The sequence below is a fragment of the Macaca mulatta genome, chromosome 13 (assembly GCF_049350105.2).
Source record: "Macaca mulatta isolate MMU2019108-1 chromosome 13, T2T-MMU8v2.0, whole genome shotgun sequence".
NCBI lineage: Eukaryota > Metazoa > Chordata > Mammalia > Primates > Cercopithecidae > Macaca > Macaca mulatta.
Genome location: NC_133418.1, coordinates 124,518,389 through 124,662,567, shown reverse-complemented (window position 1 = coordinate 124,662,567; position 144,179 = coordinate 124,518,389). Strand labels below are relative to the sequence as shown.

Genomic DNA, 144,179 nt, shown 5'->3' with positions numbered 1-144,179 from the left:
AAAATGTATTGCACAATATAATCTCAATCACTTTTTAATTTGTAAAAAGACTTGTAGGAAACATCGTGTTTTTCTTTATACTATTATATATTTCCAAATCAGCCTGTGAAAGAATGATAGACACATACATACACTAAGAATATACAATAATACATAACACTCCACTATCTAGTAGGAAAAATGAGAATGGTTTACCTGATATTTTCTTTAATAATTAAGGCAATTAAGAAGAAGTTGTGTTAAAAAGCATTTGGTAAACTATAGACTTTATTTGCTAAAGTCAGCACCAGGGAAAAGTCGAAAAGAGAGGTTTTGTTGTCATTCTTAAAGAATATGTGTTCATGCTGAAATTTGAAAGCAATTACCTAGAGTTTGTTTTTTAAAGGGTATTTATAAATGGTCTAGAGAGAGATATTTTATTTTTATATTCTTACAGTACACACGTGAAATAGAATCAAAATATCAAGCTAGTTGTTTTGTGAAAAAAAATTGTATGTGCATGTGGGTGGGCTTCAAATAGCGTCTTGATAAGATTTTTACAGCAGAAATGACATTTAAGGTCCTCTAAAGTATCAACATCTTCCCCTAAAGCCATTTGTATCCCAGAAGTTGAAGCAACAGCGAATCTTCAGAAGGAGATTTAGCGCAGAAGATCGCCTTCACTCCGTGTGCAGTGTTGTTCGGGTGGGAACGGAGAAGCCTGACAGTGCTGGATAATGCCCAGAATAACAAGTCCGAGACTTTGGTGACACGACTACTCCTCATCCTTCCACAAAACCACGAAGTCAGTGGTTTTCCACCAGGGACGATTCTGCCATCTTAGAACATGCAGCAATGACCAGAGCTGGGGCATCTGGTGGGTGGGGGGCCATTTGTAATCTCACAGACACCTCACGGCTCACAGAAAAGCCCCCACCACAAAGAACTGTTCTGTTCCAAATGTTGGTTGTGCTGAGGTTGAGAAATCCCATACTAAATAAAACTCCAAAATATCCTTTTTCTTCTTTTCTACTTGTACATACTCCCTAACTTCAGTCCCCAGATTTTAGGCATACATATCAATCACTTAAGGGGAAAAAGATCACCAGACTTCTCCATTAGCTTATGTCATTCATGTCATTTCAAAGCATGTGTGCGTCAACAATCACAAAATAACAATCTGATTAGAAAATGGGCAAAGGGCTTGGATAGACAATTTTTCAAAGAAGATCTAAAAATGGCCAACAAACCACATTAAAAGATGCTCAGCATCACTAATTATTAGAGAAACGCAAATCAAAACCACAGTGAGATACTACTTCACACTCATTAGTATGGCCACTATCAAAAGAACAGAAGCTGCTGTATGATTCCACTAATATGAAGTATCTCAAGTAGTCAAAGTTATAGAAACAGAAAGTAGAGAGGTGATTGCCAAGGGCTTGGGGGTTGGAGGAAGAAAGAGAATTAGTGCTTAGTGGGCATAAAGTTTCAGTTCTGCAAAATGAAAAAGTTCTAGATATCTGTTGCACAACAGTGTAAATATACTTGACAGTGCTGAACTGTTCACTTAAAAAGTTTAAAACGGTAAATTTCATGTTATATGATTGTGACTACCATTAAAAATAATAAAAATTTTAAAAGCACGTGTGTGCTTGCCTACTTTGGGACATAATTACCCAGAATAGTAGAAGCTTTATGACACCAGGTTAAAAAAATAATAGCGAAACTGAGGGTCCTCTGGTTTCCATCCCTGAACTGCCCTCATCAGTTTCAGGTTGCTACGTGCGCTGCCCGGTGACAGCCGCTCTTCTTTCTGTTCCCCTGCACTTGCTTCCCTCCCTCCTCCCTCCCTCCCTCCCTTCCTTCCTTCTTTCCTTCCTTCCTTCCTTCTTCTTTCTTCCTTTCTTCTTTCTTTCTTTTCTTTCTTCTTCTTTCTCTTTCTTTTCTTTCTTTTTCTTTTTTCCTTCTTTTCCTTCTGTCTTTCTTTCCTCCCTCCCTTCCTTCCTTTCCTTCTTCTTTCTTCCTTTCTTCTCTTTCCTTCCTTCTCTCTTTCTTTTCCTTCTTTCCTTCTTTCTTTCCTCCCTCCCTTCTTTCCTTGCTTTCTTCCTTCCTTCTTTCTTTTTCTTTTACTTTTTTTAATTGAGACAGAGTCTCCCACGTTCAAGCAATTCTCCTGCCTCAGCCTCCCAAGTACCTGGGACTACAGGCACGCACCACCATGCCTGGCTAATTTTTGTATTTTTAGTAAAGACAGGGTTTCACCATGTTGGTCAGGATGGTCTCAAACTCCTGACCTTGCGATCCACCTGCCTTGGCCTCCCAAAGTGCTGGGATTACAGGCATGAGCCACTGCGCCCGGCCTACTGCACCTGTTTCTATTGGCCTCTTCCCCAGTCCCCATCCCATACTCCGATCAGCCACTGCTACGCTGCCGTAACTGATACAGCCAAAGTCACTCGATGAAGGCAGACAGCTGTGTGCTCTGCCAGGCTACCCAGGGGAAAGTTGGGTGGGCTTGAGGATGGAGCGTAGTGGCCAGATTTGTGATTGGTGAAGATATTAGAAAACTAAGCCAGAGAGAATTTGTGTTGTAACTATCATGGAAGAAAAATAAAGAAAATTTGGCATGTTTTCTCGTCCAGAGACTAACACAGAAAGAGGAAACACATATCTAACACCTGCCTTTATTTTTTTAATACGCCTTTGTGCTCTGTGAAGAAACCCGGTGATCTGTTATGGAAAGAGATTTGCCTGAGGCCACCTGGCTGCCGTCAATGGGGCACTCGAGTCTTCCCAAATCTGAACTCTGCACGTTTTCCATGTTTCCACACTAAGGGTCTTTAGCTCTTTGAACACCTTAGCAAGTTCTCCATTTTAACCAAATGGTGCAAGACCAGGGAGGGTGCTGTGATGTTAACACGTTTACCACAGAACACGTCACAGCCGACGTCTGTTCATTCCGTGGTGATGCTTGGGGTTTTCCAGTTCTCGCTCCTGGAAAATTAGCTGTAAAGGTTTTCTTGCTTGTGGTGGCAGCCGAGGCCGTGTCAGACGTGTCAGCCAGACGCAGAAACTGACTTGCGTCTCATCTGGCACCCTGTGTGGGCACCTCCAGGCTGTTTTCTGCCCTGAAATCCGTCAGCCATCCCTGCGTTTTCGGCCAGCCCTCCGTGGGCCAGCAGAGGCCTGTGAAGAATTTAAATCCGTAACCGTGCTGATGCCTGGAGGCTTCTAGAAGCCCCGTCCAGCTGCGTCTCACCCGGAGCCCAGGGCAACTAGAAATAGGCCACAGAGGCCAAGTTCTGCTGCTCAAAACGACAGCTCCTGCCTGGGACACTGTTTCCCTTCTGAAAACATCTGGCTCCCAGCGCTTTCTAGCTTTGGGGGAAGCAAAGAAAGAGAGGGATATTTTAGAAAATTTTTTAACCTTCCAATTTTACATGGTCTTGGCCCTTCGGTGGCCTGTATATGGACATTTTCCCATAACTAAGGACATACCGTAAGCCTGAGGAGAAGGTCGCTTTTTATAAAAAATAGTCACTAAGCCTCCAAAAGTACTTTGTTTCTTGCTAGCTCACAACCTGTGTTTCATGGATAACAAAACAAATAGAAATTAATTCTTAACCACTGCCCCTGTGGGTGTTTTGCTTGGCTCTGGGTACACAGGGAAGGGAGAGCTGGGCAAAGACGGAGGCAGCGGTTCCTGGACCACCAAACCACGCACGCTGGAGACCACACCTACCAAATGTGTCCCCGTCACACTACAGCACGAGCAGCTTCTTTCCAGGTTAGGGAGCCTGAAAAGGAAGAACCTTCTGCTGTCGACAGGGGCAAATGTGTGACTGCAAATGTCCCAGGAGCCTGTATGGTTCTTCTTCTTGCCCATCTCTGACATTGTACTGCACGTTACATGCTCCTTTAATACATCTAGAGGCTACATGTTTAGAACTTTACAAATCATCTAGTGCAGAAACAATAATATAAAACCAAACCCAAACCTCAGAATTCTTTTTTAAAAAATCAGTGTTAACATTCTTTCTACACTGAGATCATTTGCTTGTGTTTTCCCACCCACACATTCAGTTTGTGATCATATGTGTGACATGTTTTCCTTCATTCTGATCATCGTTTAGAAAAATACTCTGGCATGTAATTTATTTCACTTTTTATTATAAGCATGTTAATGTGTTGCTTCATAATCGACATTTTATTTTGATTATTGAACAAGATCCTAAAGCTTGACTGCAAGACTCTTACATTCACTACTATTGTTGGATATTTTATTATAGTTTTCTCCTTCTCTTTAGATTATTTTTTTGAGATAAATTTTCTTATGTCCATATATTTAAGCAAGTAGTGTTAGAGACAGTTACTGTGTTTTTACTAACTACTGTTTACTTGGAAGCCTTGAAATAATGTGAGCTGAAGCATCCTCATTCCTGAGTTAGAGGAATAACTGTCCCTCAAGATATCTGTGCCTTCACACATCCCTTCCTCTTCCCAGCTCTCTCAGCGGCACCGTGTGTCTCCGGTGCAAGGGCAAAGGCCTCTGTTTCTCCTCTCAAAGCACCCCCACCCGGCTGGCCTTCCCCGCTGCCGTCTGCTTCCAGGCTCCTTGCTGCATTCCCTGAGAGGGGAAACGGTCCCTGTGGGGCAAAGCCACGACGCTTTCCGATCACAAATAACCAAAGAATCACCTCTGACTTGGGTCAAGTAATTTGACAATGCTACGAATAAACGATGCATTTTTCAGAGCCTCCCGTTAATCATCGGGAACTTTTCTGGGCTCAGGGTCGGCCTCACTGCAGCTCCTGCAGAAGTTACTGGCCAGGCCCAACCAGACACTGGCTTCCTCTAACTTCTTGACTCAGCTCTCAGAGGCCACTCAGAAAGGCACGACCTTCCCCGAAAACCACCTTCCCAGGCTCCACAGCTGGAGCAACTCAGATCTCGCTTTCCTGGGAGAGTCTCCTGGAGGCCTGGAACGTGGCCCAGGCCTGTCGTTAAAGAGTTTTGCCCCAAAGAGGCGTGTGTTTGCTTCCGCCTGGTACTGATCTTTCCATTCTAGAATTAGGGTTCCTGGGCCACAGAAACAGTGTGGACTGAACCCCAAATCAAAGCACTGAGTTGAGGGAGTCTCTGGGGTGATATTTTCGGTCTCATTTCCCCTCCACCAGAATTCAGAGTATCCTGAGGGCCTGTCCCTATTTCCCATGCGGTAATTGTTCCCTTTGCAGGACTTAAACTTACCCTTAGGTGAGACCTGTGAAACCCCATGTCTCGGCCACATTTTCCTTCTGGGAAAATCACAGGCTCGGCCAATCAAAGCTGCCTGTTCTTACAGATTCAGACCTCCAAGACTCACCTTATTTTTCTACTTACGCAATCATAAATTTTAAAATGTTCTGTGTTTTTATTTTTCTGGCATTTTCTGTGCTGGGAGGGCTTCCCTAGTTCACAGGTTCTCCATGTTGCCAGAACGTGGGGCCCTGTCTCTTGTCCGTTTTCCATTGTTATTAAGGACTTAGAGTAGTTCTCAGCCGGTGTAGTGTCTGTCCTCTGTGTCTTCTCTGTGTTTCAGTGAAACACAAATGCAGACTCAGGTAAGCAGAGACTTTACCTGAAGTTCTCATTTCCAGAGAGGGAGAGGACTTCATGACCCAGGGTGAATGCTTTGACCCCAAGACCTTCAAGCATCTCAGGCAGAAAAGCACTTTTGTTTTAGGAGGAGGGGGTAACCAAGTCTAGAACACCTGGGTGAGGCATGGAGGGGCCCGTGGCGCAGTGGACAGTGGGCAGGAAATGGGTCAGTCACTGGGAAGAGATGGAGGGGAGCGTGGGGTCCTTGTTCCAGCACTCGTGGGTGGGCATGGCCAAGAGGAGAAGCTGAGTCGAAGTTTGGCTAACAAGTAATTTTTTAAAGATAGATCAGGGAGACCAAACCGTTCAGCTATACATCTGTGGGACAAAGAATGGGAATTCAGAGGGTCTGATTCTGGCCCTGTCACTGGTGAGTCTTGTCTGTGTCAAGTGGGGAAGGTGGTTCTTTTCAGTGGCTGCTGGAGCACAAAGTTGGGGGAAGGTGGCTCTTTACTTTCCCTCTTTTCCCCATCACAGGGCAGGGGGACGTCCAATGTTGGCAGTAGTTACTGAAACAGATTTTTGTCTGGGGCGGATTTCATTTGGTGTCCAGAGTTTAATTGTTGGGAATTCTCTATGCTACAGTTTCGTCGAGTTCATGTTTCAGGGGCCCGGCTGCTGAGCACGGTGGCCTTCAGCCAGGACGTGTCTTGGTCCTGGCCGTGACAGCCATCTGGGCTGGGTCAGGCTGTGCCCACCTCAGAGGTGGGGCCAAGGACCTCTGTCTTCTCTGCTGGAAAGAGCCCTTCTCAGGGTCTAAACAGAAACATGGAAACTTCTGTGAAACCATTATAGTCTCCTGGGAACAGAAGTTTAAGGGTTTTAGGCTCTTGATTTTTACTATTAAGGAGTTTGGGATTGTATGCATACATCAAGAACTCAGTCTTTCTTGGCTATATATTTTATAGCATTTAAAACTCCTATGTTAAAGAACCCTTCCAATACTGTTGAAAATGAAAAACCTGGACCAAATGGACCCTAACTAAGTACTGCAGCCACCCCTGCTGGGGGCAAGCCAGAGCCCACCAAAGCAGTGCATTTGGCCTACATTTACGGGCGGTTTAAATAATTCTAAGCAACAGATGTGTATACTGATTTGGAAGGTTTTGCAGAAAATTGTGTTTCAGTACTTAAATAGCATACTGTAAATGCTGACCTTGATCCAAGGGTCACAAATGTCACCTCATCGGCAGGTAGGTGTCTTCTCCGGTGTCTGCATCATAATTATGATCTCCTTGGAAGCACCAGGGGAGAAATGCCAGATGGTTTTGCAAATGTTAGCAAGGATAAGTGAGAGCAAATGAACATCCAGGTTATGTATTCCTACTCTTCGAAAAAAATTAATTTCTACTTGAACTCATTTTTAATGTGTTATTATTAATATTAAGAAAATAAGACATGATATAAAGTGTTGGAAAAGAAAACCCTGACTGCACACCCCCAGCCCTGTAACACGCCGAGCGTTTTCCCTCTGTCTTCCCTTCCAGCCTCTTAACATAGTAACATAGTGAGCGTTTTCCCTCTGTCTTCCCTTCCAGCCTCTTGACATAGTAACATGCCGAGCGTTTTCCCTCTGTCTTCCCTTCCAGCCTCTTAACATAGTAACACGCCGAGCGTTTTCCCTCTGTCTTCCCTTCCAGCCTCTTAACATAGTAACATAGTGAGCGTTTTCCCTCTGTCTTCCCTTCCAGCCTCTTAACATAGTAACATGCCGAGCGTTTTCCCTTCTGTCTTCCCTTCCAGCCTCTTAACATAGTAACACGCCGAGCGTTTTCCCTCTGTCTTCCCTTCCAGCCTCTTGACATAGTAACATAGTGAGCGTTTTCCCTTCTGTCTTCCCTTCCAGCCTCTTGACATAGTAACATAGTGAGCGTTTTCCCTTCTGTCTTCCCTTCCAGCCTCTTAACATAGTAACATAGTGAGCGTTTTCCCTCTGTCTTCCCTTCCAGCCTCTTAACATAGTAACATAGTGAGCGTTTTCCCTCTGTCTTCCCTTCCAGCCTCTTGACATAGTAACACGCCGAGCGTTTTCCCTTCTGTCTTCCCTTCCAGCCTCTTAACATAGTAACACGCCGAGCGTTTTCCCTCTGTCTTCCCTTCCAGCCTCTTGACATAGTAACATAGTGAGCGTTTTCCCTTCTGTCTTCCCTTCCAGCCTCTTGACATAGTAACATAGTGAGCGTTTTCCCTTCTGTCTTCCCTTCCAGCCTCTTAACATAGTAACATAGTGAGCGTTTTCCCTCTGTCTTCCCTTCCAGCCTCTTAACATAGTAACATAGTGAGCGTTTTCCCTCTGTCTTCCCTTCCAGCCTCTTAACATAGTAACATAGTGAGCGTTTTCCCTTCTGTCTTCCCTTCCAGCCTCTTAACATAGTAACACGCCGAGCGTTTTCCCTCTGTCTTCCCTTCCAGCCTCTTAACATAGTAACACGCCGAGTGTTTTCCCTCTGTCTTCCCTTCCAGCCTCTTGACATAGTAACATAGTGAGCGTTTTCCCTCTGTCTTCCCTTCCAGCCTCTTAACATAGTAACATGCCGAGCGTTTTCCCTCTGTCTTCCCTTCCAGCCTCTTGACATAGTAACACGCCGAGCGTTTTCCCTCTGTCTTCCCTTCCAGCCTCTTGACATAGTAACATAGTGAGCGTTTTCCCCCTGTCTTCCCTTCCAGCCTCTTGACATAGTAACACGCCGAGCGTTTTCCCTTCTGTCTTCCCTTCCAGCCTCTTGACATAGTAACACGCCGAGCGTTTTCCCTCTGTCTTCCCTTCCAGCCTCTTAACATAGTAACATAGTGAGCGTTTTCCCTCTGTCTTCCTTCCAGCCTCTTAACATAGTAACACGCCGAGCGTTTTCCCTTCTGTCTTCCCTTCCAGCCTCTTAACATAGTAACACGCCGAGCGTTTTCCCTCTGTCTTCCCTTCCAGCCTCTTAACATAGTAACATAGTGAGCGTTTTCCCTCTGTCTTCCCTTCCAGCCTCTTAACATAGTAACACGCCGAGCGTTTTCCCTTCTGTCTTCCCTTCCAGCCTCTTAACATAGTAACACGCCGAGTGTTTTCCCTCTGTCTTCCCTTCCAGCCTCTTAACATAGTAACATGCCGAGCGTTTTCCCTTCTGTCTTCCCTTCCAGCCTCTTAACATAGTAACATGCCGAGCGTTTTCCCTCTGTCTTCCCTTCCAGCCTCTTGACATAGTAACATAGTGAGCGTTTTCCCTTCTGTCTTCCCTTCCAGCCTCTTGACATAGTAACACGCCGAGCGTTTTCCCTCTGTCTTCCCTTCCAGCCTCTTGACATAGTAACACGCCGAGCGTTTTCCCTTCTGTCCTCCTTTCCAGCCTCTTAACATAGTAACATAGTGAGTGTTTTCCCTTCTGTCTTCCCTTCCAGCCTCTTGACATAGTAACACGCCGAGCGTTTTCCCTTCTGTCCTCCTTTCCGGCCTGTTGACATAGTAACACGCCGAGGGTTTTCCCTTCAATCCTCCTTTCCGGCCTGTTGACGTAGTCCACTTTTACTCAGCTCCTGTCATAGTGCTTGTAAGATCGTGTATCCTGAATTTTCTCTAAATGATGTATCTTCTCTATGTTGTCATTTAGTTGTAGTAATCAACATTTTAATGGCTAAGTGATATTTCAGAGCATTTAAACATTCCTGAATAAAATGATGATATGGCCATAAAAACAATGAGATTGTACCACAATGGAAGAAATACAACTCCAGTCTTTAGGAAAGAAACGTTACTGCCTGTGTGGCCGACAGTTGCTGCTTTTCTCTATATTTCTCATACTTTGGAATGAATTAGCTCTAGATGGAGTCAGCACATTGTGTGTCTGAGTCCTGAACTTCCGGCTGGTGGACACAGATCTCGGTTGTGTGCAGCTCTCTTGCTGGCCGAGTAGAGCATCACAGAGACACTGAGCTCACTCTGGCTTTCTCTGTTGTCCAGCCTGGCCCCCGCATTCCCACAGCTTAAAGTTTATTTTAAACTTTATTCTTTCCCACGTCCTTTGTTTCTTTTAGATAACGTTCATGTAATTATGAAAATAAATTCGGAGCAAGGCTGTCTTTCTGAGGGCAGTGATGCGTCGGGAGCAGCTGAGGTCTGCTGGGGGTAGGGCTCCTCCTCGGCCAGTGCTTGTTCTGTGGGAATAAAGCAACACGATCCTTCTAGAATAATTAGGGGAAAAGCACAAAACACTGAGGGCAAATTAGCCCTGCCAATCTGGTGGCCATCCCGAGTTCAGCAAACACGCACCCGTATGTATCTGTGTCTTGTTACTGCACTGATTTGGTTTTCAACTTCTTTGCAAGAACACAAGCTACAGGGAGCCTGGCTCCTCGGTAGAGCCCATGTTCACTGACGTGGGCTGTGGTAACAGCAAGGACAAGGCAGCAGTTTATCTTTTTAATTCTCTGCTTCGCTGGCATAGCCGTGACTGGCACAGAGTAGCTATTCAATAAATATGGTACTTCTATTGATTGAACCGATGATCGTATTGTCATTTAACACAGTAGATTCTGATATTAGACTTTTAATATACAGTGGTCTTAATATATACATAGGTGTAACAATTAAAATGGGAATTAGAAAGCTTACCTAACTCCCATTTGTCAACAGCATTTCTTCAATAAAAGTGTATTTTAGTGCTTACGACACACCAGTTAGCAGGCTCAGCTCTGAAGACACCATGTCAGCTTCTCTCTTTTCGGGGAGTTGATTGCTGTCTGGTGGGACATACAGAGTGGAGGCAGGCACAGGCAATACCGTGCATTAAAGGTAGGCTCAGATTGAGTGGAGCAACTTTAAAGGACTACGTGTGTGGCCAGTCTTCAATAAACATGAAACTAAAGTTAGAACCAAAAAGTATCCAAGAAATCACCTGGTGCAGCAACACCGGAACTGACAGCATGCAGGACACTCAGTGGGCTCCTGGTTGCATAACGCAGACATCTACTGAGGACCATGCTAGACAGTGGCAAAGGCCAAAAAGAGCTCCACGACTTGACTTCAGCTGGAATCCAAGCAATCAGATGTGCTTCTACATGTCAATTGTATGCAAACCACCAGTGCAAGTTTGAAGTGTTATGTGGCAAGAGTAGTAAGAGTCACCTTCAATAATGCTTAGGGAGCATTCGCATGGGCCCAGCACCCCACAAGACCACCTGTATGCATGATCTTGCTTTGTGCCATTTGGAAGTGGAGAAACCTGAGATTCAAAGACGGCAGCCGCTCAGACAAGGTCAGGGAGCTGGTAGCCGCAGAGCCAGGGTCCAGCCCCGACAGCTGAGCTCCAGCTCTGGCATTTGACCACCCTGCAAATCCTCTTATATCACTTGACCTAAAATTCATGTGAAAATGCAGAAATTACTTCACGCTCAGGACTCGGAGGATTATTATCAAAGGCCCCTGCGGGTAGGTGATTGAGAGTCATGGCTGGGAAGAGCTGAACTCCTCACGTTCTCATGGCTGATCCGAGACCCCTGGGTTTGGAAGCAGAACAGCCACCTGTTTAGAGCTGTGATTCTTTCACTTCCTAGGGGTGTGATGCTGGGAATTAACCAAGTTTTTTCACCAGTAATATTTGCACAATAACCCCGTCCTCATTCCGTTGTGAGGATTCAGTGAGAGAATGGTGTGGAAAGTACTTGGTAAACCAGGAGGCCTGAAGCACACGTGTAATATTTTCATTTGACTTAGATGAAAGCGTGGATATTTTTAAGTTTAAAGAAAAAGATTCACCATTTTAAACTCAGGTAAAATCATTATATAAAATTATTGCTTTTAACTGAGTTCTTGAGTCATTTTCTTCTTAACTCAAACAAGTCATTATTCTGTGACCAGTAGGAATTTTTGAGATCGGTCTATTGCCTACTAAATTTGTCTGTACTTGGGACTTCATTCAAGAGGAATGCCAGCTTTCCTGTGTGGAACTAGAGGCAGTCGAGGCCTGAGCCAGCAGCACCACCTGATCAAGGAACAGGTGCACTGAGAAAACAGAGAGAAGCCACTCAAGACTGTTAACTTTTTGTTTGAAACCGGCATCAAAGTCTGGGTAGCCTTCCCAGAAATACTATTAGGTACGTGAGCACAGCAGCCTGGGACCTGCAGGGCTCCACAGGTGACTCTGGCTAACTCCACTGGAAGGGCCCCGCCTCCAGCAATGTCTTGCTCAGTTTCTACCTTCTGTCCTTTGCTGATTTAGTCCCACAAGAACTTGGGTCTGAAGACAGCTCTGTTTTCACTGCTGTGATAACAAAAACACAATTATGAAATAATGTAAACGCGCATGCAAAAACACACAGAAAAGCCAAACACAACAGTGGCCCAGCCAAGCTCTGCGAGCTTAGTCCTGTGGGCTGGGAATGCCCTGGGCCCCTCCGGATGCCAAGTGCCGTGGGCTCAGGCCTTAAAGGAATTTTCAAGCAACACTTTAAATATACGCATTTCAAACAGCGGCTTGTACACAGAATGCAAGTGTGATGGTGTACCTTTTGTTATTTTTACTAACTAGAATATAGGGCTTGTGCACATTTCACAAATTTGTTTTGCTTTAGCCTTTTGTCATCCCATCAAATCACTGTCAGAGTCACCAGGCCGGTCCTTTTCCTCCTGCCTGCTGTGTGTATGTGATATGCATTCTCTAAAACAGGTGTGTGGAATGGGTTTTGTTCTCATTGTTTTGCTTTTATGTTCTTTGAGATGGTTAAACCTATGTTTTGTTTACATGGTGGCTGATGTGGTTTGGTTCTTACTCCTGCTCAAATCTCATGTCAAATTGTAATCCCTGGTGTTGGAGGAGGGTGCTGGTGGGAGGTGACTGAACCATGGGCTGCATGTCCCCCTTGCTGTTCTTGTGATAGGGCTCTCGTGAGATGTGGTTGTTTGAAAGTGAGCAGCACCTTCTCCGTTGCTCTCTCTCTCTCCCGCTTCGCCATGTGAAGAAGGTGCTGCTTCCCCTTCCTTCTGCCATGATCATAAGTTCCCTGAGGCCTCCTTACCATGCTTCCTGTACAACCTGTTTCTTCCTAGACTACCCAGTATCCGTTAGTTCTTCACAGCAGTGTGAGAATGGACCAATGCAGTGGCTCTCCAAAACCGCAGGTGAGTGTAGAGGCAAGTCACTCTTAGCAGCCGAATGTCACAGTCACAGCACCTTCGATGCACACGGGGTCCTGGTGTGAGGCGGAGGCACTTCCCAAACACTGCAGCCAAGACCAGACTGCAGCAGACAGCCCTGTGTCACTCGAGACACACAGCCAGACATCATCATAGCCCCCCAGCTGTTTCCAGAAATGCCTAAAGCAGCCACTACGTTTGGTCATTACTGCTATATAAAGAAATTCACTTGTATTCATCTTTTTTTTTCTTGTTATTCCCTGGATGTTCCATTAGTAATTTCACAATTGGGGATCTCTGTGAACAGTGTGCAGTAGCTTCACATTCCTAGGGAGACATGAAGGATAAAATTCTGGGTCCACGGTCCGGCATGCCAGGTGAGCAAGCTTCTCATGTTTAGTGAATGTGAGTTTCCTCCTGCCCAGCTCCGTGCTCACGAGAGCCTCTCAGAGCACCAGGAACATGTGGGAGGTTATCAAGGTTCTGTCTCACTCCCCAGATTTCACTTCCAATTTTTCATCTTGTCTATTGTCAGGCTACCCAGGATCTCAGCCTCAGCCGCTGTGACCCTGCCATGCACCAGGCATGGGTTTTTTGTGCAGCCTCCTGTCAGCTTGCCACATGCCTTTGGTTAATTTTCAGAGTTCTGAAATGGTTGTTTTTGGCAGTTCTGTCAAGCTGTCCCATTGCTTTCTGAAGCAGGGATTGGCTGAACTTCTTACTGTGCCATTTTGGGAATCCCCAGACAGCACAATGACTCCTCCCGACCTAAGATGGACATTTCACTGAAGGTTCGCATGAGTTAGGGCACGGAAATCCTCAATTCCCTACATTTTGCTATTTTAAACGATTCCTTTCTCACTTGTATGTAATCAGTTTGGGCAGTGGGTTGTGAGGAGGGGAAATGCTGACTCATCTATTCTGATTGAATTATATTAGATCTGTGCCTTTGTTCTAATTTATAGAGACATTTAGAACTTCCATTTTACATAACTATAATCCCTGACAAATTTGCCTAGTCTAAAAATATGATACTCAGGACTTTAATATTGAAACCCAACATGCTGATGAAAATCTAGGGCAGGAGTAGCCCCTGAAGGACCAAAGATTATTCTAACCTTTTATCGCATCTGATATGTTGGAATCTGTGTCCCCACCCAAATCTCATGGCCAGTTGTTATCCCCAGTGTTGGAGGAGTGAGCTGGTGGGAGGTGACTGGCTCACGGGCACGGATTTCCCCCTTGCTGTCTCATGATTGAATGAGTTATCACGAGATCTGGTTGTTTAAAAGCATGTAGCACCTTCCGCTTCTATCTCTTTCTCCTGCTCTGGCCAAGGGAGGATGTGCCTGCTTCCCCTTTGCCTTCTACCGTGATTGTAAGTTTCCTGAGGCCTCCCCAGCTATGCTTTCTGTACAGTCTGTGGAACTGTGAGCCAATTAACCCTCTTTTCTTTATAAATTACCAGTCTCAGATGTTTCTTTACAGCAGTACAAGAATGAACTAATGCACATCAGAACAGAATCAGTAGCAACGCATTTCTCAGATCATGTTTATTTTATAAGCCCCCCAAATTTAATATAAGTGAAATTCAATCAACAACATGTTTCATTGATTTCAGACATAGCATCATTTATTTTATAGCTTATAAAAGCTCAAACCACAGAACTTGACTTTCAAATTGTTCTATGTCAATTTTTATGGAATTGTCTAAAACAATTCTACTGCCTGTATTAGCATTTCTCTTCCATAATGCCGGCTTTAAGAATCTCATGAATCACAGATATTTGGCATATTTTCTTAAAAGCAGGTGCCTAACTCTCTTATAGTACCACTTTTGAAATATCAGTCATTCATGTATAATTTCACATTTTTTCATACGAGAGAATCACATTCTCTTCATCTTTTTCAAAAGGAAATCTTATATTGGTAACTTAAATGAAACATTGGTATAATTTGAAATAAATAAAAACTAACTAAAATATTTACATGTAACTGGGGGCTTATATGTGTCATTTAACAAAAATAAATAGAAGCATAACCCAAAAGTAAAATTCTAAGCCCCCCAACCATCTGAAGGAACCCTGTCTCTCCATAAAAGGCATTCCAAAGTTAACCCAGAAAACTATTTCAGGCCGTGATGGGAAGGTGGGGGTCAGACATGCTTCATTATGCTCTCCCCCCTTTTGGAATTCAGGAAAAGCTGACCAGCATTAACATCAACACAGATCTTAAGTCTTTACAATCTGTTCTCTCTGAAGCCTGCTACGAAGGCTTCATCTGCATGATAAAACCTTGGTCTCCACAACCCCTTATCTTAACCCAGACATTCCTTTCTATTGATTCCAAGTCTTTAGATAATAACTTAATTCTTTCAATGAATTGCCAATCAGAAAATCTTTTAATCTACCTGTAACCTGGAAGCCCCTGCTTCCAGTCGTCCCACCCTTCTGGACCAAACCAATGTAGATCTCACATGTATCGACTAACGTCTCATGTCTCCCTAAAATGTGTAAAACCAAGTTGTGGCCTGACCGTCATGGGTGCAAGTTCTCAGGATCTCCTGAGGGCTGGGTTACAGCCCATTGGTCACTTATTTGGCTCAGAATAAATCTCTTAAAATATTTTAGAATTTGACTCTTTTCATTGTCAGAAGAATTGAACATACCTTAATATACATGTTGGATTTTACAAAATGAAACTTTAAAGATAGTTTCCGAATGAAAAAAAAATGGAGATTTATAATGTGTTAGCAACAAATGGATATTTGAGTAGATGTCATTTAGGCTAGGATGAGGATAAATTGGTTTCCATTTCAGAAGACAATTTAGTGTTTTGGTTTTTTATGCTAAGCCCTTCTCCAAATACCACCTCTTATATTTGAAAAAATCACAATTATTTCACTATTTTCTCATGCTAATTTCTTAACAAAATTAAGACAGTAACTATTTTTTCAATATACCTTTGTTTCCAAATGCCTTCATGAGCAATATACTGTTCTCTTGCTGGGTATTGTTACTTCATCGTGTACAGAAAGAGTAGGAAAAGGTTTGTTTTTCACCACTCCACCACCTGTTTCGAAAGGAAATTTACAGAGTCCCGATTTCAAATGTTTCATGTGACTTTCTATAAAACTGAGAATGCAGTACTCTGCCCTTAAACATAATTGACAATTTTCACTGTCATATTAAAAATTCAGCATAATTTCAATGGCAAAGGTATAGTCCTTTGTAACAGTAAGGACATTTTTATTGTGTAACTGTTACTGTAGCAACAGTAAGGACGTTTTTATTGTGAAACAACTTGAACATTTATGATAAAAACCATCCACATCCAGATTTGATGTTTCACATATCATGGTATAGATCTCAATCATGGGCATGGAACGGAATCTTGGAAAATATACATTTTTAATTTATTTTGTTCATATTACCCCAAATTCAAAACATATGTAGCAGCTGATTCAACTGCTGAAGTTTTCAAATATTTACATGTATTCTTAAATGTACTTGCTTATAGTTTGTGTAATCTACATAAAGTACAATTAAAATTACTATGTTTTATCTTACCCTAACTAACTCTATTCGGAAAACAATGAGTTTGATGTGACAGTTGTATATGTTTTCTAAGTCACACAAAAATGTCGCCCCATTAAAATTTGAACAGGTCAATGCAGACTTGCAGAATGAATATTGCTGAAGAAGTTGGCATTCTCTTCTCTCTTCCCAGAAATCAGTGAAAAACACCATGGTAATACATTTGTTTTAAGTGACTGAAAACTCCATTATCAGCAAAACAAGGATCAGGTGTTAATATAATCCTCAGACTCCACATGAATTCTAAGGACTGTCAGACCCAGCTGAGGTCAGGTACGAGCTGTGTGGGAAGAATCAGAAACTAGAGAAACCCCAGTGACCAGAGACCCAGGACTGTGAGGGTGCTACATGCTGAGGGCCAAAGCCACATCCCTTGCATGGGAAAGAGGGAAATTGGGGTCGGGGAAATACTAGTTGATACAAAGGATCAAAGATAAACCATATTTGCATAAAGCAGTGTCTGTCGCAGAAGGAGAATCTTTGCGTTGTGAAAACTACATAAGGAACAATCCGGACTTCTCCAAGTTCATAGGAAACTGGAAAATATTGGCATGAGGAACGCAAACTCATTCAATGATTAAGACCATAAAAGGAAATAGAAAATTCATAAGAAAGACAGAAAAAAGAAAAAGGAAGAAAGGAAGGAAGAAAGGGGGGAAGGAAGGAAGGAACAAACGAAGGAAAGTTGTAGAACTAAGTAGCATCCAAAATTGTTTCCACAAAATAAATAATACAATTAAATATTTCATCAACCACAAAAATTAACGCAGCCATTACTACTATAAAAGAAGATTACAAATCCAGAATGCAGCATTTCAAGGGAGAGATGGTGAGACACAAGAAGACAATGAAGCATGAACTGATAGAAGTCAGAAAATAAATAGAAGAAAAGCAGACTTATCTCCCAAAGGGTAACAAACACAGATACAGGCCCACGAAGAGCTATTGCAGGAAACTCCTTAGAAAACAGAAAATGAAAACAAAGCAAACTAACACAACAAAACTGAAATAAAGGGTCTGTTGTGAGCTAAATGTTTGTCTTCCCCCCAAACTCCTAAGTTGAAGTCTACTCCCCAGTCTGATGGTGTTAGGAGGGGCGTTAGGGAGGTGACGAGGTCTGGAGGGGAGCCCCCATGGATGGGATCAGAGCCCTTATAAAAGAGGCCCCAGAGATACCTCACTCCTCACACCACGTGAGGGAACAGCAGGAAGGCACTGCCTGCGGCCCAGAACAGGTGCTCATCAGAACACGACCACGCTGGCACCTTGATCTTGGACCTCCAATGAGTATCTGCGTTTACAGCCACCGAGTCTATGGCAGTTTGCTGTAGCAGCTTGAACTAAGGGTTAAAAAGAGTCTGTTTCCAACAGTAAGCCAGATTTTATACTTTTAGTAACTATGTCCATTAAAACACAGGAGGAAACAGATATTTTTAAAAGCAATGCTGAGCTGGCACAAAAATTAGGAATGCAGAGAGCAAAAACAAAGTGAAGGCAGGAATCCTGTAAGATAATGCCTAACCCAGATTGGGTGCAGATTGCAGACTGGACTCTACTTTGAAGGCTACGCTGGATACGAAATCCGGGAGAAAAAGTCAAGGGCTGTGTAAGGTGGGAAAACGAATCAGAGATCCCCAAATAATCTGAGACTCCGAAGGCCATGCACTCTGTGTAAGAATAAAAAGAAACAAACTTTACACACAAGAGAAAAAATGGGAAACAGTCCTATATCAGTGCTGGCATAGGTCACACACACAGGCTCGTGGTCCAAAACCCCGTTAGATGCCCCAACGTGAAGCAGTTCTGGGTTACTCGAGCCCCAAAGCAACTGGCAGAAACAAGTTTCATCTGGAAATCTGCAACATTAAACCCAGACATAATTATAGTACTCAGGAAATTGATCAGTTTCCTATAAAAATGACAACAAATAAAGAAGCAAGGCACCAGGAGAGAGAAACAGCAAAGAAACGCTCAGGCTCTGCAGGGCTCGGGATGGGGTTACCAGACATGAAACACAAAACAATTGTGTCTCGTATGGCTACAGAAATAACAGGAAAAAAACCTGAAAATATAAGCAAGAACAAGAGACAATAAAGGGATAATATTTGAAAAAGACACTAGAACTTTCACAAATAAAAGCTGTAATAACTGACATTTAAAACCCAATGAATATTAAAAAGCAAATTAGAGACACTTGAAGGTGAATCAGAAAACTGGAAGATATGTCTAAATTATCCAGAATATTGTCCCATGAGACAAAAAGAAAATATAAAAGAGTGTAAAAAATATGATGGTCAAAGTGAGAGGGCATCATAAATGTTTAATTAGGTTTAAAAGGAATAAAAGAGAGAAAGTGGGAAGATGCATAGAATCCACTCAATTCTCACCATCTCCATCCTTTCTTCTTACAGCTGATTTTCAACACTGCAGCCAGGAAGAGCCTCCTGAAAGATAAATCAGATGGCAACACTTCTCAGCTCAAAACCTCAACAGCTGTAGCTCATTCGGAGTAACACTCAGAGCCCTCCAGCCGCCTCACATGCCCTCCCTTCCTCTCCTCTCTTGCCTCTCTGCCCCTCCCTGCCCCAGGCACAGGGCAGGGAAGGCTCAGCTGATCCCCGCACTGCAGAGTGGCCTGAGCCTGGGCTCCTGCTGCTTGAGATGTCTCCTGAGGACCCCATTTTAAACAGCAAGCCTCCCTCCACACATCTTCCTCCCCCTCCAATTTATGTTTCTCCAGAGCAGTTCTCAGATCTTGATATGCTGTAATCAGACTTTTGTTTGTTGTGTATTATGCTCTGCGATAAAATGTCGTCGTCTCCTTTGTTCACTTCTGTATTCCCAGCACCCAGAACAGGGCTTGACGCATAGTAGATACTAATGGGATATCTGCTGAGAGATGGGTGGATGGATGAGGACAAATTCCAAAACGTAGGGCAGAAAGTTGGAATGTGCCTGGGTTTCTGCTCCATCAGTGCCAGCCTCCAAGCTTTGGGTTTTGTATCTCCCTACTTTTTGTTACACAAGAAAAAGAAATTTCTGATATGTTTAGTCTAATATTTTCATGTCTTCTATTACTGTTATTTGCAGTGGCAGAATTATTAAAGCACATTTCTGTCTCATTTCACAAGGGTTATCTGTGCCCACATGCCTGGGAGGGGTGCAGCAGGTCAGAACAGCCCAGGAGTAGGGAGTGACCAGGCCAGGGCCCTCCCCAGACTCAGTGCAGGACTGTGCCCTCATTTCTCACATACACTCACCTCCCAGTGTGCAAATCTGGCATTAGCCTTTAGGGTGTGAGGACAGAGCATAATCTCATAGTATATTTTAGTTGTTCCTAACTTGTTCTTATTTCACTAACACACATTTCTGTTTCCCGAATTTCGCTCTGAGATACACAGCTAACATTCTGTACTGGCTCTTCTAATAGGCAAATCTGGAAGCATTCCAAGTTGCTAGGTCTTCTGTCCTGACAGCAGGGTCATTTCCTCAAAAGCCAGTGAGCACCCCACCCCCAGAGCTCTGCCCCTAAAGATGAGGCTTCATCTCCCCCCATCGAGCCCTCCCAGTCTACATGGGACAGCAGTGACAGCCCACAGAGCAGGGACCACCAGCAGGTGTTTACGTTCTGAGCTGGAGGCAGCTCTGTTTAGACAGGCCTCCGCGGTGGGGCTGGCTCCCTGCACACGTGCACACTGGGCAAGAGGAATGCAGGCAGCAGGACTTGTAATTGATGATGTCCCAGGTGACAGGTGAGAGTGCTCTGGAGGCAGCTCTGCACTCCGAGTCAGTCAGGCCTCCGCTCCCTCCTGCTCCACCTTCCCCTTCATCAGATGCCTGGTGAGTGAGGCAGCCCCTGACTCAGAGGACAAGGTGTCGCCCTTCCTGGGGAACTTCAAGACTGTTCTGAGCATTGAGGACCTGGAAGCCTGTGGAGATGTAAAGGAATCCATCTGAGCTGCTGTGGGGGCAGAGGGCTTGGCAGATTTGGGTCAGGGCTGCTGCTGTGCCCTCCCCAGCTGTGTGGTCCGTCTCCCAGGGCCACCTGCGCAGACGTAAGACAGCAAGGATATGCCAGCCTCGCTGCCATCAGCCCCTCGGGCACTTCTGTGACCAGCAAATCTGTTTTCTTCTCTCCTTCATAGGATACTGGATAGGAGACCTGGTCCCCTGTTTGTTCATGGGTGGCTTGTCAAACAGATTTCTATTTTTAATAACTATTTTTATTAATAAATATTCAGTTATAGTTGATTAACACCATGAAGATTAACTAGCTCTAACCATTTTAGCAGTTTGAGTTCATGCTTTCAATTCTTTCTGTTAAATGTACATTTTAAAAATAAATCACATTGATATATTTGGAACTCTGATTTTTAAAATTCTGTAACATATCATACCATCTTTCCAGATTATTATTTTCATCATCTTAGTATGTAAACTTTACTGTGTCAAGCACGGAACATATTCGATCATATTTAATCATCACCACGATACCTGGAGGCACCTCTTAGGGCCCCTGTTTTTAAATTGAGGAAGGTGAGCCCAGAAATGTTATTTTGGCTGAAATCACCCAAATGATCCTTGGCACAAGCAGGGTTTACGTCCAGACTGCCTGGTCTACAGCAAACAGTTTTCCATAGTAACTTAGGCTATTTTTATAATTTATTGTTATACACAAGTGGCACTAAAATAGTAATCAATATGATTTCTAACCAGTCTTGCACCTTTCAGAGCCCTACATGTTTTTCAATTGCTGAACATAAAATGAAACAAGCTTTCTTGAGATTATAGTGAAAGCTTTAAAAATTGTGCGGTTTCACCTGCTGACTTCCCACTAAGATTTCTTTTAAGGAACTAATAAGAACGTAAACACAGAGGTGGCACAGAGACTCTGACCTGCTCCACACACTTCTACAGCGTGTTTTCTCCCAGCCGCCTCCGTCTCAGGCTCAGCCAAGGACCCCACTTCCAAATTCATGGAATTCCCACATCTTCCTCCAGATCCGCCTCCATCAGTGCTGCCTGTTTTCCATCCTCTTGGGACTTTGGTGCCTACACTTGGCGCTATTTCTGATGTCTTTTTTGACATGGGAAACTGCTTCCATCTCTTGGGTCACTCCCCTGGGCACCGAGAGGCTCCTTCCAGCTCTTTCCCTGCCTTTCAGGCACACTCTTCTCAAGGACGGGAGGTGCTCCACCCTCACATCAGAGCTTCCCCTCCCCTCTCTTCATGTTTGACCACAAACAACCTGCGCAGCAACTGTTCCCAAAGCTGCTCCCAAACTTCTGTTCATGTTGATCTTGTGACCCCTTCCCCTGAGTCATGAACATTCTGAATGGCATCTAGAACAGTGAATCCTTTCCACAAGGTTTTCAATTGACTTTGCCCAGATCCATCAGAGGAATCACTGTCTATGGCAGATGTAGCCTAATGAAATATATTTCTTAAATAATAAGGCTAAAAAGTCACAATTACTCCTTGATGCATGGGGTTGCAGAGTGGATGTTGTGTCAGCAGACATGAAAACAACATGCATCTTCTTGTACATCTCCATCAGCATTGTCAATGAAAAATATTTTGGAAGGATTTTTTTCCCTAAGCAGTAGGTCTCAACATTAGGCTTAAAATATTCAATAAACCATGCCATAAACAGATGTGCTGTTATCCAGGCTTTGTTATTCCATTTGCAGAGCACAGGCAGAGTGCATTTAGCATAATTCTTAAGGACTCTGGGATCTGGGGAATAGTAAATCGGTATTGACTTTAACCAAAAGTCATCAGCTGCACTAGCCCCTAATAAGAGAGTCACCCTGTCCTTTGAAGCTTTGAAGCCAGGCATTGACTTCTCCAGCTAGGAAAGTCCTAGATGGCATCTGCTTTCCAATAGCAGGCTGTTTCATCTACATGGAAATTCTTTGTTTACTGGAGCCACCTTCATCAATGATCTTAGCTGCATCTTCTGCAGAACTTGCTGCAGCTTCTCCATCAGCACTTGCTGCTTCTCCTTGCACTTCTATCCTGTGGAGTTGGTTTCTTTCCTTAAACTTCATGAACCAACTTCTGCCAGCTTCAAACTTCTTCTTCAGCTTCCCCATGCCCACTTCATAGAATGGAAGAAAATTAGGGTCTTGCTCTGGATTAGGTTTTGGCTTAAGGGAATGTTATGGCTGGTTTGAGTTTCTATCCAGCCACTAAAACTTTCTACCCCAGAGAGTAGCTAACTACAGGTAGCTCTGTGAGTCATCCTTAGAGCATTCTCAACCCGTTACTTATAACTTTCTTGAGAAGTTTAAACTACATGACATAAATATGAGGGTTTGAATCTTGAAAACAGACGCCAATGCTGTCATATGAAAGTGGAAGCTATATTTTTTCTTTAATGATAAACATTTTATTTATAAGTGGATTAAATTATAAGATCAAATGGTAGTTTCAGATAATATTTTTTAATTAATAGACTTCACTTTTGGAACAGTTGCAGGTTTACAGAAAGAACTGAGCTGCGAGTACAGGAGTCCCCATATCCTCTGTCATCACCTCAAATTTCCCTTATTTTTAACATTTCACATTAGTGGTGACATATTTGTTAACAATTCTATTTTATGGCTGTGAATAGACTGGATCTTCTCTGTAGTGCTGTAAAATTCATTTATTTTTACTTTCTAACCAGGAAATGAGCTGTTACATCCATAGTAAAAGACACGACAGTTACTTCATTTGGGATGACTCTGACTGTAGGGAGGTTCTGCAGTGTGAGGGCTGCTTTTATTAAGGGACAACCTTCTGTTGGTAAATGTGAGGCTTTTCCTTATGTAATGTGAGAATTATTTAGTCAGTTTCTAATTTAGCTAAACAAATAAATAAGTAAATGTCCGGGTTACCTTTTCATGGAAATTGGTATGTGCCCTGTAAGAGTCAAGCTTGCGTGGCAAGTTTTGTGTTACTCTAGGGAAGAATCAGGAGCACTTACAAAGCAGGGACGCTTGGCCTCCTTCCTCCCGAGGCCCCTGGGAATCCCAGCATGTGGGTGCTTTACAGACGAGGCTGGGGGTTGAGGCCGCGTGAATCTCCCCGTCTGTGCAGCGGGAGCAGCACGGGCCTCGGACTGAGCACTCCAGAGCCCGTGGTCCGCCCACACCACCAGTCAGAAGTTAGTGGGAATCCGACTCAAGGCCGGATTCACATTTCAGACTTTTGAGAAGTGTGACCGCCCAACACACTCTCTGTGGCAGTGGATTGAAAACTGCGCCATTTCCAGGCCGCGTATCTGACGTTTGCTGTGCAAAGTCCGTGGCTCTTTGGAGAACGCACAGCGCAGCTGCTGGGCCTGTGCTGGGCCGCCCCGGCTCACAGGCCCCGGCCGCCCCCGCTCACAGGCCCAGGGGTGCCCCCGGCTCACAGGCCCCGGCCGTCCCGGCTCACAGGCCCAGGGGTGCCCCGGCTCACAGGCCCCGGCCGCCCCCGGCTCACAGGCCCCGGCCGCCCCGGCTCACAGGCCCCGGCCGTCCCGGCTCACAGGCCCCGGCCGCCCCGGCTCACAGGCCCAGGGGTGCCCCGGCTCACAGGCCCCGGCCGCCCCCGGCTCACAGGCCCCGGCCGCCCCCGGCTCACAGGCCCAGGGGTGCCCCGGCTCACAGGCCCCGGCCGGCCCCGGCTCACAGGCCCCGGCCGTCCCGGCTCACAGGCCCAGGGGTGCCCCGGCTCACAGGCCCCGGCCGTCCCGGCTCACAGGCCCCGGCCGTCCCGGCTCACAGGCCCAGGGGTGCCCCGGCTCACAGGTTTCCTTTGTTGGAGATGTCAGAAAATCCCTATGGCCTCATTTTAACTTTCTTGGAAGCAGTTAGGAAATACCACATTTACACAAAATTAAGACAGCTGCGGAAGGAAGTGGTTTGGTTAGGAACATTTGGGGAGTAGTTAAAATTTAATCCGCATCTTCGTGAACGTCCGTGGCTCTGCCCCATTACACTCAGCGTTGAGTCTGTAGAGCCCTGACCAACTCAGTGTGGCCTTCAGTGGATCTGGTGATCAAATCAGCAGGCAGCTGAGGACCCTGAAATGGAAGACAGGGAGGCACGGTCTGTACTCTATATGGCAAGAGACCGAATTCGAAAGAGTTAGTGCCACTAGCGGCTTTTTCTCAAGCATTTTTAATTTTATTTGAAACCCTCAATAAACTTCTGAATGGTAGATAACACTGAAGACACATATCTGAGTATTTTGGATGAGGAAGACTATCTTTTTTACAAAAGTGGACTGTTAGTGATGTTTAAAATGTAGGACAAACATCTTATGATACATGAATAATGTTTGGAGAATTTGGCTTGATTCCATTAAATATAGAATATTTCTACAGATTCAGAAGAATGTGTCTTAAGTTCTCGACTTTCAAGAGTATGCAGCCCTTGTCAAACTGCTCAATTTTCCTATGCTTTGTCTCTCTTTCTCTCCTGAGGATGATATGGTTTGGCTGCATGTCCAGTGAGGACAGCACCTGGTAGGAGGTTTTGTGGCCGTTGCTCCCTCCCTCCCCTCAAATAGCCCCAGTGTCTGTTGTTTCCATCTTCGTGTCCATGACCCAGTGTTTAGCTCTCACGTATGGGTGAGAGCAGGCAGTGTGTGGTTTTCTGTTCCTGCATTAGTTCGCTTAGGATAATGGCCTCCAGTTACATTCATGTTGCTGCAAAGGATGTGATTTCATTCTTTCTTGTGGGCATGTAGTATTCCACGGCGTGCGTCACCTCATTCCTTTCTGCAGTCCACCGCTGATGGGCACCTGGGTTGATGCCATGTCTTTGCTAGTGCTGTGATGAACATAGGAGTGCATGTGTCTTTTTGGTCAAACAATTTATTTTCCTTCGAAATGTCTCCAAACTGCTTTCCACCATGGCTGAACTAATTTACATTCCCACCCAACAGTGTACACATCTTCCATTTTCTCCACAGCCTCACCAGCACTTGCTGCCTTTTGACTTTTAGTAATAGCCATTCTGACTCGTGTGAGATGATATCTCATTGTGGTCTTGATTTGCACTTCTCTGATGATTAGTGATTTGAGCATGTCTTTTATGTTTGTTGGACGCTTGTATGTCTTCTTTTGAGAAGTGTCTGTTCATGTCTTTTGCTCACCTTTTAATGGAATTATCCACTTTTTGCTGGTTGAATTGTTTAGTTTCCTTGTAGATTCTGGATACTAGACCTTTGTCAGATGAATAGTTTGCAGATCTTTTCCCCCATCCTGTAGGTTGTCTGTGTGCTCTGTTCATAGGATGTTTTGCTGCGCAGAAGCTCTGTAGTTTAATTTGGTCTCACTTGTCCAGTTTTGTTTTGGTTTCAATTGCCTTTCAGGGTTTAGTCATAAATTTTTTCCTCAGGCTCATGTCCACAATGGTAATTCCTAGGCTTTCTTCTAAGATTTTATAGTTGGAGGTCTTACATTTAAATCTGTAATCCATCTTCAGTTGATTTTTGTATATGGTAAAAGGGATAAGTCCAGTTTCAATATTCTGTACATGCTAACCAGTTTATCCCAGCACTGTTGATTGAATAGGGAGTCCTTTCCCCATTGCTTGTTTTTGTTGACTTTGTAAAGGTTACATGGCTGTAGGTGTGCACTTCACTTCACTTCTCAGTTCTCTGTTCTGTGTCATTTGTCTATGTGTCTGTTTTTGAAACAGCATCATGTTGTTTTGGTTACCGTAGCCTTGTAGTATAGTTTGAAGTTGAGTAATGTGATGCCTCCAGCTTTGTTTTTTAGTTTAGGATTGCTTTGGCTATTCAGGCTCTTTTTTGGTTCTACATAAATTTTAGAATAGTGTTTTCTAATTCTGTGAAAAATGACTTTGGAAGTTTAATAGAAATAGCTTTGAATCTGTAGATTACTTTGGGAAGTATGGCCATTTTAATGATATTGATTATTCCAATCCAGGAGCAAGGAATGTTTTTCCATTTGTTTGTGTCATCTGATTTCTTTCAGCAGTGTTTCATAGTTCTCTTGTTTCATGGCACCAGAATTCTTTTGCTGGTTCCTTTTCATCTGGAGATGCTGCTATCTCTAATGTAATTATTTTAGTGTGGATAGGATTTTTTTTTCTTTCTTTCTGCCTCTATAATATTACTATTTCATTTTCTCCTTCCCCTCTCCATAGGTGGGTGACTGTAGAGAGTACTGAGTAGGGTCTCTTGGCTTTGGTTCTGTAGCCCTATGTCCTTCTGTCAGTAGGTTTTATATTGGGTTGTGCAGTTTGATCTACAGGCAAGTAGATGGTGTTTATGAGTAACAGCTGGCTGTGGCCAAGTGGCTAGGTATATTCTGGATCCTTGTTTACTGGGAGAAGCTATCTGTTGCCTCTGGCAATGGGCTGATCCATGGAGTACACAGAGGTCTGAGCTCCTTGCCCAGCCAGGGTTGGGGGAGCAAAATTGGCAGGGCTGGATCAGGCATATTTGCCTGTAGGTCCCATAATTGCAGGCACAAGCACCAGTGCCAAGGGAGAATCCAGTGGGTGGCCACTAAGTGCCCAGAGGCATGCCTAGGCATGGAGGCGGGAAGCCTTTCATCCTCAAGTTCTCTGTATGGGGAGGGGGTGTGGCTGAAACTCCTAATCCAGCAGAGTGAGTACTCCAGATCCCTGCAGACCTGACTGGGCATACAGTGGAGGCAGCCCTGCTTCAACATGGTCTCTGCACAGAAAGAGTAGGGACTTCAAATGCCTGGAGATCTGGCTGGGTGTGGGGCAGAGAGGGCCCCCTGCACCAGGATCAGGTGCTCCCAGCGCCTGGAGATCTGCCTGGGTGTAGAGTGGAGAGGGCCCCGCTGCACCATGATCTATGCCCAGGAGGGGTGGGACAGCCCAGGCTTCTGATCCAGGCAAGCAGGTGCTCCAGTTGCCTGGAGTTCTGCCTTGGGGTGGAGTGCAGAGGGCCCTGCTGCATCATGCTCTCAGGAAAGCGGGCCAGGGCACCAAACAATCACACACACACACACACACACACACAGGTCCCAGGTTGCAAGGCTGGCCCTGGCTCCAAGTCTTGTCACCCAGGAGGAATCAGGGTTATAGCAGCTCTCCTCCTGCTCCCTGCCTGCAACGGGGGAGAGCACAATTTCGGCACCTGTTGCCAAGGTGCTTTCCATGATTCTGTCCATGGAGGTCCCTACCCTACTCCAGAGCAAGTGTTCCAGTCTCTGGCCTGAGATTAAAATGCCTGCATGGCCGCACTGCTGGGTCACCAAGGAAAGGTTGACTTTGTCTGCACCGGATTAAAAATGGCCTCTTGCTCTTGGTCCCAGGTCTAGGAAAATGCCTGCAGCTCTTCTCAGTGTGTTTCCCTCTCAGGCTCTCCAAGCCTCTCCCCAAGTCAGTTCCAGGACTTGGGAAAAACAAAGGTATGGCCTGGGTTGCTGAGGTGAGTCACAGAGGGTCTCCCTTTGCTCTCTCGTCCTGGGGCTTCACTCGATTTTATCTGCTGAGTGCCATTGTGGGGGCTGTTTGCCCTCATCCTCTCTCCTAGGAGCTGGGGTGTCCTTCATGATTCCAGTAGATTCCCATTTTCTTTCTTGAATTAAAGCACACAGAGTTGATCTTTATGTACTATTTTGCTATTTCCAAGTGGCTGAGATAAGCTAAAAGACTCTAATCTGCCATCTCAGGAAAATAAAAAGGTGGATTTTTTTAAATAGCAAAAAACACTGTAGAAAAACAAAAACACACTGGGAGAAGATACGTGCAACTTATAGAAAACGGTGATCATCTCTGTAATGTAAAAAAACTCAAAAATCAGGAAGAAACAGAAACTTTAACAATGGGCAAACTAAACAGCTCACATATTCAGCAGGAAACACTCATTTTCACCCTTGATCGGAGAGAAGAACTGCCCTGTGAGCTTGCTGCAGCTTTGGGGTGTGTTTCAGAGTCTGGTAGGCTCGTCATCCTATTGTTTTATTTTTTCAGGAAAAAAAAAATAGCCCAAAGAAGCTTGCTATCTTTGTGAGGTTTCTTATGCAGAATCATCTATGCTTGTCCATTTGTTTAAGCTTTGTGTCTGTAAAGCGCATCTTCCTCATTAGGCCTTTAAATTTTTTCTATTTTATTTGTTTTTAGGTATTTAACACTTTTGGTGGCATTTTGAAATTGAGAGGTTCTTTTCATTACGTCTTCTAACTGATTGTGCTTGGTAAATATGAAAGCTTTTAATTTTGATTACTAGTTTTGAAAATTATTGTATTTCTTTATTATTTATAGCACCTGTTGTTTTCTTTTTAGTTGATTCACTTGGATTTCCCAAGTAATCCATCTTATAATCTGGAAAAAACAGTTGTTTATCTCCTCCCTGCTAACTTTTATGTTTCTCGTTTCCATCTCATCTAATTTCACTGGCAAATGCCTCCAGGACGACACTGACTCACAGTGGTGATGGTGACTTCTGCTGACTTACCGTAAGGGGCCGTTTCTCATGTTTTCCAGTGATAGAATAAGCCTAGTTTTGTTAAGAAAGTATCTAGAACATTTTTTAAGTGTGTTTATAAACAATGGAGTTGACCGGGCGCAGTGGCTCAAGCCTGTAATCCCAGCACTTTGGGAGGCTGAGGTGGGTGGATCATCTGAGGTGAGAAGTTCAAGAGTAGGCTCACCAACATGTTGAAACCCCATCTCTACTAAAAATACAAAACAAAATTAGCTGGGCATGGTGACGTGCACCTGTAATCAATTTTAATATTATGAAGCAGACTTTTTATACTTTTGAATTTAATTGGAAAGGATTAAGAAACATAATCATTTCTCTTTTATTTTCTTTGATTAGGATTTTGTGTGTGTTGTGTGTGTATACACACAAACTCACTCGACACACACACAAGGGTGCGCACAAATATATATGCTCTGAGATATTAAGAGTTTGAAATTTTCAAGCTAGTGTGGATTTTCTTATTTGTAGTACAGAGCTAGGAAATGTTATCTATACTATTTCTTATAGTGGCATAAAAGAAGTTTTCTTTGTGGTATTATGGTCAACTTTTGGGAATATTCTGTGGATACTTGATATAAATAGGCAGCCTAAGTTCAGGGTACAGTCTCAAATCATTGGATACCTTTTATTTTTATATAGTATATATATTTATACATTTTTGTATGCTTGATCTACAGTATGCCGAGGGGTGGGTTAATCTGTTTTTTTACATTTCTCTGTTTCTGTAATATACTTTAGCTTGCTAAATATTAACAGGCCCATTGACAGCCACACACATTATGTATTTGTTTTAGATTTATTAAATTTAACATCATAAGATGTGCCCTTGTCAACCTTGGCAGTCAAGCTCTTCTTTCAACCTCTGGCACCTGGCAAATATTTATCTGCTTTTCATTATTACAGTTTTTCCTTTTGAGAAATTTTATGTGAGTGGATTTATGTCGCCTTCAGCACGTGACTTCCAACACGAAGCAAAATGCTTTGAAGATGCGCCATGTTGTTGATGTGTCAACGTCCATTCCTTACTGCTGAGTAGTGTTCCGCGGGATAGGTAGAGCACGATGCTTTTCATCCATTAAACAGATGATGAACATTTGGATTTCAAGTCTGGAGTCATTATGAATAAAGCTCTTATGAACATCATATAATACTTTATGTGGACATGTACTGTTATTTCCCCTGGACAAATACCCAGGAATGAAATCTCTGGGCTAGGAGTTAAACTGCCACATTTGTTTTCCAAAGTCACCATATGCCATTTTGCATTTCCAGCCACAGTGCCTGGGAGTTTTCAGGGCTCTATCTCCTCATTCACACTTGATAGCGTCAGTTGTTTGCATTTTAGCCATTTGGAGGTTGTGTGGCAACATCTCACTCTCAGTTCCTATTTGCTTTCCTTAATGGTTAAAGATATGGAACATATTTTCCTGTCCTTATTTGTTATCCATATATGTTCATTAGTGAAATCAATGAAATCTTTGATCTATTTTTTGATTGTGTTGTTTATCACCTTAGTGATTTGTAACAGTTCTCATCTACGTTTAAAAATTGGTATATAATAGATGTGTATCTTTTTGATATACATGTGATAATCTGATGCATTCGTATAATCAAATCAGGGGCATTGGGATATTCATCACCTTGAATATTTATCTTTTCTTTATACATATGTCTTTATGTATATGTATATACATATACATAAATATATATCTTTTATATCAAATACACAAAATATGTATCTTTTCTTTATAAGAACATTCAAATTATTCTCTTTTAGCCCTTTTGAAATGTATAATCCATTAATGTTAACTGTAGTCACCCTAATGATCGATAAGCCACTTGGTCTTATTTTTTCTAAGTGTGCGTTTTTACCCATTAACCTCTGATCTACTTTTTAGATTTATCTTTGTGGTTTTTAGCAGTTTTATAATGATGTGCACATATGTGACTCTCCTTGTGTTTATTGTGCCTGGAGTTCATAGTAATTCTGCAATCTGTAGTTCAATGTCTTTTTAAAGTTTTGGAATATGCTCTGGCATTTGATCTTCATGTACAGCATCTGCCTGATTTTCTGTCTACTTTTTGACTAGAACCTTCACTACTCATTTTCTATACCTTCTTGCCTTATCCCATAGTTTCTTTTGGTTTCTCTAGTATTTTCAGTCCTTTCAACTCTCAGTCTGGATGTATGTTTCTGATCTGCCTTCAGGTCAATGATTCTTTTTTCTGCTGTGTCTAAATTACTGTCAAATCCATTGATTGTCTTCTTAGTTTATTTTACTTTTCAGTCTCACGTTTTTCATTTAGTTCTCTCTTATAGTGTCAAATTTCTGCTGAAGTTCTCCACCTTTTCTTTTAATTCCTTGAACGTATAAAGCATAGTTTCTTTACAATAAGTCCATTGTAAATGAGTGAATTTATCGTATCTTTTGTAAATTTAAAACTTTAAATTTTGTAAGTTTAAAAGCATGGAAGGAAATACCATATAGTGCTTAAGGACACAAACATATGTAGTAAAAATGTAAAGAAAAGTATAGCATTAAAAACAGCAGACTCAGGGTGATGATTCCCTTTGAGTTAGAAGGAGAAAGTGGTGATTGGAAAGGGCTCAGAAAGTAGGAAATAACTGTTTTACTTCTCGCTGGGTGAAGATAACATGGATCTTCATTCTCCTTTTCCATGTCTTAAGAAGGTACAATCAATAAAAAGGCCAATGCACAGGTGTGTGTATGACATAAGGCAGTGAGGAGCGAATAGCAGGACAAACGGTGCAATGTGCACCTGCTCCTCTCAGCAGGGTTCGCTGGGTGAAGCCAGGGCTGAAGCAAGGAGTCTACGCGGGAGCTGGGGCTGAGCAGGCAGCTCGCTTCAGGGTGGGCACAGGGGGAGTGCAAATATTGGGTCAGCGAGTGTCTGAAAGGCAACATAGTCTCTGGTGGATTTGACAGAGGGCATGAGATAGAAGAACGAAAGTTGGCTCTGAAGTCACTCTAAGGACCAAGGAAATCCAAGGATGGAATTTCCATTTACTGAAGAGGAACACTGTGGGAGGGGCAGGCTAAGTGAGGAGAAAGAAGAGCTTGGATTTAAACCCATGAGGGCTGAGGTGTTGTTCTTGTCCAAATGGAGCTCTCAAGTGCATAGCTGGAGAGGGGAGTCTAGAGTTCAGGGAGTAGCTCAGGTAGCCCAAAACGGAGGTGGATTTCACCCTGCATATGAGACACAGGACCTTTGCCTACCGTACAAAAAAAATAAGAACAAAATTGAAATATTAAGTTAGTAAATTTTTAAAAATTTTATTTACAGACAAGTCTACCACATCACCGTAAGTTTATGCTACTGATGGAAATGAACAAATGTAGCCCCATAAGGAAGAAAAGTTGAGAGATGTCATATGTCTAAAGACACGGTATCAGACTTCTTTGTAATCATATTTCTATGATAAATGCATAGTACAATTTTTGAAAGCATAAATATGATTTCTAAGGATTCATATTCTAGTTAATAGCTACAACTCTAAACATTACTTCATACCTCATTTAAGCTGATTTCTTTTTCTCCAGTCACTTTGCAAATGGAAATGTATGCATTGAAATTCGTGGCTCTACCCTCAAGATTCTCAAATTAAAATACAGCTACCATATACATTGCCAGATCAAATGCTTAGTGATGTTTGAAAATGTTCACAAAAGAACTATGAGCACATAAATTGTAGGATAGTCTATGGCACAGCATGTGTGATAAAGTTAGTACAAAGTATTTAAAGATATGTCAGTCAACTCTTTTTATATAGAAAAACAAGATCTTTTACATACTGAATGGAAATTGTGTAGAACAGAAGTTTTTAAAATTTATATTAAACATTGCTTAACTAGTAAATCCTGTCAGTGTAGAAATAATTTTTTGGTAATTCTCAAAGAAGAAAATAGTATACACTTTAATTCATGGTTACATAGTTGGCTGGAAAAATGCCAGTCTGACCTCGAAGCTTTCCTTCCCACCAATCAAAATGTGAATCTGTTTTTGATATAACTGTGATTCTGTCTCCAGCTTGAAAATTCAAATCCCCAGGCTGCTGTCCTTCAAATGAATACAGCGCTGTCACTTCTATGGGTGGATTCAAATTGCCTGAAACAAGAAAAAGTATTCACATATTTATGTTCTTTAAGGGAGAAACTGGGGTATCTGCTGGTAAGATACAAATTAACCACTTAGGGCTTGGCATGCTGGTGTCTTGGAGGCTGGCAGAAACCACAACACACAGTCTGTGTAATTTTCATCACATTATTAAACTTATTTTTCTCTGCACATTATATACCTAAGGATTTAGCACATGCTTCTGGTTATAATTTTCTAAATTTTGAATCATCTATGAGATAATACAATTTATATATTTTTCCATTTTAATAGAGTAGTCATTGCTGTAGTCTGAATGTCTGGGTCCCCCTGAGATTCAAGTGTTGAAATCCTCAACCCGAAGGTGATGGTGTTAGAAGTGGGGTCTCCAGGGGCTGATGAGGTCATTTGGTTTCCCCCTCAAGAATGGGATCAGTGTCCTTACAGACAGAGCCTGAGGGGAGCTTCTTGCAACTCCCTCCTTGTGAAGACGCAGTAAGATGGCACCAACTCTGAAGGAGAAACCCTTCCCTTGCCAGACACTGAGTCTCCTGGAACCTTGATCTTGGAATCCAGCCTCCAGAAGTGTGAGAAACAAAATTCCATTGTCTATGAGCTGCCCGGGCTATGGTGTTTTGTTACAGCAGCTGGAAGGGGCTAAGATAGCTGTGACAGTTTCATGGATGGCAGACGTGGGAGAAAGGCAGATATGTGAGCTCATGATCAAACCCTAGGGGAGTCAGCTTTAAAACCTGGCTCTTTACTCACTGGGCTTGAAGATTGCAGCCCAGTTATATTTTGCTGTTTCATCAGCAGACATTTCTTCTCCCTGGGCTTTGTGGCTGTTTACATTTCTGTGCTTAATTGATCCATCCTCTCAATACCAGAGATAAATTGGAATTAGCACAGGCAGGAGCATTTCTACATGTTTCACAAGTACTTCAATGCAATGTGTATATCCACGTATTGTAGAAGGAAGAAAATACTTTGAGAATTGAGCAGTTAACATGAATAAAGGACATTAAATATTATAAACCATATAACATCATAAAAATATAATGAAACAGACAGTTTTTGAGCACTCAGCTAAATTGAGTTTGATGCTTCTACACGTCATATAATTCTGTGCATAAATTAGGCAATTAGATGCACAGACATAGAGAAAACACCAATAACCAGACTCTAGAGCCAGGTCCTATTTGAACCCATAAAACAATAATAATAATAATAAAGTGACTTTGGTCCATCCGTAAGAAATAAAAATAGTCAACACTTTAAACTACTCTGACTAAAATACTGAATTTGTAGCTCACACAAGATGGTGCTACCGTTCTGTCTTTAAAGTACGTGCCATCTAGTTGAGTTCTAAAGAAATAATCCTAATAATAATTTCACTAGAGATAATACTGGTATAACTACTTTTTTCTATAATACAAATAATTTCTGTATATTTTATTTCATCCTATATTTACTTTTAGTTTACCAATTTTAAGAAACAAGGTTAAAAGAATGTCACCAAAATAAAATTTTGACATAGTCTAGAAACAATAGAGTAAGTTAAACGTTCTGAGTATACGATTAAATTCCACACATGTTAATGAGCAGTCACTGCCAGGCACTACGAAAGGGGCTGTGCTCTGCCCTGGACGGGGCACCCTAGACAGGGCTCACGCCATGCTTCCCTGTCATCAGATCAGGATGCAAGCTCATGCTAAAGAAAAATCCATCCTGGAAATCTCTCATTCATGATTATATTTAGGATATCCACTAATAAAGTTGAATCTTAATTAACCAGACCAAATCAGTGAAGACCCTCCAGGAACTCTGTTCTCCTCCCTCTTGTCTCCCAGACACGTTAGATAACAGGAAGAAATGAGTTAAAAGAGTGCTTGTGAACATCAGGGAATGTGCTGGGAGCTGTAGCCATCTTAGCTACCATGCATTTATACATTGCAGTCTCATTTGTAAGATCAAAAATGCATAATAAGGACGATGACAATGATAACAGCACCAATCGATGTGCATCTGGGAAGAGCAGCCACCGCGAATTGCTCAGGCACGTGGCAGACACTCACACACGCTCCACTTACACCGCCCACTGCAATGAGCCAGCTACTCCTATCCCACGTCACAGAATTTGAAACTGAGCCTTAGAGATGCCGAGTAATTTGTCCAAGATCAGGATCCAATGAAACTTGTCTCCAGGTCATCCAAGACCCTCAACAACCTCACAAATATTAAATTGTGCTCAACAGACCAAACTGACATTTATCACAGCATTTTACTTTTATGAGACAAATGTTCAAGGAGGATTAGCATGGTGCCCTGCATCACTGGGTTTCCAGACTGTACAAATAACAGCATCTGCTGCTATGGTTCCGGGTAATCCCTGATAACTGGATTGGTTCTAAGTGGTTCCGGGTAATCCCTGATAACTGAATTGGTTCTAAGCAGTTTCAGGAATATATTTTATGATGAATAATTAGAGAAATAAATATATTATGAACTAAGAAAGAGAAAGAAGGAGAGATCACAGACCTGGTTTGGTCCCTGCCCTCACATTCCGGTATTGTCTAATTTTCTCTGAAGTGCAGATTCCAAATGAAATGAGGAGAAAGCAGAGTGGGAGAGGAGGGTAGAGGAGCAACATGGGTGGTTTCCAGGTGCAGCTGAAGGCAAGGCCACCACTGAAGGTCTGAAGAGGCCGGGATCTCACATTTTTCCTTTACTGAGGCTAAGATGTGTGTTGACTGTTCCTTGTGCTGAATTCCTCACCCAGTTCCTCACCCAATTCACCGTAAATGCCTCTGCCTCCTGAGGAGGAGTACAGGAGCGTCAGGAGTTGAGCAGTTGTTGGAGAAACTCCATCCACATGAAAATCACAGGAGTGAGGCCAGCAGATCCAGGAGCCTACCTGCTTTCTGAGATAACAGTTCACAAGCCAGTTAGTGCTGTGCCCTGTTAGTTTTTTCTTTGAAAAACTCCAAATGACTTAAAGTTCCCCTTTAATGTAAATATTAGAAATAATTTTAACAAGGAGAAGTTTAATGCCCACAAATGAGTTCACTAAAAAAAGGTGAACCAAGTAATGATTCCTTCCACGAAGACAAACCTTCCTGGTTACCGGGAAGCAAACCCCACTGAGTTACTGAAAAGCTGGGCGTTCACAGGGGCCTTTCCTTCTGCACAACATATGCCTTTAAGCTTCATACTCAAGAGCTTACAAAACCGGAAGGATCTTTGAGGGAACTGGCCATTTCCTTCATAATGTTCCAGTTTAGTTCTGGTAGGGGTTATGTTTCCCAAACAGGAAGCAGAATTAGATTCCAGTCAGCACTGGTGATTGGCAGCTGCCCTGAGGCCCAGGATTAGAAAGGCTGGTCTGTGGATGTCCCTGTTTCACTTCCAGTCCACTTTCTCACGAAGCCTGCATAAGGTAGCCTCCTTGCAGCCAGCACCCCTGGCCTGACCTGTTTCAGGAGAAAAATCACAGCCTTGGGAAGGTCACGACTAGGGGAACACAGCCTTTGCCAAGAGCCCTATGAGGCAGAAGACAGCCCCTACAACAAAGTGTTATCCAGCCTAAATTGCGCGTACCGCCCCGGTGGAGAACCCCCACCCCGGACAACTATGGGATGGGTAAGAGGAAGGGGACGAATGCCGACGTTGGAGGGTCCAGGCTTTTGGTTATGAAACCATTCCTTCCAGAGTCCCTAGAGGGAAGATCAGAAAATTGGACGGTGCATTTCCAAGTCTTGTCTGCCTGAGAGGCCCAAGAACTACGCAGCTGGACCTTCCAAAGGGCGAAGCCAAAAGATGGTGGGAGGAAAGTACAGGTGATGAAGCGGATCATCACGCCTGACAGCCCCTCTGTGGGGCTGAGACAGACTCAGGAGCTCGCACGTGGAGGACTGAGTGTCCTGCTTCATCAGGTTTTCAATTTAAGGCTCGGGCCCTGGGGCCATGTAACTGTGACTTTTCTCTGCAGTGATGGTAAGAAAACATGAGGAAATCCTTGGTAAGAGGTTAATGCCTTCACAGCTGCTTTTAAAAAAATACAGTAACGTAAAGTAAGTTTTATTTAAAAAGTGGACTATAAGTCTTCCCTTTTATTTTTTTTCTTTAAGAATTGGAGAATGGGCTAAAGGAATATTATCTCAGTCATAACTGAGTTACAATTTACCTTGCCCTGTCCTCAAATACAAACACAGAAGCAGCCGAGAAACCAGCCATGGCAAGTGAAGTTACCTTTGGGTCCCACAGGTGGTAAGTGAAAGTACGGGGGTTCAAATTGGAACCCCTGTCGCCACAGCACACTTAAGAGTTTAGTTTCTTATCATGAAACATTTTTCCTTGGTGCCAGTTATAGGAAGTTTCTAATAGAGAAAGGAACTCTAGTTCCCAGCGTCACATTACCACGGCATTCTTTGCGGGATCCGTGGCCTCAGCTCTCTTGCAGCCAGCTTCCCTCAGCTCCATCTCTCTGTAGGGACCCCTCCCTTCCCAGGCAAGTGCAGCCAGTCGGCTGACCTTGTCAAGTTCAGGAGTGCTTTACCAACTAGGCACCTAAGTCTAAGTCTAATCTTGAGTCTTTAAAAGTAAGAGGCTGGGTAAGATAAAAATTGAGATGTTTACGCTGTCTTGGTGTCAACATTTACACCTTAATCACTTTTGCTTCTAAAGGACCTGTATCCAAAGGCCAAACTTTTCATGTCTCTTTAACGTGGCCTGTAACATGGGTGTGAACCACAAACGGCGAAACACATTTTTAAACCTCTCAGAGCTTTCTCCGCACACCTAAGACCACGGCATCTTCTGCAGGTGAGCCAGACCATCACACCTGCTCTCCGTACAGACTCCAGGAGCAGACGCTCAACCCCCACAGGAGAACCAGCTGGGAAAAACACCGGAGCGGGCTCCCAGGAGGAGAGACCAGGGTGAAGAGAAAGGTCACCAACCCTAAACCCGTCAGGAACACGCTGACCTCGCTTCAGGGGATGCTGCTTAAGAGACATTTTCGACATATTTTTATCTGCATGATATAAATTTTTAACATATGCTGGAGTACCTAAGTTTTTGGAATTTTATTTACATGAAATGTTTAATTCTCCGACAGGTATATATCCAGCAGCACACGGCTTTGTGACTCCAGTGACGAAAGTATTCAATGTGAAAAAATAAACAGGCTATTTTATGATTGTTTAACTTTGCCCTCAATTTGTGTCCCACTCACATTTGCTCAATTCTTTCCAGGGAACCTCTGAAGAGTATTTAAGACAGGTTGAAGGACCATTTTCACTATGGTAGATCTTAACAAGTTTATAAAGCAGCTCCCAATAATAACAAAACATTTGAACGTGAAAAATAAAATTCTTAGAACTATAAAATTTATGGTGCTAAAACACAGAGAAAATGGAATAAGGATCAAATTGTAATTCAGAATCAGAAAACCTTGGCATTTTATCTCCATTGTAAATTCAAAAGCTTCTGGACAGCAAGTGTTAAGGAGATCACGTGCTCCTCAGAAGACGCTATAGCTCCCGGGGCTCAGCAGTGTGTCCCCAGCACACGCTCCTTACACAGACGACACTGACCCTACACAGACGACACTGACCCTACACAGACGACACTGACCCTACACAGGTAACACTGACCCTACACAGACGACACTGACCCTACACAGGTAACACTGACCCTACACAGGTAACACTGACCCTACACAGACGACACTGACCCTACACAGGTGACACTGACCCTACACAGGTAACACTAACCCTACACAGACGACACTGACCCTACACAGGTGACACTGACCCTACACAGGTGACACTGACCCTACACAGATGACACTGACCCTACACAGACGACACTGACCCTACACAGGTAACACTGACCCTACACAGACGACACTGACCCTACACAGACGACACTGACCCTACACAGACGACACTGACCCTACACAGGTAACACTGACCCTACACAGACGACACTGACCCTACACAGGTAACACTGACCCTACACAGACGACACTGACCCTACACAGGTGACACTGACCCTACACAGACGACACTGACCCTACACAGGTAACACTGACCCTACACAGGTAACACTGACCCTACACAGACTACACTGACCCTACACAGGTGACACTGACCCTACACAGACAACACTGACCCTACACAGACGACACTGACCCTACACAGACGACACTGACCCTACACAGGTAACACTGACCCTACACAGACAACACTGACCCTACACAGACGACACTGACCCTACACAGACGACACTGACCCTACACAGGTAACACTGACCCTACACAGACGACACTGACCCTACACAGACGACACTGACCCTACACAGACGACACTGACCCTACACAGGTGACACTGACCCTACACAGGTAACACTGACCCTACACAGACGACACTGACCCTACACAGACGACACTGACCCTACACAGACGACACTGACCCTACACAGGTAACACTGACCCTACACAGGTAACACTGACCCTACACAGGTAACACTGACCCTACACAGACGACACTGACCCTACACAGACGACACTGACCCTACACAGGTAACACTGACCCTACACAGACGACACTGACCCTACACAGGTAACACTGACCCTACACAGGTAACACTGACCCTACACAGACTACACTGACCCTACACAGGTGACACTGACCCTACACAGACGACACTGACCCTACACAGGTAACACTGACCCTACACAGACGACACTGACCCTACACAGGTAACACTGACCCTACACAGGTAACACTGACCCTACACAGACAACACTGACCCTACACAGACGACACTGACCCTACACAGGTAACACTGACCCTACACAGACTACACTGACCCTACACAGACGACACTGACCCTACACAGACGACACTGACCCTACACAGACGACACTGACCCTACACAGACGACACTGACCCTACAGGTAACATTGACCCTACACAGACGACACTGACCCTACACAGGTAACACTGACCCTACACAGGTAACACTGACGCTACACAGACGACACTGACCCTACACAGGTAACACTGACCCTACACAGGTAACACTGACGCTACACAGACGACACTGACCCTACACAGACGACACTGACCCTACACAGGTAACACTGACACTACACAGGTAACACTGACCCTACACAGGTAACACTGACCCTACACAGACGACACTGACCCTACACAGACGACACTGACCCTACACAGACAACGCTGACCCTACACAGGTGACACTGACCCTACACAGGTGACACTGACGCTACACAGGTGACACTGATGCTACACAGACGACACTGACCCTACACAGGTAACACTGACCCTACACAGACGACACTGACCCTACACAGGTAACACTGACCCTACACAGACGACACTGACCCTACACAGACGACACTGACCCTACACAGGTAACACTGACCCTACACAGACGACACTGACCCTACACAGGTAACACTGACCCTACACAGGTGACACTGACCCTACACAGGTGACACTGACGCTACACAGGTGACACTGATGCTACACAGACGACACTGACCCTACACAGACGACACTGACCCTACACAGGTAACACTGACCCTACACAGACGACACTGACCCTACACAGGTGACACTGACCCTACACAGGTAACACTGACCCTACACAGACTACACTGACCCTACAGAGGTAACACTGACGCTACACAGGTGACACTGACGCTACACAGACGACACTGACCCTACACAGACGACACTGACCCTACACAGACGACACTGACCCTACACAGGTAACACTGACCCTACACAGACGACACTGACCCTACACAGACGACACTGACCCTACACAGATGACACTGACCCTACAGGTAACATTGACCCTACACAGACGACACTGACCCTACACAGGTAACACTGACCCTACACAGACGACACTGACCCTACACAGGTAACACTGACCCTACACAGACGACACTGACCCTACACAGATGACACTGACCCTACACAGGTAACACTGACCCTACACAGACGACACTGACCCTACACAGATGACACTGACCCTACACAGGTAACACTGACCCTACACAGACGACACTGACCCTACACAGACGACACTGACCCTACACAGATGACACTGACCCTACAGGTAACATTGACCCTACACAGACGACACTGACCCTACACAGGTAACACTGACCCTACACAGACGACACTGACCCTACACAGGTAACACTGACCCTACACAGACGACACTGACCCTACACAGACGACACTGACCCTACACAGATGACACTGACCCTACAGGTAACATTGACCCTACACAGACGACACTGACCCTACACAGGTAACACTGACGCTACACAGACGACACTGACCCTACACAGACGACACTGACCCTACACAGGTAACACTGACCCTACACAGACGACACTGACCCTACACAGGTAACACTGACCCTACACAGACGACACTGACCCTACACAGGTAACACTGACCCTACACAGGTAACACTGACCCTACACAGACGACACTGACCCTACACAGGTGACACTGACCCTACACAGGTAACACTAACCCTACACAGACGACACTGACCCTACACAGGTGACACTGACCCTACACAGGTGACACTGACCCTACACAGATGACACTGACCCTACACAGACGACACTGACCCTACACAGGTAACACTGACCCTACACAGACGACACTGACCCTACACAGACGACACTGACCCTACACAGACGACACTGACCCTACACAGGTAACACTGACCCTACACAGACGACACTGACCCTACACAGGTAACACTGACCCTACACAGACGACACTGACCCTACACAGGTGACACTGACCCTACACAGACGACACTGACCCTACACAGACGACACTGACCCTACACAGGTAACACTGACCCTACACAGACAACACTGACCCTACACAGACGACACTGACCCTACACAGACGACACTGACCCTACACAGGTAACACTGACCCTACACAGACGACACTGACCCTACACAGACGACACTGACCCTACACAGACGACACTGACCCTACACAGGTGACACTGACCCTACACAGGTAACACTGACCCTACACAGACGACACTGACCCTACACAGACGACACTGACCCTACACAGACGACACTGACCCTACACAGGTAACACTGACCCTACACAGGTAACACTGACCCTACACAGGTAACACTGACCCTACACAGACGACACTGACCCTACACAGACGACACTGACCCTACACAGGTAACACTGACCCTACACAGACGACACTGACCCTACACAGGTAACACTGACCCTACACAGGTAACACTGACCCTACACAGACTACACTGACCCTACACAGGTGACACTGACCCTACACAGACGACACTGACCCTACACAGGTAACACTGACCCTACACAGACGACACTGACCCTACACAGGTAACACTGACCCTACACAGGTAACACTGACCCTACACAGACAACACTGACCCTACACAGACGACACTGACCCTACACAGGTAACACTGACCCTACACAGACTACACTGACCCTACACAGACGACACTGACCCTACACAGACGACACTGACCCTACACAGACGACACTGACCCTACACAGACGACACTGACCCTACAGGTAACATTGACCCTACACAGACGACACTGACCCTACACAGGTAACACTGACCCTACACAGGTAACACTGACGCTACACAGACGACACTGACCCTACACAGGTAACACTGACCCTACACAGGTAACACTGACGCTACACAGACGACACTGACCCTACACAGACGACACTGACCCTACACAGGTAACACTGACACTACACAGGTAACACTGACCCTACACAGGTAACACTGACCCTACACAGACGACACTGACCCTACACAGACGACACTGACCCTACACAGACAACGCTGACCCTACACAGGTGACACTGACCCTACACAGGTGACACTGACGCTACACAGGTGACACTGATGCTACACAGACGACACTGACCCTACACAGGTAACACTGACCCTACACAGACGACACTGACCCTACACAGGTAACACTGACCCTACACAGACGACACTGACCCTACACAGACGACACTGACCCTACACAGGTAACACTGACCCTACACAGACGACACTGACCCTACACAGGTAACACTGACCCTACACAGGTGACACTGACCCTACACAGGTGACACTGACGCTACACAGGTGACACTGATGCTACACAGACGACACTGACCCTACACAGACGACACTGACCCTACACAGGTAACACTGACCCTACACAGACGACACTGACCCTACACAGGTGACACTGACCCTACACAGGTAACACTGACCCTACACAGACTACACTGACCCTACAGAGGTAACACTGACGCTACACAGGTGACACTGACGCTACACAGACGACACTGACCCTACACAGACGACACTGACCCTACACAGACGACACTGACCCTACACAGGTAACACTGACCCTACACAGACGACACTGACCCTACACAGACGACACTGACCCTACACAGATGACACTGACCCTACAGGTAACATTGACCCTACACAGACGACACTGACCCTACACAGGTAACACTGACCCTACACAGACGACACTGACCCTACACAGGTAACACTGACCCTACACAGACGACACTGACCCTACACAGATGACACTGACCCTACACAGGTAACACTGACCCTACACAGACGACACTGACCCTACACAGATGACACTGACCCTACACAGGTAACACTGACCCTACACAGACGACACTGACCCTACACAGACGACACTGACCCTACACAGATGACACTGACCCTACAGGTAACATTGACCCTACACAGACGACACTGACCCTACACAGGTAACACTGACCCTACACAGACGACACTGACCCTACACAGGTAACACTGACCCTACACAGACGACACTGACCCTACACAGACGACACTGACCCTACACAGATGACACTGACCCTACAGGTAACATTGACCCTACACAGACGACACTGACCCTACACAGGTAACACTGACGCTACACAGACGACACTGACCCTACACAGACGACACTGACCCTACACAGATGACACTGACCCTACAGGTAACACTGACCCTACACAGACGACACTGACCCTACACAGGTGACACTGACCCTACACAGGTAACACTGACCCTACACAGACGACACTGACCCTACACAGATGACACTGACCCTACACAGGTAACACTGACCCTACACAGACGACACTGACCCTACACAGACGACACTGACCCTACACAGATGACACTGACCCTACAGGTAACATTGACCCTACACAGACGACACTGACCCTACACAGGTAACACTGACCCTACACAGACGACACTGACCCTACACAGGTAACACTGACCCTACACAGACGACACTGACCCTACACAGATGACACTGACCCTACACAGACGACACTGACCCTACACAGGTAACACTGACGCTACACAGACGACACTGACCCTACACAGGTGACACTGACCCTACACAGGTAACACTGACGCTACACAGACGACACTGACCCTACACAGGTAACACTGACGCTACACAGACGACACTGACCCTACACAGGTAACACTGACGCTACACAGGTAACACTGATGCTACACAGACGACACTGACCCTACACAGGTAACACTGACGCTACACAGACGACACTGACCCTACACAGGTAACACTGACGCTACACAGACGACACTGACCCTCCACAGGTAACACTGACCCTACACAGACGACACTGACCCTACACAGATGACACTGACGCTACACAGACGACACTGACCCTACACAGGTGACACTGACCCTACACAGACGACACTGACCCTACACAGGTAACACTGACCCTACACAGACGACACTGACCCTACACAGGTAACACTGACCCTACACAGGTAACACTGACCCTACACAGACGACACTGACCCTACACAGGTAACACTGACCCTACACAGGTAACACTGACCCTACACAGACGACACTGACCCTACACAGATGACACTGACCGTCAGCTTCTATCTGGGGCTCAGCAGCGCTGTCCCCAGCACACGCTCCCTACACAGTCAGCACTGACCGTCAGCTTCCTGTCACCTTCACTATCTTAAAGGCAAGTAAGACAACAAAAGCATAGCATTTTCTAAATGAAGTACTTCTCAAAATAATGTGAATATTCTATAAATTAAAGAAAAGGGTTGAAGACTTCCCAGAGATTTTCATAACCTATCAGATTAATTAGGAAGTTTGTGATCACAAAATGAATATGAATAATTTAAAACATATAGATTTATTGATTTACCAACTCTCTCGTGATAGCTGGAAAGTCCAGGATAGAGCTTATATTCATTTCTGTTACCTGCCAAAAAAGAGAATGGTGATTTTGAGAACTTATTAGTACATATTATATAAAACACACAAAATTGCCAAATCCTGCCCTGGCTGAGCCAATATTTTAAATCACTAAATTGATAGGATCATCATTTGATTGTGCCTGAATAAAGCCAAAAGATACATGAAGTGTAAGGTAGATGTAAATACCTGATATCTGTATGACACAGAAGTACACACACTATTCTCATTAAATTCAGATGACAATCTACTAGGTCCTTCTTCAATTGCGTTGAAGGAGAAGAAACAGAAATCACTGGTTCATGGAAGGATTCACTGTGCACAAGAGCCATTCACTAACCGCATCCACATTTCACATTGGATTCCTGTTCTGACGCTCTGGGGGCAACACAGTGTAGAAAGAGGCAGGATGGTCTGGGGGTTTGCTTTTCTTCTTCGACTGTAGAAAAACTGATTCTAACAGTATAGAAGACAAACAGTGAAAGGCAGATGGTCTGGGGGGTTGCTTTTCTTATTCAAATGTAGAAAACCTGATGCTAACAGTATAGAAGATGAAGAGCACACCCTGCACATCGCGTTCAGCTTTGAAAAGAACTTATCCAGGAGCTGGAGATCTGGAGATGGTGTGTCTTAAGTGACCTGTGCCCACACCCACTTTTGCAGTCTCCGTGTACTCCTAAAGACAGGCATACACCAGTTTGAAGGTCATTGGCCTAAGAAATTTGTGAAAGTAAGAATTTAGAAATAAACATTGGTGGGATGGGGGAAAGGATACAAATATCTCATGAGAATCTATTTTAAAAATGGATTAGAAATATTTTTGGGCAAGTGACCAGATATAAGACAAACAAAATATAAGCAAATTAAGATTTCCTTAACTGTGAAAATCGGTATTTAAGTAGAAATAGAAAAGTGCATTTCATTCGCCATAGCAAATCAAAATCGCAAAGTACTTGGGAACAAATTTAACATAAAAGGCACAGAAATGACAAAATCTTATTGAAAGACATAAATAAAATCTCAACAAATGGAAAGCATGAAATGGTAAAATTATTATATCTCAAATTAATCAATGTACACATGTAACATTATGTAATTAGCATTGAAAAATTATAGAATGGATGCAAGTACATAATACTATTTCAATTAGAATTGCATATTTGGGAGGAGGGGAAAATTGGGAAAATGATCTCAAATTATATGAAGACTAAGTGTCCAGTAAATGCAAAGATAAAAAAAATCACAAGAAAATCTAGGATCCTATGAATACACTCTTGTATAGGAGGTGGGAAGACCTTAACCATGACCAAAGTATCCAAATCTATAAAAACTAAATGATAGACATATTTTTAGATAAAATTTAAAACTTTGATATAGTAAAATTACAAAAAACAAGATCAAAAGAAAAATGACAAATGTAGAAATATGCTGCAACCCAAATGTCCAACAAAACCTGTAATATAGATAACGTTTCCATAAATTGAGAAAGCAACAGATATCCCAATAGGAAAAACAGACCAATGAGATGAAGAGACTTTTCAGATAAGATTAAATCCAAAGCACCAGCAATTTATATGAAGAGATGTTTACATTCACTAATGGGAATAAACATAATCCAATTAACAAGGAGATGTGATTAGCCTTGACTGGCAAAATCTTCTAGATGCTTCTGCACTAATAGTGGTGAGGAAGATATAGCTGAAGAATGTCATAACGGATGTAATAGTTGAAAATGCACACAGTGGGGAATGAAAATGGTGGAGAATGTGTACAGTGAGGAATGTGCATAGTGGGAATGTCTATGGTGGGAAGCCTATATAATGGGGACTTGGTGGGAAGGTTACGGGGGAGTATAGATACTGGGGAGGACATATGGTTAGGATTGCACATAGTGGGTGGTATACATGGTAGAGAGTATGGTGGGCAGTATACACGGTGGAGAATGTATACAGTGGAGAATGCATATGGTGGACAGTAACCATGGTGAAAAATGCACATGGTGGGTGGGACACATGTTGGGGAATGCATATGGTGGAGTCTAGTGGGAAATGTGCGTGGTAGGAAATGCCTATGGTGGAAAGCAACTATACTGGGGACTATCATGGTGGGAAGGTTATGGGTGAGTATGTATACATGGTGGGGAGTATGTGTGGTTAGGATTGCGCATGGTGGGTGGTACACACGGTGGGGAATGCCTGTGGTGGGGAACGCATATGTAGGTGAATGTTATGGTGGGGAATGATTGATGAGACTCTAAGTAGTAAAAACTTTTGAAAAGTAATCTGCTAAATCTGTTAAAACTTTAAAAATATATTATTTGACCTATTATGTCCACTCATGGTAACTATCTCAAAAACATAAAAGTGCCAGTATATATAAATATTAATTTAGAAGTCTATCAATTGTGGCACTGTTTGGCATGGAAAAAATCTGAAATAAAGTTAATATCCATTAATAGGAGAGTGACTGAGTAAACTATATACATTTGTGCCATGGAATATTAAATAATTACTAAAAAGAAGCAATTACAACTATACCAGTTGACTTAGGGATTTGTATGTGGAGTTGTTGAGCAAAACAAACCAACAAATAACAAATAAATAAATCAAGAAGATACAGTAAAGCACGTATAAGATGATAGCATTTTTATGAGACAAAATAAAACTATTCTGGCCATGTTTATGTATATGTTTGTACATGTCATGTGTAGGACTACACAAGAATGGAGGAAAAAAATGTGGAAGTTCATAATTTATGTTGTGAACCTGGTTTTCCTGAAATCAGGGTAGAGGAGGATATCTTGTAAGTTAAAATACAGGCGAAATGGAAAAAAGGAAGCAACACGACAAAGGAAAAGAAAAAAAATACTGCCTTCACTGACCATCCATATGAACATATGTGCATTTATATAAAATTATGTGTGTGTGTATATATATGTAAGGATATGTAAATAAATTGAAAATACTTAGTTTTTAAATAAAGAACTTAAGAAAAGGTCAGGTTTAACATAAAAGGTTAAAAGTAGACACCAGTTTTAAATTTTTAGTTTACTGAATTAAAAACTGATGTTCAAAACTTGAGAGATACAGCACATGAGAAACGATGGTATTGCACGGAAAACCTGTAGGGCTGTAGCCACAAAGGATGAAGCCGAGAAGGTTTGTCGAGTGAGGCTGAGGCTGCAGAAACGTGGCCAGGCTAACTTGTACACCGGCAGGGACACAGCTGTGACTGCAAAATGGGGAGGGCACCGCTCGTCTCCCCAAGAAAGGGTTCGGGGAACACACGAGGTCACGGTGGGAAACACCCAGAAGCCGGCACAGGCAATCGCTGAAGGGGGTTCTACAGCAGAAACAGCCTTCGGAGCTTTTCAATCGTTAACTGAAAGGCATTTTTTACGTTAAGGTCCACAGTCATTTTTAAATCCACACTGATAAGGACTTGATACTAAGAGGATTTTTATAAGTGAGAGGATTTTATACATGCATGTGCAGGTATCCATTCTCAGTGAGGACATTTTATATATTTTAAAACATACATATGGGTCAAATTTTATATAATCACTGAGATCTAAAATAAAAATAAATTCAGTGCTCACATCTCATTAGTCACTGCAAACACGAGTTTCAATAAATCAATCATGTGAACATGAATCAGCAGTGGGCCGACCACCCGAATCCCAAAAGAACAGGGGACAACGCAGGGGCAGGGGCAGGTGGGAAATGAGGAACAGGCCTGGCTCCTGAGCATCTTCCTGGGAGGGCCACATCTAGACCAGACAAAGGCACAGCCAAAAATCATATGAGGGACTTGGGCTCAAAGCTGGGGAAACGAATACAGAAAATTAAGGAGCAGCCCGAGGACGAGCTTCCTGCCTGCTGCAGAGCTTTACTATTTACTCCCCGCAAAACTCAGCACATGCCTTCTCCTACTAATAGCAGTTATGTTTCTACATGTAATCTCTCTCCTCCTCTTCTGAAAGTTCTCTAAAGGCCAGATCTACGTTGACATCACCTCTGTGCACCCAAAGCCACAGCACAATGACTCTTGTATAACAGTCAACCATCACCTCCAAGTCCCTACTTCAACATCCTCCTATTCACTGGTGACCTCCATATACAAAAAACAGACACACGAGAGTGATTCACAAAATGAATGATAGAAAAAAAGATAAAGACCAAAGCCTGGTGCTTTATAAATGTCATCTAGTTTAAAAACCATCTTATGAAATCCTGAGCTCCAAAGAACATTATGTCGAAACCGATATTCAGAATTACAAATGTGTGAGTATATAAGAAAAAAACAGGCTTGTTTTGTTGTCATTTCAAATCAGGAGGATAACGGTTTCTGAAAGAAATGGCAAAGAAAATAAATGAGAAAATCTTTAAAGATAAATATCTTTGTAGATTTAAGAAAGTATCTTATGAATAGAAACAGAAGTTTTAATAAATTATAGCAATGACAATTTGTCTCATGTATTTAGAAGAGGCTGAGCACTTATTTTACTCTCTTAAATATGTTAGTTCTTCTATTTAACTCTAAAGTTTAACAATGTATTTTGATTTCTTAACAATAACATTTAATAATTACTTAATTACAATTGCATTTTAATTGCAACAAAAATATTTACTTTGAGAGCCAGAGTTCAGCTGGACTGGTGCAGGTGACTGCTGTGGTCTCGACAGTGGCTTTGGAGGTAATTCTTTAGCCTGGGAGAAACAAAAAAATAAATACACGTAATTTTAAATCTTGTTTTTACTTAGGCACACATAACTCTTTTCTAATGAGTTTATTTAGCAAACTTTTATTATATGTGCTTAGTAATGAGGCACTCTCAAAGCTCATATGCATCCCTCTGGACTCTGTGTAACTGAACTGGACGACAAGACTCAGATGTGGACCGGGTGTGCTCCTCTCATGCCTGGAAGCCAACGTCCCCCAGGCACCTCTGACCATCTGTGCAAGGTCTTAGGGAGCTGCGAGTTGCAGGGATGGTAATTGTAGTAATTGGCTTAGCAAGCGACTGGCAGAGGCAGTGGCAGACAAACTCTCGGCTTCAGTTTTTACTCCATGAAACAGGCATCAAACCAACTCTGAAAGGGCTGTGGAGCCCCATGAACAAGGCACACGAACTCCTTGGTGCCCCAGGGCCTAACGTACCAAGGCGCCAGGATCTGCAACTATTATTCATGTCATTGTTATTACTGAGACAAGGTCTTGCTCTGTTGCCTAGGCTGAGTGCAATGGCATAGCATGATCTTGGCTCAGTGCAACCTCACGGGCTCAAGTGATCCTTCTGCTTCAGCCTCCTAGTAGCTGAGATTACGGGCACACGCCACCATGCCCAGCTACTGTTTCTATTTTCATGATAGAGAGAGGGTTTCACCATGTTGGCCAGGCTGGTCTCACACTCCTGATCTCAAGTGATCCGCCTGCCTCGGCCTCCCAAACATTATCTGTATTATTGATACAACCAAGTTCCATCCTTGGAGAAACGCAACCACAAAAGACAAATGACATCTTTCCCTGAAATCTGTATAGAGGAAATGTCAAGGTAGCATGACCTTTTCACAAGAATGTGAAGTCAGTGAAACTACGAAGGAGGCTTAGTAGGTTCTTGGGAACCTGGGATCAGGGACAGAATGTTCTACAGAAAGAGATTTTCTGAGAATACTGAGTGGAACATAAAACCAAACGGTACAGAAGACTTCCTCTGCTCCCTTGCTGCTTTTCTTGCATTGATTCGTTGTCCTTCATTTTCATACTTTTCGGTAAAGGAATCAAGAATTTCATAAAGATCTTCAGCTTGAGCAGGCCGCGGTGTATCTCCAAATAAAATATCATAAGCTCGGATATCTTGACAATAAAATCTAATAGGAAATATAAAATTAAAAACATTTCAATATACACAAATCTTTTCTAAACACAGCATGTGTGCACACACGGTGTGTATATATAATCATTCATATATAGCACTTCATATACACTAGTTTTTAAACATTAACTTTAAGCAATATCCTATGTTCAAGTCTTAAATGTACCCCAAGTTCACCTCTACAGGCAACTACCGTAAATATCCTTATATGGATCCTTTCTTTGTTAACATAAAAAGCACATCCACATTATCATAGAAATACTTATACTTGCACATATATACATACACACATACTCATATATAAACACATATAAATATACACACAAGCACATACATTTTTATAGGTTTTTACTTTTTAAGTTTCTTTAAAAAAGGTGCCTATAACCGTGGCTTTGTAATTTCCTTAAAATATTTATTTTTATCAAGATTAAATAAACATTTACCTTACATGCTTGGAGGCCCTGTCATTCATTAAGCAACATATTTGTTTTAGTTTATCCAGGGTTTAGTTGAACTTTAGTGGGAAGGCCTGCCAACAGCCTCAAACCAGAAGTTTCTAAAAGTATTCTTTTGTTAACTTTTCTCAAATTAATAAAACCAGGAGTCAACACATCACTTTTGATTTTATAAGATGAATAGTTCTGCAAACCTTATTTTTCCCCATCCCTCCTATTTTCTACCTCTTGTGGTTTATATTTAGCTTTATCAAATAGTGCTGTTGGATTCCTGAGTGAGTCAGTGAGGTAAACACTGGGTGCTTTGTCTCGGATAGTGGCGGGTCTGTCTGCCACGCGTGGCGAATGTTAACGGCCAATGCCAGCGGGGCCAGCCTCATCAGGCTGGCAATTAGTGGAACTTCTGCAGGTTCTGGAAGAAGTCCTGCTGTCAGTCTTAGCTCTTTATCTCTTTCTGGGCCTTCACACATATTTTAGTGGCAATTTAGAGCCACTTAATTTGCATTTTAGGAAAAATTAGCCAGATGCAATTTAAAGTAGAAGCTTCCCTTTACCTCTTAGGGTACCTCCAGATTCTTTTTTTTTTTTTTTTTCAATCAAACTGTATTTCTGTATTTTAAATTGTTCTCTATTTGACATAGAGAAAAGACAAAGGTGGAGTATAGAACAGGAAACCTCACAACAAGGAACACCAACTGACCCATGAGTTGTAACTGGTGTGCCTTCCACAAACATCTGAAAATCACTGAAATCGGTGCATCCAACTAAGGGTATTACTACCTTACGCTTACGTTTCCTTTTTTTTAAATACTTTAAGTTCTGGGGTACACGTACACAATGTACAGGTTTGTTGCGTAGGTACACGAGTGCCACGCTGGTTTGCTGCACCCACCAACTTGTCATCTACATTAGGTATTTCTCCTAATGCTGTCCCTCCCCCAGTCCCCACCACCCCCGACAGGCCCCGGTATGTGATGTTCCCTGCCCTGTGTCCAAGTGTTCTCATTGTTCAATTCTCCCTTATGAGTGAGAGCATGTGGTGTCTGGTTTTCTGTCCTTGTGACAGTTTGCTGAGAATGATGGTTTCCAGCTATCTTAAAATGCGAAGTGGAAAAACAGCATTTACAGTTGAATATATATGGTGATTACCATCATATATGGTAAGACAAAAAAAATCACGCTTAGGAAAATGTTGGAAGGCAGTAAAGCAAAATGTGAATTGTGTTAGTCTTTCAAAGGGATCGAATGTTTTTTCTTTTATTTTTTGTGTGTCTTCTGCATTTTCCATGAGCATATATTATTTATATATTTAATTTTTAAACGTAAGAGACACACTTATAACCACGTTGTAAAAAGGATATATAAATGTACTCTGCAAATTATATCAACTCTTTAAGTATTATTTTCTCATCACACTTTCAATTAAAATCACTTTAACTTGAACTGACTTTCTATTAGTTTCTTTCCTTTCAATCAAACAGCTGCCTTCTAAAGACACGCCTGCGAAGAGTCCCCTCGACTTGCAGTACGTGAAGACGGCGGCCGAGCTTCTCAGGGCCACGTTGCCTTCCAAGTTCCTGCAAAGCACAAGATTTTGCGTCACAAAGCTGTGAGCAGCTCTAAGCCCGAAGATAACTATTTAAATAGCACTCTTCTTCCAGCTCAAATGAATTATCTTGTTCTGTACCTTCTTCAGCTGTTTCTATGTTTTACTTACTGTAGGCCTAAATTAGATGTTTTAATGTGGCCTAGAGGAAAAACAGGCCAGGGGGAAGAACATACATGAAGTTATTACAGAAGGCTGTGATAATATAGAATTGTGTTGCAAAAAGTACAGTGCAGAATGTGTAAATATATTTTAAAAATTTGTAAGTCTGATATTTTCCAACTGGATCGTCCTGTCTTAAAACTGGGAAATACATCTCAAGAGTGCTAAATAATTTGGATTCTTTTTGCATTGAGTATTTTCATGGAACCAAGAACATTTTTAGATGATTTTACTGTGTAATTTCTATAAATAGTGTGGGTATAAAATATTTCTACATTGCACAATTAATCCAAGACTAGCATTTCATTAATAGAGAAGAAAAATACACTTTAAGTACCGTAAACACGGCTCAAAAAAACACATCCATATCCAATTTTTATGATTTACTTTGAAAAAGCTCTTTCTTTCCTAATGGAAGCTGAACTTTATCATAAAATCTGACTTGCCTTTGGCTCTCTCAAAGCTGAAGGTGGATTTTATGTTCAAGCCTGACAGATACAATGGCCTATGGTTCTAAAACATTTCATTATTTCTTGTGTGTTCTGGTTTCAGATTTTCTAGCTTATCTCACTGGCTGTGTTTTGCGAATTTCCTATTTGTGATGACCTCGAATCTTCTGGGCATGTATAAATCTGGAGATGTATAAATCTGTTCATTTTAATTCAAGTTTCCTATTAATGCAAAATAAAACATGCAGTTGTTAAACCTTTACTGTCTAACATCTATTTAAAGAACTCACCTTCCCAAGGGCCCGACCGCCACAGTCAAGTTCCCTCCAAGGGTTAGATTTCCGCCTTTCGCAAAAGCTTCCACAGCACGGTCATAATTCAGAATTATCACCAAGTCTGATACCTAAAGTGTAGAAACCCACTGATTTAAAAATAGTTAAGAGTAAATATCATTTAAAACTCATCTTGACTAAAACTCAACTACACCGTATGCATTGCAGCAAAACACCAATAGAAACAGGAAAGAATGTGAGACAAGAGCCATCTTTTTATTTTGAGCTGATGAATTTTGAAGCCAATATTGCCACAGGTAATTACAGCAAACCCCAGTGAGCGTTTACTGTGCACCATGTGGATACTGTGAGGTTTGCCTGCATCTTGTCCTTTAATCTTCCACACAACCTGGTCGTGTAGGTGGTGATCCTAGGGTTTAGTGGGGTTAGGTAAACTGTCAGTGCTAACAAGTCAAACGAAGGTTGAAGGAAGGGATCCGACATGCTCTCTGATCTCATCAGACTAAACACTTCGTACAAGCCAAGCCCGAAGAGCACAGCACCAGGGATGACGGAGCTGAAGGTCCCGAGAGACTTTCTGTACTTCCCTCCTGGCCAGTGGTGTGCTCCTTACTGGAAGCTGAACCTGGGCCACTTCACTATAGGTCACAGAAGCTCAACATATCAGAAAGCAAAGTAGTTTCCACTAGGAATGCCTATTTCCATGACTTAATTTTTCTTTTTTTTTGAGAAAGAGTTTCATTCTTGTTGCCTAGGCTAGAGTGCAGCGGCATGATCTGAGGTCACTGCAACCTCCACCTCCAGGGTTCAAGTGATTCTCCTGTCTCAGCCTCCCGAGTAGCTGGTATTACAGGCGTCCACCACCACACCCGCTAATGTTTTGTATTTTTAGTAGAGATGGGGTTTCACCATGTTGGCCAGGCTAGTCTTGAACTCCTGACCTCAGGTGATCCACCCGCCTCAGCCTCCCAAAGGGCTGGATTACAGGCGTGAGCCATTGAGCCCAGCAGACTTAATTTTTCTCTAAATAAACGCAGAAACTACAATGAGATTCAACTGAATGCTCAAGGCAAGTCAACACAGAGAAATCATTTGTTTCTCAAATTCATTACTGCAGTGTGGAAGCACAAAGTTAGACCTGAAAAATAACATGACCCATCAAATGAAAGGCAGCATGGGTTAGAGGAGGCAGCATGGGCCAGGGGAGGCAGCATGGGTCAGGGGAGGCAGCATGGGCCAGGGGAGGGAGCATGGGTCAGGGGAGGCAGCATGGGCCAGGGGAGGGAGCATGGGCCAGGGCACCCCTGGTGTGGAGAACCAATGTCCATCCCAGCTCCGTTTCTCGAGAGCTGTGGACCTTGTGGTCTTCTAACCAGCCTCTGTGTCTCTGACCACTCTGTGTTTAATATTTGCTTTACCAGGACCCACACCTCATGGAATGATCGTCAGAATCAGATAGAGGTGTCAGGTGCACCTGGAAGTTGACAGAGTGCTGGCATGGGGCTCAGTATTTGGGCTCAAAAGTAAAACTAGTTAGGTGGGAACTCCACAACTCCCTTTTGCATGCTGTGCGACCTTGGGCAAATCATTGAGCTGCTGAAAGCTGCAATTTCCTTCTCTGGAAAATGGGTGTAATAATAGTGGCACACATTCAAGGCTGTTTAGGGATGAATTGAAATCAGTTCAATACAACATGCAAAGGTCAAGCAGACTCGTGTTTAAAATATGCCTTCATTATACAGTTATTCACATTTTTTAATCAAATCAATGCTCTCAAGTCAACATTTTCATATGAGTGACAGAAAAATCCTGTTATAACCAAATGAGATTATACTTGAAAGGCCCTAAGAGAGTTCCTGATACAAGCATGTTCTTAATAATGTTCAATTTGAATCATTTTATGAAATAAAATACACTTAAGATCTGTAGGACAAACTAAATCTACCAGATAGCTGACCCACACCCGATGCTTCAGCTTGATGCTTGCCAACTGTTCATTTTATTTTACATATAGACAATTTCTGAGGATTATGGTGCTGAATGACAGATAATTATTTAGCTTTTCTTATGCAAAGTTAAACATTTTCGCCAATGATTGTATAACCTGTGTCTTATATGTATTTTTAGATAACAAATTTGCCTTGCAGAATACTTGCCACTTACACACTCAGAAAATACACATTTCTGCCCATGACCTTGTAGCTACACTGGCTCTTATGTTCTACTTTGGCTTGGTGCATCGTGGTACAGTTAAGTAAGGCCAAGCTATGAGAGGCAGCTGAAGGAAAAAAAAAATTTTGATTTTTTTTTTTGTCTGATCTCTCTTTAGTTCTTTTGAAATAAGAATAAGACAATATTGCGTTTTTTGGTGACACTACCGATTAGCCCAAGAACCAGGGCAAAAGCTCTGCAGACAGCTTGGCGAGCCTGTGAGCAGCAATAGCCCTGAGTTTATTTCCACAACGTAGAACAAGGAGCAAGACAAATTTCCTGCAGGAATCTGCATCAGCTGAACAATACATTGGGACGGCACTCTCAGAAAACCCTGTAAGTATTTGACAAGACTTCTTTAGAAGTTTGCATTAAAACTCAATGATATCACAGTCTGATCAAAGAAATAAGACTTGTGTTTTATTTATGAGATCAGTAGGGTGACTATGGTTCACAACAATCTATTGACTAGTTCAAAGTAGCTAGAAGAGAATAATTTGAATGCTTCCAGCCTAAAGAAATGACAAATATTTAAGGTGACAGATATCCCAATCACACTGATTTGATCTTTACAAATTGTATGCATGTATTAAATTATTACAAGTGCCAGGAAAATACGTACTCCACTATAAATCAAAAAATAAAATTAAAAAATAAAACAATAACTCAGATGCAAGTGTTTCAATTAAATAAATTCTTAAATACAAGAACGTGAAAAACCACAGCTGCCATGGAGCGGAAGCTGCGGGACAGAACGTCCCTCTTCTCTGCGACTGAATGTCCCGAAAGCAGCTCCTCGGAAGGTGCCACCCCATCTCCCTCTCGTGTGGTCAGCCTGCTTCACACCACACAGCTGAGTCCTGGGCAGTTATCCTGTCAGAGCCTCACCCCCTTTTGGATGATTGACTGCTGTCCGCCTTCAAGCCCCACATCTGGACAACCGGCTAAGAAAGCTGGGCTCCCCCCTCCGGCCTGCAGTTCTCTCTCGCCACTCTTGGGCTGGGCTTGGAGCTTGCCCCATGCTCCCTACCCCACTCTCCCTAAAAGCCTCACTGCAAGGGGAATAAACCTTTCCCTCCCTCCTTGTGTGTGGCATGACCAGTCTCAATCTCTCAATATGCAAACCAAGCCTAAGTGGAGGCCCTCCCGGCAACTCCCTCCATGCCTCGGACCAACAGATCTTTTCCTTACATCCCATTCTTAGGGGGCTTAAAAACTGGACTCTGGTCTCTAACAATAATTTATCCTCAACTGTAACCCAGATACCTTCCTCTTCAGTAAGGTGAAAGGGCCCATCTAAATTCTCCCTGGAAAAAGCTGAGTAATTTTTGTTTTTTCAAATTCCAATCTTGAGTAAGAGCCAGACTGCTCTGGCTTGATGGCCCAGTGTGAGCTCTGGCGCTGGAAACACAGCAAAGGACTGTACACGTCCAAAGCCAAGGCAGCAGCAGGACTTTCTGAGCTTTGGGCTTTGCTACAACTGTTATCCAAAAAGAATCCGTAAGTGGTATTTAAACAAAATGTAGCATTATCTTTCCTCAGACTACCAACTTTCACATCTTCACTTCTCACAATCACAACTCTCTTTACCAATCTCTCTCTTTATCACAAAAACTTCCCCCTCCCCCAAAGTAATCCCTAATCCAGATACAGGTATTCAGTCACTAATTTAGACCATTATTCAGTACCTCTGATGTTCCAAGAACAGGGAACTCTCCGCCCTGTAGAATCTGGGAGTCTAAAGGTTGAGATTGTCAAACGTAAATTAACCCATGCCAGCCTTCTGGCTAAGCTTAGGGTCACTTACACTTACGGCCCCGGAAGAATGAGTCTGACATTCACTCTCCAGTGAAACCACGGCACAATGCAATAAGCTATCCAGAAGCAGCCTCAGGCAGCAGGGGCTGCGAAGCAGCATCCTTTGCATAACTAGATCTTGTTAGTTAAGAGAACTGACCTTAAGAACACACAATCAGACCTTAAGAACGACACTAGAGCAGAGTACGAGTCTGAGGCAGAGGGAGTCATGGCAGGACAAGCGTTTAGAAAATTTCTTCCACTCTTTGACCGAGTAGTATTGGTTGAAAGGACTGCTGCTGAAACTGTAACCAAAGGAGGCATTATGCTTCCAGAAAAATCTCAAGGAAAAGTATTGCAAGCAACAGTAGTCGCTGTTGGATCGGGTTCTAAAGGAAAGGGTGGAGAGATTCAACCGGTTAGCGTGAAAGTTGGAGATAAAGTTCTTCTGCCAGAATGTGGAGGCACCGAAGTCGTTCTAGGTGACAAGGATTATTTCCTATTTAGAGATGGTGACATTCTTGGAAAGTACCTAGACTGATATAAGTCACTATTGAAATGGCATCAACATGAAGCTGCCCATTCCACTGAAGTTCTGAAATCTCTCATCATGTAAATAATTTCCACATTTCTCTTTTATAATAAACTAATGATAACTAATGAAAAAAAAAAAGAACACACAATTAAGATTGCAATCTTTTTCCACCAGGATTCTCTAAGAGAATTAAGCTCTAATGTCCTAAGGCATCCATTGCAACGAATAGGTTAGCATCTCCCCAGATATTCTAGAGTAATAGCACAAATAATTAAGAAGGTGGTACTCAAATCCCTTTCTGTGTTTGGAAGATCAGATGAAGAACCTGGAGCAAATGTTAGGGTTTTGCAGCATTGGACAGGTGGAAGGTGTGGGAGGTGTCCGAAGGAAAACTGAGACTAACCCAGGCACAAAACAATGTGCCACAACTTTAGCCCAGAACCAGCAAGATTTGCTGCCAGTCACAAGTATCCAAAGGGAAAGAGGGTACTTAAAGATCATTTTATTCAACTTTAAAATTTTTTATTTTACAGATTTGATTCAGGAAGATTAAGTACTTTGTTCAATGTTCTGTAACTAATAAAAGAAGAGCTAAAACTTAACAATTACAGTTGAATCTCCATTCCACCGTAGAATGTATCTACAAATCAGAATGCCACTGCAATGGTAGCATAAAGAGGCCACAGACCCTCTCGAGAGCAAAATAACCACAACTGGTAAAAATTATTTTAAAAATTAACACTTCTGGAAATTGTCCTAAGGGCAAACGGCAAGTGAAGAAAATGAAGACACAATGATTCAATGAACACTATTAAATATTGGTAAGGACAGAGAGAGTTGGTGACATTTGCGCTACAACCTGTGCCCTGCTGCAGGTCAGCCTGATGGAAGCTCCTCTTGGGGAAGGGGGTTTGCAAGAACACAGACTTCCTTCCCCTAGCCCCTGGTCAGGGCTGCAGTATCTCCACAGGAGAGGCTTGCTGCCAGCATTTCTCTTCCCACAGCTCCATGTACAGAAGCTCCATTCCAGGCAAGAGCAGCTGAGAGGTCTGGAGCTTCCTTCCTCCACCCAGAACCCATGTATAAGTGGAGGCTCCAGCCCAGTACAACAGTCCAGGAGCACCAGGGCCCAACCTACTCTGGCTCCAGTTCACCTGTGAGGCAAAGGCTCCACGCTGACAGAGGCAAGCCACGCCACTCCCCTGCCCAAGGCTGCAGGGATGTCACTCCAGGAGAAGTGAGACCCTGCCCCAGCCTCCAGCTCTGGAGCAACAGCACAGAGATCTTGGGCAGAGAGAGAGACAGGCTGCAAGGGCAGGCAGCTCCAAAGCTCTCCTCAAGGGAAGTGAAATTTTTTGGAACAGAGAGTGGGTGATGGTTTTGGTGATAAACAGGTAAGATGAGGTATTCAGTTCCATGACAGCAACAAGCAAAACCACGGGTGGTCTAGAAAATCATCAGGGAGAACCAGGGACAGAGATAGCTAGGAAGAGCCCTCCTGAAATAGAAATGAGCCTCAAAGACCACCTGGGCACAGGAGCACAATTTTAACTGGATCAAACTGTGGAGCAATTTATGTCCCCACGGCATTGTTGGAAACAATGGAGTGATCAGCAGGCAGTTAGCGGAGGCTAACAACGGTGTGTAATACCAAGGGAGACAAACAGCTTAACACACAGGTCAGGGACAGGGACAGTCAGAACATCTGTCATCTCAGGAAAACTGTATGCATGCCTGTAGACAACATTGGAGGCTTCACAGTAGTGGGGCACAGAATTCATTCAAACGGTCCAGCCAAATCTCTAAACAAACAGCAAGCAAACAATAAGAGGCTCCTGGGGGAGAGGTTGAGCATCCAGAGTTGATACAATATAATATCTAAAATTTCTGATTTTCAACCAAAAATAAGAAGACAAACAAAGAAGCGAGAGAGTGTGACCCATACATAGAAAACAAATTAAAAACAGAAGCAGGCGAGAATGACTGCCTTTCAGATGGTCCAGCTATCAGATTTAGCAGACAAAGACTTTAAAACAGTTGTCATAAATATGTTCAAAGAATTAAAGAAAACTATGGTTAAGAAGTAGAAAAATGTACAATGAGAATATCTTATCAAATAGAGAATATTAATAAAAACATAAAATTATATAAAAGAACCAAATGGAAATTCTGGAGGTAAAAAGTGTATTAAGCAACAAGAACAATTTAATTTACTATAGGAGTTCAACGGTAGATCTGAGCATGCAAAATAAAGAACTGGTAAATTTGAAGATAGATCAATAGAAAGTCTTAAAAACTAAGAGAAAGAGAGTGAAGGAAAATTAACAAAAACACAGGAAACCTCGGACACCATTAGGTGCACCAACATATGTGTGATATAAGTACTAGAAGGCAAGGAAAAAGAGAAAGAAGCAGAAAATTTTTTCAAAGAAATAATGGCTGAAAATTCTCAATCTGATGAAAAACATGAATCTACACTCAAGAAGCTCAACAAATTCTGAGTAGAATAAATGTAACAAGATACACTCCAGATAGATAATTGTAAAAAATCTTAAAACTCAAGAGAAAAATCTTGAAAGAGGCAAGAGAAAAATGACTAATCACATAAAAGGAACCCCAGTTAGGCCGGGCACAGTGGCTCACGCCTGTAATCCCTGCACTCTGGGAGGCCGAGGCGGGCAGATCACGAGGTCAGGAGATCGAGACTATCCTGGCTAACACGGCGAAACCTCATCTCGACTAAAAATACAAAAAAATTAGCCGGGCACAGTGGCGGGCGCCTGTAGTCCCAGCTACTCGGGAGGCTGAGGCAGGAGAATGGTGTGAACCCAGGAGGTGGAGCTTGCAGTGAGACGAGATCACGCCACTGCACTCCAGCCTGGGCGACAGAGCGAGACTCTGTCTCAAAAAAAAAAAAAAAAAAAAAAAGGAACCCCAATTAGAATAACAGATAGATTTCTTGTCAAAAACAGTAGACTTCAGAAAACAGTAGGATGACAAAATGTTGAAAGAAAGAACTGGTCAACTTAGAATCTTATAATCAGTAAAAGTCTATTTCAGAAACGAAGAGGATATAAAGACATTCCCAGATTAAAAGATGTTTTATTTAAGTTGATGGAATTTGTTGCTAGTAGAACCACTTTACAAGAAATATTAGAAATTCTAAACAAACTCTTTCAGGCTGAAAGCAAGTGACTCTAGATAGTAATTTAAATCCACATTTTAAAAAATCACCAGTAAAGATAATTATCTATAAATAATAGTATAGATGCATACATAGTTCTTCTCATCAGTTTAAAAATAAATTTTTTCTATATGTTAAGTCTGTAACATATAGAAATATTATACACTTGACAATAACCGTACAAAAGAGTCAGGTGGGGGCAAAGTTGTCTCGGAAATGACACCAGATGGTAACTTGAATGAACAGAAACAATGGAATAGAACCAAAAATGGTAAATAAAAAAGGTTAAAATGGCAAGTTCAATGAGTAAATACTTGCTCTCAATTATTCTCTGAGTTTTCTAAAAACATAAAATTATATAAATTATTAACTATAATCACGAATTGCTGAGTGTGTATCATATATAGATTTAACATATATAACAGTAGTGGCATAAAAAAGGAGAAAAAAGACTAGAACCATATGAGAGTAATGTTTTTGTATCTTATTAAAACAAGTTCCCATAAATTAGAAATATTTAAGACATATTGTAAGCTCTGGAACAACCATTAAGAAAATGACTCAAAAACACAGTTAAAAAATCATAAAAGGAATCAAAATGCTATAGTACAAAACATTCACTTAATTGAAAACAGTAAAGAAGAAACAGAGGGACAAAAAAGGCATGGGATATAGAAAAAAGTAAAATGGCTGATACAAATCTAATGATATCAATAATCTATTAAATGTAAATTAATTAAACAACCAAATAAAAAGGCAGAGATTACTGGCATGGATAAAACAACAATAACAACACAACAACATCCAATTATATGCTCCATAGGAGACACGCTTTAGATTCAAAGTTACCATTAGATTGACAGTAAAAGGATGGAAAAAGATGCATCATGCAGATGGCGACCATAAGAAAGCAGGAGTGGCAATATTTATATTAGACGAAATGAACCTCAAAACAACAAAAAACATAATTAGGAATAAACAGGGACATATTATAATGATAAAATGGTCAATCAATTAAAAAGATATAAGAATTATAAACATAGTAATATACATATATTTATATAAGCACATAATATCAGAGCCCCAAATACGTGAATCAAAAACTGACAATCTAGAAGGAAGACATAGACAATTTAACAAAAATAGCTCGATGTGTAAATAACCCATTTTTAATAATGAAGAGAACAATTAGTCATAAGATTTTCAAGGATATTGAACAACTAAACAACCGTGTAAACCAACTAGACCCAATGGACTCCTGGAGAACACTTTACCCAGTAACGCAGAACACACATTCTTCTCCAGCACACGTGGAACACTGCACAAGACAAGAGTCTATATGTGAGGCCATAAAAGAAGCCTTAACCCATTTAAAAAGACTGAAATTATACAAAGTATTTTCTTTGACCCCAATGGAATGAAATTTGAAATCAAGGACAAAATAAATTTGGGAATTTATAAATATGTGGACATTAAGCAACACACTCCTAAATAACAAATGGATCAAAGAAGAAATCACATGAGAAATTAGATAATACTTTGAGATTAAGGAAAACGAAGACACAACATACCCACACTCATGGAAGGCAGCCAGGGCAATGCCTAGAGAGAATATGTAGCTGTAAATGTGTCTATTGAAAAAAAACAGACCTTGAGTCGGTAACTTGAACTGCCTTTCAACACGGACGAAGACGAGTTTAACTGAACTTTAAGCAACAGCCTTGCTTGGACCTTTCCCCTTCTTTACCCTGCTTCCCTTAGTACCTTCAGTTTCTTTCCCCGAAGAACATTGGCTCAGTATATCACATGTACTTGAACTGGTATCAGGCTCCGCTTCTAGTGAACCCAATCTGACAACCACGCACTAGCTATGTGATCTTAGGTAAGCCCTAATGTCTCTGTATATTGAAAATAATGTGGACTTTGCCTACCTTGTATAGTGCCCTGAAAACGATGGCTTGTTATGCAGATGAATGTTACAGTGAGGTGGCCTTTACTTTACCACCCAAGCACGTGTGAAACCAAGATCAAGTAACTTTCCTGAACCTTCCTTTTTTCCCCATTGAGGGATGTGCAGACAAGACAGACAACAGGAAACTCTGTCTTTTGAATAACATGCCGCCTAGATGCGGGACCAGACGCTTCCCAATCTGCCACTCTCTGGCTACCTCCTACTGGAGAATTCCCATGGCTTGGTTATTTTACGAATAAAATGAGAGCAATGACGACCACCTTCCATGGCTATGAAAATGATTCCGTACGAGCGTGCGTACAAGTTTTGTAAAAAAATGGCTGGGCGCGGTGGCTCATGCCTGTAATCCCAGCACTTTGGGAGGCCGGAGCAGGCAGATCACGAGGTCAGGAGATCGAGACTATCCTGGCTAACACGGTGAAACCCCATCTCTACTAAAAATACAAAAAATTAGCCAAGCATGGTGGCAGGCACCTGTAGTCCCAGCTACTTAGGAGGCTTGAGGCATGAGAAAGGCGTGAACACGGGAGGCGGAGCTTGCAGGGAGCCGAGATTGCTCCATTGTACTCCAGCCTGGGCAACAGAGCGAGACTCCACCTCAAAAATAAATAAATAAATAAATAAATGAAAATAGAATGGCAGATAGTTATTCAACAAATATTGGATAGTACGAACCGAGTACGTGCGTGCCCTCTACGTGCTTGAAAGGAAAACCCTGTGTGGTTACAGGCCCGGCCATTGTCCCATTTTACAGAAAGGAAGTATTCACGGGTGTCTCCTCGGTCTCTGTGGACGTAGCTGGGAAGTTTGAGAAAGTCTCTGCCCTGCCGGTATTCACAGTCCACTTGAGGGCTGGTCCTTACTATTTGTGGCTACTAGGACATGGTAGAAGCAAGTTCCAAGAGAAGCCAGGCCCAAAGGGGACGCTCACTCAGCCGGTCACCTGAGTCAGAAGTGCCCTCAGAGGTTGGTCCCTTCAGGAAAGACGTGTCCACCCTCCAGCCCCCCAGTGGTCTCGGTGGGCACCAGACCTGCTGTGATGAGAACAGCCTGAGGGAGCCGCTCTGGAGCCCCATGCTCCTGTTCTGACTCCCTCCCTCATTCAGACAGCAGGCCAGAGTACTCCGTTAGGATGGAGGCTTAGACAGAATCTGAGGGTGCTTCATGGAGAGCAAACAGTGCTTTCTGCTAACATGGAAAACCAGCCGATGCTGTGACATCACTCACACTCACAGTTACACGCAGACTTATCTGTGGGGCTCTGAGAAGCAAAGTCAGGTCATAGTTAAGAAGTTTAAAGCTCATGTCTCCAATCCCTAGGAGATGCTTCTTATCTCTGTTTGAAACTGACATGTAAAAGTTGATAGTTATGTTATTTAAATGAAATTCCATAGTTAATTTCCATACTGTCATAAAGACAGGCTTTGCAATAAAGTTTCTGTAAATGGCAAGCCTAAATAAGCGGCAAAGATGAAGAAGATATTAACAATAAAATTATGTTTTGTGTCATTTCAAGTGCTTTGACTGTAGAAATCCATATTTAATCACCAATATAAGCCCAGAGACTTATATAAGGCTATTTTTAACTGTGTTTTGCAGATGAAGAAGCCAAGGTGCGGAGAAGAAAAGGTACTTCCTAACGTCACAGGGTGGAAGCATCCGGGTCAGAATTGGAGCCAGAATGGTCTGACCCAGTCTTCTCTCTCATAGCTCACCACTATCTCATATTGTCTTTTAAAAATATTACTGTGTATCAGTCTAAGGCTGGGCACAGTGGCTCATGCTTGTAATCCCAGCACTTTGGGACACCAAGGTAGGCAGATCACCTGAAGTCGGGAGTTTGAGACCAGTCTGACCAACATGGTAAAACCCCATCTCTACTAAAACTACAAAATTAGCTGGGTGTGGTGGCGCATGCCTGTAATCCCAGCTACTCGGGAGGCTGAGGTAGGAGAATTGCTTGACACCGGGAGGTGGAGATTGCAGTGAGCTGAGTTCGCGCCATTACACTCCAGCCTGGGCAACAAGAGCAAAACTCCGTTTCCAAAGAAAAGAAAAGAAAAGAAAAAAATACTGTGTATCAGTCTATAAAATGTTTAAAGTCTTTCTATTTCATTTACTGGATCAAGAGACTACATTTTACTTGTACTTGTTTTCAGGGCTATTAATGTGCCCTATGGCTAAAAGTCCAAAATATTCAAAGAATTACCATGGAAACTCAATTTTTGATCTTTAATATATTGAAATTTAATACAGACATCATTTCTGAGTCTCTCATCATTTTTGAAATAAATGCTCAAAGCATGCCCCCAGCCTCACAAGGAGCCAGAGGGTTGTGGGAAGAACGGGTTGTGACTCAGCCCAGTTTAGCAGTATGATCTGTTGACAGAAAAAGGCCCTTCTACAGGGAGGGCCAGGGGACTGGGTGGGGGTGGGGAAAGGGGAAGAGAGGGGAGGGAGGGAAGGGAGAAGGAAAGGGAGGGAAGTCACAGTCCCTGATGAAAATACACTTTCCACCAGAGGGCGATATTTTTGAAAGCTTTGATTTGGTTGCATATGGTACAAAAATGCAGTCATGATAAGCAAAACTGAAATATGTTTCTTTTATACTACAGATTTATACAGCAGTGAGTAAGAAAGATTGAATAAAGATGAAAGAAGAGTTAGAAATACTTCGTCCTAATAAGGTTGAGGGAATTTAAAACTATGTCAACAGGGCAAATCTACAAAGGATAGTTTAGGAAGAAATGGACTGAAATTTGAGAAGAAAATGAATTGAGCGTACCAGGAGATTCGATTTCCAGTCCCTTGCAAAATGACAGACTGAAGATGAGCATCAGCCCTAAGAGGATCCCTGCGTAGGAGACCTCTGTGAGCATGCACATCCGCCCGACAGACGCCGGACTCCCAGGAGCAATGTTATAAACTGAAATAACGTGAAGTTCTTCTCTACTTAAAGAATTTGGAGGGATATGAATATCATATGTTGCAAAACTGGATTTTTCCACAAATGATGATGCACTCACTGCCCACGTGATTTCAATGTCCACTGAAGGAGAAGGGTGGCTTTGCCATGAGCAGTCCATAAACTGCCAATGACAGCTGGCCGGGTGTTGAGATGTGCCTGTTACACAAATGTACATGAGACAGAAGCAGATAAAATGGCAAATGAAAGAAACCCTACTCCTAATGAAAAAAAGGGAAAGAAAATGGGAACCATCAGATAGCTTTAGTTAGACATTCATTGAGAAAATAAAGGAAACAATTTTTCCTAGGTGCCAACGGTAACAACAAGAACACTAGGAAACCTCTCAGTTTTCACGAATTGCATCTTAGGTGTCTTCAGAGGATATGGCAGTTGTATGGACAAGTACAACCTACTTACCTCAATTCCTATTTCAAATCCCCCACCAAGGCCAGCTATTCCAATGGCTGAGGGTGCAGACCATTCTAATAAAAAAAACAAACAAATGTTATCCTAACATTAAAACACCCTCAACATGTGAATATAGGAGGGAAAAATGCTAAAATCTAAAGAGTGCTTCTATTTAAAATAATGAGACTTGGTATTTCCCCCTGTTTTAAAGTGTTCTTCAAAAAGAATATGTAATTTTTAAAAAGTTGAAAATATTTGAAAAGTATTAGATATTCATTACCAGTCTCATAGCCTTACAAGCCCACGTCCTCTAATCTTTCTCTACCAACATGCATAAGACCAAACTATTGGTTCCCTAACCATTAACCATACAGAGCACCTGGTAACTTCAACTGTCAATACTTTTATAAAACAACTTAGCTGTAGCTCCAGTCTTCAGCTAGAATTCTGTCATAGATTTAAGAGATCAGAAGGATTCAAGAGAGTTTATTATCTAACAGTAACATAGTAATTGTTTCCATTGTACATTTCTGAGGGCAAAAACTATTCTAACACCTCTGATGCTTAAGCACAAGAAATAGGCTACAAATTCAAGGTTGTTAAAATTCTAACAAGATAAATTACATTTAGTACAGTAATTCTATTTGCCATGATATGGCTCATTTTAGGATTACTATATGCTTATTTTTCTTGATACAGAAACAGTCATGTTAAACAAGTCTAGAAAAATATATTTTCAATTTGGTGGGGGGATGGTCTGGCCAAAGCACTTTTTGAAAATAGTTGCTACCATGCATACTAGATAATAGAATACTGCTGGAATATATCCAGAACTGTCCTACCTAGGCTTAGAGAAGTATGGGTTACAGAAATCAGTGTCTGATAATTTTTTGTTCCCTATGTTAGGAACTGTCCCCGTGTTAAGACGCTGGTCTTGGCCGGAATCCCGGGGAACGTGTCGTGCCTTATTTGGACAGTTTTGAAATTACTGTCAGCAGAGTCAGCAGCTGCAGCTCAGGAAGAAGGGAGAGAAAAGTAGGTTTTGAAACCAGTAGGAAGGTTTGCTGGGGCTCTGAGACGAGCTCAAGGCTTCGTATTGGCTGTCCCTCCCCTTGGTCAGCAAGTCACCCCATCAATGGAGCAGCTGGGGACCTGAGACATGCGGGGACTTTCTCATAGACTTTGAGTCGCATCTGACAATGGGCCCCCTTGGAATGTGCCTCTACTTTGTTTGGTTTTACTGCTGAGAAGTCTGCCCATGGAAATTTGGATAATGCTTGAGAAAAAGAGAATTGTTTTCTTCCTATTTTCAAAGCCACACACTGAGCTATGAAAACTGATCCATATAATAAGGAAGAGGTTCTTGCTGACTGTGGGGATACCTTGGGAAGAAATGGTGAATCTGCTGACTGCTAAATGGTGAATCTGCTGACTGCTATTTCCAGGCCATGTTTCACAAATGCATATATTGTATACTTATTGTCTGTGAGTGTCCCATGCTCTCTCAAAATAAAATAAAATTATGCTAAAAAACTGCTACTAATAGAAAATGTGTGCACTGAACAGCCAATGTTAAATCAGTATAAAAAACATTCTAGTTGGTTTTGACACACCTGTGTGCATTTTAAATATTACTATAAATGTTAGTACTTGGGATTCATGGCAAATATTTTCATTCATCTCTGAAGAATCAAGTAGTAGATTTCATCCCAGAAAGTAAAACCCGATGATACTGCTCTTGGTATGATTCTGGCTTGGGAAAATTCTTCAAATGTCACAGTTTTTATGATCTACCACAGAAACAAAGAAGTTCACACATGGCCCCTTATTTTCACATCAATTTCCATAAAACAAAAGAAAGTAGCATACCATGAAGCTGAGGAATAAGAATTCATATTAAACAAAAGAAATGCACATGCTGCCATATTTAAAGATTTTCTCCATGGAAGAATTACAAAATGCATGCAAAACAAAGTTAGATCTATCTACGTGTCGTGTCTTGTCTAATATTTTGAGGACAGAGAGAGACAGAAAGGCTAGTTCCCGTGGCTTGTTCACTGACACCAAACTGCACATTCAGTCGAGTAGCCCTGATTACGTAAGTTTTAGTTGATATGCAGGAAACCTGTCCTACTCGCTATGCAATGTGTTCACATGAAAACAGACAGAACAAAGAACGAAGATTCTCTGCTCCAGTGAACAGACGCCAACTTACTTCCATCTGGAAGGCGCGCCAGTACAATCCCGCTGCCTCCTCTGGCGGTCACCAGGAAGCCAGCTTTGATCACAGACAGAATTGCAAGGCCTTTAGCCTTCGCAATTACATGAGCTGTTAACGCGGAAAACAATGGGAAGGTAAGTATTTTGATCGATGTGCCTGGATAGACGATCGAGTGTTAAACAGAGTCAGAGTTAGGAAATATACCTAATGTAAATGAGTTAATGGGTGCAGCACACCAACATGGCACATGTATACATATGTAACAAATCTGCACGTTGTGCACATGCACCCTAGAACTTAAAGTATAATTAAATAAATAAAAAAGTAAAACAGAGTCAGTGTACACAGAGGTTCTCCCTAGGAATTCAGGGCACACAGGAGCAATGAACAAAAGTCAGTCACTCAACAAACGGGCACGAGGCCTCTCTATTCCCACATGTGTTTTTTGTGTTTGCTATTTTTGCAGTGCTAAACACAACATCAGAAATATTCTCAAATCCTGTAACTGACAAAATTAATTAGATATTTGAATGAGATTTTATTGATATCTGCTAGCATTGCAAATATTTTGGCAATTTCAATTAATTTAGGATATAGTGTACAACATAGAAGATAAAAGTTACATTTTCAATGAAATTAAGATCCATATAGTACTAAGGAGAAACTTTAAAAATTACAAAAAGGCAGCATGAATTAGAACTTTGATCTTAAAGCCATGTAGCTAAATTAACCTTGTATTAATTTAAAAAGTTGGATTCAAAACCAGAAAAATTAAGTAATTTTTCAATGTTAAACCATTTTTAACTTTATAAAATGATCCGCTATAGCATTTGAGTACCACTTAACTATTAGTACACTGATAATATAATTCCATTTAAAAATATTGGTTTATTCACATTTCAGAAATGTTCATTACATAAAATGAGGGTTATTAGTATATGTATCCAATGAATACAGTCCCACAGGATTCTGTGAATTTGTGACACAATGATACCTCGTTCAAACTAACACGGGAAGCCTATCATATAACTTTAAGGTACCTTAATTTATTATTATTTTTGTCAAATATTCTGCCAAGGAAGTGAAGTCAGACATGGGGCTCTAGTACACAGAGCAAAGGCTTTGCAGATGCCCCAAGAGAACACTAAAATTCTCATGTAATTATGCCACCATTTCAAAGTTTAAACTAAGAACCGACTCTTAGAAATAATTCATCCAACACCATGAAGTTCACATGCAGAACATTCGTGGAGCTGTTCTTAATAAGAAAGCTACAGAAAATAAGGTTGCATCCTGGATGGCTGTCTACTAAGTGTACTTTATTTTTGTATTTTAAAAGGTTATAATTATATTGTAATAAGATTAAAAGCTGTATAATATGTCATGCAGGTTTATTTTTATAGCCACTTGTTGGCAGAATGTCTTCCTCACATTCTATTCTCAATGCTTCCAGAGTTGCTATTGCCCCTATTGGGAATACTAGATATTAACAAAAGCATGTTTTAAAATGAACATATTCCACATGTCAATTATATTTTTGTAGATTTCCACTCAAATTCAGGGACACTAAAATAATAATAATCACTGAATAATCCACCAATTAGCTTTTGATTTATAACATAGAATGTACCAATTATAGATTTAATTGCTAAATTAAGTTTCACTTACTTCTTAGAATCCTAACATTAGAGGAGGCCAAACACACCACTGGGAAGGTCTCAAGATCTAGATGTCTTGCTTAAATGTTTTGTAGATTCAATTGCTTATCCTATGAAATAGCATCTTTGTTTTAATGTAAATATAATGCCCCCCACCAGACTCTAAGGAGATGTGGGCCTGGATCTCTGTTGGCTGTGGAACTTCTGTCTTTGCCACACCCACGCCTTGGGGTAATCTATTACTTAGACTAACATGCAAACAGAATTTCTTTTTCTGAGCTTCACCCACTGACAGGGGCTCCTTCAGAATACTGATACTGAAAATCTAGTTTTTCTTGTTGAGTTTTCTTTAAGCTCTAAAGCAGCGCTTCTGAAACTAGTGTGGTTGTGTACTTCACTGGGACCTTGGGAGGAATGCAGACTGATTTGTGACATCTGACCAGATTTCTCACAAGCTCCCAGGGGATGTCAAGCTGCAGATTCAGACTGCACCTGGAGTAGCAAGGCTCTACCAAGCACTGTTTCCTCAAGACAGGAGGAGTCACCGGGCCAATGCAACAATAATTAATATCATGATTAAGATTATTAAAATAATAATAAATTTTTAAAATATTAAAGTTTTATTACATAACTTTAGATATCTGGCTTAGAAAAATTAAACTTATCTCTTTAATGCAGGACCCAGAGTCATGTACTCTGATTAAGAGGGAGGCTGGTCTGTAACAGTGTCCAGGCTAATTGGCATGAGACAAGTATTCTGTGAACACCCTTTGGAAATAACTAGAAGTGCTGATGAACAGATAGTGGTTTTCAAAGGCTCCCCTCTGGACCGATCTTATGTGTCACTGACTACTTAAGAATTACATGAGAAACACGTTTAAAACATGCATTCCTGGACACACTGCACTAAAAGTCTGAGTCGGCAGGTTTGGAATGAGGCTTAAGAACTGTGCTTTTACGGTCTAGGGGATACTGATGCACATCTGTGTTGGGAATTACTGATTAATGTCTTAAACCACTAGAGAATGTAAATGTCTTATGTGGAAGGAGGAAACACAAAATTAAAATTTATGTATGAGATTAGCTGGTGAGTTTGCGAGGTTAGCTTGCAGAGTCCTTAGCACGCAATGCGAAGGACAGACAAGGCTGCAGAGAGCTGAAGTGGAACAGAAACATGTGGTGTTTGGGGCACTGGCACCCCGGGGTGGGAGGCAGGAGAAAAAGCCTAAGCAAAAGGGAGAGACAGGGAGGGAAGAGGCCCTGCTGGTTTGCCTGGTCTGCAGTTGGCCCTGTCCAGACCCCTTGCACCTGGAGTAGCAAGGGTCTATGAGGACTGTTTTCTCATGATGGGAGAAGTGACAGGAATGCAAAAATAATTACTATCATTATTAAGATTATTCTATCAATAACAAATTTTTAAAACAGAGCTCAGAGTCATGTGCTGTGATTGATTAAGAGGGAGGCTGGTCTGTAACATTGCCAAAGTGAATTGGCATTTGGATCTCCTTGGCATGAAACAAGTTATGCTGTGAACACCCTTTGGAAATAACTGGAAGTGGTAATGAACAGGTAGTGGTTTCCAGAGCATCCCTGGATCAGCCATGAGAAAAAAGGTGGAGGAACTACTTGTTGGCATTGATAGAGGCTTCTGCCTGAAATGGAGTGTTGAACAATGCAAAAAACAACTTAGGAAAAAAACATTTAGAGATGAACAGCACTCATCCTATTTACCTACCAGGAATGATCTTATCAGGTCCATTTCTGGAAGTTATTTCTGTGAATTCTCTTAATATTTTGGCAGCCTTTTTTGCTTCTGATTTCAAATTGGAAGGTATAGGGTTATTCACTGAAAGATAAAAAAAGATATTTTAATCAAAAATTCTGCTAAATAGAAGTGAGAAATTTATTATAATTTCATTCTTCCCATATACAATTGTCAGAAGTGTTTGAACCAGAGAGACTCCATCTTGAATAGGAGCTGGTGAAATAAGGCTGAGACCTACTAGGCTGCATTCCCAGGAGGTTAGGCATTCCAAGTCGCAGGATGAGACAGGAGGTCCACACAAGATACAGGTCATGAAGACCTTGCTGACAAAACAGCATGCAGTAAAGGAGCCGGCCAAATCCACCAAAACCAAGACAGCAATGAAAGTGACCTTTGGTCATCTTCACTGCTCATTATACACTAATTCTAATGCATCAGCTGCCAACAGACACTCCCACCAGTGCCAAGACAGTTTACAAGGGAACATGTAGGGAAGTTACCCTACATGGTCTAAAAAGGGGAGGAACCCTCAGTTCTGGGAATTGCCCACCCCTTTTCCAGAAAACTCACAAATAATCCACTCCTTGTTTAGCATGTAATTGAAAAATAACTATAAGTATCCTTAGTTGAGCAGTCCATGCCACTGCTTGCCTATTGAGTAGCCCTTCTTTATTCCTTTACTTTCTTAATAAACTTGTTTTCACTTTATGGACTTGCCCTGAGTTCTTTCTAGCGCGAGGTCCAAGAATCCTCTCTTGGGGTCTGGATCGGGACCCCTTTTTGGTAACACAATGAAGCATTAACACAGCATAGCCTATCAAAGGAAATGAACTGGAAATGCTCATTGACAATATCATCTCTCTTTCTACTAATAAATAAAATCTATGCTGAGAGTGGGAAACTCTAAACTCTCAGAATCTCAGAAATTATAAAATCCGTGGGCCCCAAAGGATGTTAAACAAAACCTGGCCAAACCTCTGTTATGTATCTTCTTCCTGCAATTAACAGACTTCAATACCAACTTAAAATAAGAATTTAAAATTTAAAAATAAATATATTTTGTATCTATAATATGTAGTATAAAATTTAATATATTTTGTTGTTCTTGTCAAAAATGTTGGAACTGGCTGCCTGTAGACTTTCCGATGAGTAAAACTCTAGGAGACTTGGGAATTGAGTCTACAAGTAATGCTGGCCTGCATTTCTGTGGCACTTTATGTTTTTAGTGTCACCTGGACATTTATACACTCATTGGAGGGCTTGTCATAAAAAAGCTCACATAATTCTTCCAGCTCTGAAGTGTATCAGAGAAGATGGACTATTCTTTTGTCACTGGACGAGGAATCAGCAGAGCGAAGAAGCTGAGTGTTTCAGTGCAGGACCACGAGAGCCCTGAGGCTGAGAAGTTCTTGTCTCACTGACTACAGTTAAGAGGCTCATGTGTGACTGTACTGCAGGATGTCAGGATCTAGAAGGTCGAAGGCATTCATTTCCACTGTTTCACCTCAGTAATTTACAGAATGTAGATGAAGTACGCTAATGGAAGCTTGCTTTTGTAAAAGGAAAATAAATCCCAGGACCCCAAAATCACCAAGCCAAGGGAAAAGTCAAGCTGGGAACTCTTGTCAGGCAAACCCGCCTCCCATTTTGTTCCTAAAAAGATAGCTACAAAGGTAAGCTACACACTTCCCTCACAATTTGCCACAAGGAAATTCCCTGTGGACAAAAGATGGAACTCAGACTCTTCCCTCTGCTCACGTGAGACAAATGCATATCTATTGTTTCCTTTGCACTGTTTGTTTCACTAAGCCAGACTAAGGCGTAAGTGACTATTCCTGTAAATCGCATACTCAAAGACTAATCAGAAACTCAAAAGAATGCAACTGTTTGTCTTTTATCTACTTATGATCAGGAAGCCCCCTCCCCACTTCGAATTGTCCCGCCTTTCTGGATCTAATCAATCTTACATATATTGATTGATGTCTCATGTATCCCTAAAATGTATAAAACCAAACTATAATCAGATCATCTTGAGCACAGGTCGTCAAGACCTCCTGAGGCTGTGTCATGGGCCATCCTTAACCTTGACAAAATAAACTTCTAAAATTGCTTAAGACCTGTGTCAGATCTCAAGTGTAAACTCATGGTTTACTCTTTCAACAGATCAAATGCTCAAAGAGCATAGGGGAAAAAATCACTTTCTTTTATTTAAGAAAATATAAATATTTCTAATAAAATGTGATGTATTTTGGTGCTTGGTATGTTTGAAAGATGTAATTTATTTTAAAAGTGAAAACTGGCTGGGTACTCCCAGCACTTTGGGAGGCCAAAGGAGGAGGATAACTTGAGGCCAGGAGTTTGAGACCGGCCTGAGCAACATAGTGAGACCCCATCTCTACCAATAAAACATTTTAAAAATTAGCCAGGCATGGTGGCGTGCACCTGAAGTCCTTGCTACCCAAGAGGCTAAGGCAGGAGGATTACTTGAACTCAGGAGTTTAAGGCTGCAGTGAGCTATGACTGGGCTACTGCACTCCAGCCTGGGCAACAGGGCAAGGCCCTGTCTCAAAATAAAATAAAATTTTAAAAAGTTAGAACTGATTTAGGGTCATTTTGGAGTTCTATTTTAATTTATTTAAAAGATGTCAGTATCAGTTCTTTGTGGCTCAACACAGGAGTATTAGTATCAAATCAGGAAAAAAATCCATCCCAAGAATCATCAATGGCATTAAGTAAGATAGAGGAAGGTATTTCCATAGATACTTTATGCAAAATTAAGTGTGCATGATGCATGTGTGTAGCTCTTTACTCCTTTTAAAAACAAGTGGCATCACAGCATTAGTGTATTTTGGCACGTTGCATTTTTAAATTATCTCAGAATGGTTAAAATATTGCCTCTTAGTGTAGGCTTTTCAAATCAACTTCATGAGACACAATTTACAAAATGAAACCTACCTGTTACAGGTATAGCTCAGTGGGTATGGACAGAGAGAGGTAGAGACCACCCCGACGACTCCATCCATGCCCTCTGCAGTGGTCACTCCTGTACCCAGTCCCTGCCTCAGGTTGGTGCCAATCTGAGTTCTGTCACTGAGTATGAATTTTGTCTGTGCCAGAATTTCCTGTAGTCATCAGTGTGTGTTCTTTTCTATCTAGCTTATTTTACTCACATGAAATTACTGAGACTCACTCACATTGCTGCATAGATCAGCTCTTCCTTTTTGAGTGCCAACTGGTATTCTAATGTGTGGACATAGCACAATTTGTCCTTCCAGTCACTGTTGATAGACAATTGGGTTCTTTCCAGCTTTTGGCTATTATAAATAAAACTGCTATAAATATTCCGTTGTAAGCCTTTTGTGAAAAAATGTTTTATGGCCGGGCACGGTGGCTCATGCCTGTAATCCCAGCACTTTGGGAGGCTGAGGCAGGAGGATCACCTGAGGTCAGGAGTTGGAGACCAGCCTGGCTAACATGGTGAAACCCCATCTCTACTGAAAATACAAAAAATTAGTCTGACGTGGTGACGCGTGCCTGCAATCCTAGCTACTCGGGAGTCTGAGGCAGGAGAATTGCTTGAACCTGGAGGTTGCAGTGAGCCAAGATGGTGCCTTTGCACTCCAGCTTGGGCAGCAACAGTGAAACTCCATCTCAAAAAAAAAGAAAAAGAAAAAATGTTTTATTTCTCTTGGGTAATTACCTAAGATAGGAATTGCCAGTTCATGTGGTAAGTGTGTATTTAGCAATGTAAGGAGCCACGTAAGAGTTCTCTAAAGTGATTATACATTTTAGGCTTCCACCAGAAACTTATAAGAGTTCTGGTTATTCCATATTCTCACAAACACTTTCAATGTCCAGTTTTTAAAATTTTAGATATTTTAATGGGTACATAGTGGCCTTTCATTGTGGATTTTTCATTTCTCAGATGACTAATGATGTTGAACACTTTTTCCTATTCCTATATCTCGTAAAGTGTCTGTTTAAATCTTTTGTCCATGTCCTTTAACCACTTTTTAACGGAGTTGTTTTCTTGCTTGTTAAAGTAAGTTTCTTATAGATTTTGGATATTAGACCTTTGTTGGATATATAGCTTACAAATATTTTCTTCTATTCTGTAGGTTGCCTGTTTTCTCTGTTGATAGTTTCTTTTGCTGTTCAGAAGCTCTTTAAGTAGGTCCCATTTGTCAATTTTTGTTTTTGTTGTAATTGCTTTTGGTATCTTTATCATAAAATCTTTGCCAGGGATTATGTCCACAATGGAATTTCCTAGGTTATCTTCCAGAGTTTTTATAGTTTTAGGTTTTACATTGTTAAAGCAGGCTAAATATGACCTGAGGACTCCATACTTCAATATTTGAGTCCTTGTAGACGAACTGCAACCTAACTTAATATGTAGACAAAATTGAGAACCTAACTTAGGAGTATGCATCTGTAACAATAGCTCAGTCTTGGCCAATCCCAGCAGCCATACTTCAACCACTCATACACTGCTGAGTGTTCAAATAAGGCAAATGATGAGCTGTACCCAATCCAGTTGTTTCTGTACTTCATTTCTGATTTCTGTATATCACTTCCCCCTTTTTTTTTAAGTCTATAAATTTGTTCTGACCATGAGGCATCCTTGGAGTCTCTCTGAATCTGCTGTGATTCTGGGGACTGTCCAACTTGCAAATCATTCATTGCTCAATTAAACTCCTTAAAATTTAATTCAGCTGAAGTTTTTAACAACATTCAAGTCTTTAATCCATCTTTAATTTATTTTTTTGCATATGGTATAAGGAAGAGGTCCTGTTTCAGTCTTCTGCATATGGCTAGCCAGGTATTCCACCACCATTTATTGAATATGGAGTCCTTTCCCCATTGCTTATTTTTGTTGACTTTGTCAAAAATCAGATGATTGTAGGTGCGTAGCATTAATTCTAGGCTCTTGATTCTGTTCATTGGTCTATGTGTCTGTTTTTGTACCACTACCATGCTGCTTTCATTACTGTAGCTTTGTAGTATAGTTTGAGGTCAGGTAGCATGATGCCTCCAGTTTTGTTCTTTTTGCTTAGGATTGCCTTGCCTATTTGGGCTCTTTCTTGGTTCCATACGAATTTTAAAATAGTTTTGTTTTCTTTTCTAATTCTGTGAAGAATGGCATCGGTAGTATAATAGGAATAGTGTTGAATCTATAAATTGCTCTAGGCAGTATGGCAATTTTAATAATATTGATTCTTCCTATCCTTGAGCAAGGAATGTATTTCCATGTTTGTGTCATCTCTGATTTTTTTCAGCAGTGCTTTGTAATTCTTGTTGTAGAGATCTTTCACCTCCTTGGTTACCTATATTCTTAGGTATTTTATTTTTGTGTGTTAAATAGGTGTTTTACATTGCATAGTCTGCCATTTCTAGATCTGTTTTTGACTGATTCTTCTTCTAGCTCTGCGTTATGTTTTCCTGTTTTTACTCCTTTCTAGTAAAACAGCATTGTAGATATTACCATGTTGAGTGCCTAGATTTCATTGCTTCCCTTAAAAGTGTTGACACTTGTGTTAGCAGGCAGTGAGTTACTTGCAGATCAGCTTGATCATTTGTTGGCTTATTGTTGTGTTCTGTTTGTGTGTCTAGAGTAGTCTTTAGAACTATTTTACCCATCAGGTGTGTCCCTTCTGGGTTCTCTCCTGGGTGCCCTGGTTGTTTAATAAGCTCTCCCCATTGTGGCTGTTTGGAATGGCTGTCCCCGGCCTGATGCAAGCACTGTGAATAGTTCACCTCAAAGCTTCATGGCAGTTGTTCTTGCCCTGCTTTGCAAATTTCACCCTACACAGATAGCACTTAATATTCAGCCGAAGGCTCAGGGGGATCCCTTTGCAGATTTCTGGAGCTCTTTCTCTCAGCCGTCCCTCATTGCTAGTAACATGCTCTGCAAATTCCAGTTACCTCAGCCTCTTCAGACTGTTTCTGCCTCTTCGTTTCAGCAGGAGCCTGGGCTCTGGGTGCCCCCTCCTTGTCCTGCAGTTTAGGAAGTGCTCCAGGCAGAAAATGATCACTAATGGAGTTCACCTCCTGTTCCCCTTATCTTATGGATCTCAGACATGTCCAACATGCGCAAACAGTGCTCTACACACAGTTGCCTATTTTCCTAGCTGTTTACCATGAGTGTAACAGGAGCCGTTTCACTGCCATGGCCAGTAGCTCTCAGTGCATTTTCCATTTGTTCTTTTATGATGAGCAATGCTGACTACATTTCTAGCAAAGGTTTTTCATGCACCTTGTCTATTTACAGGGGGTTTCTCTCTGTTTCGTATTATACATTAAAAAATTAATATTTTTTCTGGAATATGATTTAAAAACATTGACTCCCTGTTACTTGTCTTTTGAATTTGCTTTTTTTTCTGTTTTTTCTTTCAAATCTGTCTTCTATCTTACAAGGGTCTTTTAAAAAAACACAGTAATTTCCAATTTCAAATGGGAAAATAAGCAAGAAGAGCTAGGAAATAATACGTAAAGAAAGAACAACGAGAGCCCAGCCTTGACAGAATCTGTGACACATTACAAAGCCTCAGTAATTAATACATAATAGCAGATGCAAATGTAGGACAAAAATTAATGTACAAAGAAGAAAATTCAGAAATTGACCCAAATATATTTTACAAATTTAATATATAATAAAAATGACATTTCAATTCTATGTTGAAATGATGTATTGCATACTAGATAATGTTCATTTGGGGAGAAACACAAAAAATTCATTCATGGCTTTGTGTTACAAACTCCAAATTCATTGAAGATGAAACTCCAAATTCATTTAGAATGTCAAATATCAAATTATAAAAGAACCAGGAATTATAGAATTATTTTTCAACTTTATAGTGCAAAAGACCCAAGTATGGCAACAAAATTTCTATATTTCTATATTTTTACATGATCAGCAATTATTTGTACAAAGCACAAGTACACTGTAAAATACAGGAAAAAGTATAGATATGCAAATATGAAGGATAAAAAGCATCTATAACATTAATACCCACCAATACTACTGCCTGCATTTTGATGTATGCTTCAACTGATTCCTATTGCTAAACATGTAGACTGATTCCACTTTTAGCTTTTATAGCCATTACTGTCAGGTGGTAATTATCTTGGGAGAGATGCTCTAGATGTTCAATACATTTTAATTACATATATACATATTATACATATATCTAGATGCTGGATACATTTGAATTAGTTCACTGGAGTGGAAACTTGTTCTTTCTGCTGCTGAATATTTCATCTACTTTATTTCAGAGGCAGCACAACTTGTCTGCTTCCATTGATGCTGCAGCCATAGTATCCAGAGTGGAGTGGGTGACCTGAGGCTGCTGTATCAGGACAACATTCCTCTTTGTGCCACAGCAGGGCTTTATAACCAAAGCTGGTCCAATACCAGCATCTGATGCAGGACTTGTATAGGAGCTGCCAGAAGAACTTTTTCCAAGGCACTTCTGTTTCCACTTGCTGTGGGATTTTTGTCTCCACGGGGGTAGAGTCTGAGAGTAAAGCCTTGGTAGGGGAGCCTGGCAGGAGGTGGAGAGAGAACCTGGGCTCTGCAGAGCCAGACTGAAGTCACAGCAGCTCTAGACTTCTTCGTCAAATGGACCAGCAACATCTTTTTCTGTTAAAGCCAATTTAGACTAGATTTTCTGATACATGCAACTGAAGCACTGTAAATAATACATAAATCTTATCCCCTCAGAAGACTTTCTACTTTGAACTCTCAACCAAGCAGTATTAGAGCAGTCAAATAAGCAAATTCCTCAGTTGAGAGTTGATCTTGCAAACATCCTGCTGTAGGGAAAGGTCATGGCCTGATTTGTAAACACGAGAAGAGAGCCATTGGACTTGGGAATCAGATGCAGCCTCGCACAGCTGCAGACCACAAGACTCATCCTAGACACAGCCTGTGTCACTGTGATCCAGCTGTTGACAAGGCTGGGCACAGTAAGGACATCTTCAGTGTGTCAGTTGAACTACAGAAAACGTTACAGATTCTAATCAACTTCTGATAAAATCATGCCTAGTCATAGTTACATGCAGTGAATTTCTCTGTCAGAACAAAAACATATGCAAATAAAAATGTAGATATAAGCCTCAAATCCCATCCTCAGCATTAAATGATGGCTCACCCATTTTTCTTCTGCTATACCATAAGGCATATAGAGCATGACCTGTTCAGAGTGCTGATGTCCCATTCTATCATATGGCCAAAGTTACGAAGACACAGGTCATTACTAATGAAGCCTCTTAAACCTCATATCGTGGTTAGAATTTGCACTCTCATAAACGTCTTAAGCCCCTTGAATCATGCAAACTCTCTATAAATATTTAAGTTTTTCCCTAAAAAAAAAAGGGTGGCTGCCAAACCTCAAGCTAATAAACTTTCAGATAAAGTTTTCTTTAAAAAAAAAAGTTAAAATGTTTGAAATTTTCATAGTAACACATTTTTTAAATTAGAAGGGCTTATAAAATACGGTAAAAAAATTTTTTTCTTTGCAAACCTCAAAAGTGTAAATCAGCTTAAGATCTGGAAATAATTTTAGGTATTGATCACAGGTCTATAAACTCAATGCTAGAGCCACTGGGGGCAAACACGGACATGAGAATCCCACTTGGAGCCAACTGCCACCTGAGGTGAGAAAGTTGACTACGGTTTCCAATCTAGTCTTCCACGGAGGGTCAGGAATGAAAGCAAGAAGACCCAAGGGCCCCTCTCCACCACTTTCATTAACAGAGTTCAGATTTCCAAACTTTTGCTTCCCTTATATTATTTTCTTCAATGGACTCTAATTATGAAAGGAATACTTACAGGAAAGCAAGCTTAGTAAATTTGGTTTTCCAAGTTCTTATTGATTACATATTCATCAAATTATTAAACCTTATACTTAATGTGAAATGGAGATTAACTCACTAAACTGATAAAATTCCATCTAAGATCAAAGGAACTAGAATGCTGCTAAAGATATATTTAGAATAAGTTGAAGAAATCTTAGCCAAAAGAAAGTGTTGTATCTAATCTTTGAAGAGGTTTTCAAATGCTGCCTTAAGCTACTTTTATTAAGAAAACTGCATTTTGAACCTCACTGCTTGACAACTATGGCCTTTGTTTCTCAAGTCAATTCTTACCTTTCTGTGGCCTTGGTTTAACTACTTCCTTTGTTTTAAGGAAACAAAGTTTGTCAGTTCTCAAAATAAAAACCTGTCTCTCTGGTCAGATCATTAACTTCCCCAGTCATACTTTAAACCAGACTACCATTTGAACATCAAGTGCTAGCCTGAGCTTGTTTCCAGTCCCCGGAACCCAGCCACAGGGGAAGGAAGAGGACAGAGAGAGGTTTCTCTGCTCCCTCGGGAGATAAGAAAGCCCTTTATTTATCCCTGCCATCCCTCTTCTCCAGCTGAAAAGTGTGATCTTGGTACAGAGCAGGTCCACACATGCCACACTGGTCTGATCTTTTAGAGTAAAGAAAATCTTTTTAAAAACTTCATGTACTTAGGTCTCAAAGAGCAGAGAATTATGTCTCATCATGACGCCACTCACTGGCAAATAAGCTGGCGTGCACAGGGACTTGTGAGGCTCTCAGCAGAGTCAGGGCAGCAGTTATTTCCCTTTGACTGCATCAACGTCCTATGTTTGTGTTGACATGCCAGATCCTTATTTCTGCGGAATGAGAAATCTGAGAATAAAGATTTCCTAAACAGAACAAAAGTATCAAATCACTTTTGATGAGCAAACATTAAACTTTTTTTTTTTAACTTACAAAGAATGTGGGGTAACATTTACTAGTTTTACAGAAATTTTGTTTAAATAGAACATTAGTGAACTAAATAACCAATTCTCCTTAAACATGATAGACAGGATGGAGGCTATCACTCTGATCATTTTAACCTCCAACATAGTAATTTGTAAACATCAATCGCTGCCCAAGTATTTTAATAAGAGGCCAGCCCATGGGAGTAAACAGCACCTTAGCCTCGAGACCTGTTATTTCTCTCAACTATGTGTACAGATTTTCTAAGTCGTTATGAATTCATATATTCCCTACATCTCAATAAAAACACCTAGGAGAACGAGAAATCAGGACATGCATCTCCTGTAAGCAGAAGAGAAACCGAGCACCTACTCTCTTGCGGGGGCAGCTTCCTATCACTTTCCAACTCAGCCTCCATGGGGGCACGAGCATATTGGTTCAAATGAAGTAAAAAGGACACATCTCTGTCCACAGTGTAAATCCCATTTCCTTACGGTGGTCAACCGATTCAGACCAGTTTCACACTTCCTTAACGAAGGAAAAACTCAGCAGCCAGCGCTCAGGCCCAGCAATCTGAGAGGACCCCTGCTTGCCACGACCCCGCGGCCCAGCGACCCCCGGCGCCAGGTGTTGGGGGCACTGGCCCTTCCCTTCCGGGTGTGAAGGGCTGGCCCTTCTCTTTCAGGTCGCGGGGCGGGCAAACTCGAACCTCGCCGGAGCCCTACTCAAGGCCTCCACGCGCATTCCAAGCGCGCCATCCGACCCAAACTTCAGAGCCGCCTCCGTGGAACGGAAGGATGGTCGCTGACACCTGGCCATTCAAATATCAGGAAGTTAAAAATAACACGACCATCGTCAGCATTCCAAACTTCGGGAAAGCTTTTCTAAAAATGGAAAAGACGGTGGCTACACTTCAATCAAAATCGCTGTGGTCAAGAAAGTCCTGGGAGCTGCTCTAGCTCAACTTTGGGCGGTTTGCGGTTAACAGACGCGCGACCTAGAAACCCCAGAGGCATCGTCGGTGTTCCCGCCCTCCTCCTCCCACCACCGCCCAGCTCCTGAGAGGGGAGGGGGCAGCAGGACAGGTGGGACCCCGGTACTCACTGGTGCCCGCCCGGCCGTGGCGCCCGGTCCCAGGAAGAGGAAGGCGCGCCGCCCCGCCCCGCGGACTGGGAGGCCCCAGTGAGGGCGTACCTGCGGCAGGTGAGGGAGGCGGCGGCGCAGGACACCTGCAGTGTATGTTTGGCGGACAAAACCCACGCGCCCGCCGGGCCGCGCTCGGGCCTTCGCCCCCGGGGACTTCGGAACCGCCCCGTGCTTAAGATCGAAAAGCCCAGGGCCCCGCGGCGGCTCCAAGCACGGCGTTGGGAGTGGGGGTTCCGGGGGGGTGCCCAGGCTCAGGCCCGCCCTGGTCCGGCGTGGACCCTGCGGGGCTCAAGCCAGGTTCCCCCGCCTGACCCAGCCAGCCTCTCTCTGCGAACTCGGACGACGCGCGCCACAGACAGCCACGTGCGCGGGACTCGCGCTGTGCCCCAACCCAGGTGGGCCGTCCGCGGAGCCGCCGAGCCTGAGCCCGCCCCGCAGGTGACTCTCGCCCTTTCTGGTAACCTTTATCTCCCGCGGCTCCTTCCTCTCCAAGCGACCCGCAGCCCCGCCCCCTCCAGGTGACCCCCGCCCCCTTTAGGTGACCCCCCCCCCCGCCCCGCCTTCTGCGGCCCTACTCCCTCCAGGTGACCCCACCCCGCGGTTCCTCCTCCTTCGGACAACCTGCAGCCCCTCCCCTGCAGGTGAACGACGGCCCAGTCCTCGCAGCTAACCCGCGGACCCTCCCCACCCTCCCTCAGACCGTCGCAGAACCGCCCCCGCAGGCGCACTGCAGCCGATTGCGCAGGCGTGGCTCCAGCACGCGTTGCCCTGGCGGCGTTGGTGCGGGACTGCGCCGGCGCGCAGGGCGAGAGGCTGGCAGTGCGCATGCGCCGCGTCGGCGTGCGGAACGTCGCGGTCTGTTGGCGCTTTTGCGCGCGGAAAGATGGCGGAACAGGCTACCAAGTCCGTGCTGTTTGTGTGTCTGGGTAAGAGGGCGCCGACTTACTCATGTTCTGACGTCCCCTCGAGGGTTGGATCGGGCTTGGGCGCTGTGGATTATGCCGCCGGGCTAGAAACAATAAGGGGGGGAGGCCAGGGACTGGGAGGGCTAGGGTGTTCCAGGAGTGTCTCGCAGCGCCCCCGTTCCCCATCCGCCCCGGGCACCGGCCCAGCCTGCCCTGTAAACCTGGGTCCCCTCGCACCTGCCATATATCCGGGGCTTTTGGCATTTGCAGCCACAGCCTCTACAAGCCAAGGTTCGTTCTTTGCACCTACTAGAATCCCTCTCGTTCCCCTCCAATGGGCCCAGGTTGGACTGATGTGGTCTCTTAGGGGCCTCCGGAGTCCTATGACAAAATTGTTTTGCTTGCTGGTTTCCTTAGGCCGTTCTTAGATATGGATCTGAGCTAAACGGAGATGAAGTTTTACGGTTTCGGGTTTCTTGATTGTAAAAGCCAAGCCAAGGAGACCTGGAGGTCCCTATATAACTTTGCCCATGAAAAATAAAAGTGTGTTTTATTAATGGCTTTTAGGAACTTTCTAGCTTAAAATATTTTAACTCCCGAAATTTCAACACTTAGCTTACCTTACTTCAAACATAATTTACTTTCCATTTGGTTTTCAGGGATCTTCCTTCGGTGTAGTACTACAAGGTTATATCCTCGGTGCCTCCACCCTGAGAGGAAGGCCTAAATTGTCAGTAGTCCAGTTACTTAAAACCTTCTGTGAGTTTACATTTCCTGCAGAGTAAAATTTCTGTTTATTTTTACAGACTCCTCACTTTATCTCCTGTACCTTTTCCTGCTCACACTCTCGGGACACAGGCTTACAGAATCTTTCGTTCTGTAGCACTTCACATGCTTACTGAGCCTCCATGGCTGGGTGCCCATTATGCATTTTGCCTGGAATGTCTTTTTATTTTATAAAGTCAAACCCAAATATTTCCTCCTTTGCTTTCCCAGACCATGAGTTGCTTCTTGTGATTGCTTATCGACATCCTTTATTACACAAATTTTACTATAATTATTTGGTAGTCTGTTGAAATTCCAGCTAAGTTTAATTTTCTGGAGGGCGATAACTGTGGCTTATTTTTCATTTTGTTTCTAGCTTTAGGACAATATATGATAAACGCTGACTAGGTTTTGTAGAAGTTAATTTCTGTGAAAGAAGAATTGGAAGGCTCGCCTTATTTCACATTGGTAGTGGGCATCATTTGATTTTTTTTTTTTTTTTGAGGCGGAGTCTTCACTCTGTTGCCCAGGCTGGAGTGCAGTGGCGCCATCTCGGCTCACTGCAAGCTCCGCCTCCCGGGTTCGCGCCATTCTCCTGCCTCAGCCTCCCGAGTAGCTGGGACTACAGGCGCCCGCCACTGCGCCCGGCTAATTTTTTGTATTTCAGTAGAGACAGGGTTTCACCGTGTTAGCCAGGATGGTCTCGATTTCCTGACCTCGTGATCCGCCCGCCTCGGCCTCCCAAAGTGCAGGGAATACAGGAGTGAGCCACCGCGCCCGGCCCATCATTTGATTTTTTAAGACTCATTGAAGGCTGAATGGAATCAACAAGTTTATTAAACAGTAGTTTGGTTAAGGATGGTTACCAAATACTATTCCATTCCCTTGTATATTTCTGGTTGGTATTGTCGATTATGCTGGTATAAGGTATCATGGTTGCTGTTAATGGGGAGGTGGATCCTTGCATATGCAGTAGTCCCACTTTAGCTGTAGGTGGTACATTCCAAGACTCTCCAGTGGATCCTGAAACCGTGGATAGTACCAGACCCAATTGCTGTCAATTGGAACATGTGTCTGCTCATTTCTTCCACCCGCAAATGTAATGCCGTTTCCACCTTAACTAAGTACTTACAACTGTGGTCGCAACTTTCGCAGTTTGAGGCGAAACGACAAACTGTCAGGAATTTCTTTTTCCTTGTTTCCATTTTCATGGATAGAAGATTTGTTCGTACTGTAGATCTTAGTAACCTCAGTATAAGATTTTTTTTTTCTTTCCATAAGAAGTCAAAAACTTTCACCTTTTTACTTAAAGGTAGTGCTTATGGCCTCTCTGCCGTATCTGAATTGCTAGCTTCACTACTCTTATGCTTTGGGACCATTATTAGTAAACTAAGGGTGACTTGAACTGAGGAACTGTGATAGCATATCACAATGGATCTGATAAGCAAGAGGGCAGTAGGTGGATAGACAGCATGGATACGCTGGACAAAGGCATGATTCACTTCTGGGGCAGGACGGAATGGGATGGCATGAGAATTTATTCTGCTACTTAGAACAGTGCACAATTTAAAACTTAGGAATTATTTGTTTGTGGAATTCTTCATTTAATATTTTCCAACTGAAACTGACCACGGGGTAACCATGGAAAGCAAAGCCTTGTAAAAGGGGGGAATACAATTCAATGATTTGTTGTTGTTGTTGTTGTCTACTATATGACATGCACTCCTCTAAGTGGTAGGGATATATGGAGTGGTGAACACAACAGACAAAAATCCCAGCCTCTCTGGAGCTCACGTTCTCTCAGTCACCAGCCAGTGTTAATCGATACACTCAGTCGGTTGGTATGAAGCATTAAGAAAAATAGAGCAGAAAAGGGGAATGAGAGTGGAGTGCAGTTTTGAGTGGGGTGGTCAGGGAAGGCCCCACCTGATAGATGACCTTTGAGTAAAGACTTGAAGGAGGTGAGGAAGCAAGCCTAGGATATTTTGGAGAAGCATCCTGAACCCAGAGGAAAGCAGGTAAAGGGAGAATACTGGCCATGGTCGTGAACCACAGGGAAGTGGCTGGGCTTGGTGGCTGCATACCTTTTCTCAGTCGAGATTCCTCATCTATACCGGAAGATTTAGCAGATAATTTGAGTGACTGTTTTCTCAGTGCTTCCATTGTAGATGTATAGGGAGAAGTTAATTCCTTACATACACTGGTCCTTTAGGGCAGGAGTCTGCAAATTCTTTGTGTAAAGAACCGGATTATAATTATTTTAGATTTGCTTCACATGCCATACAGAAAGGGTGTAGCACAAAGTACCAATGCATGTGGTGAATCTGGCTGTGTTCTAGTGGATCTTCATTTATGGACATGACAGTTGGATAGAACTCCATATAATTTTCACATGTCACAAGATACGCTACTTTTGGATTTTTTCCAACTACTCAACAATGTAAAAATTATTCTTACCGCTGTGGGCTGTACACAAAGGTGGACCATGAGCCAATTTACAGACCCATGTTTTATATCCAGATCTTGGGAGGCCATGTGAAGACTTGGGCTTACTCTAAATAAACATTGGAAGGCTTTGAGCAGAGGTGGGAAATGATCAAATTTAAGTTTAAAAAGAAGAGTTTCAGCTGTTGTTTTGAGATTAAACTGGAGGTGGAGCATGCCCTTACTGGTTGGGTGGTGAGTAGTTGCATTCTGAGGGAATTTGAGCGGTAAGTGGCATTTTATTTGGTAGCCGTATAGAGGACAGTAACAGTTGTATGCTTTTGAAATGTAAAAAGTTTTGTTCCTTCAAAGCATTTATTTGGATCCTTTTGAGACTGAACTGTAGAAAAGCATCAGAGGTTTTTCACCAGGGAAGCTAATGATGGGAAATAATTGAGCTGCTTACTACAGCCCAATCTTGAAGGGTGCTTTATGTTTTTGTAAGATAGAGACTTACCAGTGAAGATGATGCAGGAGCCATGACCCAGCCAGCATGGTTGGTGGAGATAGCACATGCTGGTGGAGTCACGTCACTTCTGGGCTACACCCATACTGGGTGCTGGGTCTCTTACCAGGTATAGCAGACACAGCCCTTCCCTCCCAGAGCCTACCTGTTGCCTTTTATGAGTCTCCATCCTTGAATTGAAGATGCTGAAGAAGGGTATAAAATAGTCTGCCTAATTTGGAAAAGACAAACTTGATACTTTACAGATTGAAACAGTTTTTAAAGGCATTTGAGGTTGGAGTGTTCTGTTTTTAGAACTTGTTCTGTAGGTGAAGTACATGCAGTGTTTCACTGAGGACCAGGGTGCTCCATTTTTTCATGACACAATTTGGTGGCATCAACTTTCGAAATCAACAGAGCAAACTACTACTAGCCTTCAGGACAGTTAATAATGCAAGTTTTCATATTGTTGTGGGGAAAGTGAACTGTTATTTTACAGTTAATGATAATTATTTGTAAACGTGTGGGGCTAGTCTTTATTATATTTTTAGATGCTGAGATATTAGGCATCTGTTGTACAGTTCCAAAATAATAATAAGTGTCTTAATTTAGAAATACAATGTTTGCTGTTAAAAATATTCCCAGGGTATATGGTGACAAGTAAAAGAGTGACACACCCATGGGAAGCCTTTCAGTAATTAAAATAGTGCTGATGACAGTACCTGTTTAAAAAACTAAACAAAATTTAGAATGTCGAAAGGAACAACTTCACAACACAAATTGGCATAGAGAGGGCATTCAAGGCTAATTTGTTGTCTCTCCCTTTATGGTTTGTAGGTAAGATTTTTTACTGCTGTGGAAACTGCAGTCTTCTGTGAGAAAAAATTACATAATGTGCTTAGGTCTTACAATGTAGAAACTGAAGGCTGTAGTAAGGCAATAAGTTGGTTTTCTGAATTAGGGAATTAGCTGTGTTTTACAACACTAGAAGATCCTCATTGTAGTTGTTTGTCATAAACAGAAACCCTAATAATGATAAAGAGTAAACTCTTATTTAGTGCTGTCTATTCTCACAGTTCTTCTTTTTCTTATCTGTTTCCTAAATTCAGTTCCTAATGTTTGGACTCAGTATGGTGCTTTGGCATTAAGGATACTGGAAGGCCTCAGAGTAGCCCCAGAAGCAAGGTCATTGAAACGGTCATTTATCTTCCCCAACACAGATCATAGAAACTAGAACTCCTCTCCCGCAAAGCAAGCCATAAAACCTACAAAACCTCTCTCCCTTCTGCCTTCTCTTGAAGACACCATTCCAGAGGGGCCCTGCCTCATTCCTGGGGGAGGAAATGCTGTGGCCCTGCTGGGTTTCCCTCCTCAGTCCACTACCATTGGATCATTTCCTTTTGTCCAGTTCCATTTCTACATGGCTGTGCATTGGTCATCTAAGCATCAAAACCATTTCCCTGGGTCTTTGGGTCTTCGTTTCTGAAGGCTTCCATGTCACATAAAACTGATTAAATAGATTTGCTATGTTTTTTCTCTTGTTAACCTGTCTTTTGTTACAGGAGTATCTTCCATGACCTTTATGATGGTTGAGGAATGCTGCCACACCTTTCCACTCTGACACTGTCTTGTATTTGCTCCTTCATAGGAGCCTCTTACAAGGTCTCTCCAATTCAGTAATGTGCTCTTCTAGCGTTTCCTTAGCCCTGCCAGTAATTTTGGTAACTTGTAGGAAGGGTGTATGTTTTAAACAACTTTCTGTCTTCAGGTTAGGGCACAGTGCTTGGCACATAGAGTGGGCATACAAAATATGTTTGTTGAATAAGTCATATTACCCTTTTCCATAGGACTTTCTATTTCTCCTCATAGTGGCTACGCAAAGTCCAAGTCTTGGCCCTTTGTTTTAGGTCTCCTGTATACCAGCCCATCAGTTTCCAGACACTGGCTGTCTATACCTGAAGCATCGCAGCCTCACCTGCTTAGTGCCACAATCCCCCTGAGTTAAATGCCTTTCCCTTCCTCTGTCCATTAAGATCCTGATCATCCTTTAAATATCATCTCTAATCTTTCTTTTTTCTGGTAGGAAATTTTCTTACGTCTTGTTTTTGCTTTGTAGCATCGTTCTTTTTCTGTGCTACTGTAGTATATTGCTTATTAGTATTCATTTTCCCACTTTTATTATAGCCAACTGAGTACCTCCCATAAGTACATTGCTTGTATATGGTAGATCTATTTTGGGATGAGATCTTATGTCTTTTTCCTCTGGGTAGTAATGAATTTGGCCCTTACCTTAGCTCCTGGGAGGTAACCTCTAAATGCCCTGGAGTTTTCTAGGAGTGATGGGAGTGTCTTAGTTATTGAAGGTGGCCCCCATAGTATATATGCTCATGAGATGACTCAGGGTGGGGGCTTTGAGCCACGGGTGGGAGGGAGCCTGGAGATTGAGTTCAGCTGAATGGCCAGTGGTTGAACCCATTGTGTCTCCCTCCAAAAACCCCATTAAAACCTCAGAGCACCACGGCTCTGAGGAGCTTCCCAGGTTGGCAGTACTCTTTGAATATTGCCCCATGTTGATGACAGGAGGGGAAGGTGTCCCAGAGGACAGTGGAGCTACCCGTCAGGAAACCTCCCAGAGTGTGCCCTGGGGGTCACTTGCTTTGGCTGGTTTTTTTTTTTTTTTTTTCATTTTTGTTTTTGTTACTGTTACTATAATAAAATTGTAATGGTAAGTGTTCTGCTTTCCTGAGTTTGGGGAGTAATTCTGGGGAATTATCAAACCTGAGGGAGCCCTGGGGAACCTGGATTTCTCACTTGCTGTCTGAAGTAGGGGTGGCCCTGGTGTCGACATCATGGTCTGGAGAGTGGTGTCCCCGACCTTGGGCTGCTGATGCCTGGATCTGTTTCCCTGGGCTTCGCATGTGATCGCTCAGTGAATGTCGGTGTTGAATCACTGTTTATGCTTAAATGCATGTTTGTGTGTTTGTGTGTTGTTTTGTGAAACAATAGTCATCCTTATGTGTGATATACTTGAAAATACATAAGTTACCCTTGAACCACAGGGGTTTGAACTTCGAGGGATTTATTCAAGTAATTTTTTTAACCAAGCACAGATGGAAAATACCCTGTTGTCTGAATGAAAAACCCATCTATATGGAGGGCTGACTTTTCCTATACTTGGGCTCCAAATTCGCAGGGGCTCCCTGTGGGACCTGAGTATGCAGGTTTTGGTATACTGGGTAGGTGTGGGAGGGTGTCCTGAACCAGCTCCCTGAGTCTGCTGAGGGACAGACCACTGTATTTTATTTTTATTCTGTTGTATTTCATTTTAAAATAAGCTGGTTGCAACCCACTTGATTTTCATGATTCGCTCCTGGATCTTTAGTAGCAGCTCTTTAAACAATAATTTTGGTTGAAATTGTTATTCTGATATCTTTGTCATCTATACTTGGAGTACTTGGCCGGTTGGTGTCAAGTCACTGAACTTGAGCCTGATGGGCTGTTCTCCAGCAGGGTCTACCCTCACTGGTTGGACAAAGGCATCAAAGGATAGTGTTGGTGGCCTTTATTTTTCCTGAGGGATAGCACAGCCCCTGCGTGTCAGGTGTGTGAAGAGGGGGAACTGGCCTGTGCCCTTCCGTCCAACCTAACCCTCTGTTTCCCCAACCCCCCCTTTTTTTAAAGGTAACATTTGTCGATCACCCATTGCAGAAGCAGTTTTCAGGAAACTTGTAACTGATCAAAACATCTCAGAGAATGTAAGTACCATTCATTATCTTAAAGAGGCCAACCTGAACTCTTCTGGGCAGGAAAATGCCAAAAAAAAAATTCCATGTTTCTTCCCCTGCAGTGGAGGGTAGACAGCGCGGCGACTTCCGGGTATGAGATAGGGAACGCCCCTGACTACCGAGGGCAGAACTGCATGAAGAGGCACGGCATCCCCATGAGCCACGTTGCCCGGCAGGTACCGTCCTTGGACTTGAAGATGTGTGTTTTGTGTTTCAGTGGGTCATTGACAGCGGTGCTGTTTCTGACTGGAACGTGGGCCGGTCCCCAGACCCAAGAGCTGTGAGCTGCCTAAGAAATCATGGCATTCACACAGCCCATAAAGCAAGACAGGTAGACAAGCTCTTGTTCCATTTCTAATATGTAGAGTCCGGTAACTTGAGAAGTAGTGAAAGGATTAACTAGACTTGTATATTAATGAATGTGTTTATTTAGGGTGAGCTTAACCAGCTACAGTGTGTCCATTTTGTTTCACTTCTGGTTGCACAGTATTGAAAGACTTGCATGACTTTGGAATTTATTTATTAAAATGCACATAAAAGCTAGGTAATTTATAATGAGAGAGCCTGACTGCGAGCTTGGGCTGAGCGGTGCTCTGTCTTCTGTTCCTTCCTGCATAATTTTTATTAAACATTTAGGCCATAGTAATTATCCTGCCTATATTGCAAGTTTCTTGCTAGAATTGAGTTATATAGTATATACAAAAACATTTTTTCAACTGTAAAGTGCCATAGTAATATAGGGTAATACCAACAAGGTTATGGACACATAATTATAGTGTGTTGTGCCACACTTGAAGTTTGGAGTCTAATAAAGTCACAATCAAATTCTGCAATTTCAGTTGAAGATAACCTTGTATTTATATTATAAATTATAAGCTAAAGTTGATTTTTCTAAGAGTTCTTTATTTAAATGAAGTACTGTGGGACTGACCTTTTCTGAAATGGAATTGTCATTGGTCAGGTGATTAAACATTTTTATACAATTTATCCATCCTAATCTCTTCAGGCCTTTGCATACCTTGCCAGTTTCTACTGGCCATTGTTGAAAATAGATTTATTTGGAGCAGTCCTTCAGAATATGAGCACTCATACTTTGAAGTTTTATGTTTTTAAGGTCAGTTTTTTTTTTTCCACTAAGTGTGTAATAAGAGTGGATGCAAATGAAGTATTTTAAAGACATATTAGGAACTTTTTTAAAGAACAGTTTTAGAAGCAGTATTTGCACATGTTTCTTGCTTTTTCTTTCCCGTTTCTTTTAAGAAATTTTTAAGGTATGTTTTATGAATCAGTATCACATCAGATCTTTGTTTACAAGTTCTTTTCCTTTACTAATGTCACAATTTGTGTGATAACTATTGTACATTTCTTAAAATCTCAATTTTCTCAGTGCCTTTCAACCTGTGTTTAATAAATGAAATATTTTTAGGGTGCTTATTTTTAACTCTTATAGTTAGTCTTTTAGAATACGTGAGCTTTCTGCCCAGTTAGTTCAAAGGAGATTTTTTTACTTTATTATACATTATGTTCTCTTTTCGGTAAACTTTTCATTGACTTGTGTACACAGATTGTGAGTGCAACCCTGAGGTCCCATAATAGCCCCCTCCCCACTCCTCCAGAAATCCCCACAAAAAATTGGTTGTACTTTTTAACTTCATAGAAGTGGAATTATAGTACATGCTGTTGTCTGTCAGCTTTTTTTGCTTGTGAGAATCTCCGTGTTTATTGTAGCAATATAATTGTCATTGCTGGATACGATATCATTTCACAGTTTGTCCGCTCTCCTCCTGGTGGGGGTTTGGGGGGTTTCTAGTTTGGGGCTACTGCAGATAGTGCTGCTGTGGTAACGGTGTGCACCTGCTGTGTTCTGTTGGAGTCATGCCCAGCAGACACCGTGTAGTGGGGTACACATCCTCATGAAACAGATTGGGGATGTTCCCTCTTTTTCTTCTCTAAAAAAAGTTTGTTGAAGATTGATAGTATTTCTGCTTATCATTTGAAAAATTTGTCTAATGGGTTGTCTTTTTGTTGTCTATTACTTTCTCTGGCAGTCTTTCAGTTTTTCTTTCGGAATTTGGTTTTCAGCAGTTTCGGTGTAGTAGACCAGATATGATCCTTGACGTTGTGACTTGATGCTTTTCATCAATTTTGGAAAATCCCAGGCTGTTATCTTTTCATATTGTACTTCTCTTTCTCTTTTCTCCTGAGATTCACCTTATGTGTATATTGAACATATATTTCTAATGCTCTTCTATTTTCTATCCCTTTCACTCTCTTCTTCAGTCTGATATTTTCTGCCGACCTGTTTTCTGATACACAAATCTTTCTGCCGTTTTCAAACAGTATCAAGATTGTCTGTTATTTACTTAATTCTTTAAGTTTCTTTTTTTTTTTTTTTTTGTAGATTCTATTTTTCTGGTGAAATTCTACATCTTGCTCTATGTTTTCTTGAGCATTCTATCACAACTGCTTTAAATACCGTGGCAACTCTGATTATCTGATTTTCTGATTATCTGGACCATTTGTGAGTCTGCTTTCCTTTTCTGTTTTTTTCTCTTTGTTTTGTTGCTTGTATATCTTTGTCCGTTTGTGCTGCTCTAACAGTACCTGAGACAGGGTAATTTACAACGAACAGAGATTTATTTCCTATAGTTCCAGAGGCTGTGAAGTCCAAAGTCAAGGGGCTTATGGGGCTGTGAGGTCCTTCTTGCTGCCTGATCCTGTGGTAGAAGGTGAAGGAGTCGAGAGGGTCCCAGAGTGAGTGAGAGCGAGAACTAGAAAAACAAGAGGAGGAAAACAGAGGAGAGAGAGAGGACCCATCAGCGTCAGGAGCCCACTCCCAAGCTAGTAGCATTGATCAAGATCCTCCCTCTCACTGTTGTTGCATTGGGGATGAAGTTTCCAGCACAGGAACTTTGGGGGACACATCCAAACCATAACATAGGATTTAAATAATTGTAAAGAGGTAAAGAGTTCTGCTACTGAACTGTTTGAGATCCCTGTTCTGAGGCCTCGTCATTGCCCAGTTTTAGCGGGAAGAGAAGTGGCAAGTGGCAGGAGTCTACAGGTTGGGGACTGCACCTTTTTTTGAGGTACCTTTTTTATGAACAGTGTTTATTGGAACACGGCCAGACTTGTTCATTCACCTGTAGTGTGTGGCTGCTTTTGTGCGAGAGCTGCAGAGCTAGAGCGGCCTCGTGGCCCCCAAAGCCTGATGGTCACTAGAGCATTGGTTTTGTATATGGGGTTTCTAGTTGTTTTTAGTAGTAGGGATGATTTGCCACAAGCTGCTGCAAGTGGAAATCCTTTACTGTGCATTTGTTACATAAGTTATAGCTGTTTCTTTTTTTTCTCAATTATTGTAACATCTAAAAATTATGTAACAATTACTAAGTCTTTTTTTATGAAAAATTTACAATTAGTCCAGAATTTAAAACAAGTTTAGTATTAAATCTTAGGGCATTTCTCACATAACTAATTTGGAGAAATAATACTGTTCAGGCTTGGTGGCTCACACTTATAATCCTAATAACACTTTGAGAGGCTCAACATTGCTTGAGCCTAGGAGGTCAAGACCAGCCTGGGCAATATAGTGAGACCCATCTCTACAAAAATTTACAAAATTAGCTGGGTGCTATAACATGTGCCTGTAGTCCCAGCTATTTGGGAGGCTGAGGTAGGAAGATGGCTTGAACTCAAGAAGTTGAGGCTGCAGTGAGCTATGGTCTCACCAGTGCACCCCAGCGTTGGTGACAGTGAGACCTTTTCTCTAAAAACAAAAAAGAAAAAAAAATTCAGTATTGTACTTATTCTCGATTTTGAAATAAGTCAGTGCCATGGGAGTGTTGACGAAATACAGTCCTTTCTAGTTTCTGGAAGTGCATGCTAAAAGCTGAAGTTTCTCATTTTTTAGAACAAGTGTATTAGGAAAGTTACACTTTCCGCCTTTGTTCCGCAGTACGTATGTTTATGTTTCTTATTCTGCCATTATTTATAGTAGTTGAAATTCACAAAATAATCTTTTTATTTATATTTTAAGTAGGTATATTTATAGATTATATCAGAAAACAATGATAAGCTTTCAGGTTACAATCAGTAGAAATACTGAGTGGCATTCTCTTCTGTGTCAGGTTTAAATTATGGATATTCGATCAAAATAAAGGAGGACTGTCGGTTATTACTCCTGTGTCTCTTTCTTAGTGACCACCTCTGACCATCCAACTTAATACTTCTCCTTCTCCCTGCCCCAGACCTGTGTGTACCTCCTTTCTGCTTTATTTCCTCCGGGGCATCTGTGCCTCCTGTGTGTTGCCTGCCCCGTGTAGAAGGGCAGCTCCACCAGACATGGCTTATCCGCTTAGCTTGGTGTGTGTCACTGGGGCCCAGGATGTTCAGTGCTTGTGGAATGAAAAATAGAGTAGAATAATGAAGGGGATTAAATATGTGACATTTTAGTATGTTGACTGTGTTATATGTTACTAAGGAATTGAAGCTGATGTATAAACATTGTGTCTACACATTATACTATTTTATGATTATTGTATGGAACTTTATAATACAAAATTTCTTTGCAGTACAATTTTGAGAAGTAGGTTAACTCTCTTCTAACTTAAAAGTATCCTAAAAATTATTTATTTAATTAAATTGTTAATTAGTGAATAACAGGCTCAAATATAGCAGTTTTTTTTTCTTTTAGTATTGCTTTGCATACTCTAGGCTTAAATGGTATAAACACTGTATTTTGACTTCTTATTCAATTTTAGATTACCAAAGAAGATTTTGCCACGTTTGATTATATACTATGTATGGATGAAAGCAATCTGAGGTAATCCTGTTTTTGAAGAATATGTCTGTTCAACTCTCAGTTCAGTAATGGGCCAAGTAATTTGTTGTCCAGATTTACTTTTTCTATTTTAAAGGTTTTAATAGTGATGGTCACTATATGTGGAATTATTTATTTAGAACAGCAAAAAAACTTAGTAATCTAGAATTGTCCCTTAGGTATTTTCAAGGAAATACACCTTAGAAAAGGGAAAGTCCAGTTATTAATAGCATCATTTAATTGGAAAACTAGCTTGACTGTGATAGTTTTGTATCAGGCACATTGTTCTACATGAGAGCAGTTTTGTTATTTTTGCTGTAGTGATTCCTGGACAGGGCAGTGTTTTATTGATTCTTAGGCCAAAGCTCTGCAACCGTAGGTTCCTATTATTACCCCATCTTGTGAAAGAAGGACGTGAGAAACGGTAATGTTAGGTTGTGTCCCCAAGTTCACACAGCTAGCATGTGGTAGATGTGGTGGGATTTAAGCCTAGGCTCAGTGAGGCAGAGCCCTGCCGTCCTGCCTCAGTCACCACTCTCCTGACCTGCCCCAGTCCTCTACTTAGGGCGTCGTTGGAAAGTAATCATAATTTAATGTCACTCCAGGATTCTGACTTACATCACTACTTTTTCATAAATAGTACTTGTTTTTGATGAAGATAAACTATTTGTTCTTTTAATTACTTTTGTACAAATGAACAGATAGGGATGCACCAGTTTTAATTATTTTTTATTAATCAGGACCTTCATTAAAATGCACGCATTTTAAAATTTTATTTTTCAGTCCTTATTCTGTTCTCATTGTTTTCGCTGACACCATAGCTTATAGGTATTGTAAAAACACCTTTTTAGGAGACCCCATTTGCTTTGATCGGCACTGAGCACTGTGTTTCTTTGTGTGTGGGGCAAGCAGAGTTCCTGCAGCCTCACGTTTGCATGTGCTATTCCTCTGCCTGGAAGCTCCTCCTTGCTGCTTGGGCCATTCGGCTCCTATTTGCCTTTCGTGGGTCAGCTTAGATTCATTTCTTTGTAGAGGTATTCCACTACCCTGTCACTAGGCCAGATTGTGCATTAGACTTAGGCCTGCCCGCTGTTCTCGTCCCTGCGCCTACTCCTGAGCTGCTGTGAAACTTCACGCACGGGGCTCTTGGCTGTTCCTTTCCCACATAAAGCACATGCCTGACTCATCGACTCATCTTTCGTAGGTGCTCAGTCGAAATGTTAAATAAATGGAGGCACTTAGTTCAGTTTGCCTTTTTCTTTTGTAGCAACGTGAAAGCTAAAGGTGGAAGTGTAGAGTGAAGCTGAGTTTTCAGCTTGGGCAGAGGCTTGAGGAGTAAAAGAAGGAAGAGTAATTAAGGAGTGGGTCATGCTGCGGGAAGTGCTGTCAAGACACCTGAGGATGGAATTGGTAGCCCTCTGTTGGGGGACTGGTTCAGATGGTGTTTTGGGTTCCTCTCTGTCACCTTTGTTTAATCTCTGAAACTTGATTGATTGTCTCAAAATATATTTCGTGGGAGAAAATATAATTATTGTGTATTTTGTGTAACAGAATCAGTGAGAATAAGCTGCTGTCGCAAACTCTCTTGCCTAGAGAGAGGGCAGTGGCATACAGCTGCAGAAGGGGCCACACGGGCCTGCTGAGTGTTCTGTTTCATTTCAAATTAGGTCATCCTGTCTTGATTTTGATATGGATGTTTCATAAGACCCTAGCAGATGTCCCTGTTTAACTTGAAACCATAGATCAGAAAACTAAGTTCATGTTTCAATTTTACAGAGATTTGAATAGAAAAAGTAATCAAGTTAAAACCTGCAAAGCTAAAATTGAACTACTTGGGAGCTATGATCCACAAAAACAACTTATTATTGAAGATCCCTATTATGTAAGTACAGTTCACGTTTTAGGGCTAATGTGATGACCCACCACGTCGGTATCCTGCAGTATTAAATAACAGAGTAGATTGTGGTAAGGATGTTTTTGTTATGCAGGTTTTGCCATTTTCTTCTTTTCCTGTCCATTTAGGGGAATGACTCTGACTTTGAGACGGTGTACCAGCAATGTGTCAGGTGCTGCAGAGCGTTCTTGGAGAAGGCCGACTGAGGCAGGTTCATGCCCTGCTGTGGCCAGCCTGACTAGACCCCACCCTGAGGTCCTGCATTCTCAGTCAGTGTGTAATCATGTTCCAGAGCCCAAAGGCCCAGCTCTTTGTTCAGTTGACTTACTGTTTCTTACCTTAAAAAATATTGTAGATGGAAATTAGTTATGTTTGGCAGAAGAATCAATAAAATTATTTGATTCTGACAGTTTATGGGGTATAGTAAGCATTCTTAGACTAGTTGAACATCTCACTTTGCCCCAATTACAAAAATAGAACAAGCAACATAAAACATAATGAAGGAAAACCTCACTTGAAGGCCCAGGTCAGCATCTAAGCCCGCTGAGACTTAGATAGTCAAGTCTACCTCTTCAGTAGGTTCGTGTGGATGGCCTGATGCGGGGCAGGTGCCCTCTGCTCCCTGTGCTACCTCTCTCTTGCCCAGGGCCTTTTATGGATTGACAGTAGCCCTCTCCATAGGAGCTCACAGTCTAGATTAGAAGTGTTTTAATTTATACACACCCATAGTGCACACTTGTATATTGAAAAGATAGGGAAGAGAGAAACATTTATGGAAACAGTCGTTAGCACCTTCAATACTTCATGATTTTTGTTCAGTTTACTTCATGAGGAGGTCAGCTCATTTGCTCCCATCTGAACCACTTTGCCTCTGAAACTTATATCCAGAAAGAAGGACGCTTGTATGCTAGTCTAACTATGGTCAGTTGAGGAATATGACACTTTTTATATGCACATGTAACCCAAATGTCCAATATAAATTGGCTTATTTTTAAAAATAATTTTAAAAGTTGGGAAACGCTTTATTATTTGGCATGCTTAAATATTAAGTATTCTTCATCAGCATTTAATAGATGTATAGGCAGATATAGGTAATTTCTGTGTATTGAGATAATGTCGAAATCATGAATATTTCAAAATAAACTGGGGAGTTATAAAAATATAACTAGAGATATAAATCTGGTGTCTGCCTGTTTTTTTTATTGACAAGGAAGCATTTGAACACATCGTTTTGTCCCTTTTACATGATCTATGATGTTATGTGTGCATGTTTTATCTTCAGGATGAGAAAGTAAAATGATGAAAATAAGCACATTGCTGCCGCATATCATCATGTCTAGTTTCTGAAAGAAGTTTGAGGTCCTACAGCTGGAAATGTCCTTGCCTAATACCATCCTCTGGACATGTTGCCTCTACGCTGTGCCCTCCTGTGCAGTGACGCACAGCTGCCTGGCCAGGACATCTGCACTCCTGACCAGTATCGTCAGGGTCCCAGGCAGTGCCAGGGGGAGGAGACATGTTTGATCCTTGACTCACTAGTGCCTGGAGGATGAGCTGCTGCCAGATGAAAGTGAGTAGTTTCCCCACTGTATCATGTGGAAGTGCCACGCTGTCTTCATAGGAAGAAAGTTTGCAGACTCAGTGAGTCTTGCTCTTGTTGGAATTACTCAGACATACAGAAAACTTAGGGGATTAAATATTAATAGATTGGACATTTGAACATGATATCCTTAAAACATAAAAAATTGGGAAGAAAAGGTCAAGTAATGAGCTTAATTAGAAAACAGAATTAAGTAAGAACACTTCAAAAGTTACACCCTGTTCTCTTCATTCAGTAATTGCTTTTAATTATCTCAAAGTCAAAATTTCTTACTCTTCTATTCCTTTATGTTTGGAAATAAAATCCTATAGTTTTTCTTTAATGTTTATAAATACACATCCTCAAACAAATCCTAGGACTCTTGACTATTCTGTCCTTATGGCTCTACCCAGACAATACCATCTGCCGACAAGGGCTCGTATGAATGGAGAAACATTGCTTTGCTGAATTCCGCTTTTTAAATTGGATCCAGTTAGATCTGTTTAAAATACATCTACATGTAAAATTTTGAGACTGCTTAGAAGTCTTAAGGTTCCTCCTAGTTTTGCATTTTCATGATTACAAAATCGCTTGGGAAATAATGGATACAACCTTATTTGGAATATTTCCCAGCAAATCAGGGCCTATCTGAAGAAATTATGTCACCAATATATAGTAGCCTCTACTTTAAAAAAATGCTAATGATCCCTTAGAGAAATTCTTAGGCTTCAAGTTTTCATTTGTTTATGACTTTTATATTCTGTGACCTTTTGCCAGTGTCATGGTCTCAGTAAATCTGAAGACACGAATTCCCAACAGTGAACCTGTTAGAGAGGTAGAGAGTCACTTTGAAGACTATTCATTATAACAAACACTTCATTTATTACTTGTTTATTTACAGTATTTACATATTGCACAATAGCTGGAATACTATTTTACATTTATTATACAAAGGACCAACAGAATTAGCCACAGATTTACACTCCACTGTTCCTAAAACATGACCAAAATTTTAATTTTTCATGCCATTCCAAATAATACTCTGAGAATTTAACAGTGAAAGTAATACAGAATATTAAATTATGTTATATGAAAATATACTTTAAGATTCTGCTTATGTTTCTAAAGAAACATTTTTTGTGATTTCAGCTAATCAAGAAAACGAAATATTCTCTGTGTTTTATAGCACTACACATCAAACGTGGAGCATTCCTTTTGTGGTTGTTTTTAAAATAAGAGTGACAGATATCACTGTCAATACACTGATTTATCGAATATGTATCTGCAAACAGTGTCAACAACATACAAAACTCAAAGGACTTATTGAAGAGTCTGTCTGCAAAAATAAATCTCTTGTCCATGAGGGGATGTGTATAAAGATAGTTCTGTTTCCCTGTTGGTTTCCAAGGCACTTCTCATGGCTCCTGGTGTGCTGCTCCTGTACAGTCTGCTCACTGCTGAAAACAAATACATTGCGTTTGATATGACTATCCACACTTCTTCCTGTGAATTCCAGAAGACCTGTCACTTCAGTTATCAACATAGGCAGTCTCAGAGTGCGTCTGTATGTCTCTGTGTTACAAAAAGTGTAGTCTACTGTATTTTGAAAAATAACTTCTTTCTGCAGTTACTACATGGCTGCGATGCTAAAGCAATGAAAGTCATCACAGATACATGTGGATGCTTATTAAAGCTTGAAGAAGAGTGCTTAGTCTTATATGTGCTATCAGAATCCTCAGTAGTCCAGGCCACAGGGATTTACCTGGCAGTTCTGCAACCTCAGTGTTCACAGAGTTGGTAAAGCTAATAATCAAGATTAGACAGTTGTTTCTAGCATTCTTTGTTGGAATATCTAAACCACTGGTATTCTGTTTATTTTTAAAAGAGTGATAAACTTCGAGGTTACTAAGATGAGGCTGCATTTGGGAGAGTACACTGGGCACTCACTACTCAGAACTCCTTTTCTTTGACAATATTCCAGAGCTCAGGCTTCTGATTGACTGACCTGGAAGTCCAACAATGAAGTGCGTCTGTGACTGTTAGGGAGGGTAGGTGGGGACATTGTTCTCTTTGGCTGAAGAGGTCTATTAATGAGCTTCAGAATGTGGCAAATGGATTTGCTCTGAGATGAGGGCAGAGCCCTTCCTGCTAAACACCTGCTTTTCTCAGGCTCTGGGCCTTTACAAAGACAAGGTCATGGTTTGCAGTCTTGCCCTGCCGTCCTTGTGTGTCAGGACAGAAGTGCGTGTGGCAGGTTGTTAACCAGCAGAACCGGGACTGCAGGGCCTTCCTGATGCCACACCGTCGCACTAGTGTGGGCACCCTGGGATGCCTGCCCTGCCCTCTGGTGTCTCACTGAGGTCTGCAAAGCACAGAGAAACCCTGGACTGTATCTACACTGTGGTGACCAGCTAGGTAACAATTTGCTGTTGCCGTTTAAAACTTTTGGACTTTGAAGAAAGTATCTTTAAAAAAAAAAAATGGAAGTTATGAAATTATAGTTAAGAGGGTATCAGTGTTTTAAACTATACCTATGTCTTGGCCAAAATGAACCCAGTTACAGCTGCGACACCTGTGGCTGTCAAGCAGGTGGCCTTTTGGGAACAGAAGCTTGCGAGCCTGGGCCTTGCCCTGTTACCTTTACCTGCATCTCATCGTCAGTCAGGCTCTGATGTGATTGTCCGGTGATGGGGAGAGTGATGTAAAGGGTGCTGGAGACTATCAAGGGGATTCCGCCACAGCTTTTCTGCGGGGCATCACTGTGGCATTTGCAAAGCATGAAGTGCCATGCAGAGACCCATCCAGGAGCCTGAGTCCCACTGAAATGACCATGTCCTTCAGTGTAACTGCAGCTGCCTCCAGCAGCAGCCAGCAGAGGGGAGGCAGGGGTTGGCTAATGGACATGTAGACAGAGTAGCTCTTCGAGTGGCTAAAACAGTGGGGAACTGGCTCTCCTCACTTGTAAGTAAGTGGAAAATTTCCAAGGATGTCCCTGGCTCATCTCTGGGAACAATGGGATTTAATTATAAAGAAATACCTAAAAAAAAAAAACTCATCTCCCCTGGCATATCACCTTGGGTGACAGGAATATACATCTGTTCACTGATTTAAAGAGAAGAAAGTCCGTGTGACATACAGGCAGTGGATGAGCGGCTCGAGAGAACTGGAAAGAGCAGGGACCTGGGGGGACATTACTACACAGCACTTCCCAGCTTTGCCTGGCATTGAAACCTTCACTGTCTCCAAAGAAAAAGTGCAGTGAAACTGCAAAACGCAGTCTCAACCCGCCATTACCCACCGGCCTGCCTCCCCCAGTGCCATTCCTCTCATTAGCAGCAGTTTCTTCTACTTCCGGGAAAGATGCTTCCTGCTGGTGTTGGGGTCATGCAGGCAACCCCTTCTGCTGCTGCTACCTAAATATTCATAAGCACTGCTTCTCCACAGAGAGCACATCTGTATAGGAAAGACCACTACCTACCCTCATCCATTTTACATGAGACAAACTAGAGTAACCACTAGAAAAATACTCCCTTTTCATGAATGTGCTCTGAACAGCTGTCAATGGGCAGGAAGCCTGTCTGTCTTGTGCTGGTGTAGCCAGCATCGGGCAGTGCCCACACATACAAGACGTAGTAAGTATAAAATGGGTGAAATTACAGTGGCATCCTGCTGTCTAACGTGACTGAATTCTGTGGCATTTGTGTCAGGAAAATAAAACCTTACCCTTCAAAACATCCGCTGATGGTTGCTGTTACATGTTGCATATCAGCCCTCGAGGGGCCAAGGTACAAAGTTCAGTTCATAAATGTGGTATGCATTTACGTTTTTACTATTAGAGGCTATGGAAAAAAAACCATTGATAGAAACATTTAAAGAGGATAGCTGTTCTTTATGAGCTTACTGTCATGATAGACTACAACTCAAACATTTACCAGATGTGATCATTTGAATTTACATGGACAATGTTGGTCATCTACTTAACTTGTGTTAGTGAATGAATAAATGCCTCAAAGTAAACAGGGACAATTTTAGTCTGTTCCTGGCTTATGCACTCAGTCATATGCTGAAACTGGCGGATTTGCTGTGTTTCAGAGCAGGACCCACTCAGTGCCCACGTGCCGTGCGGTGAGCAGTGAACAGCAGCTGCCTGGGCAGTGTCGACAGGTCAGTAGGGCAGCTTTCAGCACTGAGATAAGAGTGTTGGACCTTCTCTACTTAGAATACGGCTACCTCAGCCAAAGAATGAGTGTTCCTAAACTCCTGTGAAGTTTTCATGTCCCAAGCAGGATTCCCGTCTTTGGTATGTGCTCCAGTGCACTTCTGTCCAAGCTTACCTTATCCTCCATGCACACTGGACTGACAGCCAGCCGGGTAAGAAGCCTGGCGCATCTTTTATAGTCTATGGTGAAAATAAATCACAGACCCTTGTCAGTTACTTAAACAAATAAATCACTTTTTTTTTTTTGCAAGTATATCAGCTACTAAAGCCGTTTATTTCTTTAAATATCTGAATTCCCTGGAAGCAATACGGAGTCTAATCTGCAGGCATGGGTTCTAAGTTGTTGACTTAATAATTTATGGTACTTCAAGGGCTTAAGCTTCAATGGCAGAAGTGGGATGATGTAAGTGGGGCTGCGGAGGGAGAAGGGACAGACACGAAGACTGCATGGCTGAGCTGGCTGCCCATTGCTTCTCTCAGAAATAGCTTACTACGTGACAATCCTTCCATACCCTTGTGCTACTTTTTGGTCATGTGCAGGCTGAATCCCAACTTGAGTTGACCATGGGACAAAGCCTTCTGCCTGTAAATTCTAAAGAAAGTGGGTCAAAAGTCAGCAGAGCAGAGGCCTGGAGTGGATGGCGAGCAGAAGCAATGTGCCCATTTCTAAGCGGAGACTAATACTCCTTGGTATCGTACACAGTCTCCCATTCCACTATTCTGGCCATGCTGCCTGTAGAAATTGAGAAGGTGTAGTGGTCATGGCCATAAGGGAAAATATGTCCTCAGGGTGAAGATCTATGGAAAGCTGAAATCGTTTGTAAATTATTACAGTTTATTTCTCAAGAATAGAAAAATCTTATTAAAAGGAAGAATTTATACCCAACTGAAAATCTGAGTTGAACGGGTAGATTGACAATGATAAATGTATACAATATGTTAGATAAGTAGCCAGCTCTACTTTCAAAAATATGCCTCCTAAATACTTATGGCACATATTGTTAGGGATTTTTCAAACAGAAAATGTTTTTCAAAGGGAAAAAGGATGCCCAAACAGTGGCCCTGGGTCATCTGAACGCCTGGCTTTCTCTTTCACAAGCAGCATCATGCCTTTTAGAATGTAGTTTTCCTAAACAGATTCCACATCATGAATGCAGTGGATTGTGTGATTTCAATGGCTGATCTAATCAATGAATTGTAAAGACTTCCACTTGTGTCATGTCCAGGCTTCCGGCTGACCACATCCTGCTTAACCCAGGTGTTTTCAGCAATGTCTTGCAAACCTTCATGTGCAGACCAATCATCTGGGGATCTTACTAAAATGCAGATTTTGTTCAACAAGTCTAGATGGGACTTACTTCTGCATTCCCAGCAAGCTCCCCATAGGACCACACTTTGAGAAGGCACTAAGTTCCTTCAGGTCTGATATTCCAGGATCCCAAGGACTTTCTTTTATATGGCCTAACGCAGTAAAGAAGTGGTCCAACTTCAGCTCTCCAGTTCTTTATGGGCTAAGAAGAGGCAGAAAGCAACAAAGTAGCCTCCCATCTCAAGGCACAGATCTCTCCGCCTTCTCCCTCTCCATGGCCCAGGCTGAGCTGTGATCAGGAGCTTAGTATCACAAAGCCGAGTTGCTATGAGCAAAAGGAGGTATCGAATGGGGGCGCAGCTTGATGCCCTGGAAAAAGGCCTGCAGAGTCAACCATGAGATCTGTGCCTTAGCTTTGCTGATATCTGACAGCACAAAAGCAATTCCTCATCCATAAATGAAGAGATGAGACTGAATGACTCAGAGGTCACTTCCAAATTTGGAATCTGTGATCCTATTACTGTAAGGAAATATGTAATATAAAATATATGCACATCAAAACAATACAAACGATAAAATTTTCTGGCCCCAAGAGCCACATTAATGATTCCCAAACAGGTGATTACATTCCAAAAGAAGAAAACAGAGTACTAGTGTGCCAGGTCCACATGGAAGGGTACGGCCCAGCACCAAGAATATGAAAACGAAACTCTTCAGGAAGTGTGTGCTGCTGGCCTTGGCGTGAGGATGGTGTCACTAAAGCCATGGTCAGAGGGGCTGAGGCTGCATTCCATGTGTCTTCGTGCTGTTGGTGCAAATGCCAAGCATGCATGTGCCTCAGCCTTGTCCAAAACGTGCTGGTGATACTACTTCAGTGGGCTGAGGCTCACTGGCATGCACCTGGCACACAGAAGAAGCCCTATACATGATGGTTATTATTATTCGAAGTAATTTTGCTGCCTAAACAAAGAAAAGCACTTATACTTTGTGTACATTGGCTTTTTGTTTGTTTGTTTTTGGAGGGGGAAGGCAGGACAGCAAGTCTGGTCTGCTGCCTGGTCCGGCTGGAGAGCCCTGATGACAGCAGTTAGCAGGATGCCTAGTGTCTCTGCGTGACTTTTCTGTAATCCTTAAATGAAATGAAAGTTGGAGTCTGAATTTTAAAAAAAATGGGTTAGGGCCCTATCACTGTAGCTAATAAAGCTTCAGTGAAGAGAACAAGGAGCTGCTTTTGGAGAAATAAAATGTTTTGTTATGAATAAATGGCCAGAAGCAGGTTAGGAAGACTGAAAAGAAACAGGAGAGAAAGCTACTGCTGAGAGCTAGGTTGATAAGGGCAACTCTGCATTTCTGAAGGAGTGATGGAGCCAGCCAGAGAAACAGTTTTGAAATCACAATGAAATTCTTGGGTGATGAGGTTATAATTACTGATGGGAAGAAAAAGTCTGCTCAGAGCAGTGGAGATGATCCAGGTCAATCTTATTCTTGGAGTCATTTTAGCAACTCATTCTTAACATCTGTTTGACTGCCATAGTAGAGTACGCACAAACATGGGCATTGGAGGAGAATTAACAACAGAAGGAGAATCGGAGTTCAGCCCATCCCAAGAGCCTGTTATTCCAGTGACTGTAAATAATTTCCAGTTTGGCGTTAGCTGATGCAGAAGTTAGTTATCTTCTGCAATGGTCTGGCCATCTTGGCCCCTAACTCCATAGTGAGGAAGGAATAGGCAAATTTGAGCTAAGAAGGCAGGGGCCTATATGAGGAAATGGAAAGAGGTGGGAACCGCTGCCTGCACTGCGCTTGCATTTTATAAAAATTCAATGTTGTTACTTACATGCAGGAATGGTGCAGTCTCTGGTGTTGTGATAAAGTCTATGGAAGTGTTTGCTGCACTTTGGACTAAAATAAAGAGGGCCTGGAACATGGAAGAAGAAACAGATCATGAAGACTCACAGGTACAAAGGAACTCTGGGAAAGGTGAGGAATGAGGAGGAAACTTACCTGTAAGGTGTTTTAGAAACTTGTCCTTCATCCTCAGATCTCGAGGAACAATTTCTGTTTCAGGGAAAAGAAAGTAGTATATTACCTGAAGGAAGCATTTTTTTAAAAATGTGATCTTAAGTGAATGTTGAAGAAAATTGGAAACTCCACATTAGCCAAGTTGCTTTACACAAAATAAAAAAGGCTGGGGCCCTGGATTGCAACACACGACAGTGAAGAAGACTCAGCCAGTATCAGGGACATTTACTTTCCTTGAAATAACAGTAACTACTCCTGAAACTCCAGGATTATGTCTGCTCTCTACCCCATGGGATGCAGACAGAGACCACGAAGTTATAGAGGTAAGAAAACGTTTTTTTTTTCTTTTAAACATTTAACTTCCAGTGAATAAGTCACTTTTAGGCACTTTAATTTTGAGGACCTTGGGAATCAAATCCCACAACATTTCAGAGTTTTTAGAGACCACTTGACCCATCAAAAAAAAAAGGGGTTATAGAATATTAATTTTTCTAGATAAATATTTAGAATAAGGATTAAAAGACCACGTTTCAGTGAGGTGTAAATTAGTGGGAATATGCATTAACCTGGTTTGTAGGGTAAGAATCCTAGGGAAAGACTCAGTCAGGCAAACTTCCACCACCAGGGTTCTCCGCAGACAGTGGGTGGGGAGAACCCTGCGGGTGTTCTTGAGTTCAGCTTTGTTTTTGCGTGTTTACAGCCCTCTCCATCTTCACTCCCCCGTTCAGGGCTCCTGGCTGAGCCCCGACTGTGTGAAGTCAGGCCCTCTGAAGAGGAGCATTGGCATCCCTTGCAGGGCATCCCCTAGTGAGAGTCTTCATTCACTCCTAACTTGACGCGGCCGGGGTAAAGCTGACCTTATCATATTTGACCTGATTGTGTCACAAAAGCATTAGAAGCTTTCATGCTTTCCTGGGAAATTCCCCGTGGGCCGCCACTCTGGGCAGGGCCACGAAGGAGCCTGGATGCTTCCTTCTCAGTTGGGAACGCTTTGCTGGAAATGCTTTCATTTCCAAAGTGACGGGTGACAGTTCCGTGCGGAAAGCACCAACCCGCACAGCAGCTCACGCGCGCCAGGAGGAGACCGGGCGCTTCTCTGCCAGGCCTCATGCGCGGACCTATTGCTATTTTCTTTTTCTTAAAAAAAAAAAAAAAAAAAAAAAAGGAATTCTGCTGTTCAATGGTCAAAATTGATGTCTCTTTTTGAAACGTGTTTCTCAAAGACAATTCTATTTCCCAGCAGCCCCGGCCCTCGGGCGCGCTCGGCCCCACTCACCCACTCGCTGCTCCGGCGAAGGCCCCAGCCCCGCCGCCTCCGCGCGGCCCAGGGCGCAGTCCCGCCCGAGGAGCTGCAGGCCCTTGTGCTCCGCCGAGTGGTGCTTCCGCAGCTCCTGGACGAGCTCCACCACCAGCCGCAGCAGCGCCTGCCCGTCCGCCGGCTCCCGGGGCTCCGCGCCCCCCCGGCCGCGCCCCGCCGCCCCCAGCACCAGCAGCAGCCCCAGGAGGAGGGGGCGCCCGGGTCCGCGCATCGTGCGCTCGGGGCCGCGGGGCTGGGAGACTCCGACACGCGCCGGGAGCTGGGATCGCTGCGGGAGAAGGGGCGCGGGGGGCCGGAGAGAAAGTCAGCGGGGGAGGGGGACGGAGTGCGGGGCGGCGGCGGGAGGGGAGGCGGGAGGATCCGCTGGCGCTGGACCCGGTCCCGCACCTTCGCGGACCCCGAGGAACGAGCCGGCAGGTGAGGGGGCCGCGGTCTCCTCGACGATCCCGCCCGAGGTCCCGCCCACGGGGAGCGACCGCCGCTGGTGCCGAAAGGAGCCCCCGGAACCCGCCCGCCCGCCCGCCCGGCCCCTCCTAACTTTCGCCCGAAAGGCCGCGTCCGCCGAGCGCGCTGCGCCTGGCGCGGGCACAACTTTCTTTCCCCTTCGGAAGCCCCGGGTGCCAGGCAGCTCCCCGGCCGCGGGCGGACCTCGGAGGGGCCGCGCCCCCGCGCCCACCTCTTTCCAAGAACGCGGCGCCGCGCGCCGGGCCCGGCGGCAGCGCTCAAGTTTCCAGCGTTGCCTTTGTGCGGTGGTCGCCGGCGGGCGCCGAGTCCCCGAAGCCCACGGAGGAGGCCGGGTGCGGACCCTCGCGCTGGCCCCGGCCGCGCCACGTGCTGGAAGCCCCTCGCCTCCGGGCCGCTGCGCCCGCCCGCACCTGCCCCGCGCCCCCGGGGAGCCACCTGCGCGTCGGGGTCGGGCCGGTTACCTGGAGCCTCTGGAGCCGCCGGAGTCGCCGCCGTCTGTGCGCACGTCTGTCCCCGCGCCCCGAGCTGCGCCACTACTCCATGCCCGGCGGGCGGAGCGCACGGGACGCGGGGACGCGGGGACTCGGCCGCTCCGAGCGCTGGACCCGCGGCCGCCCTGGGGTGCGCCGGCTCCGACTCCCGCCTCGGACCTCGGGGCCCTTCTTATCCCCGCGCCCGCCGACGTCAGGCGGGTCCCCGAGGGCTCCGAGCGGGGCTTTAATTAGAAGCCGCTGAAGTGTTCGTACCCCCATGCGGATCTTCGTCAGTACCCCCGCCTCACCTCGCTCTCGCTTCCCCCCCGTCTCCCGCCCCCCTCCCAATCCGCCCCCGCCCCCGCCCGGTCCCCCCACCCGCATCTCCACCGCGTCTCCCCCTCGCCCGCGCCCCGTCTCCCGCGCCCCTTTCCTCCCCACCTTCCCCGTCTCCCGTCTCCTCTCCTGCCCCACCTTCCCCCACTCCCCGTCTCCTCCTCTTCCCCCCTTTCTCCTCCCCCCGCCCCTCCCCCAGCCTGTTTCCCTCCGTTCCTGTCACTTGTGACAGGATGAGAAGAAACGCCTTTACCAGGAACTCGGTTCTGTTTTTGTCTAAATGTAGATCTTGGGCTATTAAAAAGGGAGCTGCCCGATTGCTTCGACATTTAATAAGTCAATTAGAGTCCATCCGTTTTGGAGGGATCCGCTTTCGGGACCCCGAGGGGTCTGCCCCGCCCGAGCCCAGTCCCCAGGTTCGGGTCCCCAAGCCCCGGTCCCCGAAGCGGGGTGGCCAGGAGGCAGGAGCTTGGCGAGCGGGGCGGGCTTGCACCGCCTCCCCAGACCCCCCGCGACAGGACTAGTGAAGGTCCCTCCCCCGCAGGGCCCGCGCCGCCTGCGCGCTCCTCTGCGCTGGACCCTCGGCCGGCGGGTACCTCGCGCCCCGGCAGGGAAAGCCCGCAGGAGGGCACTTGCCTCCCGGGCTCGTCTTTAAGAAAGTTTAGCTCTTTGGCTGAAGCCGGGCACATCTGTGGAAGTTCAGCAATTTGCCTCTTTTGTTTTATTCTTGTAAAATGTATTATCCATCAGTTGCGCACTTTCCCATTCAATTGGTGCTTTCTGGGCAAGAGCTGGACGTCTTCCAAGTCCGCGATCTGGTTGGGAAAGGTGTTCTGAGTACAATCAGAGAGGCGGAGTGGGCGAGAATTAAAGGCCTGCACCAGAATCGCGGCAGTCGCAGGACCGCGGCGGGAAGATGCTGGCCCAGGCGCACGTGCGCGCGGGCGGTGCGGGCTGGAGGCTGCGCGCCCCGGTCCCCTGAGCTCTCGGCGAGGCCCCGTCTACGCCCGTGTCCGCGTCCTTTCTCTCTCCCTGCACCGGGTCTGTTTCCTTAGGAGGAGAAAGTGTCCGGCAGAACTGGGCAAGGAGGCAGCGTGGAGAGGGAAGATATGAAATGTGCCTGTTCAGGACCCCGCCCCACGCCCTTGGGATGTGCGTTCTCTCCGCTCTCTTTAAAAACAGATGGTTTGATTTCACAGCGAGGCTTTTCTTGTTTTTCTTTTTGCAAGCAACATGACTGAAATGTGAACATTTCTGCTAAAATACACTCAGAAAAAAAGTAAAATTTTATGTCAAACAGACCTTAGGCACTTGAAAGGAGGCATTTTTCCTTTCTCCCTTTCCCTTTAGACACTTGAGTTCCTCTGGCGAGAGCGACGCCTGGCGATGGAACCGGCCCTTCCCGGCCCTGCTCCCTGTCCTGCTCGCAGGGCCCACCTCGCAGCTGGTGGACACCGCAGTTCCCAGAAAAATAGAACCATGAGAAGATTTTACTGTTGTAAAATAGCTTGGTGTAAAGACAGTTTTTCAAAAAATCTTTGTATGGTAAAAAGAAGAAAACACATTTTCACTTATTATTTTAAATTTACGTACGTAGACTCTATTAGAATAGTATTTTATACAATCAAAAGCTAAATTTCTTCTATAAAATACCAGTAGGATCTATTCCCCCCCCCCAACACACACACAAATTCTACCTACCGAGGAAGCCTTGCTAGTAATTAATATTATCTCTTTTCTTTTGCAGTTTTTATTGGGACAAATGGATTCCTTGAATGAGCCCTTTCTACCATCCAAGTGTGGGCCAAGACTTTTGCCCAGCTCAGCAGAGGTTTGGTGGATAATCAACAGCAGCAGAGCTGATGCTTGGTTGGTCTTTGGATTAATGAGATCTTACAATTAAGAGTCAGACAATTTATGTGTTCATTTGTTTTTACAAAGTTCCGTGCTAAAATTATCTAGGTGCTGCTCATTTTATATTACAGAAACAAATTTTACAGATTTTAACAAACTTAGAGTGTACCACTGATTTGTTCATCTTTATTGAACTTTTAAGTTAATGGTATTGTCAAGATGAACCCCTTGGAGTTCTCCAGTCACCAGAAATACATGTGCAGTCATCCCTTGGTATAGCGTGAGACTGGTTCCAGCAGATACCGAAATCCAGGCACATTCACGTCCCACAATGGGGCCTGTGGAACACGCAAATACGGAAAGTTGCCCTCCCTCTGCGTGCGTTTCGCATCCTCCAGCTGCTGTGTTTTCGACCCACGTTTGAAAAAAAAATCTGTAAGTGGACCCCTTCAAACCTGTGTTGTTCAAGAATCAACTGTGTTGTGTCAGTACAGTCTGATCTGCTAAATCCATTGGCTATGCCGGTTAGTGCAAAGTAAAGCACCCCAGTGCAGATGAACATATGAAGCTGTATTTAACAAATCGCTTAGTCTCTCCTCTACTTTTTGTGTAAAATGAGGTGATTGGGCTAGTTGGTCTCCAAACTCTAAAATTACATAATACTAAGATTATTACCAAAACAAGTCTTAAAACAACATGCCGTGTTCCCTACAAAAAGCTGAAGATAATTCACTTGAGATCATCACTATGGGTTTCACCATCTATTTGCAGACAAGAAGAGGTGATATATTTATATAAAATCATTTAATTCCTTCCTTTAGAACGTGAACAACATTCTACTGTCAAGGGTCCAGGAAGCCAAAAAGAAAAGAGCAAAATTAGCAACAAACTATATTCTAGGATTACTGGAAAAAAATTTTTTTCTAGATTTGATTTAGTTGGTTATCTTTTTGAGAAAACTGTGTTGGATCATAGGAAGAAAACCGAGCAGAGAAAAAACAAACAAACCTGTATTTAATCTACTCTAAGAGTAGTACGTATAGGTCATGAGATGGGTGAGTTATTTTTTTCAATTCATAAACAGGTTAAAGTTCTGATGTTTTGTTTTGTTTTGTTTTGTTTTCTTTTGTTTGCGACTGAGTCTCGCTGTCTCCCAGGCTGGAGTGCAGTGGCGCCATCTCGGCTCACTGCAAGCGCCGCCTCCCGGGTTCACACCATTCTCCTGCCTCAGCCTCGGGAGTAGCTGGGACTACAGGTGCCCGCCACCACACCCGGCTAATATTTTTGTATTTTTAGTTGAGACGAGGTCTCACCGTGTTAGCCAGGATGGTCTCAATCTCCTGACCTCATGATCCGCCTGCCTCAGCCTCCCAAAAAGTTCTGATGTTTTGACTGCAGTCATTTTTTTCTTCATCCAGAGGGTATGTATTTAATTTTAGATGAATATTAGCTGCCTTCAAAGACTTCTAAAATACGTATGTATTAACCACATGCTTTAAAATGAATTGTTATATTTTTCAATCATTATGTCAATCATTTAACAATCTAATGAAGTTCGTACTGTAGAATAAAATAATCACCTTTCATAAAGGATAGCATCATGTACTATAAGCAAATATTGCTTACTCTTTAATATTTACCAATTCTGTTTTTTTTTTTTTTCAAGCTATCAAAATGCTATTAGTATGCTAGGCACGTACTAAACAGTGTTTAAAGCATTTAGGAAGACAAGCTTTCTAACAGGATTAATTTTCCTAGTATAAATGTAATAAATATAGACTCTTATAAGTGAAAATGTATGCATGATATCTCTGCTTATTCTAGATCAATGAAGTACAGCATTCTATGTAACGCTTCTCTCCTTCTAGGGAGGAAGAAGATCATTCCAAAAACATGGTCATCTACCGCCGTCCCATTCTTCGACACCGCTTTTGCATCTACAAATGCACGCTGCTATGCAGAAATCAGGTGAAAGTTTTATTTAAAGGGTTGGGTTAAGATAGCATGGCTGATTTGCTTTTTTAAAAAATTTATTGTTCCATGGCCAAGATAAAGAGGACTTTTCATGGGGAAAGGCTTAAAGATAGTATGGACTTTACCTTGTTCCTTCAAACTGAATTTTAGTTATAAAATCTAAAAACACTGTGATGCTTACTTGCCATTTGGAGGCACCAATCTGACATCTTTGATGGAAGCAGTAAGAATAAATTTGAAAGAACACACCCATCATCAACATATTTTTAAAAACCCTTTTATTTGGTATAAAGGCTACATCAACAGTCAAACTCATCCATGACAATATTTCAACAAACTATATTCATAGATGCTGAGTAACAACAACGATATATCTACATTCCATCTGTTTTCTGCAGGAAAGCAAATATCCTGATCAGAAGTGACACACATAATGATCTAGGTTCATCGCAGAGACATCCAAAGTGTCATAAAGGAACCACCTACCAAAGTATGTTTTTGTTTGTTTCTAGGATAAGCTAACCATGGTGATGGGGGTGCCTCCTGGATAGAAGGAACTGCATCTGCAAACTCCCAAGGAGGAGGCACCAGAACCTCTTGGATCTGCTGGGAAGACGGGCTGTAGGAAGGGGGTGGGAGGAACAGATGGAGAGTCACCTCCCCTGAACTCCACTTTCTTTCAAGAACACAGCACAGCAGAGTGCAAAGGATGTGGGCTTCAAAGTCACAGAAATGGGCTCAGGTTCTGATTCTTGCTCACATATGTGTGAACTTGGGCAAGACAACTTCTTTGAGCCCAGTTTCTTCATGTCTAAAGTGACAGGAGTATGTACAACCTCAGAGGTTTTATAAACATTACATAAGGTAAAGTATGTTAACTTTTTAGTGTAGTTTAAATGTCTTGTAACTGATCAATTATTGCTATTACTGCCTTTCAGAGTGTCTGCTGTCATAATGGTCTATTTTTTTCCTATATTTTATCCCTTACAATATGGCATGAAAGAGAGCATTATCCAATCCTGGAGAATGTCTGGGGCATCAGAATTTGGTGACTTGTTCACAGCTGCATAGAAAATCTATAGTTAGAAGTGGACTGAAATATCCTGAATTAGTAAGTTTCCATGTGACCAGCACTCAGAACAGTGGGTGAGGGCTCAGTCCAGTGCAGTCAGATTCAGACCTGTGCGTGAGGGCCCCTGCTGCTGCCTGAGGCATGGTACCTGTGCTGTTAGGATGGTATATAAGTGTGGCTGGCTGGGATATGCTAGGGCTAGGAATTCATAGCCCTAGTTAAGAACAGTGTATGTTTTGCTCACCTGACCCTTCCCTAAAACCATGGGGACATTTCAAGACTGCTTTCTCTGATATTTTTGCCACTATTGTAATGCAGTCCATTAGGCAGAGTGCTTGAGACACTGTCTTAGTCCATGTGTGCCCCTAGAACAATATATCATACACTGGTAGCTTATAAACAACAGGAACATATTCCTCAGTTCCGGAGGCTGGAAGTCCAATATCAAGGCAGACTGGGTGTTTGGTGAGGGCCCGCCCTCCTCACCAAGGGCGCCCACCTCGCCCTTCTCACCGAGTCCTCACGTGGGGCCCGCCCTCCTCATAGATGGCGCTTTCTCACCGAGTCCTCACGTGGGGCCTGCTTTCTTCATCGATGGCGCTTTCTCACCGAGTCCTCACGTGGGGCCCGCCTTCCTCACAGACGGCGCTTTCTCACCGAGTCCTCACGTGGGGCCCGCCCTCCTCATAGACGGCGCTTTCTCACCGAGTCCTCACGTGGGGCCCATTCTCCTCACAGACGGCGCTTTCTCACCGAGTCCTCACGTGGGGCCCGCCCTCCTCATAGACGGCGCTTTCTCACCGAGTCCTCACGTGGGGCCCATTCTCCTCACAGATGGCGCTTTCTCACCGAGTCCTCACGTGGAGCCCATTCTCCTCACAGATGGCGCTTTCTCACCGAGTCCTCACGTGGGGCCCATTCTCCTCACAGATGGCGCTTTCTCACCGAGTCCTCACGTGGGGCCCATTCTCCTCATAGATGGCGCTTTCTCACCGAGTCCTCACGTGGGGCCCATTCTCCTCATAGATGGCGCTTTCTCACCGAGTCCTCACGTGGGGCCCATTCTCCTCATAGATGGCGCTTTCTCACCGAGTCCTCACGTGGGGCCCATTCTCCTCATAGATGGCGCTTTCTCACCGAGTCCTCATGTGGGGCCCATTCTCCTCATAGATGGCGCTTTCTCACCGAGTCCTCATGTGGAGCCCATTCTCCTCATAGATGGCGCTTTCTCACCGAGTCCTCATGTAGGGCCTGCTTTCTTCATAGATGGAGCTTTCTCACCGAGTCCTCACTTGGTGGAAGGTGCAAGGGAGCTCTCTGGGTTCCCTTTTTTAAGGACACTAATCCCGTTAATCAGGCTCCACCCTCAGGACCCCATTACCTCCCAAAGGCCCCACCTCCTGACACCATCAGTCTTGGGATTAGGTTTTAGCACAAGCACTTTGGGGAGACACAGACACTGAGACCACAGCAGATAGGCAGCACCAGTATAACGCAGGCCAGTTGCTGGTCCCAGGAGAAACCGGAGGCAGAGATGCCCAACCTTTTGGCTTCTCTGGGCCACACTGGAAGAAGAAAAATTGTCTTGGGCCACATGTAAAACACACAAACACTAACAATAGCTGATAAGATTTTTTAAAAATCACCAAAGAAATACCATGGTTTAAGAAAGTTTACAAATTCCTGTTGGGTGCATTCAAAGCTGTCCTGGGCTGCATGTGACCCGCGGGCTACAGGTTGGACATGCTTGGAAATGGACATCCAACAGAAACAGTCTGCACCTCCAGGAAGGAAGGGAGAAATCGTGCTTAAAAGCTTTGATTCACTCACACGTCCCATGGCCATTGCTTGGGTCCTCAGGTGCTCAGGGGACAGAGGGAGAAATTCTGTCCACAAGAAACCGGCATTGTTTGGTGCAGTGTGTCCCATGTGTTGTGTGCTCCTGGAGACTGGGCTGAGTGTAGAGTGGGGGCCACTCCCTTGAGGCTGGTTTATGGATGAAGGGGGCAGGGAAGGCACATGTAAAGTAGCCAAGGTGCCGGGTCCCAGCGTGCTTGGAATGTGTGAGGGGCCCTTCTGGAGCCGAGTGTAGGAGAGACAAGGGGAGAAGAGGCCGTTCTCAGTGCCACTTGCAGTACTCTGAACTTCGTCCTGCAGGCGGTGGGAAATGATTGACAAGCCTTGAGCAGGGGACCAACATGATCAGATCTGTGTTTTATGGAGGTGGCTATGGATGATGGACGAAAAGAGTTTGGGGCCGTGGGTAGACAAACCAGTCCTGCCTGCCTCTGCCCACCCTCCCCAGTGGGCAGACAGGCAAGCCAGGGGCTTTCTGACCTTCCCTCCTTCCGTCAGATGCTGTTGCTAAGCAGAGAGATGAGAAGTGTCCCCCACGTCCAGCACTGCACCAGGTGCCACAGGTATGACAGTCCTTCCTGCATGGTTTCCTGCTGCAGAAGGTAAACACCAGCAAACAGATAACTATATGAAACAGTAGGAAGTTATAAAAAGAGCATGGAAGAAAGAGGGAAGAAGGAGAGAGACAAATGCTGAGATAGAGATAAGATGGTGAGGGTAGAGGGGACCTGCATCTGATAAGGTGGTTGTAGAATCATCTCTGAGGACATGGTATTTGAATCGAAACCTCAGCATGGACGCAGCCAAATTTGTAGTTGATGCAGGCGAAAAAAGGAGGAGGCTCAGAACTGGGGCATGGAGATGAGGATGGAGAGTAGAGAAAGTGTTGGCTTCCTAAGAGAATCATCTTTTATAGAAATCACCTGTTTCATCCTGACATTGGCATTCCCAGTATGAACATTTCTGTAAGAGCATTTAAAAGTACTGTTGAAAACATAGCCTTGAGCTTGGGACCATGTGCAGCCTCCAAAAGTTAATTCTTCCCTCCATTCAGCAAAAACTGACCATGTGCCAGCCACATCCTGAGCATAGTTTTAGGCGGAGCAGGCACTGTGGTGAGCAAAGTAAGTTCCTATTACTTGGCTTATTGAAGATGTAACTTTTACCTACGTGAAAAAAGAAACAGACAATTTATAAAAACAGACACAATACAAAATAAAGCTTTAAATATGAGCACAACACCCTGTTCTGCTTTGTCTGGGAGCTGAGAATGGCACTTGTTAAGCCAGACATTTTTTGTTGCTACACATGTGAAAGGGAGGGCATCTCAGAGGTGATGCTGTGCTGACAGCCGGTGTGATTCCCTCACAATGTGCAAGTACTGGGCATTTCAGAGGTGGCCATGTGCTGACAACCAGGTGTGCTGCCCTCACCATGTAAAAGCACTGGGCATCTCAGGGGTGACCTTGTGTTTACAACCAGGTGTACTCTTCTCGCTGTGCACAGTTAGGCACTGGGGATCTCAGGGTTGACCCTGTCCTGATCACCAGGTATGCTGTCCTCACTGTGCACAGGTTGGGGCTGGACACAGCAGGGACCCAGGTGTGTGCAAGGTGCAGCGTTTGTGCTATGGGGAGGACCTGCAGATACATCCAGTTCCTCATTCCTGTCCTCAGAAACACACTGGGGCACAGTGGCAGTGGGACAAAAAGCTGCTTGTGTGCTGTGATGTGAACCTCAGGGTGACTCAAAACCTGATCGTGCTCCATGTTCCGTTAGGCTGCTGTCAATAAATGAACAATTTCTCGTAGATGTCTTTGGATATTTCTATGTCTGTACCTCCTCTTTCGGCAACGAGTTCCATAAGTTTACTCTTCACAATATAAATTACTTTCTTCAATTTGTCCTCAGTATAAATCAGACATGTTTAAACACGACTCTGAGGTTTTCTCTTTGTCCTTATGGGCTGGGAGTTGACACCTTCAAACTGAAGAAGGAGACTTTTGTTTTCTCTCAGAATGAATGCATGTACTATTTAATTTTTAATTGTGATAAAACATATGTAACATAAAACTTACCATTTTAACCATTTTAAGAGTGCAGCCCCGTGGCATCAGGTAAATTCACAATTTTGTACAATCATCATCATCACTGTTCAATTCCAGAACTTTTCATCATCCTGACCAGAATCTCTGGACCTGTTAAACACTAGCTCATCATTTCTCTCTTCCCCAAAACTCTGGCAAAAGCAACTCTACTTTTTGCTCCCATGGATTTTTTAAATTGACATGTAATAATTGTACATATTTATGGGGTACAGTGTGATATATTGGTGCATGTGTACCATGTGTAACCATCAAATCAGTCTAATTAGCATATCCATCACCTCAGTTCTCGTTTCGTTGTGTTGAGAGCATTCAAAATCCTCTCTTCTGCTGCTTGAAAACAGAGTCAATTACCCTCTGAGGAGACGAGAACTTCTTCCTTTGTAATTGTAGGTTTGTTCGTGTTAACCAAGCTCCCCCCACCAGCACCCCACTCCCTCACTGTCTCCTGTAACCACTGTGCTATTCACCACGTCTGTGAGCTCTTCTTTAGCTTCCACATGTAAGTGAGGCCATGCGGTGTTTTTCTTTCTATGTCTGGCTTATTTCACTTAGCACGATGTCCTCCAGGTTCACCCATGTTGTTGCAAATGACATGATTTTCTTCTTTTTAAGGCTGAGTAGTATTCCAGTGTGTATTTTGCCACATTTCCTCTGTATTCACCTGCTGTTGCTGTCAACTTGGATTGAATCTGCATTGTGGCTGTTGTGAATAGTGCTGCAATAATTGGGGGGTGCAGACATCCCTTCCATATCGAGATTTCCCTCCCCTTTGATTAACATTCAGTAGGAGGTTTGTTGGACCATATAGAGGCTCTGTTCTCAGTTTTAGCTTTTAAGTGGCTGTACCAGTTTACACTCCCATCAGTCGTGTGTAAGAGTTAAGGAAAGGCTTTGAGTCAGAGGAGACCAGGCAGGGCAGCTGATTTTGAATCCTACTCCGACACTCACTGTGGCCACAGCCAGTCCCTGTGGCTCTGGGCTTTTAATCTCCTCATGAGCAAAGTGGGGCTGCTTTCCCTTTCTTTTTAGTGTGTAGGTCTTTTTAAAGGATTGAATCAATTAGTAAATATAATTGTCTCTATAAACTAAGCAGCTGGCTGTGTTATTTTTTTCATGCTGTTCATAATTTAGTTGACTTTGACCAAATACACTCCTGGTTTTCCTTTCAGAATCCCATGTTTCAGGGACTGTGTTTATGTGGTAACATTTTGGGTTTTTGTTGTCTTAGAACCTGTCATGGTGAAGTACTGATTACAACTTCATTCAGAGTGTCACAGTGCATGTGCCACCCTCGTTCTGACTCAGGAATTTGGGTCCCATTTAGTTGTCATCTCTGCTTTCACAGAATCTGGGGCCCCCATCAGTAGTGACTCCCAGGCTCTGCTGCTGAATGGTCAAAAATCAATACAATGCATCAGATGTATTTCATGTATTTCTCTCTATATATATTCAAATGGAAATTCGCCTTCTTTCTTTATAGTTTTGAGGCAGCATCAGCAATATTTCTGCTGTGCCGACGCCCTCAACAGGCCTGGCTTTCAGCGGTGCACTCCCTCCCTCAGCTCACGGGTTTAAAACCTCCGTCACTGACATGATTGTATATTTAGAAAACCCCATCTTCTTAGCTTAAAATCTCCTTAAGCTGATAGCAACTTCAGCAAAGTCTCAGGATACAAAATCAATGTGCAAAAATCACAAGCATTCCTATACACCAATAACAGACAAACAGAGAGCCGAATCATGAGTGAACTCCCATTTGCAATTGCTTCAAAGAGAATAAAATACCTAGGAATCCAACTTACAAGGGATGTGAAGGTTTTCTTCAAGGAGAACTACAAACCACTGCTCAACAAAATAAAAGAGGACACAAACAAATGGAAGAATGTTCCATGCTCATGTTATGTTAGAATGAATCAATGTCATGAAAATGGCCATACTGCCCAAAGTAATTTATAGATTCAATGCTATCCCCATCAAGCTACCATTGACTTTCTTCAAAGAATTGGAAAAAACTACTTTAAATTTCACATGGAACCAAAAAGGAGCCCGCATAGGCAAGAGAATCCTAAGCAAAAAGAACAAAGCTGGAGGCATCATATTACCTGACTTCAAACTATACTATAAGGTTACAGTAACCAAAACAGCATGGTACTGGTACCAAAACGGATATATAGACCAATGGAACAGAACAGAGGCCTCAGAAATAACACCACACATCTACAACCATCTGATCTTTGACAAACCTGACAAAAACAAGCAACGGGAAAAGGATTCCCTATTTAATAAATGGTGCTGGCAAAACTGGCTAGCCATATGTAGAGGGCAGAGGCTGGACCCCTTCCTTACACCTTATACAAAAATTAACTCAAGATGGATTAAAGACTTAAATGTAAGACCTAAAACCATAAAAACCTTAGAAGAAAACCTAGGCAATACCATTCAGTTCATAGGAATGGGCAAAGACTTCATGACTAAAATACCAAAAGCAATGGCAACAAAAGTCAAAATAGACAAATGCAATCTAATTAAACTAAAAAGCTTCTGCACAGCAAAGAAACTATCAGCAGAGTGAACAGGCAACCTACAGAATGGGAGAAAATTTTTGCAATCTATCCCTCTGATAAAGGGCTAATATCCAGAATCTACAAATAACTTAAACAAATTTACAAGGACAAAACAACCCCATCAAAAAGTGGGAGAAGGATATGAACAGACACTTCTCAAAAGAAGACATTTATGCAACCAACAGACATATGAAAAAATGTTCATCATCGCTGGTCATTAGAGAAATACAAATCAAAACCACAATGAAATATCATCTCACGCCGGTTAGAATGGTGATCATTAAAAAGGAAACAACAGATGCTGGAGAAGATGTGGAGAAATAGGAATGCTTTTACACTGTTGGTGGTGTAAATTAGTTCAACCATTATGGAAGACAGTGTGGCAATTCCTTAAGGATCTAGAACTAGAAATACTATTTGACCCAGCAATCCCATTACTGGGTATATACCCAGAGGATTATAAATCATGCTACTATAAAGACATATGCACATGTATGTTTATTGTGGCACTATTCACAATAGCAAAGACTTGAAACCAACCCAAATGTCCATCAATAATAGACTACAGAAAGAAAATGTGGCACATATACACCATGGAATACTATGCAGCCATAAAAAAAGGATGAGTTCATGTCCTTTGCAGGAACATGGATGAAGCTGGAAACCATCATTCTCAGCAAACTATCACAGGGACAGAAAACCACACACCACATGTTCTCACTCACCACATGTTCTCACTCATAAGTGGGAGATGAACAATGAGAACACATGGACACAGAGAGGAGAACATCACACACTGGGGCCTGTCGGTGGGGTGGGGAGGCTGGGGGAGGGATAGCACTAGGAGAAATACCTAATGTAAATAATGAGCTGATGGGTGCAGGAAACCAACATGGCACATGTATACCTATGTAACAAACCTGCATGTTGTGCACATGTACCCTAGAACTTAAAGTGTAATAAAAAAAGTCAACATCATAAAAGACATAAATAAATAAATAAAACCTCCGTCACCATGTGCGTTGTCACCACCCATATCCTCTTAGGTGCTCAGAAAAGATTCATTTTATATCTACCTTTTTCCCCCATCTATGAACGATTTACCACTATCATATGGCAGCTGTTATGCCCTTGGATCATTTTCAAAGGCTTTCAGAAGATGGGCAGTGGCCTGAGGATCTCCTGGTTCCTGCTATCTGCACATTGACGCTGGGCTCCCGAGTGGGACATGACATGCCCTTGTTAGGCATTAACATTCCTTGCTATGCTGATGTATGACAGATGTTCACCGTTTCCCATGTGTTGCCTTATTGTGCTTCACAGACAGTCTCCTTTTAACAAATCAAGGGCTTGTGGCCACCCTGCATCCAGTGAGTCCATCAGTGCCATTTGTCCACCGCACGTGCTCACTTCATGTCTCTGTGTCACAGTTTGGGAATTCTTGCAATACTTCAAACGTTTTCATTTTTATTATGTGTTTTATAGTGATCTATGATCAGTGATCTTTGATGTTACTATTGTAACTGTTTTGGGGCACCATGAACTATACCCATATAAGATGGTGAATTTAACTGATAAATGTGTGTGTTCTGACTGGTCCAATGAACAACCATTTCCTTTTCTCTCTCTCCTCTCTTCAGGCCTCCTTATTCCCACAGACACAGCAATATTAAGATTAGGTCATTTTTCTTTTTTTCTTGACTGAGTCTTGCTCTGTCATCCAGGATGGAGTACAGTGGCACAATCTTGGCTTACCGCAACCTCCAACTCCCAGGTTCAAGCAATTCTCCTGCCTCAGCCTCCCGAGTAGCTGGGATTACAGGCATGTGCCACCCCACCCAGTTAATTTTTGTATTTTTAATAGAGACGGGATTTCACTATGTTGGCCAGGCTGGTTTCGAACTCCTGACATCAAGCGATCCACCCGCCTATGCCTCCCAAAGTGCTGGGATTATAGGAATGAGCCACCACACCCAGCCTACGATTAGGCCAATTGATAACCCTGCAATGAAGTCTAAGTGTTTCAGTGGAAGGAAAAGTCTCATGTTTGTCACTTTAAATCATATCTAGAAATGATTAAGCTTAGTGAGGAAGGCAGGTCAAAAGCCAAGATAGGTTCAGAGCTGAGCTTCCTGCACCAGTTAGCTAAGTTGTGAGTGCAAGGAAAAGTTCCTGAAAGAGATTGAGAATGCTACTCCAGTGAACACATGAGCGGCAAGAAAGCAAAACAGCCGGGTTACTGCTATGGGGAAAGTTTGAGTGGCCTGGACAGAAGATCAAACCAGCCACAACACTCCCTTCAGCCAAAGCCTCATCCAGAGCAAGGCCTCTAATTCTTTTCATTTCTATGAAGGCTGAGAGAGGTGAGGAAGCTGCATAAGGAAAGTGTGAAACTAGCAGAGGTTTATTCACGAGGTTTAAGGAAAGAAGCCATCTTTATAACATAGAAGTACAAGGTGAAGGAGCAAGTGCTGATGGAGAAGCTGCAGCAAGTTCTCCAGAGGATCCAGCTGAAATCACTGATGAAGGCAGTAACGCTAAACAACAGATTTTTCATGTGGACAAAACAGTCTTCTACTGGAGGAAGATGCCATCTAGGACTTTCATAGCTAGAGAGGAGAAGTCAATGGCTGGCTTGAAAGCTTAAAAGAAAGACTGCCTCTCTTGTTAGGGGCTAATGGAGTTGGTGACTTTAAGTTGAAGCCTGTGATGATTTGCCACTATCCAAATCCCAGGGCCTGTAAGCATGATGCTAAGTCTGCTCTGCCTGTGCTCTATAAATAAAACAACAAAGCCTGATGAAAACACTTCTGCTGACAGCATGGTTTAGTGAGTATTTTCAGCCTGCTGTTGAGCTCTACTGCTGAGACAGAAAGGTTCCTTCCAAAATATTAATGCTCATTGACACCTGGTCCCTCATGAGCTCCAATGGGGATGTACAAGAAGACGGGTGTTGTTCTCATGCCTACTAAGACATCATCCACTCTCCAGTCCATGGATCAAGGAGCAATTTTGACTTTCCAGTCCTATTATTTAAGAAATATATTTTGCTAGGCTATATCTACCATAGATAGTGATTCCTCTGATGGAGCTGGGCAAAGTAAATTGAAAACCTTCTGGAAAGAATTCACCATTCTAGATGCCATTCAGAACATTTATGATTCATGGGAGGAAGTCAAAATATCAACATAAACAGGACTTTGGAAGAAGTTGGTTCTAAATTTCATGGGTGATTTTGAGGCGTTCAAGACTTCAATGGAAGAAGTAACCAGATGTTGTGAAAATAGCAAGAGAACTAGAATTAGAAGTGGAGCCTGAAGATGGAACTGAATTGCTTCAATCTCATGATAAAACTTTAAACTTTAACAGGTGATCAGTTGCTTCTAATGCATGTGCAAAGAAACTGGTTTATTGGGGTAGAATCTACTTCTGGTGAAGATGCTGTGAACATTGTTGAAATGATCACCAAGGGTTTAGAGTATTTTATAACCTTAGTTGATAAAGCAGTGGCAGGGTTTTGAGAAGATGGACTCCAATTTTGAAATAAGTTCTACTCTGGGTAAAATGATATCAACCAGCATCACATGCTACAGGGAAATGGTCTATGGAAAAAGAGTCGATCTATGTAACAGACTTTATTCTTGTCTTATTTTCAGAAATTGCCACCACCACCCCAACCACCCGGATCATTCATCAGCCATCAACATGGAGGAGACCTCCACCAGCAAAAAGATAATGACTCACTGAAGGCATTGTTAGCATTTTTAGCAACACATTTTAAAATTAATGTTTATACTTTTTTCAGACATAATACTATTGTGTACTTAATCGACCACATTATAGTGTAAATATCACTTTTGTATGCATTGGGAAACCAAAATATTTGGGTGACTTACTTTATTGCAATATCTCTTTATTTGGATGACCTGGAACTGAGCCTGCACTATCTCCAAGGTGAGCCTGGATATTGCTTTTATTTTCTATGTAATCATTACTTCACATTAAAAAATAGACATTAGAAAATTGTCATACTAAGAATAATAATGGTCAGCTCTAGCACCATCACATTGAGGTCTGAACACTATCTGGTTTGAGTGGGGTGTTGGCAGATGGCAGTGGGTGATTACTGGTTTCCCCAGAGTGGGACCATTTGAGTTGGAGAAGAGATTCCTCCTTTAAAAGGGACATTTTTATGGTAAAGCCTGTATCTTTAAATTGCTTTAACTTTACTAAGATTAAGATATATTTTAACTACTTGACACATTTTAGTAATTGATCTTATATTGCATTTATATTATAAATAGTATTTGTATAGCAAGAAGTAAATGCGACTTGCACAATTCAGTACATTTGATACTGATTTCTTTAGGAGGACCCTTACTCAGTGCCACCAATAACCATGACATTAATGCGGATGTGGCCAGTCCGGTGGAGTCCAGACTGAAATGACACCTGACACCGAAGAGTGTCATGTTAAAGGCTTTTCTAGTTGAAATATTAAAAATAAACAGTTCTCAAGGGACTGTTTTTGCCAAAATTAATTGATGGCTGTTTAAAATGGTTGACAGCTCTTCTTATGCTTGTGATTTGACCTTATTCAAACCTTAATGAATGTTTCTTTTTTTTTTTTTTTTTTTTGAGACGGAGTCTCGCTCTGTCGCCTAGCCCACGCTGGAGTGCAGTGGCGCGATCTCGGCTCACTGCAAGCTCCGCCTCCCGGGTTCACGCCATTCTCCTGCCTCAGCCTCCCGAGTAGCTGGGACTACAGGCGCCCACAACCGCGCCCGGCTAATTTTTTGTATTTTTAGTAGAGACGGGGTTTCACCGTGGTCTCGATCTCCTGACCTTGTGATCCGCCCGCCTCGGCCTCCCAAAGTGCTGGGATTACAGGCGTGAGCCACCGCGCCCGGCCCTTAATGAATGTTTCTAATGGAGAGTTTCATGTGCATAACACCACAGGAAGAAGTTCCGCTCTTATTGTCAGCAGATTGAAATCGCAGTCAAAGACAATGGTGGAAACAAATTCATAAAACTCTCAAGTTGTAGCTTTCATTGGGCCCAGCTTATTTCTTATATTAGTATAACTTGTATGTACAAAAAGGGAAAGAGCTCATTACATTTTTGGCTTTTACTTGAACCCTTATGATTAACAGATTTATGAAAAATAGTCCCATACGCAGGGGTTTGGTAATTATAATTTCCTCCTTCTTTTAAAATGCAGTCAGTTCTGAGAAACTGTTATATGCAATACCAGTGTCTATGCCATATGACGCAAGAGCGTTCGGACGTAAAATGAAACAAGGGACTCATCATCCTGATGCTTCCCAATGTTTGGCACCCCTGAGAAATCCCTCCTGAGCAACTGGCTGGAGTCTTTACAGAGCATTTCTTCAGAGTTGACCCAGACGACATGCTCATAATTACTTATGTGTGTCCCTGAGAAATGTAGGTGAAATTTAAGTTGAATTGAACCTCAAATGTGCTAAGGATGTTTGTTATTTAAAGAGTCTGTGGTCAATTTATTTTTAAAGCCAATCAGTTCTTCATAAGGAAAATCACTATTCATTATTTCTTGGGTACATCTAAATTTCTTTATGTCACTGTGTAGATATGGAGTTTCAAAAGCATTTGTGGATGGTTTAGAATTATTTTGATTATTTTCTTACATTTTTACTTTACTTTACAGTAGTTATTTTAGTATTAATATTTAAGTTTTAATGACTACATAAGAACATTAGAACAAGGAGATGTTTACTGCTCTGAGATTTTGCATTTCCAAGCCTCATTAATTCCAAGCACACTTTACCTAAATTTGACCTAGCGCTTTGAAAAAATAGGTAAAAGTGTACTGTAACTCCTTTTCGTTATTCAGGAAACATGATTTATTATAATCCTCACCATCATCATTACTTTCTATAAAACATTTGAGGGTCGAAGAGAGACTCTGTTCACAAGACGTAAGTACTCATTGTCTTTCTATATACATCGTCCTTTCCAAAAAGTGGGGAAATATATCGATCTCATCAAATAGAAACTCTCGAACAGATCTAAACCAATACACACACAGACACACACAAACACACATGCACAGACACATACACACATGTGCACACATAGAAACACACATGCACAGAGCCAAAAACAGGCCCACACGTGCACACACAGAGAAACACACACACACGCACACACCCTGATTTCTTTCACATTCAACATGTGACTTAGAGGCTGTTCATTTCTTGAGATGATTCCTACAATGTTAGTGTCTGCCCTGCTGCTGGCAATGCCATTTGGAACCTTGACCCTCAAAGTCTGGTTCAGGGTCAGCTTGACACCCTCTAAGAGCTTCTCTGCCCTTAACTCCCACCTCAAACAGATTTCGTGAATTGGAAACTGGCTTTTAATAAGATCCCCAGGTGATTTGTGTCACACTGAAGGTTAGCAGCACAAATTTAGTTTATTTCAAATAGTGGCTGTTGATTTCTGGGTATAAAAATGATGTAGCTCCTGCACCACCCACGCCTGCACCCTCCCAGCGCCAAATGCGATTCTTTCTCCATCCTTTGCTTCAGTGAGGTTCTCTTGGAAATTTCACGATTCACACACCTTGACCTTAATGTTCATGACAGGCAAGGTTGCCTGACTTTCCCTCTGTCTGCTCTCTTTTCTTCTCACATTTCTGCATTTGGATTTACATATTTTTATTTTCAAAGTTGAAAATAATATATTCTGTTTAAAGCATGGATAAGTCTATCATACTCAGGCCATAGTTGATCTGAAAGTTGAAATGGAAATATTTAGCAATGATTTTGGTGATAAGTAACAGGAAATTCAAAGGTGGCTTAAAGTAGACATGTATAAAGCACGTGTGTCTAACACACACACAGGTAGTGAGGAGGCCGGAGTGTGTAATACACAGGTAGTGAGGAGGCCGGGTGTGTAATACACACACAGGTAGTGAGGAGGGGGGGGTGTGTAATACACACACAGGTAGTGAGGAGGCTGGGGTGTTAATACACACACAGGTAGTGAGGAGGCCGAGTGTGTAATACACACACAGGTAGTGAGGAGGCTGGGGTGTTAATACACACACAGGTAGTGAGGAGGCCGAGTGTGTAATACACACACAGGTAGTGAGGAGGCCGAGTGTGTAATACACACACAGGTAGTGAGGAGGCCGGGGTGTTAATACACACACAGGTAGTGAGGAGGTGGGGTGTGTAATACACAGGTAGTGAGGAGGCGGTGTGTGCAATACACACACAGGTAGTGAAGAGGCCAGGGTGCTAATACACACACAGGTAGTGAGGAGGCGGGGTGTGTAATACACACACAGGTAGTGAGGAGGTGGGGTGTGTAATACACACACAGGTAGTGAGGAGGCCGGGGTGTTAATAGACACACAGGTAGTGAGGAAGTCGGGGTGTGTAATACACACACAGGTAGTGAGGAGGCGGGGTGTGTAATACACACACAGGTAGTGAGGAGGCCGGGTAATACACACACAGGTAGTGAGGAGGTGGGGTGTGTAATACACACACAGGTAGTGAGGAGGTGGGGTGTTAATACACACACAGGTAGTGAGGAGGCCGGGTGTGTAATACACACACAGGTAGTGAGGAGGCCGAGTGTGTAATACACACACAGGTAGTGAGGAGGCCGGGGTGTGTAATACACACACAGGTAGTGAGGAGGCGAGGTGTGTAATACACACACAGGTAGTGAGGAGGCCGGGTGTGTAATACACACACAGGTAGTGAGGAGGCCGGGTGTGTAATACACACACAGGTAGTGAGGAGAACGGGGTGTTAATACACACACAGGTAGTGAGGAAGTCGGAGTGTGTAGTACACACACAGGTAGTGAGGAGGCCAGGTCTGTAATACACACACAGGTAGTGAGGAGGCCGGGTGTGTAATACACACACAGGTAGTGAGGAGGCGGGGTGTCTAATATACACACAGGTAGTGAGGAGGCGGGGTGTTAGTACACACACAGGTAGTGAGGAGGCCGGGTGTGTAATACACACACAGGTAGTGAGGAGGCCGGGGTGTTAATACACACACAGGTAGTGAGGAGGCGGGGTGTTAATACACACACAGGTAGTGAGGAGGCGGGGTGTTAATACACACACAGGTAGTGAGGAGGCCGGGTGCGTAATACACACACAGGTAGTGAGGAGGCCGAGTGTGTAATACACACACAGGTAGTGAGGAGGTGGGGTGTTAATACACACACAGGTAGTGAGGAGGCCGGGTGTGTAATACACACACAGGTAGTGAGGAGGCCGGGGTGTTAATACGCACACAGGTAGTGAGGAGGCGGGGTGTTAATACACACACAGGTAGTGAGGAGGCGGGGTGTCTAATACACACACAGGTAGTGAGGAGGCGGGGTGTTAATACACACACAGGTAGTGAGGAGGCCGGGTGTGTAATACACACACAGGTAGTGAGGAGGCTGAGTGTGTAATACACACACAGGTAGTGAGGAGGCCGGGGTGTTAATACACACACAAGTAGTGAGGAGGCCGGGGTGTTAATACACACACAGGTAGTGAGGAGGTGGGGTGTGTAATACACAGGTAGTGAGGAGGCGGTGTGTGCAATACACACACAGGTAGTGAGGAGGCCAGGGTGCTAATACACACACAGGTAGTGAGGAGGTGGGGTGTGTAATACAGACACAGGTAGTGAGGAGGTGGGGTGTGTAATACACACACAGGTAGTGAGGAGGCCGGGGTGTTAATAGACACACAGGTAGTGAGGAAGTCGGGGTGTGTAATACACACACAGGTAGGGAGGAGGCGGGGTGTGTAATACACACACAGGTAGTGAGGAGGCCAGGGTGCTAATACACACACAGGTAGTGAGGAGGTGGGGTGTGTAATACAGACACAGGTAGTGAGGAGGTGGGGTGTGTAATACACACACAGGTAGTGAGGAGGCCGGGGTGTTAATAGACACACAGGTAGTGAGGAAGTCGGGGTGTGTAATACACACACAGGTAGTGAGGAGGCGGGGTGTGTAATACACACACAGGTAGTGAGGAGGCGGGGTGTTAATACACACACAGGTAGTGAGGAGGCCGGGTGTGTAATACACACACAGGTAGTGAGGAGGCCGAGTGTGTAATACACACACAGGTAGTGAGGAGGCCGGGGTGTGTAATACACACACAGGTAGTGAGGAGGCGAGGTGTGTAATACACACACAGGTAGTGAGGAGGCCGGGTGTGTAATACACACACAGGTAGTGAGGAGGCCGAGTGTGTAATACACACACAGGTAGTGAGGAGAACGGAGTGTTAATACACACACAGGTAGTGAGGAAGTCGGAGTGTGTAGTACACACACAGGTAGTGAGGAGGCCGGGTCTGTAATACACACACAGGTAGTGAGGAGGCGGGGTGTCTAATATACACACAGGTAGTGAGGAGGCGGGGTGTTAATACACACACAGGTAGTGAGGAGGCCGGGTGTGTAATACACACACAGGTAGTGAGGAGGCCAGGGTGCTAATACACACACAGGTAGTGAGGAGGTGGGGTGTGTAATACAGACACAGGTAGTGAGGAGGTGGGGTGTGTAATACACACACAGGTAGTGAGGAGGCCGGGGTGTTAATAGACACACAGGTAGTGAGGAAGTCGGGGTGTGTAATACACACACAGGTAGTGAGGAGGCGGGGTGTGTAATACACACACAGGTAGTGAGGAGGCGGGGTGTTAATACACACACAGGTAGTGAGGAGGCCGGGTGTGTAATACACACACAGGTAGTGAGGAGGCCGAGTGTGTAATACACACACAGGTAGTGAGGAGGCCGGGGTGTGTAATACACACACAGGTAGTGAGGAGGCGAGGTGTGTAATACACACACAGGTAGTGAGGAGGCCGGGTGTGTAATACACACACAGGTAGTGAGGAGGCCGAGTGTGTAATACACACACAGGTAGTGAGGAGAACGGAGTGTTAATACACACACAGGTAGTGAGGAAGTCGGAGTGTGTAGTACACACACAGGTAGTGAGGAGGCCGGGTCTGTAATACACACACAGGTAGTGAGGAGGCGGGGTGTCTAATATACACACAGGTAGTGAGGAGGCGGGGTGTTAATACACACACAGGTAGTGAGGAGGCCGGGTGTGTAATACACACACAGGTAGTGAGGAGGCCAGGGTGTTAATACACACACAGGTAGTGAGGAGGCGGGGTGTTAATACACACACAGGTAGTGAGGAGGCGGGGAGTTTAATACACACACAGGTAGTGAGGAGGCGGGGTGTTAATACACACACAGGTAGGAGGCCGGGTGTGTAATACACACACAGGTAGTGAGGAGGCCGAGTGTGTAATACACACACAGGTAGTGAGGAGGTGGGGTGTTAATACACACACAGGTAGTGAGGAGGCCGGGTGTGTAATACACACACAGGTAGTGAGGAGGCCGGGGTGTTAATACGCACACAGGTAGTGAGGAGGCGGGGTGTTAATACACACACAGGTAGTGAGGAGGCTGGGTGTGTAATACACACACAGGTAGTGAGGAGGCTGAGTGTGTAATACACACACAGGTAGTGAGGAGGCCGGGGTGTTAATACACACACAGGTAGTGAGGAGGCCGGGGTGTTAATACACACACAGGTAGTGAGGAGTTGGAGTGTGTAATACACACACAGGTAGTGAGGAGGCCGGGGTGTGTAATACACAGGTAGTGAGGAGGCCGAGTGTGTAATACACACACAGGTAGTGAGGAGGCCGGGGTGTGTAATACACAGGTAGTGAGGAGGCCGGGGTGTGTAATACACACACAGGTAGTGAGGAGGCCGAGTGTGTAATACACACATAGGTAGTGAGGAGGCCGGGGTGTTAATACACACACAGGTAGTGAGGAGGCCGGGGTGTGTAATACACACACAGGTAGTGAGGAGGCTGGGGTGTGTAATACACACACAGGTAGTGAGGAGGCCGAGTGTGTAATGCACACATAGGTAGTGAGGAGGCTGGGGTGTTAATACACACACAGGTAGTGAGGAGGCCGGGGTGTTAATACACACACAGGTAGTGAGGAGGCCGAGTGTGTAATACACACACAGGTAGTGAGGAGGCTGGGGTGTTAATACACACACAGGTAGTGAGGAGGCTGGTGTGTTAATACACACACAGGTAGTGAGGAGGCGGGGTGTTAATACACACACAGGTAGTGAGGAGGCCAAGTGTGTAATACACACACAGGTAGTGAGGAGGCCGGGGTGTTAATACACACACAGGTAGTGAGGAGGCCGGGGTGTTAATACACACACAGGTAGTGAGGAGGCCGGGGTATTAATACACACACAGGTAGTGAGGAAGTCGGAGTGTGTAGTACACACACAGGTAGTGAGGAGGCCGGGTGTGTAATACACACACAGGTAGTGAGGAGGCCGGGGTGTTAATACACACACAGGTAGTGAGGAGGCCGAGTGTGTAATACACACACAGGTAGTGAGGAGGCTGGGGTGTTAATACACACACAGGTAGTGAGGAGGCCGAGTGTGTAATACACACACAGGTAGTGAGGAGGCCGGGGTGTTAATACACAGGTAGTGAGGAGGCCGGGGTGTTAATACACACACAGGTAGTGAGGAAGTCGGAGTGTGTAGTACACACACAGGTAGTGAGGAGGCCGGGTGTGTAATACACACACAGGTAGTGAGGAGGCCGGGGTGTTAATACACACACAGGTAGTGAGGAGGCCGAGTGTGTAATACACACACAGGTAGTGAGGAGGCTGGGGTGTTAATACACACACAGGTAGTGAGGAGGCCGAGTGTGTAATACACACACAGGTAGTGAGGAGGCCGGGGTGTTAATACACAGGTAGTGAGGAGGCCGGGGTGTTAATACACACACAGGTAGTGAGGAAGTCGGTGTGTGTAGTACACACACAGGTAGTGAGGAGGCCGGGTGTGTAATACACACACAGGTAGTGAGGAGGCCGAGTGTGTAATGCACACACAGGTAGTGAGGAGGCTGGGGTGTTAATACACACACAGGTAGTGAGGAGGCCGAGTGTGTAATGCACACACAGGTAGTGAGGAGGCTGGGGTGTTAATACACACACAGGTAGTGAGGAGGCCGGGGTGTTAATACACACACAGGTAGTGAGGAGGCCGAGTGTGTAATACACACACAGGTAGTGAGGAGGCCGGGGTGTTAATACACACACAGGTAGTGAGGAGGCCGGGGTGTTAATACACACACAGGTAGTGAGGAGGCCGAGTGTGTAATACACACACAGGTAGTGAGGAGGCCGGGTGTGTAATACACACACAGGTAGTGAGGAGGCTGGGGTGTTAATACACACACAGGTAGTGAGGAGGCCGGGGTGTTAATACACACACAGGTAGTGAGGAGGCCGGGGTGTGTAATACACACACAGGTAGTGAGGAGGCTGGGGTGTGTAATACACACACAGGTAGTGAGGAGGCCGAGTGTGTAATGCACACATAGGTAGTGAGGAGGCTGGGGTGTTAATACACACACAGGTAGTGAGGAGGCCGGGGTGTTAATACACACACAGGTAGTGAGGAGGCCGAGTGTGTAATACACACACAGGTAGTGAGGAGGCTGGGGTGTTAATACACACACAGGTAGTGAGGAGGCTGGTGTGTTAATACACACACAGGTAGTGAGGAGGCGGGGTGTTAATACACACACAGGTAGTGAGGAGGCCAAGTGTGTAATACACACACAGGTAGTGAGGAGGCCGGGGTGTTAATACACACACAGGTAGTGAGGAGGCCGGGGTGTTAATACACACACAGGTAGTGAGGAGGCCGGGGTATTAATACACACACAGGTAGTGAGGAAGTCGGAGTGTGTAGTACACACACAGGTAGTGAGGAGGCCGGGTGTGTAATACACACACAGGTAGTGAGGAGGCCGGGGTGTTAATACACACACAGGTAGTGAGGAGGCCGAGTGTGTAATACACACACAGGTAGTGAGGAGGCTGGGGTGTTAATACACACACAGGTAGTGAGGAGGCCGAGTGTGTAATACACACACAGGTAGTGAGGAGGCCGGGGTGTTAATACACAGGTAGTGAGGAGGCCGGGGTGTTAATACACACACAGGTAGTGAGGAAGTCGGAGTGTGTAGTACACACACAGGTAGTGAGGAGGCCGGGGTGTTAATACACAGGTAGTGAGGAGGCCGGGGTGTTAATACACACACAGGTAGTGAGGAAGTCGGTGTGTGTAGTACACACACAGGTAGTGAGGAGGCCGGGTGTGTAATACACACACAGGTAGTGAGGAGGCCGGGGTGTTAATACACACACAGGTAGTGAGGAGGCCGAGTGTGTAATACACACACAGGTAGTGAGGAGGCTGGGGTGTTAATACACACACAGGTAGTGAGGAGGCCGAGTGTGTAATACACACACAGGTAGTGAGGAGGCCGGGGTGTTAATACACAGGTAGTGAGGAGGCCGGGGTGTTAATACACAGGTAGTGAGGAAGTCGGAGTGTGTAGTACACACACAGGTAGTGAGGAGGCCGGGGTGTTAATACACAGGTAGTGAGGAGGCCGGGGTGTTAATACACACACAGGTAGTGAGGAAGTCGGTGTGTGTAGTACACACACAGGTAGTGAGGAGGCCGGGTGTGTAATACACACACAGGTAGTGAGGAGGCCGAGTGTGTAATGCACACACAGGTAGTGAGGAGGCTGGGGTGTTAATACACACACAGGTAGTGAGGAGGCCGAGTGTGTAATGCACACACAGGTAGTGAGGAGGCTGGGGTGTTAATACACACACAGGTAGTGAGGAGGCCGGGGTGTTAATACACACACAGGTAGTGAGGAGGCCGAGTGTGTAATACACACACAGGTAGTGAGGAGGCCGGGGTGTTAATACACACACAGGTAGTGAGGAGGCCGGGGTGTTAATACACACACAGGTAGTGAGGAGGCCGAGTGTGTAATACACACACAGGTAGTGAGGAGGCCGGGTGTGTAATACACACACAGGTAGTGAGGAGGCTGGGGTGTTAATACACACACAGGTAGTGAGGAGGCCGGGGTGTTAATACACACACAGGTAGTGAGGAGGCCGGGGTGTGTAATACACACACAGGTAGTGAGGAGGCTGGGGTGTGTAATACACACACAGGTAGTGAGGAGGCCGAGTGTGTAATGCACACATAGGTAGTGAGGAGGCTGGGGTGTTAATACACACACAGGTAGTGAGGAGGCCGGGGTGTTAATACACACACAGGTAGTGAGGAGGCCGAGTGTGTAATACACACACAGGTAGTGAGGAGGCTGGGGTGTTAATACACACACAGGTAGTGAGGAGGCTGGTGTGTTAATACACACACAGGTAGTGAGGAGGCGGGGTGTTAATACACACACAGGTAGTGAGGAGGCCAAGTGTGTAATACACACACAGGTAGTGAGGAGGCCGGGGTGTTAATACACACACAGGTAGTGAGGAGGCCGGGGTGTTAATACACACACAGGTAGTGAGGAGGCCGGGGTATTAATACACACACAGGTAGTGAGGAAGTCGGAGTGTGTAGTACACACACAGGTAGTGAGGAGGCCGGGTGTGTAATACACACACAGGTAGTGAGGAGGCCGGGGTGTTAATACACACACAGGTAGTGAGGAGGCCGAGTGTGTAATACACACACAGGTAGTGAGGAGGCTGGGGTGTTAATACACACACAGGTAGTGAGGAGGCCGAGTGTGTAATACACACACAGGTAGTGAGGAGGCCGGGGTGTTAATACACAGGTAGTGAGGAGGCCGGGGTGTTAATACACACACAGGTAGTGAGGAAGTCGGAGTGTGTAGTACACACACAGGTAGTGAGGAGGCCGGGTGTGTAATACACACACAGGTAGTGAGGAGGCCGGGGTGTTAATACACACACAGGTAGTGAGGAGGCCGAGTGTGTAATACACACACAGGTAGTGAGGAGGCTGGGGTGTTAATACACACACAGGTAGTGAGGAGGCCGAGTGTGTAATACACACACAGGTAGTGAGGAGGCCGGGGTGTTAATACACAGGTAGTGAGGAGGCCGGGGTGTTAATACACACACAGGTAGTGAGGAAGTCGGTGTGTGTAGTACACACACAGGTAGTGAGGAGGCCGGGTGTGTAATACACACACAGGTAGTGAGGAGGCCGAGTGTGTAATGCACACACAGGTAGTGAGGAGGCTGGGGTGTTAATACACACACAGGTAGTGAGGAGGCCGAGTGTGTAATGCACACACAGGTAGTGAGGAGGCTGGGGTGTTAATACACACACAGGTAGTGAGGAGGCCGGGGTGTTAATACACACACAGGTAGTGAGGAGGCCGAGTGTGTAATACACACACAGGTAGTGAGGAGGCCGGGGTGTTAATACACACACAGGTAGTGAGGAGGCCGGGGTGTTAATACACACACAGGTAGTGAGGAGGCCGAGTGTGTAATACACACACAGGTAGTGAGGAGGCCGGGTGTGTAATACACACACAGGTAGTGAGGAGGCTGGGGTGTTAATACACACACAGGTAGTGAGGAGGCCGGGGTGTTAATACACACACAGGTAGTGAGGAGGCCGGGGTGTTAATACACACACAGGTAGTGAGGAAGTCGGAGTGTGTAGTACACACACAGGTAGTGAGGAGGCTGGGTGTGTAATACACACACAGGTAGTGAGGAGGCCGGGGTGTTAATACACACACAGGTAGTGAGGAGGCCGAGTGTGTAATACACACACAGGTAGTGAGGAAGTCGGAGTGTGTAGTACACACACAGGTAGTGAGGAGGCTGGGGTGTTAATACACACACAGGTAGTGAGGAGGCTGGGGTGTTAATACACACACAGGTAGTGAGGAGGCTGGGGTGTTAATACACACACAGGTAGTGAGGAGGCCGAGTGTGTAATACACACACAGGTAGTGAGGAGGCCGGGGTGTTAATACACACACAGGTAGTGAGGAGGTCGGGGTTTCTGCTGCTGTTCTCATGGCCCCGCTGTGCTGCAGGACAGTCCCTCATGGTCACAGGTTGGCTGCCTCACACTTGAGATTTTGTTTTTCCAACCCTCAGTCTTCATTATTCTTCTGTAGCTGGACCTGATCCAGCCACAGTCAGCGTCCACAGCACGTCCCTACACCTATTCTCCCGCTCAGGGCTGGACATGTAGCGTGTGGCACTTCCAACGCCTCCAACAAAGCACATGCTACTTCCTGACGGGCAGTGGGCCTCCCCTGAGGCTTGCAGGGCAGTGGACTGGAAGAACGGCACCTGGTCCCATGAGAGCACTTCCCTTCATCTGAATTCCTGGAATTTGAACTAAAGGCAGTAGGTGGGTGAGCGTTTTGTGAGGCGATGAGGTCTGGCAGTAGGTGGTCTGTGCAAGAGTTTTGTCTGCTGGCTCCTTTGTTGCCAGAATACTCAGGGGAGGGGTTGGTGATGTCATCATCTACAGAGTGAAGGGGCAGGCTATGGAGAAACAGAGCTGCTGTAACACCCAGGGACCCCGCCCACTTCCAGACCAGAAGGAGTGAGGGAGTTTCCAGGAGGGGTGATCTCCAGTGTGGAGACAGTCCGCTGGGGTGGCTCTCCAGGGAGCAGTGAGAACAGGCAGCAAGGTTTGGGGACCTGTTTAGCCCACAGGAGCAGCCCCAGGGGACGTGGGCCCGACTGTGGTCACACAGGGGACGTGGGGCCCGACTGTGGTTGCACAGGGGACGTGGGGCCCGACTGTGGTTGCACAGGGGACGTGGGGCCCGACTGTGGTCGCACAGGTGTTCAGCACACCTGCCGGCAGGTAGCCCTTGCCTCCTTACTCACTGAAGCCCAGTTGTGAGGGTGGCCTTTGGGCAGCTGCACACATGATCTCTTATCACGCAAGTAAGAGCCGCTTTAAAACCATTAAGGCAAAAACTAAACCCAGAGTATATGAAGCAGAGAAACGTTGGGACTTAAGTGAATTGTGGACCTGCTGTTTCAATCTGGCTTGCCTAACTGTGGGCTGCTGGTTTTATGCAAAAGATAATTATTGATTTGGTCAAGCCACTGCAAGTTGGTTTTCTGGTACATATTACCAAACTCAACCCTAATATAGACGATTTTAACCTATCAGTGAACCCACTGACGACTCAATCGATTCATGTGACTTAGCGCTGCTGCTGCAAGTAGGAGTCTGGGTTACTGCCTGTGAAAATGACAGCTTACTCTTATCTTTTCTGTGGATATGAATCCAGGTGACTACTTATGAAAATGACAACTACTCTTACATTTTAAGTCGTTCATCAAGAGCTGAGGCAGCTCCGCTTTGCAGGCAGCAGGATTTCTTTGTGCTTGAGAGTCTTTGTGTAGGAATCTCCATATGTCTCTCTTGTTGTCGAGTTAATTGATCTGATCCTAGAACTGCACAGGAACCGAAGCCGGGGGTGCAGGAGCTCCAGGAAGCCCCTGTCTGAACGGGGAGATGGCACATCGGAATCAGGTCCCTAACCCTCGCTGAATCTGTAACTCGGCTTTTATTTTTAAATTGGGTTTCTGCCTAATATTGTACCTAGAAAAAAAAGTTTCACTGCTTAAAAAAAATTTACTGATTTATTCTCATGCTCTCAGAGAAGTTAAATTACTTAAGATGGCACCCTTTACTAAGTAGCAGAATCAAGGCTTTTGTTTTTTTATGCTGGCTTTTAAAGGTAACTATGTAAACAAGATGGTAAAAAGGCTTATTTTATCAAACAAGGAGGCTGGGACAGCTGAGTGGATAATGATTATTTTGGGGGACCAGCCGGGTAAAGATGGAGGAGGGGCCCAGGTGGTGGCTCTGGCCTTCCAGAAAAGCTGCAGAAGGAAAAGTGAAGTCCAGAGTCTCCACAGGTGAGCACAGCAAACCGAGAATGGGACTCTGGAGCTTGAGCAGCCGAGAAGCCAAGGCTGCCAAACAGTGAATTCATCCCATGGTGCTCACCATCAGCGGGACGTGAAGTGCATGAGTTTGAAATCAGCGGTCCACCGAACTCATGTTGTCTTATATGAAAGTAGTAGTTTCTGAGTTTATTTCTTAATATAATCTACAAAATGCTTTGTTCCACTATGACCCCACCTGTTTGAGAGAGGGTAATGTGCTGTCAGGTAAGGGTTGGTGCAATGGATTGTGAAGATAAAGGGATTCAACAGGTGTGCAGTGTGGGGACGCAGACACCCTTCGCTGCTTCTGTTGCTATGGTGACCACTTATTAACTCACCTTTCCTGTTAAATGAAGCTTTAATTAGCATTAAGTTCTGCTCTTTCTGCTGACCACGAGACTTCGATCTGGGGATTTTACAGTCAGCTATTGCTCTGCTTAATGTAGCATGTTTTTCCCTCCTGAGTATTTTTTTTCAGTGTATACAGTTATTTTTTATGCTGTATTGGTGGCTGGCCTTCACAGAGATATGCATAAGAGAACACAGCATGATATAGTGTTTAGTTTTGTATGTTGGTAAATAACACCATAACATGAGGAATACATTTTCACTGTAAAAGAAGCACACAATTTGTATTTACATTGAGTACATCAGGACTGTCCCGTCCATGGTCCCTGCACTGGTCTCCACACGAGCAGCAGAGGCAGATGCAGTTCCCCTGCATCTTCTCCATCTCTCTCTTCCGCTCCTATCTTGCCGTGTCCACCACTCCAACCACAAGCACTAAGTCCTGAATCTTTTACAGAACGAAACTCGTCTATTTTGCCCAAGCATTTCTTCCGCACATTCCAACTTATCCGGAGACCGGTATTTCTTCTTGTCAGGCTGTGACTCGGAATTCGATTGGAAATCCATGTTGGATGAGATTGACCATTTCATTCAAGAACACGCCTCTGGTGTTCATGATTTTCCTCCTCCAGAGTCTAACATGTCTCCTTAAACGGTTTCATAAAAATATCAAACTAATAAAATGAAAAGGACATTAATCACTCTCACTGATGATGGAGGTGGTGTAATTCTGCGAGTTTTACAAAGTGAATTGATTCCCTTGGAAAGGTGATGATATCAGAGGTTCGGGGCCGAGGCACGGCTCTACTTCCCAATTTCATTTCAGATATCCGACCAGAAAGCATTTTGTTCTCATCAGAAATGTTACCCACCCCCGTAAAGGTGATGAGAGAATGGCAAGTTTTCCTTAAAGTGGATTAGAAATAGTCAATGTTAGTCTCAAGAATTGATCTGCTGTTAGCCGTCAACAGCATCCACATCAGATCAAACATGAGAGCCGGAAGCCTGAGATTTAAAACCTCCACCTGAACAGGGAGTTAGATGACTCTACTTAACATCTACATATTTTAAATTAAATAATCATGGTCCCCGTCCTCCAGCGTGACTGGCCTTCTTCCCGAGTTCCCAGGACTCCTGTGACTGGACGCGTTTGTTTGGCCTCTCTGCTTACATTTATGTATTGTAATAGAAGTCTCATGGCTGTTAATGACCTAGATGTATTATAACCACAAAAGAAAGCATACTTCCCAAAAGAGATGTTAAAAGTTATTTACATTTGTATCAAAGTTCTACCCACCCAAAGTGTTCTGCTGCCTTCAGCTCCACTGAGAGGTGGCCCATGGTGCTGACGAACACCTTTAGCTGTGGTTTGGCAGCAAAGAGTCACAGTGATTTATGGGCTTGATTTTTCTGCCATGCTGACATGCATGCAGCGGCTTGGCCAGTTGCTTTCTGTTGCCTGACATGTTTCCAACTGTGAGTACATATGAAATATTGGATAACTACATCCTTTTTGGGAAATCTGTGACTACAACCATCTTGAATGTATTTCAATCATGTTAAGTGGTCTATGATCTCCATAAAGTAAATAAGAGTTCACTGGAGTTGAATTTCTAAGTTTACTGTACATTGTGGTGCTGACTGTTGATACAGAGGCTGTTAACTGTTGTTGACTTCTCTCCCAGCTCTTAGGCTTTCCCCGTGCAGCGGGTAGGCTTACAACCTCCCTCACCCAGGAAGGCCCCCAAGGAGGGACCGTGAGCAGAGACCCACCTTGTGGGAAGGGAGTGGAGAAGTGCCCAGTTCCTCGATAGCACAGAAGGGGCTGCCTCACAGCTTCCAAGCGTCCCTGGGCCCTCAGTGAAGCCTCTGCCGTTCTTGATGCAAAGTTTAGAGGCTGACTCTGGCTTTCTTGGAGATGTTCCTGCCATCTTTTACCTTTAGCTGAGTTTCATTTCTAAGTAAAGTCTATTTTCTTGTTTGTAAATAGGCAGAAAGAATGTTAGTTCCTTTATGTTAAGAAGGCAATATATGTTTATAGCATGCCTTATATACAGAACACCCAAGCATATTTTGCAAAATGTGCTATCAACTCCTAGCATCAGAAAAAACTGGGAGCTCTTACAATGCAGATTTGTAGGCTTGCTTGGGGCTGTTGCATCAAACTGTCTAAGGCCTAGAGCCCTTTATATTTTAAACAACCATGCCAAGTGGTTCCTATGCAAACTAAAAATGACACCAGAGAGAGTAAGACATTGTTCCTATAGCAGAGGGATCCTATTCAGTAGGGAAGGGGTGTGTGTGTGTGTGTGTGTGTGTATGTGTGTACTGAGAGAGAATGAAAGAATAAGAGGAGGGAGAATTGTTCACAGCAGTGTTAAAACATACTTAGAAAAACAAATGAGTTGGTTAAGTGGCTTTGGTTTAAGATGGCCAGGTGAACACACATACTTATCTTTTTTCTTGCTGATTTACTATGAAATGATAGTTGGAAAATACATTTAGAAGAAATCTCCAAAACACAGAGAATGTGATCTTTTCTCACATGCCTGGGAGATGGTGGGGTGGGGCGGCTGGGCCATGCAGGTCCCCTGGTCCCAGGGAGACCTCAGCTTGTCCATGGCAGAACCAGGAGGGTGGGAGGGGGCAGGAGTGAGAAGCAGACTCAGAACGTGACCTGAGGAAGGTCTGTGGACAAACACATTCGCTGTCCCCACCCTAGCCCCGGGGCTGCAGCACAGCTCTGACTAGGGATCAGGAATGCCTGGGGGCTTTCCCTCAGGGAAAGGGGTGAAGCACGTGGGGAGAGCTGGAGAGCCTGTGGGGCGTCATCAGCTTTCCAGCCTGAAGTCGGCCTTGTCGTGGTGTTTCTGTTGCTGCCTTCATCTGATAGCCCTGAAGAAAGTGGCAGCCTCTGGGAGGTGAACAGGGAGGCCTCAGTGGCCAGGGGCTCGATTTCGTGACTGATGCAGGAGTACTTAGATTCAAAAAATGAATATGCATTGTCCTATTGAGATGATTCTATCAGAGTAGATGGAAAAGGTGCAAAGTGGACAACACAGACTCAAAATTTGGAGGGGAGGAGGGGGAGGAGCAGCTCACTAATTGGGCCCCAACTTTCCCGGGTGTCTATACTGCTAGAGCTTTGCTCACAGCCGCGGGTGTCCACTCGATGCCAGTAACTGCACCGAGCACTCAGCACACACCTGCTCCCACGAACCACACGCTCATCCAGGTGCCAGGAGCTCCGTCCTGAGCAAACAGAGGAAAGCCCTGTTCTCATGGAACCTCCATCCTGGCAAGGAGAGAATAAAGACAAACAAATCAAATCGAGCATACAGTGTGTCAGGTGATGAAATGCTAAGGAGAAACGCAAAGCCAGACAAGGGTCAGGCAGAAGGGCCAGTGTTTGTGACCTGAGACTGGGTGCAGGGCCGTGAGGCTGCTGTGGGACTGATTCCACTGACAACTGGAGGTCAGGCGTGGGCCCTCTGTGAAGTCCCCAGTGTGGGATTAAGGGACAGGTGGAAGACCCCCAGTTTAACCCTAGGTGTGTTTTGGTACGTAGCCATACTGACTAGAAGAACCTGAGATGGATTCGGTTCACGGGGAATGGAGGTGCCCTAGCTCCCATTCACAACTGCATCTTAAAAAGCAAAGTGAGCCAGTTTTACGCAAACATGATTTCACTGGATTTCCGCATTTAGCGTCACGTTATGGGGGCCTCCAAGCGCCTCTCTTGGCTTCCACACAACGGACCACATCACGTTTCTGACCAGAGAAACACGGAAATCTGTGCTTGTAAACATCTGGAATTTAATTCAGTGGAAAAAATAACTTGTGGGGAGGGTGATACACATCTAGGTCTGTGTTCAGCT

The 144,179-nt window shown here is 43.7% G+C and overlaps 3 protein-coding genes, 1 long non-coding RNA gene and 1 pseudogene across 27 annotated transcripts; 3 read left to right on the top strand and 2 right to left on the bottom strand.

The window, feature by feature from the left end:
* Positions 1–32,075: 32,075 nt before the first annotated feature.
* On the bottom strand, positions 32,076–84,391 carry SH3YL1 (SH3 and SYLF domain containing 1). 20 transcript variants are annotated; one of them, XM_015111582.3, is made up of 12 exons: positions 83,751–84,391; positions 82,436–82,588; positions 72,844–72,954; positions 69,445–69,558; positions 67,239–67,303; positions 54,152–54,264; positions 53,093–53,221; positions 51,016–51,184; positions 49,945–50,023; positions 45,265–45,321; positions 33,689–33,796; positions 32,076–32,932 (listed from the first exon to the last, which is right to left on the bottom strand). In XM_015111582.3, coding segments are annotated over exons 2-12 (1,137 nt in total). In that variant the 5' UTR covers positions 82,437–82,588; positions 83,751–84,391; the 3' UTR covers positions 32,076–32,741. The 20 variants fall into 20 exon arrangements, with proteins under 20 accessions (XP_014967068.2, XP_014967070.2, XP_014967072.2 ...); XM_015111584.3 differs by having other exon boundaries at positions 82,436–82,555; positions 83,751–84,309; XM_015111586.3 differs by having other exon boundaries at positions 82,436–82,555; positions 83,841–84,259.
* On the top strand, positions 58,354–58,756 carry LOC106996693 (10 kDa heat shock protein, mitochondrial pseudogene; annotated as a pseudogene).
* Positions 84,392–84,657: 266 nt separating the features above from the next.
* ACP1 (acid phosphatase 1) lies at positions 84,658–100,067 on the top strand. Of its 3 annotated transcripts, none has more exons than XR_001438854.3 (6): positions 84,658–84,718; positions 92,073–92,146; positions 92,239–92,507; positions 96,937–96,998; positions 98,772–98,877; positions 99,018–100,067. XR_001438854.3 is itself a non-coding variant. In XM_002799126.4 (6 exons), exons 1-6 carry the CDS (start codon positions 84,676–84,678, stop codon positions 99,093–99,095), a joined length of 477 nt encoding a protein of 158 aa, XP_002799172.1. In that variant the 5' UTR covers positions 84,658–84,675; the 3' UTR covers positions 99,096–100,067. The 3 variants fall into 3 exon arrangements, 2 of the variants coding, with proteins under 2 accessions (XP_002799172.1, XP_014967084.1); XM_002799126.4 differs by having other exon boundaries at positions 92,394–92,507; XM_015111598.3 differs by having other exon boundaries at positions 92,239–92,352.
* A 1,254-nt stretch (positions 100,068–101,321) lies between these two features.
* ALKAL2 (ALK and LTK ligand 2) lies at positions 101,322–110,403 on the bottom strand. 3 transcript variants are annotated; one of them, XM_028832030.2, is made up of 6 exons: positions 110,263–110,403; positions 109,295–109,604; positions 108,001–108,054; positions 107,834–107,914; positions 104,803–104,867; positions 101,322–101,925 (listed from the first exon to the last, which is right to left on the bottom strand). In XM_028832030.2, exons 2-6 carry the CDS (start codon positions 109,545–109,547, stop codon positions 101,920–101,922), a joined length of 459 nt encoding a protein of 152 aa, XP_028687863.1. In that variant the 5' UTR covers positions 109,548–109,604; positions 110,263–110,403; the 3' UTR covers positions 101,322–101,919. The 3 variants fall into 3 exon arrangements, with proteins under 3 accessions (XP_028687863.1, XP_077814874.1, XP_028687864.1); XM_077958748.1 differs by having other exon boundaries at positions 101,322–101,922; XM_028832031.2 differs by lacking the exon at positions 110,263–110,403 and having other exon boundaries at positions 101,322–101,922; positions 109,295–109,802.
* Positions 110,404–113,719: 3,316 nt separating this feature from the next.
* On the top strand, positions 113,720–115,379 carry LOC144333634 (uncharacterized). The gene is made up of 3 exons (XR_013402560.1): positions 113,720–113,885; positions 114,333–114,432; positions 114,951–115,379. It is a non-coding gene; the product is annotated as an uncharacterized LOC144333634 (long non-coding RNA).
* The last annotated feature ends 28,800 nt before the right edge of the window (positions 115,380–144,179 follow it).

Coding starts and splice junctions, on each gene's coding strand:
- SH3YL1 (XM_015111582.3), bottom strand. Junction 67,304..69,444: donor GGCGCGCCTTCCAGATGGAA/GTAAGTTGGCGT, acceptor TTTTTTTATTAG/AATGGTCTGCACCCTCAGCC. Junction 50,024..51,015: donor GGGAGCAGAGGAAGTCTTCT/GTACCGTTTGGT, acceptor TGTTTCTCCCAG/GCTAAAGAATTACCTCCAAA.
- ACP1 (XM_002799126.4), top strand. CDS start 84,676: ATGGCGGAACAGGCTACCAAGTCCGTGCTGTTTGTGTGTCTGG. Junction 84,719..92,072: donor CGTGCTGTTTGTGTGTCTGG/GTAAGAGGGCGC, acceptor CTTTTTTTAAAG/GTAACATTTGTCGATCACCC. Junction 98,878..99,017: donor TTATTGAAGATCCCTATTAT/GTAAGTACAGTT, acceptor CTGTCCATTTAG/GGGAATGACTCTGACTTTGA.
- ALKAL2 (XM_028832030.2), bottom strand. CDS start 109,547: ATGCGCGGACCCGGGCGCCCCCTCCTCCTGGGGCTGCTGCTGGTGCTG. Junction 107,915..108,000: donor GTTTCTAAAACACCTTACAG/GTAAGTTTCCTC, acceptor TCCATGTTCCAG/GCCCTCTTTATTTTAGTCCA. Junction 104,868..107,833: donor AGACTGCACCATTCCTGCAT/GTAAGTAACAAC, acceptor TTTTCACCATAG/ACTATAAAAGATGCGCCAGG.